This window comes from Primulina tabacum, chromosome 11, assembly GCF_025594145.1.
Source record: "Primulina tabacum isolate GXHZ01 chromosome 11, ASM2559414v2, whole genome shotgun sequence".
Lineage (NCBI taxonomy): Eukaryota > Viridiplantae > Streptophyta > Magnoliopsida > Lamiales > Gesneriaceae > Primulina > Primulina tabacum.
The window spans coordinates 16,475,819-16,619,997 of record NC_134560.1 but is presented as its reverse complement, the minus strand read 5'-3'; the positions used below and the strand labels follow the sequence as shown (position 1 = coordinate 16,619,997).

The following is a 144,179-nucleotide window of genomic DNA, read 5'->3' as shown; positions in this document are numbered from 1 at the left end:
GTACTGCTACACTCGATCCACTCAATCGTCATCTCCTCCCATAAATCATCATATCATGTATCATACAGACCTAGTGAGTCTAAATACTCAGCACGTTCTAAAACTAGATTGCAAATAATGCATATACAATCACATGCGTTGAAAATCATATTTTTATTTAAAATAATCTTTTGAACATAATTAAACCATTTAAAATCATTTAAGCATAATTAAATCATACATCATAAAATCATTTAAAAATAACTTTAAGCATAAATAAATCATTTAAAAACTTTTGAGCATAAATCATATCTCATAAAATCATTTTAATCATAAAGCTTTCAATCATATATCATTTTGGGTGAAGTTTGATCCTCGAAAGTGACTAATTTTTATCCTCCGGTCGACTGATCAGTCTTCAGCTCCACATGGCCCCATGGGGGTGGGCACTAGGCTCCACCATGGAAATACAATCGTTGGGGCTCCCTCAGGGGCCTTCTCCCGTAGACGGACTCCCTATGGGGCCTTGTCCCATAAATGGGCTTCCTCTGGGCCTTCTTCCGTAAATGGGTTCCCTCTGGGGCCTTTTCCCCTCATGACATCCACACAAAATCGTATATACATGCAATCCATATAAACAGATATAAAAGCATGAAACAAATATCAATAACATGTATCAAATCTGAAAGACATGAATTGATATAAAACCGCAAATCGAACTCTGACTCATAATCTCTGACTCGACTCTTTCCTAGTCTAGGGATACCGATCTGAATAAGAACGTAACAATCTCCCACCTACTCTCCCGATCATGGTGGCGGTACGTTCTTATTTACGGACTTTGGTTCTGTCCATATCGAATCTCGGCGATAGAAGTCGCTCTACTCCTAGGCAACATCGATATGACCAAAAGCCCGGTGTCTTGGCACCTCTGCCCAAGACTTGGCATCTCCTGCCAAATTGGCATCTCCGCCAAATATCAGGCACATCAACCCAAGGACTAGGCACATTCGCCCATGACTCGTCACATAACATATGCTTAACTATAAATCAATAGAATAAGCATATCAATCTCAAACATTGCAACATATCGAGGCAATGACAATTAAGTATGTGATTTTGGCAAACTCAAGTTAAATCAAACTCGACTTGTGCAATCTCGGATCAACATTGATTTATACCTTTCTTTCGTCGGTTTCTGGTTCTGTCGAAATCTTGAATTCGAATCTGTCAATTACTCAATCTAGCAATGACAATATCGAGGGTATCGTATCAATTCACCATTCAAATCAATACTGAATATAATCAGAACTCAATCAAATTCTGTTTCAACGGCATAACGGTACAATCTGAATGTACCAAGCAATACAATATCAATCAGATATCATTTCCAACATCTCATAATCGATAATAACACAAATCTGATATCAAATCTCAATCAAATCACTTCTGAAAATCATAACAATTCTGTACGGTATCTGTTCTTCGATTCAGTTTTGATTATACGATGTCTAATATCGCAAGAACACCATATATGAATCATATCTGATTCCTTCAATACCATGTTTTCAAATCATAACAAAACGTAGTAAAACTTACGTCAGTGTGAAGCCTTTGTCAAGAGGATCACAGTACAAAACTCGGATTTAAATTCTACCGGTCGGATTTTGCGTAAATCAATTTCTAAACTCAAGGACTTGAAGTTTTCTCCAGGAGCTTCTCGTTCTTTTCTGAGGATTCACAAGAAGAATTGAAGGAATTCATATATATATTTGCATGGCTAGGACCAAGTGGCTCATCTCTTGTGCAGCACGTCTCGCGCATATGCGCGACCTCCTTCGGCGCATATGCGCGAGACACTATGTCTCGACGCGTAACCTCACGGCAGCTCACGCGTATGCGATCCCTCGCTTGGCGCATATTCGCGAGGTTCTTTGCAATTCTCTGCCATACTCGCGCATATGCGCCGGTCCTTGTCGCGCATATGCGCGAGGGGCTCAGTCCTCGCACATAATTCGTGTCTTCGCTCGTCTTTCCCGGTCTGATCCGTTCCGTCTATAATCACATCAATTTATCAACAAATCATTTCAGATTACAATTGTAGGGACCCGGACGCTAATCAATTCTTAATCTCATCAGGATCAATTTACTAATTAAGTAATTAGGGTCATAAAATTTTTTCTTTTTAATGCGGAATGTAGTGAAATCAAACTAATATACAACTTAGTATAAAATAAAGTACAAGTCCTGTACCATCTACAAAGCAGTAAAAACTAAGGTTCAACATCTAAATATCAAGTGTCACAACCTTATATACATCAAAGTCCGAAGTCTCCACTCTATCACGATCTCTCCTCATCTTCTGGACCCTGATCCTGTCCCACCTGTTGTCATGTACACATACAAACAAGATAACAGCTGGATAACTCCGGTGAGAATAAAATCCCAGTATAACTCAACGAACATGCAATCATATAAACAGTATAAAAACATGTAACAAATATCAGTAATATGTATCAAAATCCGAAACATAATCAATATCAAACTGTCGACAATGCTCGTGACTCCACGACTCAGACTAGACTCAATCCTAGTCTAGGAACAATGTATCGAAGTCAGATTCAAAATCTAACGGACGGATCGAAATATAAAGGCGTAAGGATTTCTGTAGCTTTCTCTCGTCCCTTTTCTTAATTCTCAAATGCTGAAGCTTGTATATATATATATATATATATATATATACACGTTGCATGATAGAGAAACGTGTCTCGTTTTCAAGCATTTCAATCGGCGCTCGGGCGGTTGCAAGTTACCGCTCGGGCGCGGCATGTTCTGCCCGAAACATTTTCTTGTTATACACTGGCGCTCGGGCGGTCAAAAACTACCGCTCGGGCGCCATAATTTCTGTCCGAATTCTCTTCTTATGGTGCATTGGCGCTCGGGCGGTTATTTCCTACCGCTCGGGCGCCAGATGTTCTGTCCAACATCTTGGCTTGAATGCACTTACGCCCGGCTTCATCACTCGAGCTCCTAAAACCTTCATTGATTGCAGTTCTGTCAATTAATCAATTTCAGATTACAGTAATCACATCTCGGGCATTACATATCTCCCCACATAAGATACGATTTCGTCCTCGAAATCACAGATTGTCAAATCATATCATTAAGAAGGAATGTAATTAAAGTCGAATAAAAATTTACATCAGTGAAACAATGCTGGGAATTCTTGTCTCATATCTGATTCAGTCTCCCAAGTGGCTTATTCAATGCCATGACGAGTCCATTGAACTTTCACAAGAGGAATCGTCTTTGTTCTGAGCTGTTTTTCTTTACGATCGATAATCCGAATTGGTTTTTCGAGATAACTCGATGTCTCATCCAGCTCGGTCTCGTCTGGCTGCATAATATGAGAATCATCGGGGAGATACTTCCGCAGCATAGATACATGAAAAACATCATGTATTCCTGACAATGAAGGCGGCAATGCGAGTCGATAGGCATGATCTCCTACCTTCTCGAGAATCTCATATGGACCAACGTATCGTGGAGAAAATTTTCCTTTCTTGCCAAATCTGACAACTCCCCTGAAAGGAGAAATCTTCAAAAATACTCTGTCTCCTGTCTCAAATACTAACGGTCGTCGTCTAATGTTGGACTTTCCTGGATAGTATTTAATCTCACAATCAAAGTCCTTCAATAAATCCAGCCATCTTCGCTGTCTCATATTCAACTCTGATTGTGAAAACAAATACTTCAAGCTCTTGTGATCAGAATATATCTCAAATTTCTCACCGTACAGATAATGACACCATATCTTTAATGCAAAGACAATGGCTGCCAATTCAAGATCATGAATTGGATAACGAGATTCATGGGGTTTCAGCTGTCTCGAGGCATAAGCAATCACATGCCCCCGCTGCATCAAAACACAACCCCATCCACGGTGAGATGCATCACAATAAACAACAAAATCACCAGTACCTGACGGGATAGTCAACATCGGAGCATTGGTCAACCTCTTCTTCAGCTCTACAAAGCTGGACTCACACTCCTCAGACCAAACAAATGGAGCATTCTTCTGAGTCAACTGTGTAATCGGTTTGGCAATACTGGAAAAATCTTTAATGAATCGACGATAATATCCTGCCAAACCCATAAAACTACGAATCTCGGGCACTGATGTTGGTCTCGGCCAAGAAATCACGGCTTCCAGATATAATATGTCCCAGAAATACTACCTGTCTCAACCAAAACTCGCATTTCGACAGTTTAGCATATAACTTTTCAGCCCTCAGAATTCGTAACACAGTTCTTAAGTGCTCTGCATGCTCAATCATATTCTTTGAATAAATCAATATATCGTCAATGAATATGATTACAAAATCATCCAGATATCTTTGGAAAACACGGTTCATCAATCCCATGAATACAGCTGGTGCATTCGTCCAACCAAACGGCATGACAATAAACTCATAGTGTCCATACCTGGTTCTGAATGCAGTCTTTGAGATATCAGAATCCCTGACTCTCAGTTGATGGTATCCAGATCTCATATAGATCTTAGAATTCACCGAAGAACCCTGCAACTGATCAAACAGATCATCAATGCGAGGCAATGGGTATTTATTCTTTATCGTTGCCTTGTTCAATTGCCGGTAGTCGATACAGAGCCTCATTGAACCGTCTTTCTTTCTCACGAACAATACTGGAGCGCCCCAAGGAGAAACACTTGGTCTGATATATCCCTTGGTGAGTAAATCCTCCAGCTGTTCTTTCAATTCTCTCAATTCGATCGGTGCCATCCTGTACGGAGCCCTCGAAATCGGAACTGTTCCTGGCATCAACTCAATGCTGAAGTCTATCTCTCGAATCGGAGGCAATCCAGGAATCTCATCTGGAAAGACATCAGCAAACTCACACACCACTGGCAAGTCCGCCAATGATGGGCTCGACTTCAGTAAATCAACTGAATATACCAGGAATCCATCCGCTCCTTTCTGCAATAATCGAGTCATATTTATCGCAGATATCAAAGGAATTCTAGCTCGAGAACCCTTACCGTAAAATTTCCACTCCTCAGCCATCTCAGGTCTGAATCTCACTATCTTGTGGAAACAATCAACTGTAGCTCGGTACTTGGTCAACATATCGATACCGATAATACAATAAAAATCAGATAAACCAAGCATAATACAGTCTAACTCAATCGTATGCCCATCGTAATGCAGTATACAAGATTTCACAGTCTTCACCGATATCAAACCTGTCCCTAACGGGGAAGAGACAGACACTACCGCAGACAATGACTCAATAGGTAATGCATGACTCAATGCAAACATCTCAGATATAAATGTATGTGATGCACCAGTATCTATCAATACATATGCAGAATAACAAGAAATAAAACAGTTACCTGCAACTACATCGTCAGGTGCATCCTGTGCCTGCTCCTCAGTCAATGCAAACACTCGGGCCTACTGTCTCGGAGGCTGGCTCACTATCTGGCTTCCTCCCGGCCTCTGCTATGACTGAGTAGGCGGTGCTGGTTGAAAAGAATGAACAGCAGATGGTCGTCTCCCTGTCTGAGCCACTAATACAGATGACTTTGCTGCCCGGGATCCTTGGGCACTTCTCTGTGGACACACTCGAGCAAAGTGTCCCTGTTGTTTGCAGATACGGCAGCTGCCAAACACTCCTCGGCACTGCTCAGTGGGATGCTTCCCTCCACAAGTATTGCAAATAGGTCCAGTATAGCTCTGGCTCTGTCGAGGACTCCCAGAGCTAGAAGAACTGCTTCCGGATTTCTTGAACTGCTTCCCTCTAGCCTTCAAGAAATCCTTCTTCTTGCTACTGCTGCTGCCACCTTCAAATCGAGGAGGTGGTTGTTGTGATCCCGGTGCTGGAAGCACAAACGAAGCTCCTCTCTGTCTCATCAAACCGGCTTCGGCTCCTTTGGCTCTGTTCAAGGCGTCGGTAAAATTGTTCGGTCTCCCAGTGTTTACCAACGTAAATATTTCCGGATTCAGGCCGTTAATAAATTGGTCAGCAACGGCCTCATCATGTTCAGCCACGTGTGGAGCAAACCGCAACAGTGAAGAGAACTTGGCAACATATTCCTCAATGTTTAGCTGGCCCTGTCTCAAGTTTACGAACTCGGCTCCCTTGTCCTTCCTATAAGACACTGGAAAGAACCTCTGATAAAATTCAGTTCTAAACACATTCCAGGTAATGGTCGTACCTCGGTGTTCCAATGCCCTCTTCGTTGTGATCCACCAGTTCTTAGCAACGTCGTGTAACTGGTGTCCTATCAATTTCACTCTCCTCTCATCCGTATATTCCAAGGATTCGAACATCATCTCAATATCATCCAGCCAACTCTCACACTCCACGGAATTCTCCGTACCCTTCAAAGTCGGTGGATGAAATGATTGAAACCTTTTCAGCAACGTCTCCATTGGAGTGGATGTCACATCCATTGGAGGATTTGAAGTACTACCCTGTTCAGGTACTCTTCTCGGAGGCATATCTGATAATTAAATGGATTAGTAACCCAAGTACAACAGATCAGTTTCAATCCTCTTCGGATCATCTTACAGCTGATCCATTCCAGATAATACACAATACCATATCAAAATAAGATATTTCAGGTAAACATGTATTATAAAGCAGTAAATCATGCTAGCAATCAAAAACAAGAAAGAAAACTCAATCTACCCCGCTCACTAGCTTCTATCTCATTCTAAAGGATTTATCGCTCTGATACCACCTGTTGTGGGGACCCGGACGCTAATCAATTCTTAATCGTCATCAGGATCAATTTACTAATTAAGTAATTAGGGTCATAAAATTTTTTCTTTTTAATGCGGAATGTAGTGAAATCAAACTAATATACAACTTAGTATAAAATAAAGTACAAGTCATGTACAATCTACAAAGCAGTAAAAACTAAGGTTCAACATCTAAATATCAAGTGTCACAACCCTATATACATCAAAGTCCGAAGTCTCCACTCTATCACGATCTCTCCTCATCTTCTAGACCCTGATCCTGTCCCACCTGTTGTCATGTACACATACAAACAAGACAACATCCGGATAACTCCGGTGAGAATAAAATCCCAGTATAACTCAACGAACATGCAATCATATAAACAGTATAAAAACATGTAACAAATATCAGTAATTTGTATCAAAATCCGAAACATAATCAATATCAAACTGTCGACAATGCTCGTGACTCCACGACTCAGACTAGACTCAATCCTAGTCTAGGGATCCCGGTTTCCAGATGTGGTATTCCTATATCGACCAACAGTAATAGAGAAGACTCCAGTTCTATCCACGTCGATATAACCAAACATCTAGTGTCCTGACCTAACCGTCATGGACTGTGGCCCTATCGCCAATATCTTATCTTGTGACATCGTGCAATGTGCCCGTGGCGATCCCGCCACTATCAGGCACATCTGTCCCAAGATTCCTATACTATCTTGTGACATCGTGCAATGTGCCCGTGGCGATCCCACCACTATCAGGCACTTCTGTCACAAGATTACTCGTCTAATATCTGCTATCTATAATTCAAGAGAACAAGTACATCAATCAAATCAATGCAAATGTCAATGCAATAAAGTAAAGTATGTGATTTAGGGAAACTCAAGTACACCCTACTTGAGTCGATGTCTCAATACCACATTGACTTATACCTTTCGTTTGTGGTCTTGGTCTGAATCAATATCAGTTCTGAACTCAAGACGGTCTCTGTAAATCTGAAACGACATATCGAGAATCATAATATCAATGTTCCATTCTCAATTCAATACTGGATCTAATTAATCTGAATTTAATTCAAATCATCGGCATAACAGTACAATCCTGATATCCCGGTTAATACAACATCACCAGATAATAATTCCCTCAATTCATAATCAATACCAATACAATCTGATATCATATCTCAGTCCATTAACTTCAGAAAATCACAACAATTCCATAATCAGTCTGTTTCTTAATCTGACTTCGATTCTATGATGTCAAACATGTCAAGAACATCATATATGAATTCCATTCAATTCTGACAATATCATAATTTCAAGACATGTCAAAACGTAGTATAACTTACGTCCAGTTGTAGCCTGCGTTGATAGGAACAATGTATCGAAGTCAGATTCAAAATCTAACGGACGGATCGAAATACAATGTATCGAAGTCAGATTCAAAATCTAACGGACATATCGAAATATAAAGGCGTAAGGATTTCTGTAGCTTTCTCTCGTCCCTTTTCTTAATTCTCAAATGCTGAAGCTTGTATATATATATATATATATATATATATATATATATATATACACGTTGCATGATAGAGAAACGTGTCTCGTTTTCAAGCATTTCAATCGGCGCTCGGGCGGTTACAAGTTACCGCTCGGGCGCGGCATGTTCTGCCCGAAACATTTTCTTGTTATACACTGGCGCTCGGGCGGTCAAAAACTACCGCTCGGGCGCCATACTTTCTGTCCGAATTCTCTTCTTATGGTGCATTGGCACTCGGGCGGTTATTTCCTACCGCTCGGGCGCCAGATGTTCTGTCCAACATCTTGGCTTGAATGCACTTACGCCCGGCTTCATCACTCGAGCTCCTAAAACCTTCATTGATTGCAGTTCTGTCAATTAATCAATTTCATATTACAGTAATCACATCTCGGGCATTACAACAATAATCAAAATCTCGGGCATTAAATTTCTCCCCCCCCCAATATACCATTTCGTCCCCGAAATCACAGGCAATTAAATCATATCAGAAAGAAATGTATAACTGAAGTTAAACAGAAAACTCACATCAGTGAAACAACTCGGGAAATCTCTGTCTCATGTCTGATTCAGTTTCCCATGTAGCTCTTTCGCTGCCATGACGACTCCACTGAACTTCCACAAGCGGAATAGTCTTCGTTCTGAGCTGCTTTTCTTTACGGTCAAGAATCTGAATCGGTTTCTCAAAATAACTCAGAGTCGCATCAAGTTCTGCCTCGTCTGGCTGAGCTATCTTCATTCTTTTCTGAATTAGTTTCACTTTCTCAGTCATATCTCTAATCATGTCAGGTCCAATCTCACGTACCTCAGAGATATCATCTCCATACAGAAGGGATCTGCACTTCTTGTCGTACAACGCTTCAAACAGTGCCATCTCTATACTCGTATGATTGCTGCTGTTGTACGAAAACTCAAAAAGTGGCAAAGATTCTTGTCAACTAGTGCTAAAATCAAGCACTAGAGCTCTAAGCATATCCTCCAATGTCTGGATAGTCCGGTCTGACTGTCCATCGGTGTGTGGATGATATGTGGTACTCAGATTTAACTTCGTACCTAGAGCCTGCTGTAAACTCTGCCAAAAGTGCGAAGTAAACCGAGGATCACGGTCTGAAACAATCGACTTCGGCACTCCATGCAATCTGACCACCTCTCTGACATAGATCTCTGCCATCTGGTCATGTCTGTACGTCATCTTGTACGGAATAAAACATGCGGATTTGGTCAATCTATCAATCACAACCCAAATCGCATCACAACCTCGGGAGGAACGTGGTAGCTTCGTCACGAAGTCCATGGAAATGTAATCCCATTTCCATTCAGGAATGGACAAACTCTGTAACATACCTCCTGGTTTCTTTCTTTCGGCTTTCACTTGTTGGCAATTCAGACATTTGGATACAAATTCAACAATATCAGCTTTCTTCTGTTTCTACCCAAACTGTCTTTTCAAATCATTATATATTTTTCTGCCATCAGGACGAATACTAAATCGACTGCTATGCGCTTCTGACAATATCTGTCGTTTCAAATCTGAAATATCTGGCACAACAAAACGATTATTCACATAAAATACACTGTGACAAACCTAATACTTGGATCAATGCCCTACTCTGACTATCGATATCGAGTTCTGAACGTTCTGATCAACTTTCTGAGCCGCTTTAATTCTCAAAATCAGCTCTGGTTCGGCCTTCCCATTATAAATTCTCCACGGTCTACTATCTGTTTCAAATACGGATTCAGAACAACATCATTATTCAATCAGATTCGAAACATCAATCATCGATACTGCTAAACTCATAAAACTGCGACTTTTTGACACTAATATCGGTCTTGGCTAACTGATCACTTCTTCAACGTTGTTCAGATCAACCGCTATACCATCTTCGAAAATACTGTGCCCCAAACATACAATCTGTCTCAGACAAAACTCACATCTTGACAGTTTTTCATGCAATTTCACTGTTCTCGAAGTAATCAACATAATTCTCAAATGTTCGGTATAATCTGTCATATTATTCGAATATATCAGAATGTCATCGATATAATAATCATAAAATCATTAAAGTACTTCTAAAATACACGATTCATTAACCTCTAAACATAACTGAAATACCCCATGGAACAACACTTGGTTTAATGTAACCCTTGGCCGGTAAATATTCAGACTGCTCTTTCAACTCTTTCAATTAAATCAGTACCATCCTGTCCAGTATTTTAAAGATAGGAACTGTACCTGGCACGCATTCAATGCTGAAATCTATTTCTCTGACTAGAGGCAATTCTAAAATCTCATCTGAGAAAACATCAGCAATTCACATACCACTGGCAAATCAGTCAATGATAGGCTCGATTTCAGTACGTCAACTGATTACACAAGGAATCCCTCTGCTCCTTTCTGTAATAATCGAGTCATAAATATCGCAGATATCAAAGGAATTCTAGATCTAGAATTCTTATTGTAAAATTTCCACTCTTCAGCCATCTCAGATCTGAATCTCACAATCTTATGAAGACAATTCAACGGTAGCTCTGTACTTGGTCAGTATATCAATACCAATAGTGCAGTCAAAATCAGACAACCCAAGTACAATACAATCTAACTCAATCTCATGCCGTCATACTGTAGCATACAATGTCTAACAGACGTCACTGATTCAAAACCTCTCCTCAAAGGTGAAGAGATAAATACTACACCAGATAATGACTCAATAGACAAAGCATATATCAACACAATTCGTTCAAAGATAATCATATGGAATGCATTAGTATCTATCAATACATATGCAGAATAACCACATCAGAAACAATTACCTGCAATTACATCGTCAGGTGCGTCCTGGGCCTGTTCCTCGGTCAAGGCAACACTGTGGCCTACTGTCTAGGAGGTTGGATAACTGTCTGGTTTCCTCCTGGCCTTGGCTGTGACTGAGGAGTCGTCAGTGGTGGTTGGAAAGAGTAAACAACAGATGATCGTCTATCAGGCTGTGCCACTTATCCAGATGATTCTGCTCCCTGGGATCCCTGGGAACCTCGCTGTGGACAAACTCTTGCAAAGTGTCCTGACTGTTTGCAGATGCGGCAACTACCAAACACACCTCGGCATTGCTCGGTGGGATGTATTCCTCCACAAGTTCTGCAATAAACCCCTGTATAACTCTGGCTAGAACCACTGGAGCTAGATGAACTACTCCCTAACTTCTTAAACTGTTTCCTTCGAGCTTTCAGAAAATCTTTCTTTCCCCCACTACTACTGCCGCTATCAAATCTAGACGGTGATTGCAAGAATTGAGCTGGAGGTTGTTGTTGTTTCTGTGGTTGAGCAACATACGACATTCCTCGCTGTTGGATCAAACTTGCCTCAGCTCCTTTTGCTCTATTCAAGGCGTCAGCAAAATTATGGGGTCGCTCCACATTTACCAATGCAAATATCTCAGGATTCAATCCCTTGATGAACTGATCAGCTACAGCTTCATCATTCCCAGCCATGTGAGGAGCAAAACGTAGTAAGGTAGAGAATTTTGCTACATATCCTTCAATATTCAGCTGACCCTGTTTCAAGTTGGCAAAAATCCTTTGATAGAATTCATCTTTGAAGATTTTCCACGTAATCACCATACCACGCTGTTCTAAGGCTTCCTTGGTAGCGATCCACCAACTCTTCGCGACCTCGTGTAACTGGTGCCCAATCAGTTTAACTCTACGTTCATCTGGGTAATCAAGTGAATCAAACAGCATATCTATATCATCTAGCCAACTCTCACAGTCAACAGACGTTTCGATACCCTTATGAATCGGCGGTTGAAATGACCGAAACTTCTCCAACATTGTTTCCGTCAGAGTTGCTGACACATCCATCAGATTAGTCGAGGTACTACCTTGTTCTGGAATTCTTCGAGGAGGTAAATCTGATTATCAAAAGGATAAGTAACCAAATACAACAAACCTGTTTCAGTCCTCCTCTGATCATCTTACTGCTGATCAAGAATCGGTTCTGATTCATTCTAAAATAATACATATTTCCAATCAAATCAGATAATCAGGTAAACATGTATTAAAGCAGTAAATCATGCTAGAAATCAAAAGCAATAAAGAAAACTCATTCTACCCCGCTCACTATCTTCTATCTCAGTCTAAGCAACCTACTGCTCTGATACCACCTGCTGTCGGGACCCGGACGCTAATTCATTTCTTAATCATTTTTGGGAATAATTAAATCAATTAAGATAAACAGGGTCTAAATTTTTTTTTTAAATACATGTGCGGAAACGTAATGTAATCAATCTGATATACATATCAAAATTAAAGTACATGTCTTGTACTCAATACATTAAAATCAAACTAGGGTTCAACTACTAAATATCAAGTGCTGAAACCTACTCTATTTCTAGGTCCGAATCTCCACGCTAAAGTATAATCTCTCATCATCGTCTTGACCCTGATCCTGTCTCACCTTTTGTCATGCACATATATAAACACAACAACAGCCGGATAACTCCGGTGAGAAATACATTCCTACTATAAATTATGTATACATGCAATCATATAAACAGATATAAAAGCATGAAACAAATATCAATAACATTTATCAAATCTGAAAGACATGAATTGATATAAAACCGCAAATCGAACTCTAACTCATAATCTCTGACTCGACTCTTTCCTAGTCTAGGGATCCCGATCTGAATAAGAACGTAACAATCTCCCACCTACTCTCCCGATCATGGTGGCGGTACGTTCTTATTTACGGACTTTGATTCTGTCCATATCGAATCTCGGCGATAGAAGTCGCTCTATTCCTAGGCAACATTGATATGACCAAACGCCCGGTGTCTTGGCACCTCTGCCCAAGACTTGGCATCTCCTCCCAAATTGGCATCTCCGCTAAATATAAGGCACATCAGCCCAAGGACTAGGCACATCCGCCAATGAATCCTCACATAACATATGCTTAACTATAAATCAATATAATAAGCATATCAATCTCAAACATTGCAACATATCGAGGCAATGACAATTAAGTATGTGATTTTGGGAAACTCAAGTTAAATCAAACTCGACTTGTGCAATTTAGGATCAACATTGATTTATACCTTTCTTTCGTCAGTTTCTAGCTCTATCAAAATTTTGAATTCGAATCTGTCAATTACTCAATCTGGCAATGACAATATCGAGGGTATCGTATCAATACTGAATATAATCAGAACACAATCAAATTCTGTTTCAACGGCATAACGTTACAATCTCAATATACCCACCAATACAGTATCAATCAGATATCAATTCCAACATCTCATAATCGATAATAACACAAATCTGATATCAAATCTCAATCAAATCACTTCTGAAAATAATAACAATTCTATACGGTATCCGTTTTCGATTCAGTTTCGGTTATACGATGTCTAATATCGAAAGAACACCATATATGAATCATATCTGATTCCTTCAATACCATGTTTTCAAACCTTAACAAAACGTAGTAAAACTTACATCAGTGTGAAGCCTTTCTCAAGAGGATCATAGTACTAAACTCGGATTTAAATTTTGCCGGTCGGATTTTGCATAAATCAATTTCTAAACTCAAGGACTTGAAGTTTTCTCCAGGAGCTTCTCGTTCTTTTCTGAGGATTCTCAAGAAGAATTGAAGGAATTCATATATATATTTGCATGGCTAGGACCAAATGGCTCATCTCTTGTGCAGCAAGTCTCGCGCATATGCGCGACCTCCTTTGGCGCATATGCGCGAGGCACTATGTCTCGGCGCGTAACCTCACGGCAGCTCGCTCTTATGCGCGCCCTCGCTTGGCGCATATGCGCGAGGTTTTTTGCAATTCTCTGCCATGCTCGCGCATATGCGCCGGTCCTTGTTGCGCACGCATATGCACGAGGTTCTCTGCCTACCTCGCACATATGCGCCCGGCTGGGTCGCGCATATGCGCGAGGGGCTTAGTCCTCGTACATAATTCGTGTCTTCGCTCGTCTTTCCCGGTCTGATCCGTTCCGTCTATAATCACATCAATTTATCAACAAATCATTTCAGATTATAATAATCAAAATCTCGGGCATTACAGCCAAGCTTTTACGTATTTTCCTAAGTGTAAAATTATCGTTTTGCCGCTAGACGTTAAAATTCTCGATTTTATCTTTTTCTCACTTATAATGACATGGGCTTATGCCAAATAATTATTTAAACTTAAATATAATTTTCCATAATTTTATCCCGCTTAAATCTAGGCATTTCAATTAAATCTTTAATTAACCTTACTTTAGGTGATTAAATCCCGAATAATTTCAAAACTCATTATTTTGTTCCCAAATTTAAAACATAACATTTTTATTACTTACTCTACCCTTGTGAGCCATGAACCATGCCAGTGGAACCATGGTTCCAATTTTCCTCTTTATATTTTTGTTTTTTGACCCTTAATGTAACATACCGAGCCATCTCACAATTTACTCGAGCCACGCCCGAGCCACCTCGAGCCAAACCCGAGCCAACACCAAGGAACCCTACTGACCAAGCCCAGCCCATAGAACCTAGCCCTAGCTCGCTCAAACTCTGCTAGACAGAATCCCAAAGCTGCGCCCCTTGACCCTATCCACACTCAAACACTCCTAGTCAACTAGGACTCCTCTAGCCCCTTAACCAGTGACCACCTTGGACCCTCACCAATCCTGGACCACGTCGAGACCTAGCCTAAGCCCTCGGACCAGCCCCTCAATACACGCACAAGCCCAACAACCAAGAACCAGATCTGCACAAGCTGCTAACCCACGCTAATGGACTCCTAGCCAACCTAGAACACTTCCAGTCGAGCCACCACCGAGCCCACCTGTAATAGCCAAGTTTGGTGAACGGTACGGTTTAAGATTTTGTATGTTTATGGACTACCTTGTTAAGTTAAGTATAGTTTTGATGTTAAGAGTTGTGATTTATGTTATGGTGTTGTGACTATAGACGATATTTTTGACCAACTGCAAGGGGCTACAGTGTTTTCAAAGATTGATCTACGATCTAGCTATTACCAGTTGAAAGTTAGGGAGTCTGATATCCCTAAGACGGTGTTTCGGACCAGGTATGTCATTACGAATTTCTTGTTATGTCGTTCGGTCTGACTAATGCTCCTTCAGTCTTCATGGATCTTATGATCCGGGTGTTCAAGCCGTATTTGGATAGCTTTGTCATTGTTTTCATCGATGATATATTGATTTATTCCAAGACCTGAGAGCTTCACGAAGAGCACCTTAGATTCGTTCTTAAGTTGTTGAGAGAGAAGAGGTTGTATGCTAAGTTGAAGAAATGTGAGTTCTGGTTGGAGCAGATTTCTTTCTTAAGCCATGTTGTTTCGAAGGATGGTATAGCTGTTGATCCAGTAAAAATCGAGGCGATACATAAGTGGCCTATCTCTACCACTGTATCAGAGGTACGCAGTTTTCTTGGTTTGGCGGGTTATTATCGTCGTTTTATTTCAGATTTTTCCAAGATTGCCCTGCCGTTAACCAATTTGACGAGGAAGACTGTGAAGTTTGAGTGGTCCAATGAATGCCAAAATGGATTTCAAGAGTTGAAAGATAGGTTGACGACAGCTCCGGTACTTGCACTGCCTAGTGGTTCAGAGGACTTTTTTGTTTTTACCGATGCGTCGAAGAAGAGCCTCGGTGCAGTGCTGATGCAACGTGGAAAGGTTATAGCTTATGCTTCTCGTCAGTTGAAAGACTACGAGAAAAATTATCCTACGCATGATCTGGAACTGGCAGCTGTGGTATTCGCCCTGAAAATCTGGAGACACTATTTATATGGCGAAAAGTGTGAAATTTTCACGGACCACAAGAGTTTAAAGTATTTGTTTTCCCAGAAAGAACTCAATATGCGACAGAGACGGTGGTTAGAGCTTGTCAAAGAATATGATGTGACGATTAGTTATCACCCAGGGAAGGCGAATGTTGTAGCGGATGCATTGAGCCGTAAGTCAAGTTCTTCTTTGAGTTCTATGATCCAGAAACCGTTGTTGTTAGACTTGCAACGAGAGGAGGTAGCTTTGGTGGTTCCGGGAACCATTGCTCGCTTTTCAGCGTTGGTCATTCGGGCTACATTGACGGACAAAATCCGTAGAGAGCATGCCAATGATGCACAGTTGACAGAGATGAGAGCCAGAGCAGAAGAGAGAGGTAATTCAAAGTTTGGGATGAATAAAGATGGTTTGATGACATTCAGAGGCCGTATTTTTATTCCTACTGGTGATGATATTCGGCGAGACGTCTTGAAAGAGGAACATACCGTGCCATACTCGATACATCCAGGTAGTACCAAGATGTATCAGGATCTTCGTAGACTCTATTGGTGGCTAGGTATGAAGAAGGATATTGCCATATTTATGTCTCAGTGTTTAACTTGTTAGCAGGTGAAAATCGAGCATCACAAACCTGCTGGGACATTGCATTCATTGTCGATTCCTCAATGGAAATGGGAGTACATTACAATGGATTTCGTGATTGGTCTTCCCAGAACGCAGAAAGGCTATAACTCTATTTGGGTTATTGTTGATCGGTTGACCAAGTCAGCGCATTTTCTCCCAATCAAGACAACGTATTCCATGAACCAGTATGCCGAAGAGTACATAGCAGAGATTGTTAGACTTCATGGTGTTCCTGTGTCGATCGTGTCTGGTCGTGACCCTAGATTTACTTCAGAGTTTTGTAAGATTTTACATAGAGCCTTGGGTACACGGTTAGCATTTAGTACAGCATATCATCCCCAGAGCGATGGTCAATCAGAGAGAGTTATTCAGATTTTAGAGGATATGCTCAGAGCTTGTACTATCAACTACCCTGGTGGTTGGGATTCCAAATTGCCTCTGGTTGAGTTCACGTACAATAATAGCTACCAAGCGACGATTGACATGGCACCATATGAAGCACTTTATGGCAGAAAGTGTAGATCCCCCTTATATTGGGACGAGATTGGTGAGATAAATATGTTGGGTCCAGAGTTGGTCCAACAGACAGCTGATGTTGTTGTTATCCAAGAAAGGATGAAGACAGCGCAGTCAAGACAGAATAGTTATGCTGATGTGAGACGAAGGCCATTGCAGTTTGAGGTTGGCGATCACGTGTTCTTGAAGATTGCACCTCTTAAAGGTGTGATGCTGTTTGGCAAAAAGGGAAAGTTGAGTCCAAGGTTTATTGGCCCATTTGAGATTTTGGATAGAGTTGGTGATCGAGCTTACAGGTTAGCCTTACCGCCAGATCTTGATAGAGTTCATAATGTTTTCATGTCTCCATGCTCAGGAAGTATACCGCGAATCCTTCCCACGTTCTTCGTCACAAGCCATTGGATTTGACGCCGAATTTAACGTACCAAGAGATTCCAGTTCAAATTCTGGATTACAAAGTTAAAGTATTGAGAAACAAAGAGATTGGCATTGTTAAAGTCCTTTGGAGGAATCAATTGGTTGAAGAAGCCACGTGGGAACCAGAGGATGAGATGAAAGAAAAGTATCCCGAGCTTTTTGCACAGTGACATCAATTTCGGGAACGAAATTCCTTTAAGGATGGGAGATTGTAATAGCCAAGTTTGGTGAACGGTACGGTTTAAAATTTCGTATGTTTATGGACTACTTGGTTAAGTTAAGTATAGTTTTGATGTTAAGAGTTGTGATCTATGATTTATGGTGTTGTGACTATAGATGATGTGTGGTGATATTGTAGCGTCGTTGCGATTAAATTCATGATAATTCGTATGTTGAGCCAATTGGTATGAGGCCAATTGTATTAGTTAGATAAGACATAGAGGTGCAACTTTCATGTTGAGAGTGTTGCCGAATTATGAGGAGAAGCGACGTTGCGATTCGATTTTAGTTGCAAAGTTTATTGTGGGCTACAGAGGAGAGTGCACCCGCACTCCTTTATGCAGTGCACCCGCGGTGATGGGACAGTATGGTTAGTGCACCCGCGGTATAAAAGTTAGTGCACCCGCGGTCGACTATTTCGGATTTTTGGATGAGGTGCAGTAGGCGTAGCGCACCCGCGGTGCGTGAAGAGTAAAGTCGTGTTTTGGAGTTTTTAGTGATTAAATAGAAGGGTTAGCTCACTTTTCTCTCATTCTCTCCACTCTTATCGATTTTTCAGCACAAGGAGACCTAGGGTTCTCAATTCCTTTCTTTTATTTCTTTGGTTCAAGCATCTTGTTGGGTATTTGAAGTGAGAACAAGATCATTGTGGGTTCAAGGAGCTAAGGTAAGCTTGTGGTTTAGTTATTCTTGGATTATGGTGTTGGAGAAATTATGGAATTCATTATTGTGTTGGTTTTATGGGTTTTATGGTATGGTTGTTTCATTATTGGGTTGTTGATGGTGCAATACATGGTTTATTGTTGTAGGAATTGTACAAAGAGATTAGAATCAAGGTTTCCATTGGTTGTAAGTGGAATTCATTCCTTGTGCTCACATGAATTATATGTATTGTATTTCAATGGTTTTAACATGCTATTCCCTTCCATTTGATTCATGTTATGCATTGATACACTTTGTTGTGTATTAGAGGCATTTTTATGTCTCAATTATGTAAAAGGGAATACAAAAGAATAGAGTATTCAAAGTGTTTGATTTAATGCCAAAGAGAGAGTTCAAATTGATTTATTGGATTGATAAAGAGATAGTCAGAGATTGCATGCAATTAGTTGATCAACGACCATAGGCTTATATCCCAAAAGAGTAATCGATTTATATCGATGGGATATAGGTACAGAAACAAAGATACTATTGAAATATCAATCCACCAGAGAAAAGAGAAATACCATTGTTATTTTCATGTTATACTATGTTATTCATGTTCTAAGAGTTAGATGATATTTAATGATTTTAAAGCCATGTTTTACATAGTATGATATGTACAGATTGTTATGTAAGAGTTCCACTTGCTGAGTTTTATACTCATTTCAGTTATTTCATGTGATGCAGATAAGAGTGACGGGCCAGGACGTTGATTGGAGCCGAGGTCATATGCATAGAAGATGGAAGGAAGAAGGCTATTTTGTTAGCATTGTTGGACATGATCAAAATGATATTTTGTATTTTGATGCAACACTTATTTGATCATGTATATACTTTTGATTGTATATATTGAAAATGTGTTTATGTCAAGAAAATTTTAAATCCTTCCTCCCTTCAAATAAATTTTAGAAAAATTCCGCTGTTATTTTATGAAAATCGGTCAGAGAGGTTACACCACCTGACCCAAACCAATCCTATACCACGCCCAGACCCGACCAAGCCCAGCCCAGACACTTGAATCCAAGCAGCGAACCCCTTGAAGCTAGAACAACAGCCTACGCACCATGGTGCTGACCTCACGTTTTTCCACTACAAGTTGAGCCAGCAGCAAACCCAACTGCACCAACTCATGGCCCGACCTCTGCCCATCACCCTTGGACCCTGATGGACCAGCCTAGCTCGCACCCAGGCCAGCCTCAAGCCCCTAGCCCGTGATTACTCTTGAGCGTGCGTGAGGAAGAGTCCTTGTTCAAGAGAACTCTTCCTTGGCTGCTAAACTCAAGTCCTAGCCATGCTAGGAATCCTCCCAGTCCTGAAACACATCCCTAGCCAAGCCCCAACCAGCCCTGGCCGTGCCCCAAGTTACCATGCACCCTAGCCAGCCCCATGACTCAAGTGCAACCCCAAGCAAACCTTCGGTTCTTCCCCTTTGCAATACCTACGGTTCCAGCTTGTTTTCCCTATTATTTTATCATGTTTAGTCCATAATTCATTCATATTTTATCATGTATTGGTAGTTTGTCTGTTGGGTTCATAATGTTTTTCGTATAAACGTAAAATCATCCCGTTATTTTTTTTAAAATATATTATCTAACGTAAAAACAATCCAACAATCATATTTTTCATGCATAAACAATAAAATCATGCATATTATGATTTGTATGATGTTTAAAAGGGTATAGAAAACGTGCCTTTGCGTTTATAACGCTCGAATATATGATCGTTGGCGAGGGTGCGATGTTGGACGACCGAACGACGAAGAACACAAGCTTTTTCTCCTCCCAAATTCTCGAAAATATTAGGTGTGTGTAAGGTGTATTTTGGCTGGTACAAGAATGAATTGTGGTGTTTTGAAACCCTAGGTAACTTATTTATAGATTTAATTATATGATAATGGGCTTTGATTTTAGACTTGTAAGTTTAAGGGTGATTGGGCCTACTTAAATTAATTAAATTGGGCCCAATAACACTTATTTAATTAAACATAAAATTTTATAAAATTAGTTTCCCAAAATTAATATTTTTGATCTTTTAAAACTCCTTGTTTGCCAAAAACCGGCTTCCCGGGAAAAATCGAGCTCGACTCGTAAAAAAATTCGAACTCTAACGTTTTTAGGAAACTTAAATCATTTTTAAATCATATTAGGAAGCCTTTACATTATTTAATGAAAAAAACATATTCTTGTGTTGGTCGTCCCTAGTCTCCTTTCCCTTTCTATTATCGTATATTCGGGTAAAATCCTTAATTTCGTGTAATCATGTCATATATTAAATGCAAGTAAAGAATCGAAAAAATGTTAAACAGCTAGGTTACCTAGAAATCAGTGTAGTGTCGGCTCTGCCTCTGCCTCCTCAGCTTGCATCAATAGACTCTTCCAGTCGTGGGTTGCCTAGGCTTTGTGCAATCCCCTGCCTTGTGTCCCAATTCTCCGCACTTGAATCACTTGTAGGTGCCCCACAGGAACTTTCCAGAATGTTGATGATTGCACTCCTTGCACAGTGGTTTTTTATCAGCCTTCGGAACATTCCCTCTTGGTGGTTGTCCTTGTGGTTTTGGTGGTTCTGGTTGTTTAAGTGGTCCCACATAAGGCTTCTTATTACTCTGACTAGCTTGCTGAGCACAGTTCTTCTTTCGCTGTAGCTCCCAATCGATATCTTTCAATGACTGCTCGGGTCTAAAAGCTTTGGCAACGATAGTAGTATAATCAGTAGGATCGCCAAGCATCACATCATGACGGATAGTCGACCTCAATCCATCTAGAAACTGTCGTAATTTCTCAGCAGCATCATTGGCAATCAAGGGCAGTAAAGTGACAACCCCTATCAAATTTTTGCATAAAGTCGGTGTGAGGCCCGGGGCCGATGAGGGCGGGGGTGATCGCCGGTGCCATCAGTTGCACGGATAATGAGCGGCTCCTGGCAGGCTTCTAGGTGGAGGGAACATGAATGAACCGACCCACACGGGAATGAGAGGGATTCCGCTACTGTTCAATGTAATGGACTGTACAGTTGAAGAAGGCTTAAAAGATTTGATTTGTACTACTCATATCACGAAGGTGCATCTTCTTTTCGGTAGCTCATCACATAAGAACTTCAAAGTTAAGCGTGCTTGACTTGGGGCAATTTTGGGATGGGTGACCTTCTGGGAAGTTTCCTAGGGTGCGTGTGAGTGAGGACATAAGCACGCTGGAAAGACTCGTCTTGGTACAGTGAGGACAGTCGTCAAATCTGGGGCTTTACAGTCGGCAACAAACCAACCATTCCTCCTGACGGAGACTCATGAACTCCCTCTTGAGCCTAGAACGAACATCAACAGTAAATTATTTATCGTAGAACACCCTCTTGAATTCTTCCCAAGTCAAAGTCGCCATATTCACTCCTCGCTCTGCTCCCTCCCACCATAAGGAAGCGTCGCCCACGCTCATAAGCAGCCTCTGGTCTAACACTTGCTCCATTCCCTACGTGTTGCTCTAGTAGACGTGCCATACCGGCTAGTATACGGGCACTAGCATCCTGAACAGGTGGAGGCCGTGGAATCTCCTCCTCCTGTCTAATCTCATCAGTCCTACGCAATATCCTTCTAGGAGGTATCTCTGTACACGTCGTTCAACCACGTAACCAACATGCATTTAAAATTTTTCATGCAGCATGCAACTAACATGTATATCATGCATCATATAAGCATTTAAAGAATTTTAATCATATAAAATGTAAAGTAGTAAAAACGCACATATTTTGAGGCGTGACTTCTTGAGCTTCTCGAAGTGACAGTACACAACCCTTTGGGGAAAACCTTGGCTCTGATACAAACTGAAACGACCTCGAGTTTTTTTTTTTAATCGTAAATTATAAACTCGAAAATACTAACTAAATAAAATAACTTAACAATTCTAACAATCTTAATAAATTAACATATGAAATCTCAAGTGCATAAAATAAATCATAAATCACCAACTAACCAAAATACCTATCTCGACCTTTAAAGTATAAAAATATCTCTAATAAAATCATTAACATAAATCTTTAAATCATTAATCTAACAAGCTAGCGCGAAAACATAAAGGCCCTCGGGTGTGTACTGCTGCACTCGATCCACTCAATCATCAGCTCCTCCCATAAATCATCATATCCTGCATCATACAGACCTAGTGAGTCTAAAGACTCGTCACGCTCTAAACATAGATAGCAAATAATGCATATACAATCACATGTATTAAAAATCATATTTTTATTTAAAATAATCTTTTGAACATAATTAAACCATTTAAAATCATTTTAGCACAATTAAATCATAAATCGTAAAATCATTTAAAAATAATTTTAAGCATAAATAAATCAATTAAAAACTTTTTAGCATAAATCATATATCATAAAATCATTTTAATCATAAAGCTTCCAATCATATATCATTTTGGGTGAAATTTAATCCTTGAAAGTGACTAGCTTTTATCCTCCGGTCGACTGATCAGTCCTCAGCTCCACATGGCCCCATGGGGGTGGCACTAGTCTCCACCACGGAAATACAATCGTCGAGGCTCCCTCGGGGGCCTTCTCCCATAGACAGACTCCCTCTGGAGCCTTGTCCCATAAATGGGCTTCCTCTGGGCCTTCTCCCGTAAATGGGTTCCCTCTGGGCCTTTTTCCCTCACGACATCCCCACAAAATCGTAAGTACTACCGTTCCCTCAAAAAAATGATCCCCCACAAATCATATATCATATGTCACAGTCAATTCACATCCCTCAAAATATTTTTCCTTTTCTTTAAAAATCATAAAATAACATAGCTTTCCGAAAATAGTATTTTAAACAGTACAATTTGCACATCATTATCATAAATAATTAAAATATCATATTATCATCAAAATCATCATTTTAAATCATAAAATATCATTAAACAAGCATTATGATCCTTCGGGACGCTGCCAAGTTTTTACGTATTTTCCTAAGTGTAAAATTACTTGTTTTTTCCCTAGACGTAAAAATTCTCGATTTTATCTTTTTCCCACTTTTAATTACATGGGCTTATCCCAAATAATTATTTAAGCTTAAATATAATTTTCCATAATTTTATCCCGCAAAAATCTAGGTGTTTCAATTAATTCTTTAATTAACGTTTCGTGAGGCGATTAAATCCCGAATAATTTCAAAACTCATTATTTTGATCCCGAATTTTACACATAACATTTATTGTTACCTACTCTATCCTTGTTAGCCATGAAACACACCCGTGGACCCATGGTTCCAATTTTCCTCTTTATATTTTCGTTTTTTTACCCTTAATGGAACATACCGAGCCATCTCACGATTTACTCAAGCCATGCCCGAGCCATCTCGAGTCAAACCCAAGCCAACACCCTAGGCACCCTACTGACCAAGCCCAGCCCATAGAACCTAGCCCTAGCTCGCTCAAACTCTCCTGGACATAAGCCCAAAGCTGCGCCCTTTGACCCTATCCACGCTCAAACACTCCTAGTCAACTAGGACTCCTCTAGCCCCTTAACCAGCGGCCACCTTGGACCCTCACCAAACCTGGACAACACCCAGAACCAGCCAAGTCCCCGGACCAGCCCCTTAATCCACGCACAATCCCAGCAACCAAGCACCAGATCTGCACAAGCTGCTAACCCACGCTAATGGACTCCTAGCCAACCTAGGACACTTCCAGTCGAGCCACCACCAAGCACACCTGACCCTAACCAACCGTGGACCACGCCCAGAACCCAACCAAGCCCAGACCAGACCTTTGAACCCAAGCAGCGAACCCCTTGAAGCCAGAAACAGCCTGCACGCACCACGGAGCTTCCCTCACGTTTTTCCACTACCAGCCGAGCCAGAAGCGAACCCATCTGCACCAACCAATGGCCCAACCTCCTGCCCATCACCCTTGGACCCTGATGGAACAGCCTGGCTCGCACCCAGGCCAACCGCAAGCCCCTAGCCCGTGATTACTCTTGAGCGTGCGTGAGGAAGAGTCCTTGTTCAAGAGGACTCTTCCTTGGCTACTAAACACGAGTCCTTACCATGCTAGGACTCCTCACAGCCCTGAAACACGTCCCTAGCCAAGCCTCAACCAGCCCTGGCCGAGCCCTTAAGTGACCATGCACCCTAGCAAACCCCATGACTCAAGTGCAACCCCAAGCAAACCTTCGGTTCTTTCCCTTGTCAATACCTACGGTTCCAGTTTGTTTTCTCTATTATTTCATCATGTTTTGTCCATAATTCAATCATATTTTATCATGTATTGGCCGCGTGTCCATTGGGTTCATAACGTTTATCGTATAAACGAAAAAAATCGCCGCGTTTTTTTTTTAAATATACTATCTACCGTAAAAATAATCCAAAAATCATATTTTTCATGTCTAAAATATTAAATCATGCATATTATGATTTTTATGATATTTAAAAGGTTTTAGCCGCAAGCCCCTAGCCCGTGATTACTCTTGAGCGTGCGTGAGGAAGAGTCCTGGTTCAAGAGGACTCTTCCTTGGCTGCTAAACTCGAGTCCTAGCCATGCTATGAATCTTCCTAGTCCTGAAACACGTCCCTAGCCAAGCCCCAACCAGCCCTGGCCGAGCCCCAAGTGACCATGCACCCTAGCCAACCCCATGACTCAAGTGCAACCCCAAGAAAACCTTCGGTTCTTCCCCTTTGCAATACCTACGGTTTGAGCTTGTTTTCTCTATTATTTTATCATTTTTTTTGCATAATTCAATCATATTTTATCATATATTGGCAGCGTGTCCGTTGGGTTCATAACAGTTTTTCGTATAAACGTAAAAATCGTCGCGTGTTTTTTTGAAAATATACTATCTACCGTAAAAATAATCCAACAATATATTTTTCATGCATAAACAATGAAATCATGCATATTTCGATTTGTATGATGTCTAAAAGGGTTTAAAAAACATGCCTTTGCGTTTATAACTCTCGAATATATGATCGTTGGCGAGGGTGCGACGTTGGACGACCGGACGACGAAGAACACAAGCTTTTTCTCCTCCCAAATTCTTGAAAATATTAGGTGTGTGTAAAGTGTATTTCGACTATTACAAGATTGAATTATCGTGTTTTAAAAGCCTATGTAACTTATTTATAGATTTAATTGTATGATAATGAGCTTTGATTTTGGGCTTGCAAGCTTAAGGGTAATTGGGTCTTCTTAAATTAATTAAATTGGGCCCAATAATACTTATTTAATTAAAACATAAAATTTCATAAAATTAGTTTTCAAAAAATAATATTTTTGATCTTTTAAAACTTCTTGTTTGCCCAAAACCGGCTTTCCGGGAAAAATCGAGCTCGAGTCGTAAAAAAATTCGGACTCAAAAGTTTTTAGGAAAATTAAATCATTTTTAAATCATATTAGGAAGCCTTGCCATTATTTAATGAAAAATACATATTCTTGTCTTGGTCGTCCCTGGTCTCCTTTCCCCTGCCTATTATCGAATATTCGGGTAAAATCCTTAATTTCATGTAATCATGTCATATTATCATTTAATCATGCAATCATATATTTAATCATATATTAAACATCGTGCTAGCATTTAAAATCAATTAAATAAAACAATTAAGCAAATAAAATAATTTGCATGCATGTGGTTTACGTCGGTTGGTTTTTCAGACGTTACAGCTATCATCTTCTGTATCCTCGAGAACATGTTTCAATCCTCCAAACAGTCCAAGGGATTTGTTGTGCCACTCAGCTACTTGTTGAAGCACAACGGTTTGGTGGGTGACTCTTCTGAGAAGTCATAAAAATTCAAAATCTTCAATGCTAAGAGTGTTCAGCTACCAAAGATAAAGTTGGACATGTCACCTGAGCAGTTCATCAAAGTGAAGAAGGAGATTGGGATGCGGGAAGCTCCCAAATCAGTCAAGAAAGTCAAGAAGTTAGCTCAGAAAAAGACAATCAAAAGAAAACTGATTGTCAGTGAGACTGATTCAGAGAGAACTCCATCTCCAAAAATCACGAAGAAGCCAAGAACTCTCAAAACCAAACCAGAAGCTGTTCTGGAAACCATCCCAGCTGAAAGATTGAAACTGACTGGAGCTGAACAACCTATAAGCACCATACCTTTGAGGGCAGTTCCAGTTGATTCTTCAACTGAAGGTCAGTTACGACTTCCAACTGCTCAATCTAAGAATACTATCACAGAATCTGGTGATAAGCAAAAACCAGCAGGAGTCAAAGCTCCATTGATCTCCGTCATTGCTCCAACTACTCTACCGTTTGCCAGACCAAAAGGAGTAGTGAGAAGGGAGAAAGTGGATGCAACTGAATCAGGACTGAGTATCTCTCATGTCCTAACTGACCCAAAAGGAAAGGGCAAGATGATTGAAGAGCCCCGACCGACAAACTCAATTCAGACTCATATCGACCTAATATGGAAAGAGTTCAATGATTTTTCTGAATCAAAGCTCAATACTTACAATGAATGGGTTAGATTTAGGAACGGAGTTTTTTCCAGGCAACTGCAAAATAAAGCAGTTTTGAATAAATTCATTGCTTTGGAAGCTGTAGTCTTAAAGGTAGTCAAAGCTGCCTCGATTGTTCAAGCATTGGAAAGGAGGACATACTTCTTTGATCTCGTGCGTGTCAAGAAACTGGCACAACTGTTCGCTCAGCTACGCGAAAACTATGATCCAACCAGTCCAACTGCTCTCAATTACAGAGCAGTTCATGACCAGCTGGACACGGATCTACGATCACTGCAAATGAAGATCAAAAGTTGGAAAATGTATCAAGAGTTGATTATTCCAACAAATACCCAAAGTCCTTCATCTAAAGAGCAAGCTGAACAATCATTTCAACACCAAGAGCCATCTCAGGAACCAATTACTGAATCAACTAAGCCAGCAATTGCTCCTTCTTCAAAGGATGCTCAACCATCACCTTCAGTTCCTCAATTTTCTACTGCAGATCTTCAACTCTACACTGATGCTGAGTTATTACTGGCAAATATCGACGAAGTCATACAATCAGTTGCCACTGATATCCAGCTGAATATTCTAATTACAGAAGCAATTGAAGAACATAGCGTAACTCAACAACCAGCCTCAAAGGATAATTTGCAAGAAACTGAAGAACCAGTTCAGTCGGCTGCCACGACTGAAAAAGCAGTTCTAGCTGAAATTGAAGTGGCTTAGTTGCACAAGGAACCAACTGAAGAAGTGCAAAATGAAGAGCCGACTACAGTATCAGTTGATCAACCAACTGAAGAACCGATTACAGTATATGTTGATCTACCAACTGACGAGCCTTCCAGCTCAACTGCTATAGTGAATGCCTTATCAAATGTCACTTCGGAAGTTCGTGCATTATCCAGCAGGGTTGATAAGTTTAACAAAAAGGGGGTAGAGGAAGAAGGAAAGGAAGATCAGCAGAAGCAATTCAAGAAGAGACCTAGTCAAATGACTGATCTAGAACCAGCTGATAAAAGAGCAAAGAAATAGAAGATCAAAATCAGTTAGAAGACAGCCTCAATATTCTTATTCAGTTGAAGAGTTTGGCAGATTTTTTGAAGAATTTTTAGTCAGTTAGAAGATTCTTTTATTCTTTCAGTCTTTGTATGAATTTGTACGTTGAAAGAGTTGTCAATAAAAGATTATTTTATCTACACAGAGTTCAGTTTGATCAATTTATATTTTCTAAGTTTTTTCAAATACCAAAAATGGGGAAATTGTTGGAAACTTAATTTCGTAGTTTGACAAATTGAGCGTAAAACTTCGAGCAACTGATCAAGAAGACTAAAAAAACTGATCTAAAAATACGCAAACTATTGGTTGCCTAACTGAATATTAGTGCGCTGACAAGGCAATTGAACTAAGATAACTGAATGCATGCAATCTAGGATTTATTTAAATGACGTGTTTATTTATTTTTATGCATTTAATGCATAATTATTGCATGATAGAATTCATTTCACGATTATTTTAAAAGTTCATGCATTTGGGTTTCTAGATGCATTTCACGCTCGATCGAGGTACGGAGACCAGGGATTTATCATTTTTATTACATGTTTATTTTTTATTTATTAATATAAGGTCTTTTAAGTTTATTTTTCAAGAATTTGGCCTTGTTGGGTATTTTTACCCGCCAGAGCATATTTTTAATCGGTACGCAAATTTTATCGAAACAGATGACTTTTTGAGGGTTCGGGCAATATTTTCAAAAACTTATCTTAACGAAATATTTTTCGAGAGTGTGTTTAGGCTTGATGGACCTATTTTTAAGTTTTGTGGGCTCAAGACCCATTTTAAACTTTTTAAAATATAATTAAGGGCCCATTAGTGAGTGATATTCTATTTAATTAAGCCCTAACCAACCCTAAACCTAAATATACTGTAGTGGCCGCCCCCTCCCCTCTTCACCAGCAGCTTTCCTCGGGATTTAGCAGCAGCCGCCAGCCCCATTGGGTTTTCCTCCATTTTCATTCAAACAAGCTACCTCCCCGCTCTTCCGGTGCCTCCCCAACGCGCAATTCTTCAAGGTTTTCGAGCTTAAAACATCAAGGCACGCTTGTAACCTCATTTTCTCTTCATACACGACATAATTATGTTGTAATTTATGTATTTGTATGAAAACCTTATGATATACATCATGCTTACGTTTTTGAAGGTGTTTGACATGAAAACCTTGCATAGTTTTTGTTCTGTCTCACGTTTTCTAGTATGGCTGCAAGGGTCTTGATGCGACTTTGATTGTTGCACTCTCAAGAGCAGGTTGTCCACAAGTAGTATAATTCGGTGATTCCGATATCGTATCCACAGGGAAGCTAAGGTAATTACATTTCCACTACAATGTATTTTTGTTTTGTTTTTTTTTCTTTTAATTGTTTGAATATTTAATTGGTAATTTTTAATTGTTCAAATTTTAATTTAAGTAGTTGAGATTAAAGGATCCACTCTTGGTATTTTAATAAAGTTAACATTAATGAATATTATTGAAATACACTTAATAAAATGGTTCATATATTTAAAATAATCATATTTATATTATGTTATATATTATTATCTATTTAAAGGTGGAATGGGTTAAATTCAAAATTTTTGGGGAAAAAAATGCAATTTTTGAAAATTGTAGGACCGAATTGTACATAAATCGAAACTTTAAGGACCGATTTGCAATTTTTGAAATTGTTGGAGATAAAATTTGAGATTTCCTTCTTGGGTGCTAGGATTAAATCTGTAATTTTTGAGGAACTTGGGATAATTACTTGTAAGGCTCGAGATTTATTAGTCTTCATTGATGTGATATTCGGAAGATATGAGTATGCATGACATGTAATGAGAGGCACTGAATGAGATTATGAAGGGTTGCATAAAGTCTAGACCGCACCCGCGCTACGAACAAGATGAAGTGTTTGTAGAAGCAGCGAATAATCTTGGAAAGATATTGGCTGAGAGAAAAATTCACTTGGTATATGGGGGAGGTAATATTAGGTTAATGAGATCTGTTTCAACATCTGCTCATCCTGGAGGTAGTCAGGTTTTGGGTATTATTCCTATAGCCTTAACTGAAGAAAATATTACAGGTGTTACGATTGAGGAGGAATTAAAAGTTTCTTCTATGTATGAAAAAATCACTAAAATGATTGAAAATTCTGATGCTTTTATCGCACTACCAGGTGGTTTTGGTACATTAGAAGAAATTCTTCACACTGTTTCTTGGGAACAACATAATATCCATAATAAACCTGTAGTCTTGTTGAATATCAATAATTATTATGACAGTTTATTGACATTTTTTGAAAAAGCTGTGGAACAGAATTTCATTTCAGAAAATTCACGACGGATGCTCATCTCTGCTTCGACTGCCGACCAATTAATTGATAATTTGAAAGCTTTTGTTTATAAGCCTGATCCAATGATAACAAAGATCAATTGGTCACAATCAAGCAGTAAGAAAATAAAGTTGGATCATTGATTCAAAAGTCGTGGATTGATTTGCGTTTGTTTCAGTTTGTTGTCTTCAATAAAATTCCAGGTGATATCTCTTTCATTATGTACTCTTTATTAATAGTTATTTTGACATTAGGGACAATGTCATATTCTGATTGGGGGAGATAACAAATTTATAAAAAAAACTTTAAAAAAATATATTTAAAAATAATATTATTTTAAATTAAAACCATGTTTATTGTTTGTATCTTAGTAATTTTTGCAAAAATATTATACATTACATGTTTGAAAGGTTTAAATTAGAAAATGTATTAATCTATCTAAGGATGTTTAAATTTTTATTCGAAAAATAAGTCAATTTTAATAATCTGATCACCGTAAAAATATGATTTATGAAATCTTTTTGAGTGATTAACCATTATGATAAAATCAATTATTAAAGTATATGGCCCAAGATATACCTGATAAGAGCGTCTAAAATTTTTTAACTCACACATATTTTGTGAGTGAGTGGAGAGGATTGAGAAAACTGCTTGCGAGCCTTTACTGATCACGAGAAGGGTTATCTATTGTTTAGATCTTGAGTTCTTATTTTGAAAAAAAGTGATATTTCTTGAAGAAAAAAAAAGAAAGATGTTGAAGATCTATGTAATTTTAAAGTTATATGCTACGACCCATTTATCTCTTATAAAAAAAGAAAAAAAAGAAAGAAAGAAATATATTGTACAAATTAAATAAACATGTGGTCAAGAAGCATAAACTTAGTCTGATTCCGTGATGTTATGAAAAAAAGATCAGGAAAAAATATATATATATAATAAGAATAACTAGATTTTAAATCAATGGATTTCCTATCTTTTGATTAATTTGGCTTGTTTGTCCGTCTGCATTTTGTAAACCATTTTCCTGATCATTTATCTGTATTCCAACTCCATGAGAGAAATCGTTCCCATGAATTGAAACATTTATTAATCTGTGAGTATATGGAGTTGAGACTCTTACTAGGAATTTCTGAAGGTCATGTACATTTAATTACCTGAAAATAAACTTTGAATTGATCAGCTATAATTATGATGATCTTGATATAACTTTGACAGTTTTCAAATTTAATTTAAGCACTTGGATAGTTCCGAATACATTTCTATTTAAATTAATCAATATGTTTTGTATTGCTATTAACGCTTAAATTGCTAGGGATTAGCAATAAGCTGGTTTGGGGGTGTGATAAACATAAAAATTGTACATTAATTAAATGTTTTATAATACAAATTTATAGTTTTTGTTTTATTAAATGTTTAAATATTATATGTTTTATAATAAATTGTATAAAAAATAAGTTGTTGTGTAATTATAAATTTTTACTATTTTTACAGATTCGATAAAACAAGAATAACATTGGCGTTGCAAATGAGATTAAGATGATTCTTGGTCCTGTAGAAAGTTGATGATAATATCTACAATATTGGTGACAAGCATGAGATAAAAATTTTCTCACAATTGAGATTAAATTAAGCAACAAATAAAGTTACCAAAGCAGTGGCAATTTTACCATGCTCTAGCATTTTGACCATATCTCTCAAATTACTTGGTCAAAAGGTAAAAAAAAAAAATATAACAATTCAAACAACTCAATTTTCTACATGTTTTGTTTTATGTGGAAAAGAAAATTCGGATGAGAAGATTTTCAAAAGTGATGTGTATGATAACATAATTTCTTGGAACACCAATGAAGACTAATGTGTAAAAAAATAATATTTTATTTGTGGTTGTCTCCCCAAAGTTCATTCTATGATCAAATCTTTGAGTTTATAATATTTCTCTCTTTATTTTTCCTTTATTTCTTCATTTAAATATAATTAACATGTTAATTTCATATTCAAAGTTTCACACTTTGAATAATGAGTAGCTAACTTCCAAAAGTTGAGATGAAACGGTGAAACTCTTGTCATGATAATAAGGTTATTAAAAAGTAAGAATCTATGTTTTATATTATTTAATCATTATTTATTGTTTATGTTATATTTATTTCTTTAAGCATTAGTACACCCTACTTATAAGTGGGAGTTTTGATTTATTGTTGCTATATGTTACACTAAATTCTTGAACCGATTTAAATGTTAGTTTGGTGTTACCAACCATTTAAAGTGGATGCCTTGATTTATTATATATGAATATATCAAAATATTAATTTCTTGGTATCATTTAAATGTTTGTTTGGTTTACCAGCCATTTAAAGTGGATGCCTTGATTTATTATATATCAATATATCATAATATTAATTTTTTGGTACCATTTAAATGTTAGTTTGGTTTTACCAACAATTTAAAGTGGGAACCTTGATTTAGTGTTTACAAATATATATATAGCACAATAAATACTTGACAACATTTATAAGTTTTGGTATATATTATATACTTATTTTTTATCTTCTCAGTTATTGGAAACACATCCCAAAAATCTGCATCGTTTGTCACAAGTTCATATTGAACACTTATGCCAAACTCTTAACCTTTTGGCCCTTCGTTTTTTCGCATAAGTACTTTTTCTTAATCCAGGCAAATAGCGAATGAGCAATGATTGTGGAACTTCTCCTCATAATTGGACCTTAGCTTCTATTACAAGACGAATATCTTCTGGAATTCATTTTTGCATTAGCAATCTCAATCTTTCACACCTACCTGCATAAATATTTCTTAGAACATTTTCAAAAACAGAGGGAAAATATTTACAAATTTTTGAGAGAATTTCATCAATTTTAAAAAGAAAAGAAATGATTTTTTTTATTTTTGTATCAGCAATTGTGGGAAACTGATTTAACCGACTATGAGAGTCACGGAGAACCGTTATCCGTAATTTAACCGAAAAAATAAAAAAGAATAAAGAAACCTCAAATAAAAATAAACAAAGTTAAATACAACACAAAAAAAATCAAGGATCGGAAAGGGAAATAAACTTTTCTTGAAAGATTTCATTTTCTAATAATGGTTTAAACCTTTGTCCATTTACTTTAAAAACATCACCATATTAGGATTTTCAATGTCCACAGCTCCATAAGGATACACATGCTTTACAACATATGTGCATGTCCATCTTGATCTTAATTTTCTTGGGAATATGTGAAGTCGAGAATTATAAAGCAAAACTTTTTTACCAATCTCAAAAGATTTTCTAAGAATTATTTTATCATGAAATGATTTGATTTTTGCTTTATAAATCCGTGAATTCTCATACGCGTCATTTCTGAGTTCATCAAGTTCATTAAGTTAAAATTTGCACAATTTGTTGACATCATCCATGCTTGAATTAAAAGTTTTGATCATTCAATAAGCTTTATGTTCCAATTTCACAGGAAAATTAGAATATTTTCCGTAAACCAACCTATAGGGAGACATATTCAATGATGTTTTAAAAGTTGTTCGATATGCCCAAAGTGCATCATTAAGTCGCAGAGACCAATCTTTTCTATTTGGGTTAACATTTTTTTCCAAAATTTGTTTTATCTCCCAATTAGCTAATTCAACTTGTCTATTTATTTGAGGATGATAATGAGTAGTTACTTTGTGAGTAATACCAAATTTTTTCAATAATGAAGCAAATGGTTTATTAACAAAATGAGTTCCCCCATCACTTATCATGGCTCTAGGAATTCCAAATGTACTAAAAATATTTTCTTTCAAAAATTTGATGACGATTTTATGATAATTTGTTCGACATGGAATTGTCTCTATCCATACTAATGTTTACAATGCGAAGATCAGTTGCTGATCATGCGTTATCTCTCAGTTATTCAGTGTTAAGTGATAATAAACATACATGTGACCATCTTCTGGATGAATCGATCAATACCATAAAATATCTAAATGGTCCACATGGTGGATGAATTGGCCCACAAATATCACCCTGAATACGTTCAAGAAACATAAGTGATTCAGTTTGGATTTTAGCTGGTGAAGGTCTTATAATAAGTTTTCAAAGAGAACATGCTTTGTATTGAAACTTATTATTTTGAAAAATCTTCTGGACTTTCAGCGGATGACCATGAGTATTTTCTATAATTCTTCGCATCATTGTTGAACCAAGATGTTCCTAATCGATCATGCCAATTGATTAATATTGAAGAATTATCAACTACCATGTTTAATTCAATTGGACTTATATATATATAATGCAATTCAGTAGGAAGCATTGGTAGTTTTTCAACTACATATTTCTTTCCTGATTTATATGTGGTAATAAGTATATATTTCTCATTTTCTTCATTTATTGTCTGAGTATCATACCCATGGGAATATATGTCATTAAAACTCAACAAATTTCCTTTCGATTGTGATGAATACAAAGCATAATTTATCAGAAATTTTGTATCATTAGGTAACAAAAATGTACTTTATCACAACCTTTAATTAAGTCTACATAACCTGATATTGTATTCACAATTGTTTTTGTTGGCTTTAGTTCCAAGAAAAATCTTTTATCTCGAAGAATAGTGTGTGTTGTATCACTATCAGGTATGCAAATTTCCATGAGATTAGTTCCTTGTTTTGCTTTGTTCATAATAGTTTCCATATTTGAACTTCAAAAAAATATGCAATGAAAAAAATTACTGACAATACATATGTAATTTATTGAAAAATATAAGGCATATCATAATTATACAATAAAATATTAGCATATGAGCACATGAAAACTAAAATATTTTACATTTCAGTTCCACCAATGTATTGATCATTTTCAGAGAAATCATTCCGAAAATCTTCAGCATCAAAATTAGTTGAATCATTCAAACGGCCACTGTGTTAAGTGAATTTGGTCTCTTTTTCTTTTCCCTTTATTGATTCTTTATAGAGCTTACAAAGGTGCTCGGGGACTCGACAAATACGAGACCAATGTCCTGGAGTGCCACATCTAAAACAAGAACTTTCAAATCGTTTTGAGTGATTTTCATTAACACTCATGTTCTCATGATGCCTTTTCAGGGGGTGGTTCGTGACGTCCTTTTGAGATGAGTTTATAGAAGTAACTATCTCGATTATTTTCAAAACCACGGCCGCGACTACTACCACGACCACTTCCACATCCACATCAATGACCACAACCTCGATTTCAACCTCGACCAAAACATTTTCTTTGACTTTGATTTTGATTTCCGGGTTTAAATTCATTTTTACTTGCAACATTTACTTCTGAAAATGTTGTTGATCCAGTGGGTCGGGACTGATGATTTCTCATTAGTAGCTCGTTATTCTTTTCCGCCACAAGAAGACATACGATAAGTTCAGAATATCTCACAAATCCATGCAATCTATATTGTTATTGTAGAGTTATATTTGATGCGTGAAAAGTGGAAAATGTTTTCAAGCATTTCCGATTCTGTAATCTCATGTTCACAATATTTTAATTACGAGATTATTCGATACATCGTCGAGTTGTAATAATTGACTTTCTTAAAATCTTGAAATCTTAACGTATTTCATTCATCCCAGGCGGTCGGAAGTGTGAGAACCGGATCTTTTAAGCAATCTAAATCATTGTTTCAAGGAAATTATTAGGATTGGATTCTTGGGATAAATGAGAATTATATTGTTAATCTTGTTATTGGAATTGTCTGAATGGAAAGTCCTCAATGTCAAGATACTGTACAAGCAAATTTCGAAATTTGGGAAGGATTTTTTTTCAAGAATTGAATATCACACAATTAAAAGAGTTAAGGCATGAATAAAGCTAGATATTTTCGAAATTCCCTTAGGTTAAATGTCAATATTTGTAAGGATTAATTGCCTGGTTATTTGGAAGGAAATCATCAAACTCTTCACTAAAACCGTTGGATCTAGCAATACTAAATTCTGAATTAATCAAGAGCATTGGATTAGAGAATGAATCTCCCAACTTTAGTAGCAATATTTTCGAAAATCAGCAAGAGAATTGGAGCCAATTTTGATAGATTTGGCATGATTTTGATAGGATTCTTGTACCAAATTTAGATCCATCTCCTCCACCTATAAATACCACACTATCCCTACTCATTCTCCACCCCTAAAATTCGAAATCCTAGTGCTGAAAGTCACGAAATTCAGCAGCATTCCCTAGCCGAAACTCTGCCCAAAAATCGTCCCAAGTATAAGCTAGAAATCGAGCCGGAGCGCTACCCGGACGAGGAAAGCGAAGTGATCCAAACCAAGCCGTACACTCCACGTTTTTTTTGTACATCCAAACACTGTAAAAGTGGCCTGTTTTAATTGCTTATAAATTCGGTTCTATGCATATGTGATTTTCGTTTTTTTTTTGGTTTAAAAATACGGTCGAGTACCGTCGTTTTTGTCTGTACGTTTTTACGAAATTTTGGTACGTTTATGTTTGACACTGTGAGGATTCCCTGAAAATGGGTGGAATTCCAACATATGGCCCTTAACGATAGGATAGAACCGTTTTATGGCCTCGCCCCCTTAGAGGATCAAAACTTAGGGACTGACGTCAGTAAACCGTTAAAGGTGAAAAATCGCAGTGTTATTACGTTATGGTATTTACGTTACGATTATGAAAATCATGCTGTACGTTTATGATATGTTTCGGAAATGTTATAAAATTGTTATGTTGTGTTCAAAGTGCCCCCATTTACTGTGTATTCCCAAAATACTCATCCCCCTTACTCTCCCCTCCCAGATAAGTCCGAAGAGCAGGTTGAGGATGAAGAGTCCGCACAGTTTTGGGGCTGGTGATTCATGAGACCAGTAGTAGTTATGTTCGAATTTATGATTTAATAATTGTAAGACGTTTCCACATTTATTTACGTTGGTTAGTGAGTTTTGAGTTGTAAAGACAATGTCTATTTCGTTGAATTATGAATTAAAACTGTTTTCGGTTTAGACTATACTATAAGGGCTTGTTGTTTTCGATTGTGTGATTGTTAAACAACGCCGGTGTCAATCCCGAGTTTCGGCGCGTGTCATTTAAGTGGTATCAGAGCCGCCAGGTTCATAATCCGAGTGGAAAAAAATCGATTTTCGAAGAAAAAAAAACGAAAAATTTTCGGACGAATTTCTACTCGAGGCCGACTGCTATCCCCTTCGAAATGGCCCAACGATCGAGACTCACCAACATAAAGTTGTGAGGTAGGGGCTGAAATCACGAAATTCCTCCGTTTAGGCCTCCGTAACGTCGTTTTTGCCGTTTTAGGAAATATTCGTATACCCTATAACTTCTCGTAGGAAATTCCGAATTCGATTCCGTCAATTGTTCCGGAATCCTCTCGACATATGCTTCGAACCCATATGTCAAATTCCAAACTTTCCATTTTTGGAAAAAAATATATTTCGGATATATATTTATTTAAATTTTGAGAAGTTTCATATATATTGCATATTCTCACTTGTTATATACTGTCTATTTCGGATTCTGAGCATTTCCATTTTTTTGATTTCAGGAAATGGCTCCATCTACCCCTATGCGACCCCACACCCGTGCCGAAGCTGCCATTCGTCTGAAGGAGCTTGCCCTTCCTTCACTATCAGTCCCGTCAAATTCGGCGACTTAGAGCCAGATTGAGTGAGAGGAGGAGTGAGGTCGAAAACTTAGCCGCTGAGAAAGAGGAGATTCAGGTCCGCCTTAACCAATCGATCTATCAGGGTGAGTTAGTGAGAGGCGATAACATGGATTTGAGGGATGGCATAGAGCATGGCTTGTATCGAGAGAAAAAGCTGCAAGAAGATATCGACCGGTACCGAAAAGAATTGGAGGAAGAAAAACAGCTGAATGACAGGAGCAAAAAGAGACTGGAAAATTTGAGTGAGGCTATAAGCTGCATCGCCAAGGTGAATCATCAACTGACTCAACAGGGTGAAGCACTGAAGAACAAGATCAAGGAAAATAAAAGGGGGTACGAACTGCGCCACCAGTGTACCATAGATCTGTTGGACGAGACAGAGGCAGATGTTCAGGGGTGGAAGACGCAGGTGGCCCAGCTTAATGCAGAGAATGCCCAGCTCACCCACATGGTGGAGCTACTGCAAGAGGAAGAGCCGGAGGAGGAGCCGGAAGAAGAGGAACCGATAGAGATCGACGAGCCTATAGTTGCCATAGGAGATGGAGAGATAGATGATTAGAGTTTCTTAGTGACCTTTCCTTATTACTAAGAGTTTATCTTTCCAGTGTTGCTATTTTATTTCAGTCAGTATGATTTATTTTCATTCAGTACGCTTTGTTCATTCAGTCGTTCTTTTACATTCGAAAATTAATAAAATAATGATTATTTATTAATCTCAGTCGTTCATCTGTATTCAAGTTATGTTTTACTTATTAACTTCCGTTGTGCTAGCATAACTCATTTATCCAATCTGGTAATTATGCACATCAAATTCTTAGAAGCGTTTAACTTGTAGGAAATGGCCGGTAGACCACCAAGACAAAACCGCAACCCCCGTTATGCTAACAACAACAACAATGCCAACGAAGAAGGCAACGTATCTCCACCTCAGTTCAGTCTTAATCAAGCAGACTTGATGGTCATAGCCACGATCGTGGCGACCATACTGCAAGGGTTAGTGAACCCGAATGCCAATCAACCACCACCACCTCCACCGCAGCATGGAGTCAAGTTCCATTATGAATCACTGCGCAAGAACCGGTGCCCGACGTTCCAAGGGGACGCAGATCCTGAGTTAGGCCAAAACTGGTTGAAAAGCGTGGAAACTCAAATGCGACTGCTAGAAATACCCGATGCTCTTAAAGTGGATGTGATAGTACCCTTCCTTGAAGGCAAAGCAAGTAAGTGGTGGGAAGCAGTCTCCCCAGCCATGTTAACCGCCGGGCCAATCACATGGCAGCGCTTTCGAGATGCAATCCTCAAGCAGTACTTTCCAGCCGAGGTCAGGTTGCAAAAGTTGAGTGAGTTTGAAAATCTGACTCAGACTTCGGATATGTCGGTGGTAGAATACACATCCCAGTTCAATTCTCTTGGATCTTATGCACCGACAATCATGGCAGATGTAGCTCTGAAATTGCACCGTTTCAAAAAGGGTTTGAACAGCAGAATACAGTCGGCTTTGGCAGTCTACCAACCTGCGAACTTTTCAGACTTGATGGGCGCAGCTATCCAAGCTGAAACTGATATTCAGCGCAAAGAGAAAGAGATTAGGAACAAAAGGCCTATGAATAGTCAGTCCTCGCATAGCAGTCAGACTTTCAAGAGGCCTAACTAGTCTGGTGGACCATCTAAAGGGCCTTCGCCTGCCTCAGGCTACCAGGCCATTAAGCCTTGCCCAACTTGCCACTTACGACACCTGGGAGAATGTCGTAGAGCCAGCGACGTCTGTTTTGGATACGGGAAACCAGGACACCGTATGGCAGATTGTCCAGGCGCCACCAACAAAACAACTGGACCAGGTAAAGGAGACGGGTCAAGCTCAGGGGCGAATGCCAATAAACCGCGGGAGAACAAACCGAATGCCAGGGTGTTCGCCATGACGCAGAAGGAGGCAGATGATGCAAGCGATGTTGTGTCAGGTACCATATTTATTCAGAAAGTGCCTTCTTATGTGTTATTTGACTGTGGTGCCACACATTCTTTTATATCTAAGAGATTTGCTAAGAAGTTAGGACGTAAGCCCGATAAGTTAGCCGAACCTTTCCGAATAGCCACACCAACAAGTAGGGCCGTTGAAACTCACGAAATCTATCGAGATTGTAGAATCAGTATCAGTAATCAGCCTTTTAGCGCCGACTTGATACAGTTGATCATGGTCGACTTCGACATCATCTTAGGGATGGATTGGTTAGCCAAGAACAATGCCATAGTGGATTGTAAGGGGAAGAAAGTTAAACTCCTAACCGCAGAGCAGAAGGAAGTCGTGTTTCATGGTAAATCCAAGGAACGGAAGTTGCTACTTTCCGCAGCTCAAGCCTGGAAAGCCATGAAATCAGGAGAGGACATCTACCTGGCTATGGTCAGTGAAATAAAAGAAGAAGTCGAACTGAATCTGGAAGACATCCCTGATAGCGAGAGAGTTCCCAGATGTTTTTCCAGAAGAACTCTCAGGGACGGTCCCGAACCGCGAAGTGGAGTTCGAGATCAATCTGGTTCCCAGTGCTGCACCAATCTCTAAGGCACCTTACAGAATGGCACCAACCAAACTCAAGGAGCTGAAGGAACAACTCCAAGAATTGCTAGATAAAAGGCAAATTCGACCGAGTGTGTCCCCCTGGGGAGCTCCAGTGCTCTTCGTCAAGAAGAAAGACAGGAGTATGAGATTGTGCATCGACTACAGAGAATTGAACAAGATCACAATCAAGAACAGGTACCCTCTACCTCGGATAGACGATCTGTTTGATCAGCTTAAAGGAGCCGCCGTCTTTTCTAAACTGGATCTGAGGACAGGGTACCATCAGTTGAAGGTCAGGGCTGAAGATATCCCCAAGACAGCCTTTCGAACCAGGTATGGGCATTATGAATTCACCGTGATGCCTTTTGGTCTGACCAACGCACCGGCAGCGTTCATGGATCTGATGAACAGAGTATTCCAGTTCATAGTGGTATTCATCGACGATATCCTCGTCTATTCTCCTGACGAGACGAGCCATGAAGAACACCTTCACCTTGCTTGCAAACTTTGAGAGAGAATAAGCTTTATGCTAAGTTCAGCAAGTGTGAATTCTGGCTAAAGAGTGTGTCCTTCATGGGACATGTAATTTCAAAAGCAGGAGTGTTAGTGGATCCAAAGAAAGTACAAGCAATCACAGAATGGCCGAGACCGAAGAACGCCACCGATATCAGAAGCTTTCTTGGATTGGCAGGCTACTATCGGAAGTTTGTCGAAGGGTTCTCCTCCATAGCCGTACCACTGACGAAGCTCACTCAGAAGAATTCTAAGTTCATCTGGGATGAAAATTGTGAGAAAAGTTTTCAGACATTGAAAGGGAAACTCGCATCCACACCAGTGTTAATATTGCATGCAGAGAATAAGGATTTTACCATCTACAGTGACGCATCTAAGGAAGGTTTAGGATGCGTGCTCATGCAGGAAGGAAGAGTGGTCGCCTACGCATCAAGACAGTTGAAACCGCACGAGCAGAACTATCCTACTCATGATCTGGAACTAGCAACGGTTGTCTTCGCCTTAAAGATTTGGAGGCACTACCTCTATGGTGCTAAATGTGAAATCTTCACAGACCATCAGAGCCTCAAGTACTTGTTCACCCAAAGGGAACTTAATATGAGGCAAAGGCGATGGAATCGAACTTCTGAAAGATTATGACTTGACCATAAGCTACCATGCGGGTAAAGCAAACAGGGTGGCAGATGCGCTAAGTAGGAAGGGCCCAGGCAAGGTGACTCTAGCCTCCCTCTTGGCCCAACCATCCCTACGGGAGACCGTCAAGTTAAACCAAGATCAAGACCCGGTACTGATCAAACTTAAGGATAAAGTCAGAGAAGGAAAATCTCAAGACCACCAGATCGATGACAAGGGAATATTGTGGATGAAAGGAAGACTGTGTGTACCCGACAGTAATAACCTTCGCCGAGAGATAATGGCAGAGGCGCACAAGTCAAAATTCTCAGTCCATCCAGGCAGTACAAAAATTTACAGAGATCTCAAGAATAGTTTCTGGTGGAATGGCATGAAAAGAGATGTAGCTGAATTCGTCTCCAGATGTTAGGTATGCCAGCAGGTCAAAGAAAAACACCAAGCGACCTGGAGGATTACTGCAACCTTTGGAAATTCCCGAATGGAAGTGGGAGCATATTTCCATGGACTTTGTGGTAGGATTGCCAAAGTCTAGGGAAAGCCACGACAGTATATGGGTGATAGTAGACAGACTCACGAAGACTGCACACTTCCTACCCGTCCGCATGAACTACAATCTCGACAAGTTGGCTTCACTGTACATGGACAACATCGTGAAACTGTATGGAGTACCAGTTAGCATCTTATATTATAGGGATCCAAGGTTCGTCTCGTGCTTTTGGAAGAGCTTTCAAGAAGCCATGGGAACGAAAGTGACCCTAAGTACAGCCTATCATCCGCAAAGCGATGGGCAAACTGAGAGAACCATACAGACCTTAGAAGATATGCTGAGAGAATGCGCCCTAGAATTCAGTAGCAACTGGAGCACTCATCTACCCTTAATTGAGTTTGCTTACAACAACAGCTATCACAGCAGTATTAGCATGGCTCCATACGAAGCTCTTGATGGAAGGAAATGTCGATCACCACTTTATTGGGACGTAGTGGGAGAGAAAGCCCTAGTGGGACCTGAGCTAGTACAAATGACTGTGGACAAAGTTAAAATTGTCCGAGAAAAGCTCAAGGCCGACAGAAGAGTTGGGCAGATCTTAAGAGAAGGCCTGTAGAGTTCAACGTGGGCGAGAAGGCTAACGTGAAAGTCTCGCCTATGAGAGGAGTTTTCTGATTCAATAAGGCCGGGAAATTGAACCCTCGATACGTTGGACCATTTGAAATCTTAGAAAAAATGGGCACGCTAGCATGCAGACTGGCACTGCCACCGAACATGTCAAGGATCCACAACGTGTTCCATGTATCTCAACTGAGGAGATACATTCCAGACCCAAGTCACGTTTTAGAAATAGAACCACTCTTGACCGAAGGAAACTTGGGAGAAGGATTGAAATACGAAGAAGTTCCTATCAGACTCGTGGATACCAAGGAACAAGTCCTCAGGCGACGCATCATTCCCTACGTCAAAGTGCAGTGGTCTAACCATACTGAGCGAGAAGCAACTTGGGAAGTGGAAGAGAATATGCGAAAGAAATATCCCTACCTGTTTGCAGACCAAGCCAACTCAAGTTTCGAGGACGAAACTTCTCATAAGGAGGGAGGGATGTGAGAACCGGATCTTTTAAGCAATCTAAATCATTGTTTCAAGGGAATTATTAGGATTGGATTCTTGGGATAAATGAGAATTATATTGTTAATCATGTTATTGGAATTGTCTGAATGGAAAGTCCTCAATGTCAAGATACTGTACAAGCAAATTTCGAAATTTGGGAAGGATTTTTTTTAAGAATTGAATATCACACAATTAAAAGAGTTAAGGCATGAATAAAGCTAGATATTTTCGAAATTCCCTTAGCTTAAATGCCAATATTTTGTAAGGATTAATTGCTTGGTTATTTGGAAGGAAATCATCAAACTCTTCACCAAAACCGTTGGATCTAGCAATACTAAATTCTGAATTAATCAAGAGCATTGGATTAGAGAATGAATCTCCCAACTTTAGTAGCAATATTTTCGAAAATCAGCAAGAGAATTGGAGCCAATTTTGATATATTTGGCATGATTTTGATAGGATTCTTGTACCAAATTTAGATCCATCTCCTCCACCTATAAATACCACACTATCCCTACTCATTCTCCACCCCTAAAATTCGAAATCCTAGTGTTGAAAGTCACGAAATTCAGCAGCATTCCCTAGCCGAAACTCTGCCCAAAAATCGTCCCAAGTATAAGCTAGAAATCGAGCCGGAGCGCTACCCGGACGAGGAATGCGAAGTGATCCAAACCAAGCCGTACACTCCACGTTTTTTTTGTACATCCAAACACTGTAAAAGTGGCCTGTTTTAATTGCTTATAAATTCGGTTCTATGCATATGTGATTTTCGTTTTTTTTGGTTTAAAAATACGGTCGAGTACCGTCGTTTTGTCTGTACGTTTTTACGAAATTTTGGTACGTTTATGTTTGACACTGTGAGGATTCCCTGAAAATGGGTGGAATTCCAACATATGGCCCTTAACGGTGGGATAGAACCTGTTTTATGGCCTCGCCCCCTTAGAGGATCAAAACTTAGAGACTGACGTCAGTAAACCGTTAAAGGTGAAAAATCGCAGTGTTATTACGTTATGGTATTTACGTTATGATTATGAAAAGCATGCTGTACGTTTATGATATGTTTCTAAAATGTTATAAAATTGTTATGTTGTGTTCAAAGTGCCCCCATTTACTGAGTATTCCCAAAATACTCATCCCCCTAACTCTCCCCTCCCAGATAAGTCCGAAGAGCAGGTTGAGGATGAAGAGTCCGCACAGTTCTGGGGCTTGTGATTCACGAGACCAGTAGTAGTTATGTTCGAATTTATGATTTAATAACTGTAAGACGTTTCCGCATTTATTTACGTTTGTTAGTGAGTTTTGAGTTGTAAAGAGAATGCCTATTTCGTTGAATTATGAATTATAAACTGGTTCGGTTTAAACTGTACTACAAGGGCTTGTTGTTTTCGATTGTGAGATTGTTAAACAACACCGGTGTCAATCCCGAGTTTCGGCGCGTGACAGGAAGTATAACTTCCCTTATATGTTGAAATAGTTCTTTTGATCCTTTCCGTAAAGTCATGGAATCTTTTTCAATGAGATATTCAAATTTTAATCCTTCATCAAGATGTCGACGCAAAAATATGATAGCTTTTGCTTTTTCTTGTAATGATGAGATACCATTTTCTTAAATGGTCTCACTTATACCTAATGACTCAAGATGTATTTCTACATCGAGAGTCCATGGCATATAATTTTTTTCGGTAATGTCGAGCGCAACAAATTCGAGCTTTGCCAAATTTTACATGGTGGTACTAGAAAAATAACAATGCATTTTATTAGTTAAGTTCTAAATATATTAATACGACAATAAAAAGTAACGGATAAATTATAAGTACAAGAATTCTTAAAAATAAAGAAAAAATGCGAGGCGAATATTCTCTGATAAATACAAGACTAGTGAGTATAATAACCTAAAAAAATATACAAAATAACCTTGAAAAAAATCATCTTCTTCTTCTTCGAAAATTTTGATGAAGAAAATTTTTAGGGAATAATAGTAAGTTTGGAGTGATTGAATGTGTTTGTAAAATCATATTTATAGGGTAAAAACTTGTCATTTATGACCGTTACAAAATCTTAAAAAAATAAATGTATGTATATGTAAATTTTATGGTAATAATATGATATATATAATGTTAATCATGTTTAAATAATTATGTATATCACATCACAATATTATAATAAGGTGTCAGAGACTCCTTTTATATAATACTGTGACATTATACAACTATATATATATAATTAGTATATAACACAATAAAAATATATGAACAGTGAAATAATCATATCAGTTATTATAATGAGGTGTCATAGACTTCTTTTATATAATAACATTGTATTATTCAATTATATATACAATAAATAAACAGTAACACAATAAAATTATATAAGCGGTGTAATAATATAATCACATCACGTTATTACAATGAGGTGTCATAGACTCCTTTTATATAATAACATGATATTATATATTAAATATATACATGATAAAAATAAATTAACAGTGAAATAAATATTCTTACTTTTGAATATCGTTACCTTTTTCTTGTGTTTTGGAGCTTGGAAAAATATGGAGAACCGAACATTCGAGTATCGTGCTGATAACGTGTTAAAAGCAAAAATTTACGGAGAAAGTAAAAATCTCAAGCTCACAAGATATATTAAACTATACGCTTTATAAATTTTTGTCTACTCAATTGTGTTTTTCTTCACAAATTCAGAGGTATATTTATAGAATTTATTTAGAAATAATCCAAAAATAAATACATCATTACATACATCATCACACACTAATTTTCAATATTTAGAACTCTTATTTTCAATAAATTTTTATTTTTAGTTAAGAAATATATATTTTAAATATTTTAAAAATATTGCATTTTTACAATTCCTTACTCCTGCTTCAGAGGAGCATCTTTGCATGAATCAATACCCATAACTCTTATTTGTATTTTACTTCTTATTGGTGCTGTTGGGAAATCTGCACCGATAGGCAGCTAGGGGACTTGAAGTACTAATGCTCTCTCCAAAACTAGAAATCGAAAGAGGGGAATGAAATGATAATAGTCAAAGGTGGACTAGGAGCTCTGGAAGTCATTATTCCTGCTACCTTGATATTAATTTCAGCGAACATAGGCTTGGCCCGCCCCTGACCTGCTGGGTTGGGTGGTAATGAGCCTAATTTATTAATTAAAAAATAAGATTAATAAAGTCCATTAATTAAGTGTTTAAGAAACTTTTTAAAATTATTTTTAAAAGATTCCTACACACACACACCCCCGAAACACACACCTACACTTCACGTAAATTGGAAGGAAAAGGAGCCGAACCATCATTGCTTGCAAAAGGAAGTTTTCGATTTTTTTTCTCCTTCGTTCTTCGATTTTCTTTCTCGTTCTTCCTTCAAACAATGATCACCCGACTCCTTGCATTCCAAGGTGGGTTTTCGGTGGGGTTTTGATAAGAAAAAAGGGTAGAAAAAGAGTAGAAATCGTATCCCGATGGACTTCTATTTTCCGAATTAGCTTAATCTAATGTTTTGAAGCAAAGATTTTGAGGATTATTTTATAAAGATTTTATGCTTTATTTTGAAGTTTAATCGTTGGATTATTTTAAAAATTGACGTACGATTTTGTGGGTGCCGATTTATGGATTTTTATGCGTTTAAGATTTTTAAATATTAGTTTTTATGTTGGATGGTTTTTGAAGTTAGAAGGAAATGTTTATAAATAAATAAAAAATTTCCTAGTATCTATTTAAATTTAAAGTTAAAAGTAAGTAATGTTTTAGTTGGTATAAAAGCCAATGATCTCGTAAGGGTTGTGTACTACCACTCCGAGAAACTCAAAAACTCAAACCCCAAGTTTGTGAGTTTTACTGCTTTAAATTTTTGTATGCAGATATTTTTTTTTTAAATACTTTTATGATATAAAAATTTGAAGTTAGATGTTTTTTTAAAAAAAATTAAATGCATGTTGGTTACGTGGTTTGGACGGTGTATACAGTTATGCTTTCGAGACGTTAGGAGAATTTCGTTTTTGCATATCTCGAATTATGCACTTCTATGGATTAAGTTGAAGCGAATTGAACTAGATGATTTAGGACTGCATGTTTCTTATTTTATACTGTGTAGGAAAAGAATTTCGAACTTGATAGTTGTGGGGACCCGGACGCTAATCATGTTCTTAATCATCATTGGGACTAATTAATCAATTATAAAAACAGGGTCTAAGTTTTTTTTTTAAAATGCGGAACGTAGTGAAATAAAACGTATATACATCTCAGTATAAAAGTACAAGTCCTGTACCACATACATTTATTCAACTAAGGTTTAACAGCTAATATCACGTGTCTAACCCTATCTCTAATCCAAGTCCGGAGCCTCCACTCTAATCACGATCTCTCTTCATCTTCTCAACCCTGAACCTGTCCCACCTGTTGTCATGCACACATACAAAACAAGACAACAGCCGGATAACTCCGGTGAGAATAAATCCCAGTATAAACAATATAAACATGCAATCATATAAAAACATATACAAAAGTATATAACAAATATCATTCACATGCAGCCAATCAACAAACATGAATGATATAAAACTGTAAATCAACTAGTCATCACAGACTCGACTCAAACAACGCGTCGTCTCAAACTCGACTCAACTCTAACCTAGGGATCCCAATGTATGGATATTGATAATTATATCGAATCTCAGTCGATAGGAATGAATCAACCCTAAACGGCATCGATATAATTCATATATCCAGTGTCTAGGCGAAACAGCCGCAGAATTGACGAATCAGTCAAGAATTAAGCGAATCAGCCAATAACTAGACGCATCAGCCAGTAATTAAGCGAATCAGCCAAAGTTTAGACGAATCAGTCGATAACTAGACGAATCAGCCAATAACCTAGACGAATCAGCCGGTGACTAGGCGAATCAGCCAATGACTAAACGAATCAGTAGTCAATACATGCAGTGGCTATAAATCAATAGACTATAAACATCAATCTCATCAATTACAAATATCAATGTAATAAACTAAGTATGTGATTTAGGGAGACTCGAGTCAAACCTCACTCGAGTTATGCAATCCCAACTCAACATTAATTTATACCTTTCTTTCTGATACTCTGACTCTGTCGAAGTCTCGAACTCAAAGCCTGACAATACTCAATCTAACAATAACAATATTGAGGGTACGACATCAATACACCACTCAATCAATACTGAATCTAATCAGAATTAAATCAAATTCTGTTTCAACAATATTGTCATAATTTCAATATATCCAGCACTACCATATCAGTCATATATCAATTCCAACACCTCATAATCGATAACAGTTCAATTCTGATATCAAATCGACTCCAAAACTACTCCGAAAATCATAACAATTTCATATGATATCTGTTCTCCAGTCCGGTTTCGATTATACGATGTCTAACATGTCAAGAACATCATATATGAATCCTATCAGATTCTAACAATACCATAATTTCAGAACATATCAAAACGTAGCAAAACATACGTCCAGTTGTAGCCTGCGTCGATAGGAACCCAGTACTGAAGTCGGATTCAAAATCAGATAGACGGATTTCTCACAAAAGGCGTAAGGATTTTCAACCCTTTTTCAGAAACCTTTTTCTCGATTCTTCTCTTCTGAAGGGGGAAGGATTCGTGTATATATATATATATATACATCCACGTACATGCAAGAGGACGAGTGGCTCATTCCACCTATTACACGTCTCGCGCATATGCGCGACATCAACCGGTGCATATGCGCGAGACCTAAGTCTCGGCGCGTGTCTTCCCAACTGTTGGCGCATATGCGCGACACATTTCCGCGCATATGCGCCCAACTCTCTGGACTCGGCATTCCTGAATACACCTGCTCGCGCATATGCGCGTCATGTCTCGCTCATATGCGCGAGACTTACTGTCTCGGCAATCACCCCAAATACTTGCCTCGCGCATATGCGCGCACCTTCTCGCGCATATGCGGGAGGTGTTCTGTCCTCGCGAAGGATCTTTCGCGCATATGCGCGCCTTTCTCCGCGCATGTGCGTGATGCCTATTGGTTTTCAACCTTTGTTCATGCTATCCCATGTCCTCTTCCATGTCATATCATTTTCAATTCATAATTCAATCTCCTTTTCGGATATCCTAATCTGATCCGTTTCGTCTATAATCATATCAATTATCCCCAAATCATTTCAGATTAATAGGATAAAATTCTCGGGCCTTACAATAGTTATGGGTTGAATTTCAAGAATCATGAACTTAGGAACTGAATTATAATAATTTAAAAATTTAAGGGACTTAATGGGTAGTTTTCGAAAATATTGGAGGTGATTTTGTTATAATTTGAATATATAGGGGCTTAGCTATATGAATCTGAAAACTTGGAGGGCTAAAATGGAAAATTTTGGGTGCTAAATTTGAGAATTCGAGAATTTTGGGTCTTGATTGCAAGTTTTATGAAAATTATGGGGTCATTTTAGCGATTTTCGAAAGCTATGAGAGCCGTTTTGTATTAAATTTGATAGTTTGAGGGGCTAGGAATGTGATAATTTAGGTTTAATCGAATAATCCGAGAACTTTGGAATTTAGATTGCAATTTTCAGAAAAATAAAAGGGTCTAATTGAATGTAGTCGACAAGTAAATTACTAATTAAGGGTTACAAAAAGAATTGTGATTGAGGAAGTTAGACATATATATAAGTATGGGTATGTCTTAGGAAGAACGAAAAAAATTGGTATTAACGATTTTGATGAGAAAGGAAGATTTGTCAAATTGATAATTTTTGGGTATTATATTGGATTATAGAAAATCCAATTGTATTTAAGGTGTTATAAGTGTATGTCGTGAACACAAAGAACATAAATATTAAAAATAAGATTTAATCAACAATATTTTTATTTTTTGTTTTATCGTAAGACATAAATATTTTTTGGTTCAACAATTGCTATTATATCGGAAAGTTTGGAGAGTTTGTATTTTAGATTTCAGATTTTAGTAAAATATTTGAGAGGACAAATGACTGAAGGAGAAAATCGGTAAATAAAATTCGTTTTATTAGCATATTAGGCATAAAACTGTTCAAGTAATGTTATGAAGGAGTCGGGGAATACAAACTAAGAATATCGGAGTTCGTATATTTTTACTAAGCTTCAATTTATAGGATTTGAGAAAAATATTATTTGGGGACTATACGAGGTAATTGCGAAATTTGAGGAAGTAAGTTAAAAGAAAGAATTTCATTTTGGGTTGACACTGCGACTGCTATGATTTCTAAAGTCCAGAAACCTCTATTTTTGAATTCGTTAAACCTTGTAAGGATGAAGATATTTGGGTAATTGTTTAAAGTTATTAAGAAATAACTTATAGGATCATAAAATATTTATTTTTGGAGATTATGAAGTTTAGAATCCAGGTTCTAATTGATGATTAAGATTATAGTTTTTGTCAGGAGACATTTATTGCATGTGTTGGGATTTTAAGAATGCTAAACACTTAAATTGGATAAGTAGGACCTTGAATTATCTTGACTACAATAAATTAAGGAATGACATTTCTAGGTTAAAGAAATTACTCTAATTTTTGGTATAACAAATAGATAACTACCTTAGGTAAAATAAGTCACAGAACATAGATAAGCATCGAGGAAAGAGTAACATAATAATTTTTGCATTTATACGATACTAAAGTAAATTATATTGGAAAGTGGATAAAAGTTTTCTTCCCTAGGGTGTTCAGATTTTTGTGAGTGTTAGGTCATTTGACATAATCTTGAGTTCCGATGTTACATATAAGTGTTTGATTTTATAGCGGGATTTAGAATGAAATCATAATGTGAAATGATGAATCGATAAACTTGAATCATTTAAGTACTTTGAATGCTTGGGATTTAAGAAAACAAAAAAAAAATGATGATAGTGTTAACGACAATATGTTTGGCATATACAAGAATGAGGTTTTAGTAAGTACCAGTCATTAAGATGTTTTATAATCATGGATACTATATGATGACTATGGATCGAAACTGAGTTTGGCAATAAGAATATATTTTCGAGAAATTAAATTATACGATCAGGACGACTTAAAGTAAAGTCAACCAATTAATTAATCTTTGGGAAGATAAAATAACTTAAGGTAGTTTAGGATTTATAATTGATAAAGGATGTAGAGTTAGTTAAATCTTTGATTTCCTTGAGATCAAGAAATTTGGTATAAATATATTTAAAAAAATGGAAGATGTCATATCAGAGTACGCAGCGAAAACGTGATAAAATGCAAAATTTAAGCCAATCAGATTAAGTATGAAGTGAATGAGAGAGCCTAAGCTTTTCAATAATTAAGACTAGACAAATTTTGAAGACGAAATTTTATTTAAGGGAGGATGATTTGTAACGCTCGAAAATCAACCCACGTAGACCGCATGCATGAAAATTATTAAATTGCTAAAATATTTTAATTAAATATTTTTTTATGCATGAATGATATATTTTGATTGAATAAATGATTAATTGTGTAATTTTGCTCGATTGCATAATTTAAAGATTTTCAGACAAATATCGGTGGTTGGCCGGGGATGGAGAACCGGAGACGATTAAGGTGTTAAAGATCTAAAAGCTAAATTTTTATTTTTAGTTAAGAAAATATTTATTTAAATATTTTAAGAATTATTGTATTTTTAAGGTCAAACTTAAATTAATTAGAGGGAGCAAGAAATTTTATGTAATTTATAAAAGATTTTGGGAAATAGATATTTTTAAACCTTTTTAATTTAAGGCCTAATGATTTTATTAATCTTAATGAGCCTAATTTATTAACTAAAAACTAAGGTTAATTAAGCCCATTAATTAAGTGTTTTGGAAAATTTTTTAAATTATTTTTAAAAGAGTCCTACACACACACCTAAACACGTAAACACCCCCCCACTCACCCCCCACGAAACACACACCTACACTTCACGTAAATTGGAAGGAAAAGAGGCTGAGCCTTCATTGCTTGCAAAGGGAAGTTTTCGATTTTTTTCCTCCTTCGTTCTTCGATTTTCTTCCTCGTTCTTCCTTCCAACAACGATCACCCCACTCCCTTGCATCCCAAGGTGGGTTTTCGGTGGGGTTTTGACAAGAAAAATTGGTAGAAAAAGGGTAGAGATCGTATTCCGTTCGTCACCGACGTTCCACTGCTTCGGTATTCGTATTTCAAGGGTTTTAAACGCAAAGACATGTTTCTAAACTTTATTTTTTGCACCATTCAAATCATAATATGTGTGTTTTATGTTTCGAAGCATGAAAATTATATTGATCAAATTATTTAAAGTTTTGGCGATTATTTTCAACGTTTTGATGTTTATACGGATATATGAGACGTGTTATGAATTCTAAGGGGATCGCTGCCAATGATAGTAAAAAGTGTCGTTTAAATGGTAAACCAAGGCTGGACCATAGCGAAGGACGTGTATGGTGGAGGCTTGAAAGTTAGGATTTTCCTTGCATGTTTTGGGATGTTTCCATCGGCTAGGTTGTAGGGTGCGAAGGGGCTGGTGCGGCTAGTCAGGGTCTAGTCTAGTAGGGTAGGTAGGGTCCAGGAGGGTGGCTAGTGTTCTGGAAGTGGTCTGGTCCAAGGTGGCTCGAGGGCGGCTCGAGAGTTTTAGGTGCGCTGTTTGGTTTGTGAGAAATAGGTTCGAAAATGGTTAAGGAAAGAGATGGGGCTCGAACCGTGGTTCACAGGGGATGATCATGACTCACGAGGGTAGTTTAGGGATGAAAAGTGTAAGTTTAAAATTTGGGAAGAAAATATGAATTTTTGAAATTAATCGGGTTTTAAAACGCTTCACGGTTTAGCTATTAAGTTATTAAATCGAAAGGCTCGGGTTTACGTCTAAGAAAAATATTAGAAGTAAAATTTAAGCTTATATGATGGATCGGGATAGGTTCAAGTCAATAAAAGTAAGAAAAAGTCAAAATTGGAAAGTTCGAGGTCCAGGGGTAAAATGGTCATTTTAAGTCCCGGGTAGTCTGAAAGGTCCGGCAGTGTCCTGAAGAATCATAATACATGCTAAATGATATTTTAAAAAGTTATGATGAAAATATGATATTTTATGATATATGCAAAGGTTGTACGATTTTTCTCGAAAATGCTATTTTTAAAAGACACAATATTTTATAATAAAATGAAAGAAAAAATATTTTGAGTGATGTCAATTGACTCTAACACCAAAGATATGATAGGGGATATCATGAGGGAAAAAGCCCTATAGGGAGCCCGTTTACGGGAAAAAGCCTGAGAGGGAGCCCGATGATCGTATTTCTATATTTGACGAGAGTTGCTGACGCCCCGGCCCCAGGTACTTGGTATAGCTAGACTGATCAGTCAACCATGATGATATGATATATGATAGTTACTTTCAAATATCAATCTTCACTCAAAATAATATACAAGATTAAAAGCTTTATGATTTAATGATTTATTATTTACCTATGATCGAGTTCTTACGCCAACTTATTTTATAAAATATTTATTGTAAAGCTTTATAAGCTTGTATATGTATTATTTGTTACGTATGGTTAGAACGTGCTGAGTCATTAGACTCACTAAGTGTTGATGGTCGCAGGCGATGATGACTTTGAGAAAGGCGCTGACGCTTGAGTGGATCGGGTCTGACAGTACACTCTCGAGGGATGACGTACAATTTTGTAGGTGACTGATTTATAGATTTTCATGCATTTAATATTTTTAAATATTAGTTTTTATGTTAGATGGTTTTTGAAGTTAGAAGGAAATGTTCATAAAAATTTTTTTCCTAGTATTTATTTAGATTTTAAAGTTAAAAGTAAGGGACGTTTCACTTGTGCTAACACTTAGAGAGTCGCATACATCTGTATGGATCAAATCCAATATATTATGCGTACGTTCCACTTTCCCTAGCAAATGGACTTCGGTCATCTTTCATTTTAGACCAGATTCACATATATTAAGATATTTATTTCTGTTAAGTCAAGCATTTCCTCTACCACTAGCATGTGCATCATTCTTTGGAAATATTTTCTAGCTTAGCATCCCATAAGTGTACTTGATTTAGATTGTCTTATTTTTATTTTTGTTGTTGAAAATGTTTGAACGTTTACTTATTATTCCCAAAACACTTCTGACCTAGATATTTTCTTATATCTAGATTTCTTGTAGTGAAACAAACATGTTCTGACTTATTGGGCTTTGTGGCCTTTAAAGTAGTCTTCGGATCACGTTTCTTATTATTCTTGTTTTTCTTTAAAGGTGTAGAACGATTATTTCCCTTATTTTGAAGCTCATTTTTCATTCCAAACAAAGAGAGCTTCAAATGAGGAATGATTGATAACAAGACGATGTCATCATGGAACTCATTGAGAATCATCGATTTTGGACCAACTACCTTCTTGATAAGCTCAATCATATGTACATCCACGCTCATGGGCTGATGCTTTATCTTGCTTGCGTGTAGTCATGAGCTCCTTCAAAGTATTGTGCATCATTGTACGAGTTTCAGCATCATACAACTCTTGTATGTGCATTCAAACGTCAATAGTATTCATTATTTCTCAAACTGTCTTCACAGTTCATTTGACATAGAAGTGAGCATATTACACTTTAGCTTATATACTATGGTCCTACCATCTCGCATACTTCGTTAGTTCAGCAAGGCTGACATTAATATGTGTGTCATTTTCTCCGACCTCAGAACAATTTTTTTTAGTCAATTTTAAAAATTAGAGTTCGGTTAACTTGTTTAAATATAGAATAACATAAATGGATTACGTGGAGAAATTATAAATATATTGAATATGAAATAGATAATCATTGCCGAATATTTTAAATATTTTATAAGATATAAATTATGGACTTTATCATTCTTTGATGAAAACAGGAAATCAAATTTCCTTAGTGAGTACGCAAGGCCCAATCGTTAAATTATGATCCTGAATATTATCAGTGAATCATAATTTCGAAAAGGTATAATCCAAGAAACTCTTCGTAACCCTCACGTATTTTTCATCATTTTTTATGAAGCCCAATAATATGATATCATTTCTCTTGATGTGTCGAGTCTGACCCATCAATGTTAAACCTTAGCGGATGGTCGTAATGAGATCTTTCAATAATATGAGTTGAAGTCATGGGAGTTCCACGTAGTTCACATCAAGTGTGTCAGTGGAAGTCATATCTTTTTTACTATCGGGCCTCCCCAATAATATGGGCTAGACAATGATCGAATGTAGCATTCATCATGCAACCACCGTTCTCGGAAGGCAAGGAAAATTTAAGCTCTCTTTAATTTTTATTTTATGGGTTTAATATAAATTTTGAATTTATCTAAAATGATGGATTTTAATTTTTGAAAATTTGTCTCATCATTAAAATCACGTGTCATGTTTGTTGTATATTTGTCGGATCCATGCAAATCTTTTTATTATATTAATAATAACACACATACTGATTAATTTATATATCACACCCATTATAAAAAATAAAATATAATCGATAACCGATAGTTATTTTATCTGTGAGAGCCATACACGGACCCAAGTCCAAAACCGAGATGAATGCGGGGATGAAAATGCAATATTACATTAGCTTCCAGTATTTTACATGTCTTCGATATTTAAAACTCTTGAGGATTTGAGCCCACTATCTTCAAATCTCGATCTCCCACTAAATCTAATATTTACGTACTTTAAATTTTCGTTACACGTTGGTATACAAATTTAAGAGGTGGTTACGAGCCACAAACCAAGTCCACTTTAAATAATTATCAAATAATTAAAACACAATAATGTAAAATATCATAACATATATCTAACAAGTTGGTCATGGATTTCAATCATTAATCTTTTACCATATAATATCATATATTATATAAAAATATAATATCAAATAGTATCGAAAATTTGTGACTAACCACTATAATTAAAAATTAAATAAACATATTAATTTAGTTATCCAAATTATTAGTAATTAAATTTCTTGTAAAATATCTTTTAACATAAATAATATAAAAATCATATTTTCGATTATTTATTTTATAATAAATCCATGATTTTATCCAAAATATTTTCAAGGAAAAATTTATTAAATTTTCATAAAATCAATTTTGACTCATAATTTTGAAAAAATCATAAAATCGCACCACATCTCAAACTTTTCAAGCTCAAGGCCAAGGACTGTCCATGACCATGTCGGCCAGCCATAAAACACCTACTCTAACAATATGTTATAACTATAATTAGTAAATACTTATTTAAACAAGATGTACACATTGTTTGACTACTGGGCGTAACAAATCTATTTTCTAAATTATGATTCAAATCCAATGATATCACGCCCTATTAATAAATCCGATTAAATTTGAGAATTCATGCATTTATTATATTTTGAACAAATAGAGGATTGTGGAAATTATTCAAAAAAAAAAAATAGAAATGTAAATATAGAATAGTAAAATGAGAAGAGTCAAAACGACGTGTATACTGTTCACGGGCTGTTCTGTTATTGAGCTATTCTATTTTTTCAAGTGTTCTTAAGCTTTTGGCTATTCTATTTTTTTAATTCATAAGTTTGCTATTTGAATTTTTGCGACCAAAATTCAAAGGTTAATTGGGATGGTAATATAAATAATTTTTAATTCATATGTTTCCTATATATATAATTCTCCCCTCGATTGTTTTGATTTTTTGTTGCGAAAAGTTTGTACAATTACTGCCAAACTTATTCATTCTTTCCAACTGTTTCAAATAAAAATCTAAACGAGGTCATACCATCACAATAAATAGCTATAATATGTATGCATATATATAATTGTACTAGAAGAAACATCATTTACTCAAATATTTATTTATCCCTTTTCCTTTAATTCCCACACGCATGATATTAAATATAAGGTGATAAATGAATAAATGACAAATATTTAATATTAATACACTTATGATCTTTCTTCTGCCTTAAATATGTGGCAAACCTGAATTAATATAATTAATTCAGCTTTATTTGAGAGCTCATTCATTACAAAACTTTGGTGCCAAAATTATTGTTGTTTCCATGGGGTGTAACGTTTGTGGCACATTTTTAAATAGCGCCGTATGATGGATACGTTTGTATAAAGTGTTTGAGCTTAAATAGTACAATAAATTGAATGAATGAATATATATATAAATTTAATAGATTAAGTAGATTAATAGATTCGATAACAAATAAATTTACAAAATGTTAAGAATTTATTGAATAAAATTTCAAGTTATAAAAAACAGAAGTCTCAAAATCACAGTTTATCTAGAGTAAAACTTTTGTGTTCGGTCAAGTGTCATCGTTTTATTCACAAAGAAATGAAGGATACATATTTCGGTGCATTTAAGGTTTTTTTATTTAAAACATTTATATTACTAATTTTTTTTTATTTAAAATAAATTTAAAAGTTCAAACTCATTAAAAAAAATTAAAAATGTAAAATTTATTTGAACAAATATTGGATTTTTTCTCGCTTTCGGTGCATGTTTTCACGCTTTTTCCACACTTATTATGGTCAACTAAATATTGACTTTTTTCACACTTTGCCCGAAGTGAAGGTCATGTATAATGGTTTAGTGGTTTAAAGGGTCTGAATTAAGTGGTTTAGAGGCTGTCATGTAGATTTAACTCACGGTTTAAGTTGGGAAAAATTTGGTTAAGTTTCGGGTTGATTCGAGTTAAAATCGGGACCCCGGTCCAAGTTTTAAAACAAATCGATTAAATTCTAATACGGGCTCGAGTTTACGTCTAAGAAATACTTTTAAATATGTTTGGAGGTGTTTTTAGGAGTTTGGTAAGCTTCGGGTCGAATTTTCGAGGTCTAAGGGTAAAATGATCATTTTGGGTTTCCAGGGGCAAAATGCTCATTTTGTACCCGGGTCTAGTTTTTAGTCCTGGTAGCGCCCTGAGCACAATTTTTCATGTTATATTTAATTGTTTATGTATCACGAACATGATTTTTATGAAATTAAAATACGTTGCATGCTTGATTTTAAGGAAAATTTACGTATATGCATGATTTTATCAAGTGATCAATATGATGACACGTTTTGAAGGATGGAAGTTGGTTGTGACTAATACGCTTATATGAGATATTATGAGCTGAGGCCAAGGCTCAGTGGACGAGTAATGCTGTCGCTGATGTCCCCGCCGTCAGGTTACCGCGGTTATTTTAGATGAATCTATCAAATAGAGCTGATACAATAGAGCAGATACGAAAGTCACAACTAATGAACTGAATTCAATTAAAAGAAAAGATATACGTAAATGATGTTATGATGAGACATGTTTGACATGTTATGATTTTATATGACATGTTTACGTTATACTTTTAAGTTCATGAAATATATGTTTCTTACAATATTTTTCACTATTGCATGTTATGTATATATATTCGATAGAACGTTACAAGTGTGTTGAGTTTTTAGACTCACTTGGTGTGAATGATGCATGCGATATTGTTGATGAGGAGGCTGGAGGTGCCGAAGTCTGAGTCAGCAGGGCTGGATGTGCACACATGAACCCGAGGTCCATATTTTCCGCACATCACGTTTTATAAGTTTAGAGTGGACATGAACATTTTATTACGCTTGGTTTTGACATGTTGGTAGTTATCAGGATTTTTACTTGATTTATTGCTTTGTACCTTTATGATGGCCGAGTTGGCAAATTTTAAACTGCAGTATTTTATTTGTTATTTGATTACGATTATTTTTAAAAAAGCGTATTTTTGAGCAGTATTGCATGTATGCATAATTTTCAGAATTTCGAAAAAAAAATTGAGCTTGTCAAAAAAAAATTGTAGCATTTTTAAGTAGTAGATGTTTCGGTTGGTATCAGAGCAAGGGTCTTGTATAGGGTTATGCCACCGCCAGCATCTACAGCTCAGTCTTCAAGCCTCAAGTCTGTAAGTTTAAATGTTTTAAAACTATCACATGTATGATTGCATGATTTATGATTTACAGCGATTTACAGGACATGTTTAGCTGCTTTCAAGATTAAATGTTTTTTAAAAAAACTAGATTAAATTGCATGATGGGTTACGTGTAGAATTTGGACTGTATTTAGATATCATGCCTCCCAGACGCGATGGTACTCCAGGAAGAGATATAGGCCCTCCACCACCACCACCACCGCCATTGGATGCAGCTACTCGAGTTCTCGAGGCATGGCTAGACTTCTGGAGCAGGCGTAGTAGGCTCCCGACCTCAGACAGACGTATACGAGCAGTTTAGGAAGCTCAACCCGAAGGAATTTGGGGGCACCACTGATCCATTTTTGGCAGAGGGTTGGATTCGATCCTTGGAGTTTCATTTTCAGTACCTGGATGTTGGGAATGGCGACTGGGTCAGGTGCGCCACGTATATGTTGAGAGATGATGCATCCCTTTGTTGGAAGGAAGCAGCGCACGGGCTGAACTTGGCTACCCTCACGTGGCATCAGTTCAAGGAGGTGTTCTGTAATGCCCTAGATTGTATGTGGATAAAATGAAAAGATGAAGTGGTGCTTGAAGAAAGGGACCGCACCCGCGCCTAGAGAAGCACCGCACCCGCGGTGCATGGACAGAAAGTTAGCCATTTTTACAGTAGGGTCACCGCACCCGCGGTGCAGAACTAACCGCACCCGCGGTCGATGTTTATGCAAATGTGGATGGACCGCCGAAGCTTGAGCGCACCCGCGGTTCATGAACTACCGCACCCGCGGTCATGCGTGTTACTTGAAAAATATGACACTTGCCCCTCAACATGCAAGATATATATATGACTTGTACGTCCTTTGTTCATTCTCCAGCTGCAAGGAACGAGAGCAAGGTTCAGAATTCCTCAACTCTCATTATAACTTAGATTGTGAATTGCGAAAGATCGAGCCACCCGAATTTCGATCCGACTTCAGTTCCGTACTCCTCTTGTTACCATCTACAAAAGGATGTAAGTATTTCTATATTTCAACATGTTTTGAAGTTGAGATATTGGAAGAAATCAGATATGATTATTATTAGATGTTCTTGAGATTATAAGCAACGTATATTCGCAACCGGATTGAAGAACGGACATCTTATGATATTGTTATTATTTTTCAGCACATATATGAATGAGATTTTACAGATTTTGAGGTTAAGGAACATATTAGTGATGATTATGAGTTATTGTTATGATTATTGATGTTTGAGATGACCGGTATCGCAAGATTACGCTGTTATGCCGTTGAAATGTACCGAGATTGAATATTGATCCGTATGTGTATTGAATTGAGTTAGAGATTGATAGAATGCTTCTTGAATATGTCGTTTCAGATTGATATTGACAGATTCGACAACGAAACTTCGACTGCTACGAACGACAAGAAGGTATAATTCATGTTTTGTTTGGGGAAGACACAACTCAAATGAGATTCAATTTGAGTTTCTCAACCAAATCACATACTAGAATTGTTGTTTATCTTGTGATATGAATTTGATTTGTTTATAGATTTATATTCAAATCTCTTGATATGATGATGTCTTGTTTAGAGATTTATATTCAAGCCTTTGAGATAGGAGAGTCATTGGCAGACTTGCCAAACTAGATGTTCTGTGGTATCGACGCTTCGGACCAGATTAATCCGATTGTAGACATTCGATACAGATATGACCGGAGTTTTCGGCTGTTTTTATGTCTGTATGTGTGCATAACAACAGGTGGGGCAGGATCTGGGTCACGGCAGAGATGAGATCAAGATAGCGTGGTGACTACGGGCGCAGAAGATCACTAGTGATATTGTACTAGATTTGTACTACTCGTAGTTTATGGTTTGTATTAAACATTAGTGATGTGTTTGTAGTAAAACATGACATGTATATTATATGTGTTGTAATTAAATAAAAAAAGATATTATGCGTAGTATTTACATTTGAATTAATGTTAAAAAGCAAAAATTTGACCCACATTTTGAATAAAGATCCAATTAATCCCGAAAAGAATTGAGTTAGAGCCCGGGTCCCCACAACAGGTGGTATCAGAGCCGTAGGTTCTGTAGACTGAGATAGAATAGAATGAGCGGGGTAGATCGAGTCTTCTTCCTTGCTTTTGATGTGCTAGCATGATTTAATGCTTTCCCTATTATATGTTGTATTGTATCTGAGTTGATTTACAGCATATACTTGTAAAGACTGAATCAAAACCGATTCTGGATCAGAGGTATATGATCAGAGGAGGGCTGAGACAGATTGTATAGATTATATCCTAATCTGTTTGATAATCAGATTATGCCGCCTAGAAGAATACCACAACCAGCTACAGGTCAAGTGCCAGAACAGGGGAGTACGTCAGGTACTCAGATGGACGTAACCGCTACCCCGATGGAGACTCTGTTGAAGCGGTTTCAGTCATTCTGACCCCCGACTTTGAAAGTCACGGAGAATGCAGCGGATTGTGAAAGCTGGTTGGATGATATAGAGATGTTATTTGAATCACTTGGCTATACAGATGAACGTAGAGTGAAGCTGGTTGGGCATCAATTGCAAGAAGTGGCCAAGAGTTGGTGGCTAACGGCGAAACGAGCCTTAGAACATCGAGGTATTGATATTACTTGGAAAGTCTTTAAAGATGAATTTTATCAACGTTTCTTTCCAGTGTCGTATCGAAAAGACAAAGGGGCCGAATTTGCAAACTTGAGACATGGGCAATGGAACATAGAGGAGTATGTTGCCGAATTCTCGTCCTTACTTCGATTTGCACCTCACGTAGCAGGGAATGATGAGGCAGTTTCCGATCAATTCATAAATGGTTTGAATCCGGATATCTTCACTTTAGTGAACACGGGACGACCCAACACTTTTTTTGAGGCGCTGAATCGAGCGAAGGGAGCAGAGGCTGGCTTGATTAGGCAGCGAGGAGCTTCCTATAGTGTTCAGGGTCAGAGACCGCCACCATTCGCCACACAGTTTCCACCACCTCCTCCTCGATTTGATAGTGGAATCAGTAGTAGTGGAAAGAAAGATTCTTTGAAAGCTAAGGGTAAGCAGTTCAAGAGAGCAGGGAGCAGTTCATCGAGCTCCAGTGAGTCAAGACAGAGAGGTCCTGGCCAGAGTACAGATGTGACAGGTGTATATTGTACTACTTGTGGAGGCCGACATGCCACAGAGCAGTGTCAGGGAGTGATGGACAGATGTAACATATGTAAGCAACAGGGACATTTTGCCAGAGTCTGTCCCCAGAGAGGTGCACAGAGATTTCAGAGTGCAGGGTCATCAGTATCAGTGACTCAGCCTGAGAGGCAAGCTTCGTCTGTCCACTCCTTCCAGCCCACGCCTACACCGTCCCAGCCTAGAGCCAGAGGTGGCCAGACAGTGAGCCAACCTCCCAGACAACAAGCTCAGGTGTTTGCATTGACGGAAGAGCAAGCCCAAGATGCACCAGACGATGTGATTGCAGGTAACTGTTTTCTTTGCGGTTATCCTGCATATGTATTGATAGATACAGGATGCATCACATACATTCATATCAGAACGTTTTGCATTGACACATGTATTGCCTGTCGAGTCATTGTCCACTGTAGTGTCTATTTCTTCTCCGTTGGGGATTGGTCTGATATCTGTTACTTCAGTTAGACATTGCATACTACAGTTTGAAGGGCATAAGATTGATTTAGACTGTATTGTACTTGGCTTATCTGATTTCGATTGTATTGTCGGGATTGACATGTTAACTAAGTACAGAGCCACCGTAGACTGTTTTCACAAGATTGTCAGATTCAGACCTGAAATGACAGAGGAGTGGAAATTCTATGGTAAGGGTTCCAGATCTCGGATTCCCTTAGTGTCTGCTTTGACTATGAGTAGACTGTTGCAACAAGGAGCAGAAGGGTTCCTTATTTATTCAGTAGATTTACTGAAATCGAGCCCGGCATTGGCAGATTTGCCAGTAGTACGAGAGTTTGCAGATGTATTTCCTGACGAGATTCCAGGGTTAACTCCAGCCCGAGAGGTAGATTTTAGCATTGATCTTATTCCAGGTACCGTTCCTATTTCGAGAGCTCCATATAGGATGGCGCCAATAGAATTGAAAGAATTGAAAGCACAATTAGAAGATCTTCTAGCCAAGGGATATATCAGACCTAGTGTATCTCCTTGGGGCACTCCAGTGCTATTCGTGCGCAAGAAAGACGGTTCTATGAGATTGTGTATAGATTACAGGCAACTGAACAAGGCAACGATAAAGAACAAATATCCTTTGCCTCGTATCGACGAATTATTTGATCAGTTGCAGGGATCTTCTATCTATTCCAAGATCGATCTGAGATCTGGATATCACCAGCTGCGAGTACGAGATATTGATATACCAAAGACAGCATTCTGAACCAGGTATGGACATTACGAATTTATTGTCATGCCTTTCGGTTTAACGAATGCTCCAGCGGTGTTTATGGGACTGATGAACCGTGTCTTTCAGAGGTATTTAGATGAGTTTGTGATTGTTTTTATTGATGATATTTTGGTGTATTCAAAGAATCTGAATAAGCATGCCAATCATTTAAGAATTGTGTTGCAAACATTGAGAAATGAAAGATTATTTGCTAAACTGTCAAAGTGTGAGTTTTGGCTGAGACAGGTTGTCTTCTTGGGTCATATAATATCTGGAGATGGTATTTCCGTGGATCCGAGTAAAGTTGAAGCTGTGATCGGTTGGCCAAGACCGACTTCTGTGCCAGAGATACGCAGTTTCATGGGTCTGGCAGGGTACTATAGACGATTCATTAAAGATTTCTCTAGTATTGCGAAGCCGATTACCCAGTTGACACAGAAAAATGCGCCATTTGTGTGGTCTACAGACTGTGAGTCTAGCTTTCTAGAGTTGAAGAAGAGGCCGACCAATGCACCTGTCTTGATGATTCCCTCAGGTACTGGTGATTTTGTTGTATATTGTGATGCATCCCACAGAGGGCTAGGATGTGTTCTTATGCAGCGAGGTCATGTGATTGCTTATGCCTCTAGACAGCTGAAGCCACACGAGATTCGATACCCAATTCATGATCTTGAATTAGCGGCTATTGTTTTTGCCTTAAAGATCTGGCGTCATTATCTTTATGTTAGAAATTTGAGATTTACTCTGACCATAAAAGCCTGAAGTATCTGTTTTCTCAGTCAGAGTTGAACATGAGGCAGCGTAGATGGCTTGATCTACTGAAAGATTTTGATTGCGCGATCAAGTACTATCCAGGGAAGTCAAATGCAGCAGCAGATGCCTTGAGTCGAAAGGTTTGTGCCTTATTCTTATCGACGATAGGTGTTTCGAATTTAGTTGAAGATTGTTGTTTGTCTGGTTTAGCATTTGACACAGATAGTAGACCATTGAGACTTGCCACGATTCAAGTTGAGCCAGATTTGATCATGAAAATCAAAGAAGCTCAAAGAACAGATCAGAATATATAGAAGTCAATTCAGATGGTCAGATCAGGACATCAGTCTGAATATCAGGTACGTGATTTTGTCCTGTATGTGAATAACCGTATTGTAGTGCCAGATGTTTCAGAGTTGAAACAACAGATATTGTCAGCAGCACACTGTAGTCGGTTCAGTATTCACCCTGGTGGCAGAAAGATGTACAACGACTTGAAGACACAGTTATGGTGGAAACAGATGAAATCAGATGTTGCCGAATATGTGTCTAAGTGTTTAAATTGCCAACAGGTGAAGGCCGAAAGAAAGAAGCCCGGAGGTTTACTTCAGAGTTTGTCTATTCCTGAATGGAAATGGGATCACATTTCCATGGATTTCGTGACAAAGTTACCTCGATCATCCCGGGGTTGTGATAGGAAGATTAACCAAATCGGCGTGTTTTATTCCATACAGAATGACGTACAGACATGATCAGATGGCTGAGATATATGTCCGAGAGGTAGTCAGATTACATGGTGTGCCGAAGTCTATCGTATCAGATCGTGATCCACGATTCACTTCTCACTTTTGGCACAGTCTGCAGCAGACTTTAGGTACGACATTGCACCTGAGCACTGGTTATCATCCCCAGACAGACGGACAGTCAGAGCGGACTATCTAGACTTTAGAGGACATGTTGAGAGCTGTAGTGCTAGACTTTGGCACTAGTTGGCAAGATTCACTACCATTGTGTGAATTCTCGTACAACAACAGCTATCAAACGAGCATAGAGATGGCACCGTTTGAAGCATTGTATGGCAAGAAGTGCAGATCTCCGTTGTACTGGGATGATATATCTGAGGTACCCGAACTTGGGCCTGATATGATTCATGAGATGACCGAGAAAGTAAAGATAATTCAGAAGAGGATGAAGACGGCACAGGATAGGTCGGCCTGAGGCCATCCATGAAATATCTCAACTTCTGGGCGGCATCTCAAGTAATAAGGGGCACTAAGTGGCAGCCCATGTCAAACTTCTGTATAAACTCTGCTACCATCGAGTCCCCCTAGTGGAGACTCATGTACTCCCTTGTCAGAAATGACAGATAGGGTCAGAAGCGCACAGAAATGGATTCAGTAGTCGTTCAGGTAACAGAAAGTATATGATAATTCGAACAGATAGTTTTGATATAGACATATTAAATCAGTTATGGCAGAATTTATGATGAAATATTGGCAGAATTGTACTGAAATGTCTGAACCGCCAATAAATGAAGATAGAAAGATAGAGATCAGAAGATTTATTACAGAATTTGCATATTCTTGACTAGGCATGGGGAGTATATTTCGATGAATTTCGTAATGAGATCACTATAATACCTTCCAGATTGTGATATGATATGATTGTGATTGACAGATTGTTCAATCTATATCTATTAGTTTGTACAAGATGACGTACAAACATGACCAGATGACAAAGATCGATGTCAAAGAAATGGTCAGATTGACCAGAATGTAGAACTAGACTATATCAGATTGTGATTTTGCTTGATTTTGTGCTTGTGGCAGAATATACCACGAACTCTTTTCTATATTATCCAGATATTAGAAGATAACTATGGAATTGTAGTGCTGGATGCTAGCACTAGTCAATATGACATATTGTCATCCTATGAATTATAGTATGATAATAGCCATCAGAAGAGTAATGAGATAGTTGCAGATAAGATATTGTACAGTGAGTACTACAGATTTTTTTTTTCATATGGAGATGATATCTTTGAGGTATATGAAATTTAATCTAAATTGATCAGAGATATGACAAAGGAAATGTAGCTAATTCAGAAGAGAATGAAGATAGATCAGAATAGACAGACTCAATATGCCAACGTCGAGTGATGACGATTGGTATATGAGACCGAAGATTGAATATATCCTTGACCGGGATAAACAGATTCGATAACCGCTGATGAGATTGATTTGTTATGAGCTGTTGATTGGTATACAGGGATGTTGTATAGCCAGTATTGTGAGATTGATTCTGTCAGAGTTATTTCGAATGGTATTATGATTTTATGCTTCTTGAATGACTACTCCGGTCTGGAATCAGAGATCCGTGAAAGGAAGAAAATTTAGAACGAAGAATATTTTACTGTTGCATATACAGTAAAGTCGACAGAGCATTAGAAATATTCCTTGAAAGACAGAATCTGATATGAGATTTGGTTTCATTAAGAATGGGCTCAGTAAGAAGTCTTTAGATAACATCTTATTGACTCTTGAGACGCATTTTAGTGGAAACATGCATATTGAAGTTCTTCGTTTATGTAAATAATTCCATGATGAGCGTTATCTTAATAGTCTTGGGAATCCGACTAAAAAAGACCATGTTTGTCAATTTATAAAAAAAATTGGATGGGAAGCATATCCTCGACTCATAGAAGGCGTTGAAGCCGTTTCTGGACGTAAAACCAGAGAAAAATTGTGAGCCACAATCACACTACTGTTTATATGCATGTGTGTCATTATTTTTTTTTACTGTTTATTCTACTTACAACTATGACCCATAGTTTTCTCATGATAACATATTACCCCTATAAAATCTCTCATCTTTCTCTCTATTTTCGCAGACCAAAAAAAAGTAAAAACATGGGTGGATCCTCTGCACAAATATTGAAAAATATTTGTGTATTTTTTTGGTCGAGTCTTGGAAAAAGTCATCTCAAACATCAATAATCATAACAATAACTCATAATCATCACTAATATGTTCCTTAACCTCAAAATCTGTAAAATCTCATTCATATATGTGCTGAAAATTAATAACAATATCATAAGATGTCCGTTCTTCAATCCGGTTGCGAATATACGTTGCTTATAATCTCAAGAACATCTAATAATAATCATATCTGATTTCTTCCAATATCTCAACTTCAAAACATGTTGAAATGTAGAAATACTTACATCCTTTTGTAGATGGTAACAAGAGGAGTACGGAACCGAAGTCGGATCGAAATTCGGGTGGCTCGATCTTTCGCAATTCACAATCTAAGTTATAATGAGAGTTGAGGAATTCTGAACCTTGCTCTTGTTCCTTGCAGCTGGAGAATGAAGAAAGGACGTACAAGTCATATATATATCTTGCATGTTGAGGGGCAAGTGTCATATTTTTCAAGTAACACGCATGACCGCGGGTGCGGTAGTTCATGAACCGCGGGTGCGCTCAAGCTTCGGCGGTCCATCCACATTTGCATAAACATCGACCGCGGGTGCGGTGTCATTTCTGTAAATAATCTCCAACTCTCTGTCCAACAACCGCGGGTGCACTCTTTCTTGGACCGCGGGTGCGGTGACCCTACTGTAATAATGGCTAACTTTCTGTCCATGCACCGCGGGTGCGGTGCTTCTCTAGGCGCGGGTGCGGTCCCTTTCTTCAAGCACCACATCATCTTTTCATTTTATCCACATACAATCTAGGGCATTACATTTCTCCCCCTCTTAAATATTAGTTCGTCCTCGAACGTGAAATCAATTAATCAAAGTATGTACAAACAGCAGTAAAATCAAAAGCTGAATAAATACTCACATAATGAGAATAACTCGGGATATCTCTGTCTCATATCTGCTTCTGTCTCCCAAGTCGCTTCCTCGGTGCCATGACGACTCCACTGGACTTTCACTAGTGGAATAGTCTTCGTTCTGAGCTGTTTCTCTTTCAGATCAAGAATTTGTATTGGATTTCAGAATGGATTCATTGTGATGAGTTTTGATTTAAACTCTGTATACATTCCTTCTGATATGCCTGAATTGATTACTTGCGATTTCGAGGACGAAATCATTTCTTAGAGGGGGAGAAATGTAAGGCTAGAGATTTATTAGTCTTCATTGATGTGATATTCGGAAGATATGAGTATGCATGACATGTAATGAGAGCCACTGTTCTTGCATCAAATCCATTCTCTTTGTGACTACTTTCTGCAAGAAATCCATGCGTTTTGTGAACATTTCTTGAGCGTGGAAATGAGCTTGAATCGTCACTCGGTCCTTCTTTAACTGATCTATTTGGAGAAACAGTGAAGTAACATTCTTTGTGACCTGTTGTAAATTCTTCATAGTATTCTCCTTAATAGAATCAATCTTCAAGGTGTGCAACAGTTGGGTTGATTTGATGTCAGAAATGGATGAAAGCAGATTGAGAATGTTGGACTGAATGTCTTCGATCATAGATTCAGTAGCTGTTGGCATTTCAATTCTATTGACTGTGAGAGTTGGCTTGATGACATTGAGATGTTGTTTGACTCCCTTGATTATACACATGAAAGAAGAGTTAGATTGATTGGGCATCAATTGCATGATGTTGCGAAGAATTGGTGGCTCACGACTAAGAGAGCATTGGAGCATTGAGGTACAGTTATTACTTGGAAAATCTTTAAGACTGAATTTTATAAAAGATTTTTCCCAGAATCGTACAGGAAAGACAAGGGTGCAGAGTTTGTCAATCTGAGACAGGGTCAGTTGAATATAGAAGAATATGTGGCCAAGTTCTCTACCTTGTTACGTTTTGCTCCACATGTTGCTGAGAATGATGAAGCAGTGGCTAATCAGTTCATCAATGGATTGAATCCCGAGATCTTTACACTGGTAAATTCTGGGAGACCGAATAATTTTGCCGATGCCCTGAACAGAGCCAAAGGAGCAGAAGCAGATTTGATTAGACAGAAAGGAGCTTCGTATGTTGCCCCAGCACCGAAACAGCAACAACCCTCAGTTCCATTCCACCAACCCCTTCCCAGATTTGACAGTGGTGGTAGAAGCAGTGGGAAGAAAGACCATTTGAAGGCCAGAGGGAAACAGTTTAAGAAGTCTGGTAAGCTTCGGACCAGATTCAATCCGATTGTAGACATTCGATACAGATATGACCGAAGTCTAGGAATAAGACGTACAATCACCTCGATTGGGAGGGTAGGTGACAGCCATTGACGTCTTATTCACACCGGGATCCTTAGAGTAGAGTCGATTCGAGTCAAGACATGATTTGATTTGAATTGCATGTTTAGATAGATCGGTTTCATAGACTATGGAGCCATTATTATTGCTTTCATGCATGATTTATGATTTCGTATCAGCATGTATACATGTTTTATACTGGGATTTGTTCTCACCGGAGTTTCCGGGTGTTGTTATGTCTGTATGTGTGCATAACAACAGGTGGGGCAGGATCTGGGTCACGGCAGAGATGAGATCAAGATAGCGTGGTGACTACGGGCGCAGAAGATCACTAGTGATATTGTACTAGATTTGTACTATTCGTAGTTTATGGTTTGTATTAAACATTAGTGATGTGTTTGTAGTAAAACATGACATGTATATTATATGTGTTGTAATTAAATAAAGAAAGATATTATGCGTAGTATTTACATTTGAATTAATGTTAAAAAGCGAAAATTTGACCCACATTTTGAATAAAGATCCAATTAATCCCGAAAAGAATTGAGTTAGAGCCCGGGTCCCCACATGTTCTATGGTAAGTATTTCTCAGCTGATGTCAGGGGTCGCTCCTCCTCCAGAATTTCAACAGGAAGCAATACCAGAGGATGTTTCATAAATGGTTACTGTTGTGACTGAATCAACTAATAGAGCCTTGGTAATCTTTAATCAAGAAGACAAAGAGTAGGAACCAGAATCCTTTGGAGCTATGTCTCCGTCGATACCACCGAACATCTAGTTTGGCAAGTCTGCCAATGACTCTCCTATCTCAAAGGCTTGAATATAAATCTCTAAACAAGACATCATCATATCAAGAGATTTGAATATAAATCTATAAACAAATCAAATTCATATCACAAGATAAACAACAATTCTAGTATGTGATTTGGTTGGGAAACTCAAATTGAATCTCATTTGAGTTGTGTCTTCCCCAAACAAAACATGAATTATACCTTCTTGTCGTTTGTAGCAGTCGAAGTTTCGTTGTCGAATCTGTCAATATCAATCTGAAACAACATATTCAAGAAGCATTCTATCAATCTCTAACTCAATTCAATACACATACGGATCAATATTCAATCTCGGTACATTTCAACGGCATAACAGCGTAATCTTGCGATACCGGTTGTTCAACGTAACTCAACGTCTGATCCAGCTCAGCTTCGTCAGGCCGAATGACATGAGAATAATCTGGCATGTATCTACGTAGCATCGATACATGCTCTGTGCCCTTCAATGTCGGCGGTTTGAATGACTGAAATCTCTTCAGCAGTGTCTCCATGGGTGTCGCTGTAACATCCATTGGATTAGTGGAGGTACTACCCTGTTATGAGATTTTGATCATCTTACTGCTGATCAAGAATCAAATCAGATTCATACGCAATAATACATATTGCCAATTCAAATCAGATAATTAGATAACATGCATTTTAAAGCAGTAAATCATAATGTCATGCTAGCACACACAATGTATGTCAACATTAAAATAAATCTCATGCTAGCAATCACATGCAAGGAAAGAAAACTCACTCTACCCCGCTCATTCTCTTCTATCTCAGTCTAAAGGATCTATCGCTCTGATACCACCTGTTGTGGGGACCCGGACGCTAATCATCATCTTAATCATCTGTGGGATTTAATTATCAATTAAGATAAACAGGGTCTAAATTTTTTTTTTAAAATGCGGAAGGTAATGGAGTCAATCTATTATACAAACCAGTATAATAATACAAATCTTGTACAACATACCTCTAGTTCAAACTAATCTAAGGTTTAACTACTAAATTTCAAGTATTAAACCAAGTCTACATCCAAGTCCGGAATCACCACTCTAATCTCGATCTCTCATCATCTTCTTGACCCCGATCTTGTCCCACCTGTTGTCATGCACACATACAAACAAGACAACAGCCGGATACTCCGGTGAGAATAAATCCCAGTATAAATAATGTATACATGCAGTTAACTGAATTAACATAAAGCATGAATTATATCTTATCACATGTAGCATAATCAAACAACATGTATCAATACCAGTCTGTAAATGAAACATGAATCATAATCTACGAAACATAAATCAATACAAATCTGTAAATCAGGTTCTAGTCTCGATATCTAAGACTCGACTCATCTCTCATTCTAATCTAGTCTAGGGATCCCGGTGAATTAGAACGTAACAAGTCTCCCACCTACTACCACCAGTCGCAGTGGCGGTACGTTCTTATTTCTGGACTTTGGTCTAGCTGTATCGAATAATATACAATAAGAACAATATATGTTTCTTACGCACATCGATACACCAAACGTCCAGTGCCCTTGCGCATCTACCAAGACTAAGCTTATTCTGACAATGTGCAATGGGTCAGTGACAAGTCTGTTAAAATCTAACCCCTCTGTCAGTGACTCTTACTTAATAGCTCTCTACTTTTTACTTCTAATTTAATAGAATAAACATACTCATTAAAACACAAATGTATAAAAACAATACCATACAAGTATGTGGTTTAGGGAAACTCGAGTTAAATCTAACTCAAGTCGATCTCCCAATTGACATCCATTTATACCTTTCTCTTCTCGGTCTGATGAAGACGAAGTCTTGTATTCCAATCTGTCCATATCCAAATCTGATAATGACAATCATATAAATACCATATCAATATATAACTCAATTCAAGACATGTTCTGATCAATACTCAAATCGGTATATAATCTGATCCATATCTGAACAAGGTACAATCTAATTCATATCAATGTTCACCGCACCCACGGTGAAGAAGTACCGCACCCGCGGTGCATGGCGAGTAGGGTATGAAAGTTGCTACTGGATATTGAGCGCACCCACGGTGCTAGACAGACCGCACCCGCGGTGTTGTACCAGTAGGGTCAGCACACCCGCGGTCGCTGTTTCTGAAATTTTGGATGATGATCAGTACGCCTAGCGCACCCGCGGTGTGAGAAGTACCGCACCCGCGGTGAAACGTGCAGTAAGCACATTCAGCCATGTGCCTTACATGCAATGTGATCTATATATATATATACCAAATCCTCATTTTTCCTTAAGCAAGAAACGAGAATTCCCTCAGAAATCTTTCAAGTTTGATGTGGTGCTAGAATTGGGATTTTATACCAACCAGTTATCAGAATTTGAATCCGAACGCAGTATCGTACTCCTCTCGCTACGAGCTATACAAGGACGTAAGTTTTATTAAGTTTTGAGATGATTTGGAAACATGATATTGTTCGATTTGAATATGAACCAGATGTGGTGTTTCTGATATAGTAGGCATCGCATAATTGAAGTCAGATCGCAGAACAGACTGTGCATGCAATTGTTATGATTTTCGAAAGATATTGATTGAGATTTGATATCAGAGTAGGGTTGTTACTGATTTTAAGTGTACCGATATTGAGATTATGAATTGTATTGATACTGATTATGAATTCTGGTATTATATCTGTGATGTTGAGATAGACGGGGTTATCGTGACTGTATTGTTATGCCGTCGAAACATCAGTAGATTGATATTGATCAGATTCAGTAATGAATTCGATTGTATCGTGATATCATTGATATGAATTAGATTGTACCTTGTTCAGATATGGATCAGATTATATACCGATTTGAGTATTGATCAGAACATGTCTTGAATTGAGTTATATATTGATATGGTATTTATATGATTGTCATTATCAGAAGAGCCATATCTGATTATCAAAAGGATTAGTAACCAAATATAACAAATGTGTTTCAGTCCTCCTCCAATCATCTTACTGCTGATCAAGAATCTGTTTTGATTCATTCTCAAGTCATACATGTTTCCAATCAAAACAATTATTCTAAGTAAACATGTATTAAAGCAGTAAAACATGATGTCATCACAAAAGCAAGGAAAGAAAATTCAATCTTACCCCGCTCACTCTCTTCTATTCCAGTCTAAGAAACCTACTGCTCTGATACCACCTGTTGTGGGGACCCTGACGCTAATTCATCTTCTTAATCATCATTAGGATCAAATGTAACAATTAAGTAAGATGCGTCATCAATTTTTTTTTTTTAAATGTTGAACACTTTATAAAAAAGTGTACAATTTCTATAACAAAATAGGTCTCATCTCATTCACATCACAAGATCAAGTTAAATATCTACAACATGATCCAAAAGTATAAGTCTTGTACAAAAGTAAATCAAAACAAACTATTGTTCATTCACTATATATCAAGTGATGAAAACAACTCTACTTCTGGGTCTGAATCTCCACTCTAAACTCAATCTCTCATCCTCTTCTCGACCCTGATCCTGTCCCACCTGTTGTCATGCACACATACAAACACAACAACAGTCGGATAACTCCGGTGAGAAATATATTCCATGTATATACAATGTATAAATGCAATCATATAAACATATATAGAAGCTTAGAACAATTATCAATAGCATGTATCATAATCTGAAAAACATGAATCGATATAAACTGTAAATCAAACTCTTTGACTCTTAATCTCAGACTCGACTCTTATCTAGGGATCACGATTCCCGGAAGCTGCTATATTATTTCGAATCTCTACAATAGGAGTCGATCTACTCCTAAGCACATCGATATAAACCAAACATTTAGTGCCTTGGCACCTCTACCAAAGACTTGGCACCTCTGCCACAAACTATTTCTCGATATCTATCTTCTATTCTCTGCTTTTCTATAAATCAATAGAATAAGCATATTTATTCAAAGAATACAAAGGTATTAAATCAATAACAAATAAGTATGTGGTTTAGGGAAACTCGAGTCGAATCTAACTCGAGTCGTATCCTCCCGGTTTAACATTGATTTATACCTTTCTTTTGTCGATCTGACGAAGTCGGATTCTTGAATTCGAAGTCTGTCAATACTCAATCTGCCAATTACATTCGAAATATACAATATCACTATACAACTCAAATCTTTTCTGATTCATTCTCAATGTCATACATGTATCCAATCAAATCAGATATTCAAGTAAACATGTATTAAAGCAGTAAAACATGATGTCATCACAAAAGCAAGGAAAGAAAATTCAATCTACCCCGCTCACTCTCTTCTATTCCAGTCTAAGAAACATACTGCTCTGATACCACCTGTTGTGGGGACCCTGACGCTAATTCATCTTCTTAATCATCATTAGGATCAAATGTAACAATTAAGTAAGCTGGGTCATCAAATTTTTTTTTTAAAATGTTGAACACTTTATAAAAAAGTGTACAATTTCTATAACAAAATAGATCTCATCACATTCACATCACAAGATCAAGTTAAATATCTACAACATGATCCAAAAGTACAAGTCTTGTACAAAAGTAAATCAAAACAAACTACTGTTCCTTCACAACATATCAAGTGACTGAAAACAACTCTACTTCTGGGTCCGAATCTCCACTCTAAACTCAATCTCTCATCCTCTTCTCGACCCTGATCCTGTCTCACCTGTTGTCATGCACACATACAAACACAACAACAGTCGGATAACTCCGGTGAGAAATATATTCCAAGTATAAACAATGTATACATGCAATCATATAAACTTATATAAAAGCATAGAACAGTTATCAATAGAATGTATCTTAATCTGAAAAACATGAATCGATATAAAACTGTAAATCAAACTCTTTGACTCTTAATCTCAGACTCGACTCTTATCTAGGGATCCCGGTTCTCGGACGCTGGTATATTATATCGAATTCTCTAGAATAGGAGTCGATCTACTCCTAAGCACATCGATATAAACCAAACATCCAGTGCCTTGGCACTTCTGCCAAAGACTTGGCATCCTCTGCCACAGACTATTTCTCGATATCTTTCTTTTATTCTCTGTTTTTCTATAAATCAATAGAATAAGCATATTTATTCAAAGAATACAAAGGTATTAAAGCAATAACAAATAAGTATGTGGTTTTGGGAAACTAAAATCGAATCTAACTCGAGTCGTATCTTCCCGGTTTAACATTGATTTATACATTTCTTTTGTCGATCTGATGAAGTCGGAGTCTTGAATTCGAACTCTTTCAATACTCAATCTGGCAATGACATTCGAAGTATACAATATCATTATACAACTCAAATCAATACTGGATATGATCAGAACTCAATATATTTCTGTTTCGACGGCATAACAGCACAATCTCGATATATCCAGCAAAACAATATCAACAGATATCAATCTCAATAACTCATAATCGATAGCAAACAAAATCTGATACCAAATCTGTATGATCTCAATCAAATATAATCTGAAAAATCATAACAATTTCATACGGTGTCTGTTCTTCAATTTGATTTCGATTATACAATTACAACAATCTCATGAACATATAATATCAATCGTATCATGATTGCCTTCAATATCATATTTTCAAACCATACAGGAAAGTAATAGAACTTACGTCCCGTTGAAGCTATTGTCGATAGAAACACAGTACTGAACTCGGATTAAAAATCAGACGGCTGCATCTTGTATAATCAAATTCTAGGACTATGAAAACTTTGAAGCTTTCTCTGAAGCGTTCCTCAGTTTTTTCTGCTGAATCTCAAGGGGAAATGAATAACTTTACCTATAAGTTGCATGGGAAAGAAAGTGGCATAATCTATGTACTGCACGTCTCGCGCATATGTGCAACCCTCAATGGCGCATATGCGCGAGACCTACTGGTCTCGGCATTCATGAGTTCTTCTGCTTGAGCATATGTGCGCCCCATCTACGCGCATATGCGCGAGACCTACTGTCTCGGCACTTCTTCTCTTCACATGCTCGCGCATATGCGCGCCTCTTCTCAGCGCATATGCGTAAGGTCTTCTGCCATGCTCGCGCATATGCACGGTTCGTGTCGCGCATATGCGCGAGATCTTCTGTCCTCGCACATTACAATCTAACATGCTTTACCAAATCTGGTCTCGGAGTGGTCCTTCTATAATCACATCACTACATGATCAATAATCTCAGATTAACAGAATTAAATCTCGGGCATTACAATAATTGAATTAGCCTTACAGGTCTACTTGTGTGTATCAAAAAGAGTACGAGTCTGTTCATAACATGGTAAATTTGTGTGATGTGTTCCCTCTCTCACAAAATTTTGTTTAGGTTGTTCATTTTTCCCATTTCGTCTCTTTATGTTTTGAACAGGTCTATAATTGTGGTGACGACTTGATTTCCCATCCTCAAAGTAATTTCTAGTTGGACTTTGTTTTCTGCGAGACCAAGTCGAGTCAGTGGAACCAGCTTGATTTTTTCTGGATTTAAGCCATGTCCGTTTAGACTTTGTTAGAAACTGAATTTTGAAAGTTTGACAAACTGAACATTTAATAGATTGTACTAACTAATCAAAAAGACTGATAGTAACTGATCTAAAATATGCAAACTATTGGTTGCCCATAACTGAATATGAATGCGAAGGCAACTGATCCAGCTGATTGAACTACGCAGACAACTGACTGATCAGTTGCTACAAACAGTTGTGAGCTTATTAGCTATAGCCTATCACCTGATCTTTCAGCTGTACACATTATCAGTTAAGGAAAAGGACGTTCAACCTACAACTGTACTAAAGCATACTGCAACTAGTAGTGGGATCACCGCATTTCAGAAAAGCTGCAGTGTACGCTTGTCAGAAGAATGTTGACGTGACAAACAACGGATATAAAGATTCAAATCGCATTCAATATTCCAGTTGGAGGCAAAACCTATAAATAGCAGAGAAGAGCAACTGAGAAAAACTCTCGAACAACTTTTGAATCATCCCGATCGATAAATTATCAACTGAGCTGTTACTCAGCTGAAATCTTTATAAACTTCAAAGCTCATGCTTATTGTATAAATTTATAGCATTCAAGGCTATACTTCGAACTTACAAGAACAAACTAATATTGTTGTTATACTTGATCTTGAAAAGATCAGTTGTGCTAAGTTATTTCAGTCCAGTTGAGTACGGTACATCGTTTTGTAACTAAGAGTTTCAGTTTGGTATTGTTAAGTCCAAAACTGAAGTGGGTCTGTACAACTCTTTGTATCGATCAAAGTCTTTTAGTGAATATCATATCTTTGTGATAGAAGGAGTGACGTAGGAGTGATTGAAATATCTGAACATCCATAAAATCTTGTGTGTTCTTATTTCAGTTTTATTCTATCTATCAGTCAGTTTGTTTCCGCACTTTTATAGTTAACTGATTGATATCGACTGACAAGATTCCCGAGTTTCAGTTTATCACTAAACTGACTGATAGATAGAATAAAACTGAAATAAGAACACACAAGATTTTATGGATGTTCAGATATTTCAATCACTCCTACGTCACTCCTTCTATCACAAAGATATGATATTCACTAAAAGACTTTGATCGATACAAAGAGTTGTACAGACCCACTTCAGTTTTGGACTTAACAATACCAAACTAAAACTCTTAGTTACAAAACGATGTACCGTACTCAACTGGACTGAAATAACTTAGCACAACTGATCTTTTCAAGATCAAGTATTACAACAATATTAGTTTGTTCTTGTAAGTTCGAAGTATAGCCTTGAATGCTATAAATTTATACAATAAGCATGAGCTTTGAAGTTTATAAAGATTTCAGCTGAGTAACAGCTCAGTTGATAATTTATCGATCGGGATGATTCAAAAGTTGTTCGAGAGTTTTTCTCAGTTGCTCTTCTCTGCTATTTATAGGTTTTGCCTCCAACTGGAATATTGAATGCGATTTGAATCTTTATATCCGTTGTTTGTCACGTCAACATTCTTCTGACAAGCGTACACTGCAGCTTTTCTGAAATGCGGCGATCCCACTACCATGTCTTCATTCAACAAAATTCCAATGTTCTCCAAAGAGGATTTCGATGATTGAAAAATCAGAATGCAGGCTCATCTAGCTGCACAAGACGATGACATGTGGTACGTTATTACAGACAGACCCACGAAAATATTGAAGGCAAACACTGCTGTTGCCATAACTGACGGGGCACCACACCGCATTGAAAAACTGATGGGGCACCACACCGCATTGAAAAAATGATGGGGCACCACACCGCATTGAAAAACCCGGAGATGAATGGACATCAGAAGACCAGAGAAAAGCCAACTTGGACAACGTGGCTCAAGACATTTTGTACAAAACGCTGGATAAAGTCACTTTCAGCAAAATAAAAATATGCAAAACTGCTAAGGAAATATGGGAGAAACTGATTCAGCTATGCGAAGGCAATGAGCAAACCAAGGAGAATAAGCTATCAGTTGCTGTCCAGAGGTTCGATAATATCAAGATGAAAGTTGGAGAATCAATGCATTATTATGATGAAAGAATCAGCAGCATAAACGAATTGAATGCACTTGGAAAGGTGTATTCAAATAAAGAGATAGCACTGAAAGTAGTCAGAGGTCTTCCCAAGAAATATGATGTTAAGACCATGGCAATGCGAGAATCAAAGGACTTGAACAAGGTCGAACTTCATGATTTATTTGCTGATTTAAAAGCCTACGAGTTTGAGTTGCAAACTAGAGAAGGGGAACCTTCTACACCACCTGCTACAACTGGTCTAACTGCTGTCAGACTGGAATCAACTAGGTTCAGTTGACAAATCTGCTTATCAATTAATTATTGACGCTATGTAATTATTTTTCAAAAAGTTTAGAATATTTATGAGATGAAGTCAAGGAAACTTTCAAAGACAATATCAGAAAAATCACTGCAAAGAACAACCTAATGCTTGCCAAGCCAAAGAAGGACAGTCGAGGCTCAACAGAAAAGGGAAAGAAAACTTATGAGCACAAGAGAAGATCTAAGGATGACAAGAAATCTTTCAGAAAGAAACATGGGGTGCTTTTAGCTGAGGAAAGCAAGTCCAAATCGGCAGAATCTGACAGTGATGATTCAGAACTTGAGAGCTTGAGCTGCTCCAGTGATGATGATAAGGAGGTCAAGTGTCTGATAGCTGATGACACAGAACTGGAGTCAACCAATTAAAAGGTATTCGACTTTAGTTCAACTGATTTTACACGAGTTGAACTTATTTCTACACTTCATGATATGGTTAATGAGTATCACAAGCTTTCCCTATCTTTTGAGAAGGCCAGAGCAAAGCAAACTGATCCCAAAGACGATAAAATTGGAACTGAGGAATCAGTTGATTTGGTGAGTCTTAAATGGGAGATTGCTGAGCTCAATGCTAAAAGAAGCAAGAATCAATCAATGATTCATCAGTTGATGCTTGAAAATTCAAAGCAAACTGAGATTAATAATGCATGGAATATATCATCTGTTGCATTAGCTGAAATACAAGATAAGCAAAAATCAGTTACTGATAAAACTGGTTTAGGGTTCAGCCACCAAGATGAAACTTCCACCAGTGATACTCAACCAAAACTGAACATGGGCAAAGGGAAATATATTCACTTTGTAAAATCAATTGCGGAACATGAACAATCTGACCCAAGTAAACCAGTTACAGCCTATTGAAAATAAGAACAAGGCTAGAAGGTATGGTATTGGTTATAGCCCAAAAATTTTAGCTGACCCACATAGTCAGTCACCAAAAAGGTTCAGCAATAAATACATGAACTATTCTAATGGCTACTCCAATTACTATAACAGTAAGCATGTTCAGAAAAGATATCAGATGAACAACAAGTTGAACAAAGATAAAGCTCATATTGCTTCATCTGCACACTACACATCAAGACACACAAGCCGAGAAAAACTATTTGGAACACAGCAACTGGAATGTCAGTTAGACTGGTCTAAGTCTGGGTTCCTAAAGGACTAATCAGTTTTGGACTCAAATAGATGTGGTACTAAGATTATATATTATGTATGATTGCATGGTGACAGGTACAAACAAAGAATCAATCTGGTATCTGGACAGTGGATGCTCGCGTCATATGACAGGGGATGCAAATTTGATATCCCAACTGATCAAAAACATTGGTCCAAACATCAGTTTTGGAGACAACTCTAAAGGTAAAACTGTGGATAAGATAAGCTTATCCATGGTAACTTTACAGTCAATGATGTGTTACTAGTTGAGAATTTGAAGTATAACTTGATTAGCATCAGTCAGTTATGCGACAATAAATTCTCAGTTCAGTTCGACAGACACACTTGTTCAGTTAGAGACTCAACTGATGAGGTCATCCTAACTGGCAATCGATGTGGGAACACTTACAAAGTCAGTTGGACGGATCAACTTTATGCACCAGTTTGTTTTATAGCTTCTAAATCTTCTAAAAACTGGTTGGGGCATAAGATGTTGAACCACCAAAACTTTAAATCTATTGCCTATCTGAGTAACCATGATTTTGTAACTGGTTTGCCCAAAATAGATTTTTCAAAAGATAAAATTTGTTCAGCATGTCAGTTTGGTAAGCAAGTAAGATCTTCATTTAAAAACAAGGGTTGTAAATCATTTTCTCGATGCTTAGAACTGCTACATATGGATCTTTTTGGTCCTATACTAGTCATGAGCTTAGGGGAATGAAATATACCTTGGGAGTTGTGGATTATTTTTCAAGATTTACTTGGCTTGTCTTTCTTAAATTCAAAGACCAAACTGCTGCACAACTGATCAAGCTTTTCAAAAGACTATTAAATGAAAAATCAATTGGGATTGATCGAATAAGGTCTGATCGAGGAACTGAATTCATCAATCAAAATCTTTCACTATTTTTAGAAAATACTGAGATCAAGCATGTGCTCTCAGGAGCAAGAACTCCTCAGCAAAATTGTGTAGCTGAGAGAAGAAATCGGACCCTTAAAGAAGCTGCTAGAACAATGCTTGCTGATTCTGATATTTCTCAGAGGTTTTTGGCATAAGCAGTAAACACTGCATGCTACACTTAGAACAAATCAATGATTAATAAGAATAATTTGAAAACACCGTATGAGATCTGGCATGGACGTAAAAGTGTGGTTTCTTATTTCAAAACATTCGGCTGCTGATGTTTTATTCTTGATAATGGCATCATTTAAAATCTTTTGATGCTAAAGCTGCAGATGGAATATTTCTTGGGTATTCATCAGTTAGTAAAGCTTAGAGAGTTTTTAACAAATGCACTTTGAATGTAAAAGAGTCTATTCATGTTGTATTTGATGAATCTGTGCTAACAGATCAAGTTCAGCTAGTTGATCGCTTTACAAATATTAGTTTGGAGGATGATAATGAAGAAGAGAATCACATTAATCGAAATATCTTTCAAACACCAGAACCAGAAGTGCTGGATCAATCAGTTGAACAAGAAATTGTTACTGATAATCAGTTGGTGTAGAAAAATGATAATACTCAGTTAACAACTGATACAACACCAACTGAAACTGAAGGAAATATTCAGTTGCCAACTGAAGTAGATACTGAGATAGATGCAACAAATGCTGAATACAGATGGAAGAAATCACATCCACCAGAATTTTGAATAGGTAATCAATTTGATTCGGTAAGAACTCGGAATCACATGTTTAATTTATTTATTCATTCAACTTTCATTTCCCCACTAGAACCGAAGAAAACTGATAAAGCTCTTGCTGATCCTAACTGGATAAATGCCATGCAAGAAGAGCTAAATCAATTTACCCATAACAATGTCTGGAACTTAGTTCCCAGACCAGTTTCTAAAATCATTATAGGTACAAAGTGGATGTACATAAACAAAATGAACGAAAATGGTTCAGTTGTGCGCAACAAAGCGAGGCTTGTAGCACAAGGATACATGCAAGAATAAAGAATAGATTACGATGAAACTTATGCACTAGTTGCAAGACTGGAAGGAATCAGAATGTGATAGGATCGATTAACGTATCAAGAGTGTTTAGAAGGGGGTTGAGTGGTGTCCACTTGTTCCCTCAATATAACGCCTTTAGATCTTGCCGGAGGCAAAATGGTAGGGAGATTTACATGAGTCAAGGGAGCTCTTACTTTAGCTGGTGCCTTTTCTTCAGTAACTGAATCATCATGTGGAACAACCTGCAAAGGGATAGCCTGAATAGGTTGTTGGGCAGGTGATTGAGTCAGTCTCTCAGTTGGAATGAATTCCACCGCTGTTATTGGTTTAGTTCTTTGAGTCCTCGGTCTCTTGACAAGCTTAGGAGAAGGAGTTTTCTCCGAATCTGATTCACTGATAATCAGTTTTCGTTTTGCAGTCTTCAATTGGGCCAAAGTTTTGGCCTTCTTGACTGGTGTTGGAGCAGGTGGTTGCGTCCCAACCTCCTGTTTGGTTTTCAAAAACTGTTTCGGAGAAATGTACAGTTTGGTCTTTGGCGGCAAGATGTTTTTGGCAGTGAATACCTTGAACTTTGATGATTTTTCAGCATTGTCAGCTACCAATCCTTTTAGTTTCAGAAGATAACTGATTGGAATAGCAAAGCCTCTTCATTGTTTGGTAGATTGAAGCATATTCCTCAGAATATTGAAAATAATATGCCTCCAGTTAGCTTTCTTCTCTCCCATTATGATGGTCATCACTTGGAATTTTTCAAGAGTAAGGGCAGCATAAGAGCCTGCCTTAGCCAATATGCCCTTCGCCACAATGTCGGCTAATAACTGAATTTCTGATTTCAGCTCTTTCTTTGGATCGGAAACTTTGATTTTGCGCCTATCAGCAGACAGCAAAGATTGCATTTCCTGAATGTCAGATGTTTTGACTTCAGAGAAGCTGACGTACCCATCAGTTGGCAAAGAGAAAATTTCTCCGAATGCCTCTTCAGATAGGATCAACAACTGATCATTGACAGTTACAGAGATACTTCCACCAGTAGTGACAAACCCCTTCAGATAGAATTCATTTACTTCTTTTGGGTATATCTCCTGCGAAGATTGTCCCAAAAACATCCTGAGACCAGCAGATTCAATCTTCAAAAAGACGTTCTTAACTTCAGCTTCTTGAAGTGATAAAACTGAGTCAAAATCAATGGCCATAGCTTTCAACACGTGAGCTGGGATTTGATTCGCCATTTCGAAAGATAAAACGATCTGAAATTCGTAAAAGATAAGCTCTGGAATTAGTATGCTTTTAGGAACTGATTGTATTCGTAAGAAGGAAAATTGAATTGAAGCGGGCATAATACATTTGTACGTGACTGTTCAAATTCGGGACACGTGTCAGTCCATGAAAAAATTTGAATAAAAATGTTTGTAGGTGTGCTGTAAGCGTGTGTGCAAAAAAAAAATGAGCGGTTTAAAATAGGCCACGTTATGAAACTGCAGTCACGTCAGTTGATTTGGAATATAATAAGTTTTTTAATTTGTTAACTTTTGTGAGAAGATTTGTAAAATATCCAGCTGAACAATCAGTTGGGAAACTAATTCATTTCAGTTGAGAATTCACAAACAGTTGTCCTCTCAGTTAACCTCTTCAAAACTGATATTCCCCCTTAATCGGTGCATAGAATAATTAAAGTGACGATATAAAAATAAATTTAAAGGTCGGAAAGATTATCGTTTGCTGAAACGTTGACGGCCCTTCAGCTTCCATGATTTTCGGCTATAAATAGAAGTAACACGATTAGTTTCAGTCATATTGGTGAAAATATTCAAGACAAAAAGTATCATTTCCAATTTGTTGTTGTGTTCTTATTTTCTGCAAAGAATTTTATTAGTAAAACAACATCAATAATAATTTTGAGACAAGTCAATTAAATCAAGAATATTGCAAAAGTTAGAAAACTTAGTCTCGGGTAATGTTTTGGTGAAGATGTCAGCTGCTTGTTGCTCAGTTGAAATATACTCCAGTCTAATGTTCTTCTTCAAAGCATGATCTCTAATGAAGTGGTGCCTGACTTCTATATGCTTGGTCCTTGAGTGAAGAACTGGATTATAGGTGATGACACTTGTGTTCGTATTGTCACAAAATATGGGCGATTCATTTGTAATTACTCCATAATCTCTTAGTTGTTGCTGGATCCAGATCAGTTGTGCACAACAACTACCAGCAGCAAGGTATTCTGCTTCAGTTGTTGAGGTAGCTATGGATGTCTGCTTTTTGCTGAACTAGGAGATCAGTCTGTCTCCTAGAAACTGACAAGATGCACTTGTACTTTTACGATCAAGCTTACATCCTGCATAAGCTGCATCTGAATATCCAACTAAATTGAAAGTAGAGTCTTTAGAATACCATAACCCAACATTTTTTGTACCCTTAAGATATTTCAAAATTCTTTTAGCAGCTGAGAAATGTGATTGCTTAGGATTTGTTTGAAATCTAGCACACAGACAGACAGCAAATACAATATCAGGACGACTGGCAGTTAAGAACAACAATGAACCAATTAAACCTCGATATAATGTCGCCTCAACTGATAGTCCCCCTTGATCAGTGTCCAATTTTACTGATGAGTTCATGGGAGTATTTGCAGCTGAACATGATTCCATGCCAAATTTCTTCAGCAGCTCCTTTGTATATTTAGTTTGACTGATGAATATACCAGTCTCCAGTTGCTTCACTTGCAGTCCAAGAAAGAATGTCAGTTCACCCATCATGCTCATTTCAAACTTATCCTGCATTAGCTTAGCAAACTTTTCGCATAATTTGGGATTAGTTGACCCAAATATGATATCATCAACATAAATTTGAACTAATAAAATGTGATCATTCTTAGCAAATTTGAACAAGGTCTTATCAACTGATCCAACAGAAAAATCATGATCAGTTAGAAATTTTGAAAGAGTTTTGTACCAAGCTCTGGGAGCTTGTTTAAGACCATATAAGGCTTTGTTCAAATGATATACATGATCAGGAAAGCTTGTGATTTACAAAACCTGGGGGTTGTTCAACATATACTTCCTCTTGTAGTTGACCGTTTAGGAATGTACTCTTTACATCCATCTGATAGACCTTGAAGTTCTTGTGTGATGCATAAGCAAGAAAAATTCTGATTGCTTCCAGTCTTGCAACTGGAGCATACATCTCATCATAGTCAATTCCTTCTTCTTGCCTATATCCTTGTGCCACTAATCTTGCTTTGTTGCGTCCAACTGAACCATCCTCGTTCAGTTTATTTCTGTATACTTATTTTGTACCTATAATAGTTTTTGAAATTGGTCTTGGAACTAAGTTCCAGACATTGTTATAAGAGAACTGATTTAGCTCTTCTTGCATTGCATTTACCCAGTTAGGATCAGCTAGAGCTTCATCAGTTTTCTTCGGTTCTAGTTGTGAAACAAAAGCTGAATAGATAAATAAATTTAGCATTTGATTGCGAGTTCTTACTGGATCAGATGGATTTCCTATTACCAGTTCCGGTGGATGTGATTTTCTCCATCTGTACTCAGTATTTGTTGTATAAGCAATTTCTTCAGTTGGTAACTGAACACAGTTTTCAAGTCTCAAATGGTGATTCGTCAACTGGTGTTTGAATGTTATCATTATGCTCTATCAACTGATCATCAGCAACGACTTCTTGCACATCTGATTGATCCAGTACTTCTGGTTCAGGTGTTTGAAGTATGTTTTGATTGCCATGACTTTCATTTTTGTCATCATCTTCCAAACTGATATCTGTAAATCGATCAACTAGCTCAACTTGATAAGTTGGCTTATCAGTTAGTTCAGTTTCATCGAAATCAACATGAGCAAATTCTTCAACATTAGGGTTTTCTTGTTGAAGATTCTATAAAGTATACTAACTGATGAGTATCCAAGAAATATTCCTCCTGCAGATTTAGCATCAAACGCTTTTAAATAATTTTTACCATTATCAAGAATAAAACATCTACAGCTGAATATTTTGAAATAAGTAATTATACTTTTTCTTCCATGCCAGATCTCATATGGTGTTTTCATATGATTCTTATTAATCATTGATCTGTTCTGAGTGTAACATGCAGTGTTTACTGCCTCTGCCCAAAATCTTTGAGAAATACCAGAATCAGCAAGTATCGTTCTAACAGCTTCTTTAAGGGTCCGATTTATCCTCTCAGCTACACCATTTTGCTGAGGAGTTCTGGCTGCTGAGAGCTCATGCTTAATTCCAGCATTTTCTAGGAAATTTGAAAGAGTTTGATTGATGAATTCAGTTCACGATCAGATCTGATTCGATCAATTCCAACTGATTTTTCATTTAAAAGTCTTTTGAAGAGCTTTATTAGTTGCGAAGCAGTATGGTCTTTAGATTTGAGAAAAATAACCCAAGTAAATCTTGAAAAATCATCTACGACTACCAAAGTGTATTTCATTCCTCCTAAGCTCATGACTGGTATAGGACCAAAGAGATCCATGTGCAACAGTTCTAAGCATCGGGATGAAGATTTACAGCCCTTGTTTTTAAAAGAGGATTGTACTTGTTTACCATACTGACATGCTGAGCAAAGTTTTTCTTTTGAAAAGTCTATTTTGGGCAAACTAGTTACGAGTTCATGTTTACTCAGATAGGCAATGGTTTTAAAGTTTAAATGATTTAGTCTCTTATGCCACAACCAGTTTTTAGACTGATTTGGAAGCAATAAAACAAACATGGTGCATAAGTTTGATCATTCCACTGACTTTATATGTGTTTCCACAACGTTTGCCAATTAGTACGATTTCATTAGTTGAAATTTTGACTGAACATGAGTTTTTGTCAAATTGTACTGAGAATCCACTGTCGCATAACTGACTGATGCTAATCAAGTTATACTTCAGGTTTTCTACTAATAGAATATCTTTAAAAGTAAAGTTACCATGGATAAGCTTACCCTTACCCACAGTTCTACCTTTGGAATTGTCCCCGAAGCTGATGTTTGGACCACTGTATTTGATCAGTTGAGATAACGCACTTGCATCTCCTGTCATATGTCGCGAACATCCACTGTCCAAATACCATATTGAGTTCTTGTTTGTACCTGTTACCTGCAATCACACACATAATATAACTTGGTACCCATATCTATTTGGGTCCTGAACTGATTAGTCCCTTAGGAACCCACACTTGGATTAGTCTAACAGACTTTCCAGTAGCTGTATTCCAAATGATTTTTCTCGGCTTTTGTGTGCTTGGTGTGTAGCGTACAGATGATACAATATGTGTTTTAACTTTATTCAACTGATTGTTCAGTCTATATCTCTATTGATTTGGCTTGCAGTTATAGTAATTGAAATATCTATTCGAATAGTTCTTGTGAAACCTCTTTGATGACTGATTTTGTGAATCAGTTGAGAATTTTTGATTATAACCAATCCCATATCTTCTAGCCTTGTTCATATTCTCAGTAGATTGCTCAATCAGTTTACTGGACTCAATTTGTTTTTGTACCACTGTTGTTTTGAAAAAGTGAATGTATTTCCCTTTGTCTATTTTTAGCTTTGGTTGAGTATCATTTGGATACATTTATCCTTGAGTGTTGAACCCTAAACCAGTTTTATCAGAAACTGATTTTTGTGAATTCTGCATCTCATTCAGTGCAGTAGATGACTTGTTCCAAAACTGAATGAGCTCAGTCTGTTTTGAGTTTTCAACAATCAACTTCTGGATTAATGACTGATTTTTGTTTCTCTCTGCTTTTAACTCAGCAATTTCCCTTTTTAGACTCAACCTATCAACTGATTCATCAGTTTTGGTTTTATTGTCTGCGGGATCAGTTTGCTTTGCTTTGATTTTTTCAAATGATGATGCAAGCTTTTGATACTCATTTACCATGTCATGTAGTGTTAGAATGAGTTCTTCTCGTGTGAAATCAGTTGAGCTGAAATCAAATACCTGTTGGCTAGATGATTCTTCTTCTGCATCATTAGCCATCAAGCACTTGACTTCCTCATCATCACTAGAGCTGCATGAGCTTTCTGGTTCTGACTCCTCACTGTCAGTTTCTGCCCATTTAGATTTGTTTTCTTCAGCTAAGAGTACCTCATGTTTCTTTCTAAAGGACTTCTTATCTTCCTTGGGTCCTCTTTTGTGCTCATATGATTTCTTTCTTCTATCAGTTGAGCCTTGACTGTCCTTCTTGGGTTTAGGACAATCAGGAATAAAGTGATCTGATTTGCCACAGTTGTAGCAGGCATTTGATTCATCTTTGGAGCTGTTCCTTTGGTATGGCTTCTGGAAGTTTCCTTGGTTCTTTCTCATGAACCTTTCAAATTTTTTGATGAACAATGACATAGCATCACTGCTCAACTGATTAGCAGATTTCTCGACTGAATTGATTGATTCTGTTCTGATAGCAGCTAGAGCAGTTGTGGCTGCAGGGGTAGATGGTTCTCCTTCTCTGGTCTGCAGCTCAAATTCATAAGCCTTTAAATCAGCAAATAGATCATGAAGTTCTATCTGGTTCAGATCTTTGGACTCCCTCATTGCCATGGTCTTGACATCCCATTCCTTGGGAAGACCTCTCATTATCTTCAGTGCAATCTCTTTGTTGGTTTACACTTTTCCAAGTGCATTTAACTCATTGATGATGCTGCTTACTCTTTCATCATACTCGTACATTGATTCTCCTGCTTTCATTTTGATGTTATCAAACTTTTGAACAGCAACAGAAAGTTTATTTTCTTTGGTTTGATCATTTCCTTCACACAGCTGGATCAGCTTTTCCCAAATTTCTTTGGCTGTCTTACACATCTTTATTTTGCTGAAGTTTACTTTGTCCAGCGTTTTGTACAGAATGTCTTTAGCCACATTATCAAGATTTGCTTTTCTTTTATCTTCAGTTGTCCATTCATCTCTGAGCTTTTCTATTCTTTGTGGTGCCCCTTCTGTTATGGCAACTGCTGTATTTGTTTTTAGAATCTTCATGGGTCCATCAGTTATGACATACCATATGTCATCATCTTGTGCAGCTAAATGAGTCTGAATTCTGATTTTCCAATCATCAAATTCTTCTCTGGAGAACATAGAAATTTTGTTGAATGAAGTCATGCTAGCAAGTTTATAGATCAAAATTATTCAAGAACAAGATTCAACCGCTCTAATACTACTTGATAGGATCGATTAACATATCAAGAGTGTTTAGAAGGGGGGTTGAATAAACACTCAGTTCAGTTTGGTGACAAACTGATTCTCGGAATCTTGCTGGTCAATGACAATCAGTTAAACTAAAGTAGTTGCGGAAAGTAACTGACTGAAAGATAGAATACAAAACTGAAATAAAATGCACAAGGATTGTTTCTGGATGTTCGGAGATTTCAATTACTCCTACGTTACCCCTTCTATCTCAAGGATAGGATTTCCACTAAAAGACTTTGATCGAATACAGGATTTGTACTGACCCACTTCAGTTTGGACTTATCACTGCCAAAAGCTGAAACTCTTAGTATTACAAAATGTTCTCAGTGCGTAACTGATCTTAGCACTATCGAATTTAACGATTATTACAAAGTGCTAGTGAGCTCAAATTGTAGCCTTGACTGCTACGAATAAACCAAGTAAGAGTGAGCTAAGATTTTGGCAGAATAACAGCAAGCTTTGAATAGAGTGATCTTCCTTTTTTCTTTAGCTGTTCTTCTGTCATATTTATAAGCTTCCCTTCCAACGGTAACTTGAGATATATTTGAATCTTTGTATCCGTTGATTGCCACTTCATTATTTCTTGGGCATTGTTTGCTTCATTTATGTAATGCGGCGTCTTAACTGATTTAGCCGAAATGCGTTGTTCTAAGCTGTATTGATTGAAGTGCGGCGTTTCATATTCAGTTGCAGTCTTCTATGTCTCTTTGTCGGTTGAATGTTCTTTCCCGAGACATGTTCAGTTGAAGGATGCTTAGCTTAAAAGCATACGGCTGAATGTATCAACTAATCGGTTTCAAACTGATCAGTTTTCTTTATTAGATCTGCTGATTTCAGTTGTTAAGTCAAGTTGCTGAATATAATTGCGCGTATCAGTTGGTTGATCAGTTTGTCAAACTCCAGAATTTAGATTCCAACAGAATGTTTCTTGCTTATGCCTCATTCAAGAACTTTAAATTCTACCAGATGGACGTGAAGAGTGCATTTCTGAACGGTCAGTTTCAGGAAGAAGTATATGTTGAACAACCATCAGGTTTTGTTAATTACTCTCTTCCTGATCATGTTCATCATTTGAACAAAGCCTTATATGGTTTTAAACAAGCTCCAAGAGCTTGGTATGAAACTATTTCAAAATTCCTAACTGATCATGATTTTACTGTTAGATCAGTTGATAAGACTCTGTTCAAATTTTCAAAAAATGATCACATTTTACTTGTGCAAATATATGTTGATGATATTATTTTTGGGTCAACTAACCCCAAATTATATGAGAAATTTGCGAAGTTAATGCAGGAAAAATTCGAGATGAGTATGATGGGTGAACTGACATTTTTCCTTGGTCTGCAAGTGAAGCAACTGGAAACTGGTACTTTTATCAGTCAGACCAAATATACGAAGGAATTGCTTAAGAAATTTGGCATGGAAACATGTTCAGCTGCAAGTACTCCCATTAGTTCATCAATCAAACTAGACAATGATCAAGGGGGAATATCAGTTGAGACGACACTTTATAGAGGTTTAATAGGTTCATTATTGTACCTAACTGCTAGTCGTCCTGATATTGTATTTGCTGTCTGTATGTGTGATAGATTTAGGCAAATCCTAAGCAATCACATTTTTCAGCTGCCAAACGTATATTGAAATATCTTAAAGGCACACAAAATGTGGGCTTAAGGTATGCTAAGGACTCTTCTTTCAATTTAGTTGGATATTCAGATGCAGATTATGCAGGATGTAATCTAGATCGTAAAAGCACCAGTGGATCATGTCAGTTTCTAGGAGACAGACTGATTTCATGGTTTAGCAAGAAGCAAACATCCATAGCAACTTCCACAACTGAAACAGAATATCTTGCTTCTGGCAAGCTGCTATGCCCAACTGCTCTGGATTCAGCAACAACTGAAAGACTATGGAGTCATTGCAAAAGAATCAACAATCTTTTGTGATAATACAAGCACGATTGCAATTACATACAATCCAGTTCTTCACTCTAGGACAAAGCATATCGATGTCAGGCATCACTTCATCAGAGATCATGCTCTGATGAAAGCAATCAGACTGGAATATATACCAACTGAACAACAAGAAGTTGACATTTTCACCAAACCTCTACCAGAGACTAAGTTTTCTTATTTTCGCAATATTCTTGGTTTAATTGATTTGTCTTAATTATATCAATTTTTATGTTGACTTATGTCAGTTATTGTTTATTCAGTTAGTTAACATCAGTTAATAACTATTCAGTTATTCATTATCAGTTAGTTAACTATTTGTCAACTGATATCAGTTCATTCATGCAGAAAAGGAAAGAGCAATGAATCGAAACAACTATTTTATTGATAAAATCTCATCCAAGTTACACGATTCAGTTATCTTTCAGTGGCATCTTGCCAAAGGGACAACCAGTTAGAGAATTTATGATAGTTAACTCTTCTGAAGCTTTCTGAAGAAGAGATCTTTTCCAGCACATTCCACTCCTTCATAAGCATCAGATGAATAAGACATTCATCAGTGAAGATCGGAAGTATGGACGACTTCAATACGCCTCTTATACTTTCTAGCAGTTGCTCTCTGCTTGTCAGTAGAAACTAATCCATCACGGTGAATTGTCTGAAGCTCATGTACTTTGGTCCAAGTGGAAATGACCTTTAACCAGACGAGTTCCTCGATAGTTTTCTTCAAACTAACCTTTAACCAGACGAATTCCTCGATAGTTTTCTTCACACTCTCCAAACGGCGGAGTGTTGATGCAGAAAAAGGGACGTTGGAAACTGCTTGAACTATCCATCGATGTTTAAATGTTTTTATGTAATGAATTTGCTCTTATTTATAGACAGACTGTTATTGAAGAAATAGAAGAAGATGGAGAGACACTAGTCAACTGAAAGCATTTGACCTGTTCAGACTAAGCTTCTCTTACCCTTTCTTTTATTTATATGCATTTATTGAGGGGGAATATCGAATATAAATGGTTAACTGATAAGAAAATAGTCAGTTGGTCTTCAACTGAACAGACTCAGCTTTCAACTGATCACTCAGTTGCTGACCTAACTGATCTTCTCCAGTAAGTTAACTAATTAATCGATAAATATTCCATAAAAAGTGATGTGACTGATTAATACGCATTGATGTCTTTCAATGAATAATATTTTGAAACGTGGACCCACGTAGTCCTTATATATTCTGCACACGATTTCATCACACGTACACATGTTTTTCTTCAAATTACCTTGGACTGACACGTGTCCAAAATTTTAACAGTCACATACATATGTACTTGTCCCCGCTTCATTTCAGTTCTTCTTTATGAGCATTTCATTCTACAGAGCAAACCAATACACATAGCTTTCTTTCTCGCAGATAACCAAATCAGTCAAGAAAACAAAGAAGACAATCAAACACAAACTGATTGTCAGTGAAACTGATTCTGAGAAGACTTGTAATGACCCTAAAACTCCTTGCTTGAAAATTTGCGGAAAATTAAAAAGTTTTCTTTTATAATAAATGGAGTGCCTCAACCATAAAATCAACTGATGAATCAAGTTCAATGTTTTAAAAAAAATATAACAGCGGAAGAAAATAAAGTTTGCCAAAAATAACAATTCAAAGAATGTCAAATAACTGGTAAAAATGTTTGAGCATAAAATGACAGGTGCTGAAACTGAGGTCCTCGGGTGCCACTACTGCCGACCCAAGCTGGCTCACTGGTCCCCGCCCTCGGCCCTGGCCTCAACAGTACCTACAACAATCAAGTCTAGTGAGCCTAAAGACTCAGCATGCAAATATCGTAGGTAACGAGTAAATACTGAAGTAAAATGTGCATGGGATAAAATATCATGTCATGAGGCATACTGAAAATAACTTGTACTGAGCAATTATAATGTGTATAACTGAACTGAAATCATAGTAAAAATGTTTGCTCCTTGGAGCCCTGTACTGAAATAACTGGTAAAAATTTTCTGTTGAGATTATGGTCTACGCCTGTGGCCCCTGCACTGAACTGAACTGATCGGTAACTGGCTACCAGGGAGTAACAAACTGAACTGAGCTGACCGGTCACTGGCGACCGGGTGGTACCAAACTAAACTGATCGGTCACTGGCGACCGTATAAAATAATGCTCCCATAATTCTGAATTGACCACAAGCCATATCGCATAAATCTCAAAAATAAGTATTTTCTATTTTCATGCACGTAATATAACTAAATGACATAATGAAAATATCCTGTATATTTTACCAACTGGATTGGATCGTTCTCAGGCTCGCTGCAACCTAAATATACCAAGAAAAATATGCAATAACTTATACTTGACCAAACTATGCAATTAAGTTTGAAAATGCGACAATTACGTCTAACGACTTCGTATTTAATCATGACTCCGAACCAACCCGAACCGACACTGAACCGACGTATAGTCATGATTAAAATACGCTTAAAAGTATGAAATAATGCTCCTAAAATGATGAGGGTCGAAATCTAAGTGAAATGGAGGCCAAAACAAGAAACGCTCTTTCGAGAGTCAATTTGGCACATCGCACCGTAAATTCTCGTACGACCTAAAAAATGATCCGAATCACAAACGGTCAAAAACACGACCTTCCTAACTTGATGAGACACTGTCCAGTCCAACGCCACAGACTAAAAGCCAACCAAGAACTCAAACAAGCCTCCAAACCAACACAGCAACTTGCTGTAAATTTCCAGCAGCTATACCATCGCCTATCTTGTGTTGTTTTCGCGACTACCGGCCATTGGTGCGTGAACCACCTACCAGAGACTTTTACCAACATCCCAAGGAATGATTTGAACCATGGCTAAGGGCCCTAGGCCAGCCACAATCCTCACCATTCCAGCAACCAACCAAAAGCTCTTACCGAGGGCCCTCATGCGTGCGTGTGTGGTGTTGTGCTTCGCTTGCTGTCTCGACTCATTCCAGTGGCCATTGATTGACCATGGCACGATCTAGACATCTAGGGGCATGGTATGAATCGTGGCTAAGGGCCATAGGCCAACAAAGATCCACACCAAACCAACCAACTCGAAGTACATGTGCTGTCAAAACCGAAGGGGCCGAGAGGGGAGGGGGCTGTTCTTGATGTTTTATGTAAAAACCGATGAGCCATGGACCAAGCCACCAAAAGGGCGACTTAGTCACGTCTTATACATACTAGGGGAGTGATCTAACCATGGCTATAGACCATTGGGGTAGCCAAGATCATATTCAATCCCTTGACAGAAAAATCTGAAATTTCGAAGCACAAAATGGCAGTGGAGGAATGCTGCTGTCATTTTCGGTTCCATCATGCATGGGGCTGATTTGAACGGACCAACATGGTCCTAATGCACCCTATTACGTGTCTAGATGTTGCCTTGGGAGCCTGGAGTCGAACCATCCACCTGAAACCACTAAACAAGAGGAAACGTGAAACTTGCCAAGGAAAGTCAAAAAAATCTGCACCATGGTTTCGAAAATATTTGGACATGCATCTCGATTTTTTTTTTCTTGATTAAACATGATCACATACTGAAAAATAATTGCTAATATGACTTGATTAAGGTTTGAAAGAATCTAGACATGCCTTGGTTATCGTTTGAAATAAAAACGAAAAGAATACGACGACTCGGCGCGGAGGAGGTGGAGCGCTTCTTTCCTTTTCTTTCTTGCTCTCTACTTTTCTCTCTTATTCTAGGCTGTGAAGGTCACGATTTTTAATCTGAAATGGATGCTGATTTCGGTGATGGAGGAGGGGATTAAGTAGTTGGGGGAGTGAGGGGAGATCCCATAATAAAGGGATACAAAGGGTGACCAAGTCTACCATTCTTTTGAATTTTGAATTCTAGTTTGATATCAAATGATTTGTTGGTGCATGTTGGGGTGAGGTGGCCGATCCATTACCATCTAGACTAGGTGAGGATAAGGTTGATCATTAATTAAATGGTGCTCCCAAAAATAAAAGAATTATCCTCCTAATTAAATACAAAGAAAGGGTCAAATGTGTTGGGTTGGCAAGGGATAATCTAGCAACTAAGGGAGGCCAAAAATTCACTAATAAATGGAGGGGAAATGTTGATTATCTAGTAAATTAATAACCCTTAAAAGCCTCACTAATCCTTTAAATAATTTAGTGAATTAACCCTTAATTATTGGAACTTAAATGAACTTATTTCTTAATCACCTCAAGTAATTAAATTAAATCCTCAAAACATCCTTTTTAACTTAAATGAACTTACTTGCTAGCTAAATTAACTTCTGGAAATATTTCTCGAATCTTAAATTCTATCTCAAAACTCCAACTCCAGTCCGGCCTCACTGAAATAACTGAAAAATCAAACTACTGCAATGAAATAATAAAATAATTAACTTCAAAGAAATGCATTAAAATAATCATGCAATGAAGTCAATTTAATTTTAAAAATCTAGAATTATGCATGGCTTATACGTAGACTGATTTACGGGTTCTACAATCCTTCCCCCCTTAAAAGAAATTTCGTCCTCTAAATTAGAACTCACCGAATAACTCAGGGTATTGACTTCTCATCTCTGGCTCAGACTCCCACGTAGCTTCCTCCTCTGAATGGTTGAGCCATTTGACTTTGACACGCTTAACCAACTTGTTCCGAAGTTTCTTCTCCTGCCGGTCTAGGATCTGCACTGCTCTCTCCTCATAAGACAGGTTCGGAGTAAGTTGCAACGGCTCAAAGTTCAGCACATGCGAAGGGTTCGCCATGTCCTTTCTCAGCATGGAGACGTGAAAGACATTGTGTACTCCGGCCAGATTCGGCGGAAGAGCCACACGATAGGCAAGCGTCCCAACTCTGTCGAGGATCTCAAACGGTCCAATGAATCTCGGACTGAGCTTCCCTTTCTTCCCAAATCTCATGACACACTTCATAGGTGCCACTTTCACAAAAACATGATCGCCCAATGCAAACTCTAAGTCTATCCTCCGCTGATCGGCATAACTCTTCTGTCGGCTCTGAGCAGTCCTCATCATATCACGGATCCTGACTACTACATCTGCTGCCTGCTGAACAATCTCTGGACCCAACTCTGCTCTCTCTCCTACTTCATCCCAATGAACAGGAGATCTGCACTTGCGGCCATAAAGTGCTTCATACGGAGCCATACCTATAGACGACTGGAAGCTTTTGTTATAGGTGAACTCAACCAATGGTATGTTCGACTCCCAACTCCCTGAGAAATCAATGACGCAAGCGCGAAGAAGATCCTCAAAAATCTGAATAACTCGCTCCGACTGCCCATCTGTCTGCGGATGGAAATGTGCTAAACAGCAACTTCGTACCCAAAGTCGAATGCAAACTCTTCCAAAATGAGGAAGTAAATCTGGGATCTCTGTCAGATACGATCGAAACTTGAATACCATGGAGTCGGGCTATCTCTCGGATATACAGCTCTGCATACTGAACCATGGTGAAAGTCGTCTTAATAGGCAAGAAGTGCGCTGATTTGGTAAGACGATCTACAATCACCCAGATAGCATTCGATCCTATGGGTGACCTCGGCAATCCGGTCACAAAGTCCATGGTAACATTCTCCCACTTCCACTCGAGAATAGGGAGAGGCTTGAGCAAACCTGCTGGTATCTGATGCTCGGCCTTCACTAACTGGCAGGTCAGACACTCGGACACAAAACGTCTGATGTCCTTCTTCATACCAGGCCACCAATACAATAGCTGCAGATCCTTGTACATCTTCGTACTCCCTGGATGAATAGAGTATGGCGACATATGGGCTTCTGATAAGATATCTGCTCGGATAGAATCACTACTAGGAACCCATATCCTGTCTCGGTATCTCACAATACCATCACTGATTGAATACAAGACACTGCCCTTGGCTTCATCTCTCTTCTTCCACTGTGCCAATTGCTCATCTGCTGACTGACCACTGCGAATACGGTCCAAAAGGGAAGACTGAATGGTTAAGGTAGATAGACGAGGAACTCTACCTCGAGGATAAGTCTCGGGATCAAACCTTTGTATCTCAAACTGAAGAGGTTTTTGAATCGTCAAATGAGCCATCACTGCGACTTTTCTGCTCAATGCATCTGCAACTACATTACCTTTACCCGGGTGGTAGCTAATGTCACAATCGTAGTCTTTCACAAGCTCCAACCAACGCCTCTGACGCATGTTCAGCTCCTTCTGCGTAAAGAAATACTTGAGGCTCTTGTGGTCGGTAAAGATCTGGCATTTCTCTCCATACAGATAGTGCCTCCAAATCTTCAAGGCAAAAACTACGGCCGCCAATTCTAGATCCTGGGTAGGGTAGTTCTTCTCGTGGATTTTCAGCTGTCGAGAAGCATACGCTATCACTCTCCCATGCTGCATCAGAACTGCACCTAAACCAAGCTTTGAAGCATCTGTATAAAGGACAAACTCGCCGGGCCCTGATGGCATGGCCAAAACTGGTGCTGAGATAAGAGCTTGCTTCAAAGTATCGAAGCTCTTCTGACACTCCTCGCTCCAAACAAATTTCACATTTTTCTTGGTCAGTGCTGTGAGTGGAACTGCAATCGAAGAGAATCCCTTAATGAACTTCCGATAATATCCTGCTAAGCCAAGAAAACTGCGGATCTCTGATGCATTCTGAGGCACAACCCAATCTCTGACTGCTGCAACTTTTGCTGGGTCTACCTCAATACCACTGCTAGAAACGATGTGGCCTAAGAACGCCACCTTCTCTAACCAGAATTCGCATTTACTGAACTTTGCGAATAATTTGTGCTTCTGCAATGTCTGCAACACTGTGGTCAGATGTCTGCTGTGCTCCTCCCGACTCTTGGAGTAGACAAGAATGTCATCTATGAACACTATCACAAACTGGTCGAGGTATGGCTGAAATACGCGATTCATGAGATCCATGAAGATCGCTGGCGCATTCGTCAGTCCGAACGGCATCACAAGGAACTCGTAGTGGCCATAACGAGTCCTAAAAGCAGTCTTGGAAACATCAGCATCTCTCACTCTCAACTGGTGATAACCAGAGCGCAGATCAATCTTGGAGAAAATCGAAGCTCCCTGCAACTGGTCAAACAGATCCTCAATCCTCGGAAGTGGGTATTTATTCTTCACTGTAACCCTGTTCAACTCCCGATAGTCAATGCAAAGCCTCATCAAGCCATCCTTCTTTTTCACAAATAAGACCGGCGCGCCCCATGGTGAAAAGCTCGGGCGAATGAACTCCTTGTCGAGAAGTTCCTGAATCTGCTTCTTAAGCTCTGCCATCTCTGTCGGTGCTAGTCGGTACGGCGCTTTGGATATCGGAGCCGTACCTGGCATAAGCTCAATGGAAAACTCCACCTCTCTCTCGGGTGGCATACTAGAGACATCTTCGGGAAAAACGTCTAAGAAATCTCTGACAATCGGAACATCTGAGGCTGACTGGCTGGGTTCTTCGGGGACAGATAAAAAGGTCGCTAGAAATGCCCGACACCCTCTATGCATGAGCTTCCTGGCCTGAACATAAGGAATAATGCGCGGTAAAGGAAAGTACATGTCCGGCTCAAATAAGAACTGCTCCATTCCAGGCGGTCGGACAAGAACAGATCTCCGCTGGAAGTCTATCAACACTCTGTTCCTCAATAGCCAGTCCATCCTTAGGATAATGTCAAATTCCGGCATCGGTAGCACAATCAGATCCGCATAAACAAGATTACCGTGCAGCTCAAGGTCTATATCTCGGATAACATTGGTGGCTGCCATCTCCTCGCCTGATGGCAACACTACTGAAAAGGCTATGACTAGCTCAATGGTCTTGATCTTGAGAAAGTTTGCAAAGACCTCCGAAAGAAACGAGTGAGTGGCCCCTGAATCTATCAAGGCCTTGGTAGCGGAACCAGATATAAAAATTCTCCCTGAAAGAGCAGAGCTCTAAGTTGAATCCAGTAGCTACAAGAACTAAACTTATAGACATGCAATGGTCAAAGTTCTTCTAACTTAAATCTCCAAAATACTACTGAGTAGAGCATGCAATCCTATCACAGTTCTAAGTTCAATCTTAATCCTTATTCCCAAAACACGGAAATTCAAATAATAACTTAAAGTTTAAAGGTACCTGTCAACAACATAGTCTCCGGGTTGGTTTTCGCGGCATGGAGAGCAAAAACTCTGCCTTGGGTAGGCAGATTCCTCTGAGGGCACTGCAGCAACATGTGGTCTGGACTGCCACACTTAAAACACTTTCTTGAGCAAGACATACATGCTCCAGGATGGCGGCGTGAGCACTTGGGACAGACTGGGTGCTCATAAGTCCTCGGGGCTGGGCGTCCCCGCTGCTGCTGCGGCTGCTGTTGGCCTCTGTTTCTAGGCGGTCCATGAAAAGGCCTCTTGTTCTGCTGCTGATGTTGATGAGGAGGAGGGCGGTGTGGTACCTGGACTGGGCGCTTGCCCTGGCGATCCCTCTCGATATCCCGCAGATCCTGTTCTGCGGCTAGGGCTTTGGAGACAGCAATCTCATAAGTAGCAGGGTCAGACACCCTAACATCCCGGCGCAAGATCGGCCGTAGACCCACCAGGAAATGCATCAACTTGGCTTTGGTATCATTCGCGATCAAGGGCACAAAATGATAGCCCCCTCTCGAACTTACGGATGAACTCCGTAACCGTCATGTCTCCCTGTCTCAGGCTCATGAACTCAGTGGTCAACCTGGTGCGCACTTCCTCGGCAAAATATTTGGAGTAGAAAGCCTCCGTGAAGCGAGTCCATGACAGTGTAGCCAAGGTCAGGGCTACCGACGCTCCTTCCCACCATAAGCGGGCGTCTCTAGTGAACAGATAGGTGGCACATCGGATTCGGTCTGCATCTCCCAGCTCCATAAACTCGAAGATGACCTCGAGGGATTTGATCCATCCCTCGGCAATCATGGGGTCAGACGTCCCAGAGAACTCCTTCAGACGCATCTTCATGAATCGTTCGTAAACAGCCTCGGGCCCTGTCGGCCTAGTCACCATAGCATTGTTCCCCGCAAACTGTGCGAAGAACTGCGTCATCCCAGCTAGCATCTGGGCACTCATGTCAGGTGGGGGCGGTGGTGGAGGTGGAGGAGGAGGAGGTGTCTGTCTCTCTTGTCTCTGATCGTCATCGTCCTCGCGACGGTGCTCGCCACTACTTCTCGGGCGTCCTACTTGATGTCTAGGGGGCATACTGTTCCAACATAACCCATACGTAACTAACATACATAATTCCATAATTTATTTTTTTTATGAACACTGAAATACTGAAAATCTGGTCGAAATTATTTCATGGAAGCATGCTGACAAAATAATTTATGCTTTAAATAAAATGCTGAAATGTAAAACTTACAGACCGAAGGCATGGCTTCGTGAGCTTCTCGTGGTCAGTAGTAGTGTAACCCCATACAGAACCACCGCTCTGATACCAATTGTAATGACCCTAAAACTCCTTGCTTGAAAATTTGCGGAAAATTAAAAAGTTTTCTTTTATAATAAATGGAGTGCCTCAACCATAAAATCAACTGATGAATCAAGTTCAATGTTTTAAAAAAAATATAACAGCGGAAGAAAATAAAGTTTGCCAAAAATAACAATTCAAAGAATGTCAAATAACTGGTAAAAATGTTTGAGCATAAAATGGCAGGTGCTGAAACTGAGGTCCTCGAGTGCCACTACTGCCGACCCAAGCTGGCTCACAGGTCCCCGCCCTCGGCCCTGGCCTCAACAGTACCTACAACAATCAAGTCTAGTGAGCCTAAAGACTCAGCATGCAAATATCGTAGGTAACGAGTAAATACTGAAGTAAAATGTGCATGGGATAAAATATCATGTCATGAGGCATACTGAAAATAACTTGTACTGAGCAATTATAATATGTGTATAACTGAACTGAAATCATAGTAAAAATGTTTGCTCCTTGGAGCCCTGTACTGAAATAACTGGTAAAAATTTCTGTTGAGATTATGGTCTACCCCTGTGGCCCCTGCACTGAACTGAACTGATCGGTAACTGGCTACCGGGGAGTATCAAACTGAACTGAGCTGACCGGTCACTGGCGACCGGGTGGTACCAAACTGAACTGATCGATCACTGGCGACCGTATAAAATAATGCTCCCATAATAGTGAATTGACCACAAGCCATATCGCATAAATCTCAAAAATAAGTATTTTCTATTTTCATGCACGTAATATAATTAAATGACATAATTGAAAATATCCTGTATATTTTACCAACTGGATTGGATCGTTCCCAGGCTCGCTGCAACCTAAATATACCAAGAAAAATATGCAATAACTTATACTTGACCAAACTATGCAATTAAGTTTGAAAATGCGACAATTACGTCTAACGACTTCGTATTTAATCATGACTCCGAACCAACCCGAACCGACACTACACCGACGTATAGTCATGATTAAAATACGCTTAAAATTATGAACTAATGCTCCTAAAATGATGAGGGTCGAAATCTAGGTGAAATGGAGGCCAAAACAAGAAACGCTCTTTCGAGAGTCAATTTGATACATCGCACCGTAAATTCTCGTACGACCTCAAAAATGATCCGAATCACAAATGGTCAAAAAAAAAACCTTCCTAACTTGATGAGGCACTGTCCAGTCCAAGGCCACAGGCTAGAAGTCAACCAAGAACTCAAACGAGCCTCCGAACCAACACAGCAACTTGCTGTAAATTTCCAGCAGCTATACCATCACGTATCTTGTGTTGTTTTCGAGACTACCGGCCATTGGTGCGTGAACCACCTACCAGAGACTCTTACCAACATCCCAAGGAATGATTTGAACCATGGCTAAGGGCCCTAGGCCAGCCACAATCCTCACCATTCCAGCAACCAACCAAAAGCTCTTACCGAGGGCCCTCATGCGTGCGTGTGTGGTGTTGTGCTTCGCTTGCTGTCTCGACTCGTTCCAGTGGCCATTGATTGACCATAGCACGATCTAGACATCTAGGGTCATGATATGAATCGTGGCTAAGGGCCATAGGCCAACCAAGATCCACACCAAACCAACCAACTCGAAGTACATGTGCTGTCAAAACCGAAGGGGCCGAGTGGGGAGGGGGCTGTTCTTGATGTTTTATGTAAAAACCGATGAGCCATGGACCAAGCCACCAAAAGGGTGACTTAGTCACGTCTTAGACATTCTAGGGGAGTGATCTAACCATGGCTATAGACCCTTGGGGTAGCCAAGATCAGATTCAATCCCTTGACAGAAAAATCTGAAATTTCGAAGCACAAAATGGCAGTGGAGGAATGCTGCTGTCATTTTCGGTTCCATCATGCATGGGGCTGATTTGAATGGACCAACATGGTCCTAATGCACCCTATTACGTGTCTAGATGTCGCCTTGGGAGCCTGGAGTCGAGCCATCCACCTGAAACCACTAAACAAGAGGAAACGTGAAGCTTGCCAAGGAAAGTCAAAAAAATCTGCACCATGGTTTCGAAAATATTTGGACATGCATCTCGATTTTTTTTTTCTTGATAAAACATGATCACATACTGAAAAATAATTGCTAATATGACTTGATTGAGGTTTGAAAGAATCTAGACATGCCTTGGTTATCGTTTGAAATAAAAACGAAAAGAATACGACGACTCGGCGCGGAGGAGGTGGAGCGCTTCTTTCCTTTTCTTTCTTGCTCTCTACTTTTCTCTCTTATTCTAGGCTGTGAAGGTCACGATTTTTAATCTGAAATGGATGCTGATTTCGGTGATGGAGGAGGGGATTAAGTGGTTGGGGGAGTGAGGGAAGATCCCATAATAAAGGGATACAAAGGGTGACCAAGTCTACCATTCTTTTGAATTTTGAATTCTAGTTTGATATCAAATGATTTGTTGGTGCATGTTGGGGTGAGGTGGCCGATCCATTACCATCTAGACTAGGTGAGGATAAGGTTGATCATTAATTAAATGGTGCTCCCAAAAATAAAAGAATTATCCTACTAATTAAATACAAAGAAAGGGTCAAATGTGTTGGGTTGGCAAGGAATAATCTAGAAACTAAGGGGGGCCGAAAATTCACTAATAAATGGAGGGGAAATGTTGATTATCTAGTAAATTAATAACCCTTTAAAGCCTCACTAATCCTTTAAATAATTTAGTGAATTAACCCTTAATTATTGGAACTTAAATGAACTTATTTCTTAATCACCTCAAGTAATTAAATTAAATCCTCAAAACATCCTTTTTAACTTAAATGAACTTACTTGCTAGCTAAATTAACTTCTGGAAATATTTCTCGAATCTTAAATTCTATCTCAAAACTCCAACTCCAGTCCGGCCTCACTGAAATAACTGAAAAACCAAACTACTGCAATGAAATAATAAAATAATTAACTTCAAAGAAATGCATTAAAATAATCATGCAATGAAGTCAATTTAATTTTAAAAATCTAGAATTATGCATGGCTTATACGTAGACTGATTTACGGTTCTACAAGACTCCCAATCCAAAAGTCACCAAGAAGCCCAGGACGCTCAAGACCAAACCAGCAGCTATTCTGAGAACCATCCCAACTGAAAGGCTGATGAAATTTGGAGCTGAACAGCCAATCAAGGCTACTCCTTTGAGAGCTATACCAGTAGAATCTTCAACTGAAGTTCAGTTACTCTTCCTGCTACTCAACAAAAGAAGACTATCACCGAATCTGGTGATAAGAAGAAAATTGTTGGAGTTAAATCTCCAGTGATCACTATCTCTGGCCCAACTCCTTTACCATTTGCCAGACCGAAGGGGATAGTGATTAGAGAAATGATTGATGCAAGTGCATCAGGACTGAGTATTCCTCATTCTCTGACTGACCCAAAGGGAAAGGGCAAAATGACAGAAGAGCCCAGACCTACAAACACAATTCAAACTCACATTGACCTAATCTGGAAAGAGGTCAATGAGTTTTCTGAGACTAAGCTAAAGTCTTATGATGAATGGGTCAGGTTTAGGACTGAAGTGTTTGCCAGACAACTACAGAAGAAATCAGTTTTGAAGAAATTTATTGACCTGGAAACTATAGTCCTTAAATTGGTCAAAGCGGCCTCAGTTGTTCAAGCTTTACAGAGGAAGAAGTACTTCTTTGATCAAGTACATGCAAACAAGTTAAGACAAATGATTGTTCATCTACGCCAAAATTTTGATCCCACCAGTCCAATTGCCTTTAATGACAAAGTAGTTCATAATCAACTGGACTCGGATCTTATAACACTGCAGATGGAGATTAAACATTTGGAACTGGATCAAGAACTAACTATTCCAGCAGATTCCCAAAATCTTTCACCAGAAGAGCAAGCTGAACAATCAGTTCAACCGCAAGAGCCATCCCAGGAACCAGTTGCTGAATCTTCTGAGCAAGTAACTGCTTCTTCTTCAAAGGATGCGCAAGTGTCAACTTCTGCTCCTCAATCCTCAACTGTAGAACTTCAACTTTATACTGATGCTGAATTATCATTGGCAAACATCGACGAAGTTATTAAATCAATTGCCACTGATATTCAGCTGATTATTATAAAAGCAGTTGAAGAACAAATCGCAACTGAAAAACCATCCGAACAGACTATTTTGCAACCAGCTGAAGAGCCAGTTCAGTTGCCTGCCACGACTGAACATGCAGTTTTCACAGAAACTGAAGAGGCCCAGCTGCACTCGATACAAACTGAAGAGGTTCCAGCTGAAGAGCCAATCACAGTTTCAGTTGTTCAACCAACTGAAGAACCAGTCTTCGTATCAGCTGAGCAACCAACTGAAGAACAAACTACTGTCTCAGCTGATCAACAGACTGAAGAACCTTCAAGAACCACTGTTGTTCCGAATATCTCTTCTCCTCCACAGCTTCAACAGGAAGTCATTCCAGAAGATGTTCCAGAAATGGTTGGTGCTATGACTGAATCAACAGACAGGGCCATGGTGATCTTTAATAAAGAAAATGAGCAGAAACCAGAATCCTCTGGAGTTATGTCTCCTGACATATCAATGGCTACTGACACAACGATAGAAGATATTCAGCTCAACCTTATCCAAGTAAGTTCTTTTATTGTTGAAGTCAAGACAACCCAACTAGAGCATAATTTGAAGATTGACTCCATTAAGGAGAATACCTTCAAAAGTTTACAAAAGATCACAACGGATGTCACTAACCTGTTCTTCCAAATGGAACAAATACGGAAAGACAGGGCATCGACTGAAGCTCAAATCCATACTCAAGCAATGTTCAACAAACGTTTGATTATTTGGAAAATGTTGTCACTAAGATAATGGATCTGATACAAGAGCAGTTAATGAATGCATTGTCAAATGTCAACTCAGAAGTCTGTATTTTATCCAGAAAGGTTGATACATTTGACAAAAAAGGGGAAGAAGCAGAAGAAGATCAGCAGAAGCTATCTAAGAAGAGACCCAGTCAACCAACTGATCAAAAACCAACTGATAAAAGAGCTATGAAATAGAAGATCAGTTAGAGGTTGAAGTATTTTGGCAGATTCTGAAGATTATTTTAGTCAGTTAGAAAACTTTTTTATTCTTTCATTCTTTGTACGAATCTGTACAATGAAAGAGTTGTCAATAAAAGGTTATTTTATCTACAATAAGTTCAGTTGTTCAGTTCATATTTTATAAGTTTTGTCAAACACAAAAAATGAGAAAATTGTTGGAAACTGAATTTCGGAAGTTTTACAAACTGAGCATTTAAAAGATTGAACTAACTGATCAAAAAAACTGATAGTAACTAATCTAAAATATGCAAACTATCGGTTGCCCATAACTGAAGATTAATGCGAAGGCAACTGAACTAGCTGACTGAACTACGCAGACAACTGACTAATTAGTTGAAAACTGATCAGTTGATACAAACAGTTGTGAGCTTATCAGCTATAGCCTATCAGCTGATATTTAAGCTGTACACATCATCAGTTAAGGAAAAAGACGTTCAACCGACAACTGTAATAAAGCAGACTGCAACTAGTAGTGGGATCACCGCATTTCAGAAAAGCTGCAGTGTACGACTGTCAGAAGAATGTTGACGTGACAAACAACGGATATAAAGATTCAAATTGCATTCAATATTACTGTTGGAGGCAAAGCCTGTAAATAACAGAGAAGAGCAGCTGAGAAAAACTCTCGAACAAATTTTGAATCATCCCGATCGATAAATTATCAACCGAGCTGTTACTCTGTTGAAATCTTTGCAAACTTCAAAGCTCACGCTTATTATATACATTTATAGCATTCAAGGCTATACTTCGAACTTACAAGCACAAACTGATATTGTTGTAATACTTGATCTTGAAAAGATCAGTTGTGCTAAGTTATTTCAGTCCAGTTGAGTACTGTACACCGTTTTGTAACTTAGTCTCAGTTTGACATTGTTAAGTCCAAAACTGAAGTGGGTCTATACAACTCTTTGTATCGATCAAAGTCTTTAATGAATATCCTATCTTTGTGATAGAAGGGGTGACGTACGAGTGATTGAAATCTCCGAACATCCGTAAAATCTTGTGTGTTCTTATTTCAATTTTATTCTATCTATCAATCAGTTTATTTCCGCACTTTTATAGTTAACTGATTGATATCGACTAACAAGATTCCCGAGTTTCTGTTTATCACTAAACTTACTCAATATTCAAAAAGGTTGTGAAAATCATCAGTGTTTATTCAACCCCCTCTTCTAAACACTCTTTCACCTTCCAACCGATCCTATCAGACTTAATGCTCTCCCATTCAATATAGCCTAAACCCTTATGTTTGACATTATTCTTAAAATTTGCATTCTCTTCATGTTGGGCTTCTCGTTGATAATGTTCATATACCGTGCTATACCAGAAAAAGTTCATCATTTTAGATTTTTTTTTTGCCTAGACTATAAGGTCCAAAAATTAAGACGACGTTGTGAAGGGGCCTAAAACTCCTTTCTTGAAATTTGCGAAAAATTAAAAATTTTCTTTTTAAAAGAACTTAAATGGCCTCATTCATAAAATCACTGGTGAATCAAGTTCAATATTTCAAAATATTGCAGCGGAAGAAAATTAAAGTTTTGCCAACAACAACGATTTAAAAATATCCAACGACTGATAAAATTGTTTGCGGAAAAAAATAACAACTGCTGCTCTGAGATCCTCGGATGCCACTACTGCCGACCTAAGCTGGCTCACTGGTCCCCGCCCTCGGCCCTGGCCTCATCAGTACCTACAACAATCAAGTCTAGTGAGCCTAAAGACTCAGCATGCATATATCGCAGGTAACGAGTAAAAATCTGAATTAAAATATGCATGAGTTAACATTTCCTGTCCTGAGGCATACTGAAAATAATCTGTACTAAGCAATTATAATACGTGCATAACTGAACTGGAAATCACTGTAAAAATATTTGCTCCTTGGAGCCTGTACTGAAATATCTGGTAAAATTTTCTGTTGAGATTATGTTTTACGCCTGTGGCCACTGCACTAAGCTGAACTGATCGGTAACTGGCTACCGGGGAGGCTGAAACTGAACTGAGCTGGCCGGTCACTGGCGACCGGGTGGTACCATACTGAACTGATCGGTCACTGGCGACCGTATAAAATAACACTCCCACATAGTGAATGAACCACAAGCCATATCGCATAAATCTCAAAAATAATCATTTTCTATTTAATGCACGTAAAATAATTAACTGGCATAATGAAAATGTCCCGTAATTTTACCAACTGGATTGGATTGGATCATTCACAGGCTCGCTGCAACCTAACTGTGCCATAAAAAAATATGCAATAGCTTAAACTTGACCAACTACGCAATTTACGTTCAAAAGATGCGACTATGACGCCTAATGACTTCGCATTTAATCATGACTCCGAGCCAACTTGAACCGACACTGAACCGACGTATAGTCATGATTAAAATACACTGAAAAATCATAAAATAATGCTCCTAAAATGATAGGGTCGAAATCTAGGTGGAATGGAGGCCAAAACACGAAACACTCTTTCGAGAGTCAACTTGGCACATTGCACCGTAAATTCTCGTACGACCTCAAAAATGATCCAAATGACAAACGGTCAAAAACATGACCTTCCTAACTCAATGAGGCACTGTCCAGTCCAAGTCCATGGGCTAAAAGCCAACCAAGAACTCGAACGAGCCTCTGAACCAACACAGCAACTTGCTGTAATTTCCAGCAGCTGCGCAACTACAAGACTTGCGTTGGTTTCGAGACTATCGGCCATTAGGGGAGTGAACCACCAACCAAAGACTCTTACCAACATCCCAAGGAATGATTTGAACCATGGCTAAGGGCCCTAGGCCAGCCACAATCCGCATCACACCATAACTCAACCGAAGGGTCCAACCGAGAGCATCTTGAATGCGTGTGTAGTTTTTATGCTATGATCGATGTCTTGCGTCATTCCAGTGGCCATTTGATTGACCATGGCACGATCTAGACATCTAGGATCATGATATGAACCGTGGCTAAGGGCCATAGGCCAACCAAGATCCATACCAAGCAACCAAAAGAAACGAACCAAAAGCTGTCCAACCGAAGTAGCCGAAGGGGTATAGGGGCTGTTTTGACGTTTTTATTAAAAACCGATGAACCATGGACCAAGCCACCAAAAGGGCAACTTAGTCATTTCTTAGACATGCTAGGGAAGTGATCCAACCATGGCTATAGGCCCTTGGGGCAGCCAAGATCAGATCCTTCCTCCATGACAAGAAACTGAATTTTCGAACAACATTTTCTGCACCTATGGGGACTTGCTGTCATTCTGAATTTCCAGCAAGCATGGGGCTGGTTTGAATGGACCAACATGGTCCTAATGCATCCTACTACATGTATATAAGCCGCCTTGGGAGCCTGGAGTCGATCCAATACCTGAAACTCACAAAACAAAAGAAACCGTGAAGCTTGCCAAGGAAATCGAAAATTCTGCATGTGTGGTTTCAAAATGTTTTGACATGGATCTCGATTTTTACTTGAATAAACATGATCATGTACTGAAAAATAAATGATAATATGACTTGATTGAGGTTTGAAAGAAATCTAGACATGCCTGGTTTCGTTTCGAAAGAAAACGAACGAAACGACGACGACGCGGCACGGAGGAGGTGGAGCGCTTCTCTTTTCTACCTTACCTTGCTCTCGATTTTTCTCTCTTCTTTTTGGCTAGGTACCTCACGATTTTTCTACTGAAAATGAGTGTGAATTCACTCTGAATTTTCGAAAAGGAGAGGGGGGGAAAAATGGTTAGGAGGGTGAGGGAAGTGGGTGCAAGATTTAAGGAAGATCCAAGACCAAGTCTTCCCAAATTTGAATTTTGAATTATGGTTTGATATAAAATGAGTTGGTGGATGCTTCTAGGAGGTAGTGGCCGAATTCTCTCTTGATTCTAGACTAGGATATGTCCATTTATTAATTAAATTGTGCTCCCAAAAATCCTAGAATTATCCTACTAATTACATGCAAAGAATTGGTCAAAGTTGATGAGTTGGAAAATGAATCTTCTAGCAACTAAGGGTGGCCGAAAAATGCATGATAAAATAAAGGGAAATGTTGATTATCTAGTCAACTAATAATCCTTGAAAGCCTTACTAATCCTTTAAATAATTTAGTGAGCTAACCCCTTAATTAAATAACTTAAATGAGTTCATTTCTTAATCACCTCAAATAATTAAATTAAATCCTCAAACCTCCCTTTCTAACTTAAATGAACTTGGTTGCTAGCTAAATTAACTTCTGGAAATATTTCTCGAATCTTAAATTCTATGTCAAAACTCCAACTCCGGTCCGGCCTCACTGAAATAACTGAAATGCTAAAAATCAAACTACTGAACTGAAATAATAAAATAATTAACTTCAAACAAATGCATTTAAAATAATCATGCAATGAAGTCAATTAAATTTAAAAATCTAGAATTATGCACGGCTTATACGTCTACTGACTTACGGGTTCTACAATCCTTCCCCCCTTAAATAAATTTCGTCCTCGAAATTAGAACTCACCGAATAACTCAGGGTATCGACTTCTCATCTCCGGCTCAGACTCCCACGTAGCTTCCTCCTCTGAATGGTTGAGCCATTTGACTTTGACTCGCTTAACCAACTTGTTCCGAAGTTTCTTCCCCTGTCTGTCTAGGATCTGCACGGGTCTCTCCTCATAAGATAAGTTCGGAGTAAGCTGCAACGGCTCGAAACTCAGCACATGCGAAGGATTTGCCATATACTTCCTCAGCATGGAGACGTGAAAGACATTGTGTACTCCGGCCAGATTTGGCGGAAGAGCCACACGATAAGCAAGCGTCCCAACTCTGTCAAGGATCTCAAACGGTCCAATGAATCTCGGACTGAGCTTCCCTTTCTTGCCAAATCTCATGACACCCTTCATAGGTGCCACTTTCACGAAGACATGATCGCCCACTGCAAACTCTAACTCTCTCCTCCGCTGATCGGCATAACTCTTCTGTCGACTCTGAGCAGTCCTCATTCTATCACGGATCTTGACTACTACATCTGCTGCCTGCTGAACAATCTCTGGACCCAACTCCGCTCTCTCTCCTACTTCATCCCAATGAACAGGAGATCTAAACTTGCGGCCATACAGCGCCTCATACGGAGCCATACCTATAGACGACTGGAAACTGTTGTTATAGGTGAACTCTACCAATGGTAAGTTCGACTCCCAACTCCCAAAGAAATCAATGACGCAAGCACGGAGAAGATCCTCTAAGATCTGAATAACTCGCTCCGACTGTTCATCTGTCTGCGGATGGAAAGCTGTGCTAAACAGCAACTTCGTACCCAAAGTCGAATGCAAACTCTTCCAAAACGAGGAAGTGAATCTGGGATCTCTGTCGGATACGATAGAAACTGGAATACCGTGGAGTCGGACTATCTCTCGGATATACAGCTCTGCATACTGAACCATGGTGAAAGTCGTCTTAATAGGCAAGAAGTGCGCTGATTTGGTAAGACGATCTACAATCACCCAGATAGCATTCGATCCTCTGGCTGACCTCGGCAATCCGGTCACAAAGTCCATGGTAACATTCTCCCACTTCCACTCGGGAATAGGAAGAGGCTTGAGCAAACCTGCTGGTCTCTGATGCTCGGCCTTCACTAACTGGCAAGTCAGGCACTCGGATACAAAACGTCTGATGTCTTTCTTCATCCCTGGCCACCAATACAATAGCTGCAGATCTTTGTACATCTTCGTACTCCCAGGGTGAATGGAGTACGGGGACGTATGGGCCTCTGATAAGATGTCTGCTCGGATAGAATCACTGCTGGGAACCCATATCCTATCTCGGTATCTCACAATACCGTCGCTGACTGTATACAAAACACTGCCCTTGGCTTCATCTCTCTTCTTCCACTGTGCCAACTGCTCATCTGCTGCCTGACCGCTGCGAATACGGTCAATAAGAGAGGACTGGATAGTCAAGGTAGATAAACGAGGAACTCTACCTCGAGGATAAGTCTCAAGATCAAACCTCTGCATCTCAATCTGAAGAGGTTTCTGCATCGTCAAATGAGCCATCACTGCGACTTTCCTGCTCAAAGCATCCGCAACTACATTAGCTTTACCCGGGTGGTAGCTAATGTCACAATCGTAGTCTTTCACAAGCTCCAACCAACGCCTCTGACGCATGTTCAGCTCCTTCTGCGTAAAGAAATACTTGAGGCTCTTGTGGTCGGTAAAGATCTGACACTTCTCTCCATACAGATAGTGCCTCCAAATCTTCAAAGCAAAAACTACGGCCGCTAACTCCAGATCATGGGTAGGGTAATTCTTCTCGTGGATTTTCAGCTGTCGAGAAGCATACGCTATCACTCTCCCATGCTGCATCAAAACTGCACCTAAACCAAGCTTCGAAGCATCGGTATAAAGGACAAACTCGCCGGGCCCTGATGGCATGGCCAAAACTGGTGCTGAAATAAGAGCTTGCTTCAAAGTATCGAAGCTCTTCTGACACTCCTCGCTCCACACAAACTTCACATTTTTCTTTGTCAGTGCTGTGAGTGGAACGACGATAGAGGAAAATCCTTGGATGAATTTTCTGTAATATCCTGCTAGCCCAAGGAAACTGCGGATCTCGGATGCATTCTGAGGCACAACCCAATCTCTGACTGCTACAACTTTTGCGGGGTCTACCTCAATACCACTGCTAGAAACAATGTGGCCCAAGAACGCCACCTTCTCTAACAAGAATTCGCACTTACTGAACTTTGCGAATAGTTTGTGTTTCTGCAATGTCTGCAACACTGTGGTCAGATGCCTGCTGTGCTCCTCCCGATTCTTGGAGTAGACGAGAATGTCATCTATGAACACTATCACAAACTGGTCGAGGTACGGCTGAAATACGCGATTCATGAGATCCATGAAGATCGATGGCGCATTCGTCAGACCGAACGGCATCACAAGGAACTCGTAGTGACCATAACGAGTCCTGAAAGCTGTCTTCGAAACATCAGCACCTCTCACCCTCAACTGGTGATAACTAGAACGCAAATCTATCTTGGAGAAAATCGAAGCTCCCTGCAACTGGTCAAACAGATCCTCAATCCTCGGCAGTGGGTATTTATTCTTCACTGTAACCCTGTTCAACTCCCTGTAGTCAATGCAAAGCCTCATCGTGCCATCCTTCTTTTTCACGAATAAGACTGGCGCGCCCCATGGAGAAAAGCTCGGGCGAATGAACTCCTTGTCGAGAAGTTCCTGGATCTGCTTCTTAAGCTCTGCCATCTCTGTCGGTGCTAGTCGGTACGGTGCTTTGGATATCGGAGCCGTACCTGGCATAAGCTCAATAGAAAACTCCACCTCTCTCTCTGGTGGCATACCAGAGACGTCTTCGGGAAAAACGTCTAAGAAATCTCTGACAACCGGAACATCTGAGGCTGACTGGCTGGGTTCCTCGGGGACAGATAAAAAGGTTGCTAGAAATGCCCGACACCCTCTATGCATGAGCTTCCTAGCCTGAACATAAGGAATAATGCGCGGTAAAGGAAAGTACATGTCCGGCTCAAATAAGAACTGCTCCATTCCAGGCGGTCGGACAAGAACAGATCTCCGCTGGAAGTCTATCAACACTCTGTTCCTCAATAGCCAGTCCATCCCTAGGATGATGTCAAATTCCGGCATCGGTAGCACAATCAGATCCGCATAAACAAGATTACCGTGCAACTCAAGGTCTATATCTCGGATAACATTGGTGGCTGCCATCTCCTCGCCTGACGGCAACACTACTGAAAAGGCTGTATCTAGCCCAATGGTCTGGATCTTGAGGAAGTTAGCAAAGACCTCCGAAATAAACGAGTGAGTGGCCCCTGAACCTATCAAGGCCTTGGTAGCGGAACCAGATATAAAAATTCTCCCTGAAAGATCGGAACTCTAAGTTGAATCCCACTACAAGATCTAAACTTATAGACATGCAAAGGTCAAGGTTCCTCTAGCTTAATTTCCCCGAAATAAATCTGAGTAGAGCATGCAATCCTATAACAGTTCTAAGTTCAAAATCTAAATCCCGATTCCCAAAACACGGAAATTCAAATAATAGCTTAAAGTTTAAAGGTACCTGTCAACAACATAGTCTCCGGGTTGGTTTCCGCGGCATGGAGAGCAAAAACTCTGCCTTGGGTAGGCAGATTCCTCTGAGGACACTGCAGCAACATGTGGTCTGGCATCATTCGCTATCAGGGGCACAAAGTGACAGCCCCTCTCGAACTTACGGATAAACTCCGTAACCGACATATCCCCCTGTCTCAGACTCATGAACTCGGTGGTCAGCCTGGTGCGAACCTCCTCGGCAAAATACTTGGAGTAGAAAACCTCCGTAAAGCGGGTCCAAGAAAGTGTAGCCAATGTCAGGGCTACCGAAGCTCCTTCCCACCATAAGCGGGCGTCTCCAGTGAAAAGGTAGGTGGCACATCGGACTCGGTCTGCGTCCCCCAGCTCCATAAAATCGAAGATAACCTCGAGGGATTTGATCCATCCCTCGGCAACCATGGGGTCAGATGCCCCAGAGAATTCCTTCGGGCGCATCTTCATGAATCGCTCATACACAGCTTCGGGCCCTGTCGGCCTGGCTGCGGTTGCGGCTACGGCTGCGGCATTGCCCCCGCAAACTGTGCGAAGAACTGTGCCATCCCAGCTAACATCTGGGCACTCATGTCCGGTGGGGGCGGTGGAGGAGGTGGTAGGTCTCCCTCTGGTCTACGCTCCTCCATGTCCTCTCGGCGAGGCTCCTCCTCTCTGTTGCGCTCTAAAATGCGTCTAGGGGGAATACTGGTCCAACATAACCCATACGTAACTAACATGCATAATTCCATAATTTATTTTAAATGAACTCTGAAATACTGAAAATCTGGAAGCATGCTGACAAACTAATTCATGCTTTAACTAAAATGCTGAACAAAATGCTGAACTGAAAAACTTACAGACCAAAGGCGTGGCTTCGTGAGCTTCTCGCGGTCAGTAGTAGTGAAACCCTATACAGAACCTCCGCTCTGATACCAACTGTGAAGGGGCCTAAAACTCCTTTCTTGAAATTTGCGGAAAATTAAAAATTTTCTTTTTAAAAGAACTTAAATGGCCTCATTCATAAAATCACTGGTGAATCAAGTTCAATATTTCAAAATATTGCAGCGGAAGAAAATTAAAGTTTTGCCAACACCAACGATTTAAAAATATCCAACGACTCATAAAATTGTTTGCGGAAAAAAATAACAACTGCTGCTCTGAGGTCCTCGGGTGCCACTACTGCCGACCTAAGCTGGCTCACTGGTCCCCGCCCTCGGCCCTGGCCTCATCAGTACCTACAACAATCAAGTCTAGTGAGCCTAAAGACTCAGCATGCATATATCGCAGGTAACGAGTAAAAATCTGAATTAAAATATGCATGAGTTAACATTTCCTGTCCTGAGGCATACTGAAAATAATCTGTACTAAGCAATTATAATACGTGCATAACTGAACTGGAAATCACTGTAAAAATATTTGCTCCTTGGAGCCTGTACTGAAATATCTGGTAAAATTTTCTGTTGAGATTATGTTTTACGCCTGTGGCCACTGCACTAAGCTGAACTGATCGGTAACTGGCTACCAGGGAGGCTGAAACTGAACTGAGCTGGCCGATCACTAGCGACCGGGTGGTACCATACTGAACTGATCGGTCACTGGCGACCGTATAAAATAGCACTCCCACATAGTGAATGAACCACAAGCCATATCGCATAAATCTCAAAAATAATCATTTTCTATTTAATGCACGTAAAATAATTAACTGGCATAATGAAAATGTCCCGTAATTTTACCAACTGGATTGGATTGGATCGTTCCCAGGCTCGCTGCAACCTAACTGTGCCATAAAAAAATATGCAATAGCTTAAACTTGACCAACTACGCAATTTACGTTCAAAAGATGCGACTATGACGCCTAATGACTTCGCATTTAATCATGACTCCGAGCCAACTTGAACCGACACTGAACCGACGTATAGTCATGATTAAAATACGCTGAAAAATCATAAAATAATGCTCCTAAAATGATAGGGTCGAAATCTAGGTGGAATGGAGGCCAAAACACGAAACGCTCTTTCGAGAGTCAACTTGGCACATTGCACCGTAAATTCTCGTACGACCTCAAAAATGATCCAAATGACGAACGGTCAAAAACATGACCTTCCTAACTCAATGAGACACTGTCCAGTCCAAGGCCATGGGCTAAAAGCCAACCAAGAACTCCAACGAGCCTCTGAACCAACACAGCAACTTGCTGTAATTTCCAGCAGCTGCGCAACTACAAGACTTGCGTTGGTTTCGAGACTATCGGCCATTAGGGGAGTGAACCACCGACCAAAGACTCTTACCAACATCCCAAGGAATGATTTGAACCATGGCTAAGGGCCCTAGGCCAGCCACAATCTGCATCACACCATAACTCAACCGAAGGGTCCAACCGAGAGCATCTTGAATGCGTGTGTAGTGTTTATGCTATGATCGATGTCTTGCGTCATTCCAGTGGCCATTTGATTGACCATGGCATGATCTAGACATCTAGGAGCATGATATGAACCCTCGCTAAGGGCCATAGGCCAACCAAGATCCATACCAAGCAACCAAAAGAAACGAACCAAAAGCTGTCCAACCGAAGTAGCCGAAGGGGTATAGGGGCTGTTTTGACGTTTTTATTAAAAACCGATGAACCATGGATCAAGCCACCAAAAGGGCAACTTAGTCACATCTTAGACATGCTAGGGAAGTGATCCAACCATGGCTATAGGCCCTTGGGGCAGCCAAGATCAGATCCTTCCTCCATGACAAGAAACTGAATTTTCGAACAACATTTTCTGCACCTATGGGGACTTGCTGTCATTCTGAACTTCCAGCAAGCATGGGGCTGGTTTGAATGGACCAACATGGTCCTAATACATCCTAATACATGTATATAAGACGCCTTGGGAGCCTGGAGTCGATCCAATACCTGAAACTCACAAAACAAAAGAAACCGTGAAGCTTGCCAAGGAAATCGAAAATTCTGCATGTGTGGTTTCAAAATGTTTTGACATGGATCTAGATTTTTACTTGAATAAACATGATCATGTACTGAAAAATAAATGATAATATGACTTGATTGAGGTTTGAAAGAAATCTAGACATGCCTGGTTTCGTTGCGAAAGAAAACGAACGAAACGACGACGACGCGGCACGGAGGAGGTGGAGCGCTTCTCTTTTCTACCTTACCTTGCTCTCGATTTTTCTCTCTTCTTTTTGGCTAGGTACCTCACGATTTTTCTACTGAAAATGAGTGTGAATTCACTCTGAATTTTCGAAAAGGAGAGGGGGGGGGGGGGGAAAAATGGTTAGGAGGGTGAGGGAAGTGGGTGCAAGATTTAAGGAAGATCCAAGACCAAGTCTTCCCAAATTTGAATTTTGAATTATGGTTTGATATAAAATGAGTTGGTGGATGCTTCTAGGAGGTAGTGGCCGAATTCTCTCTTGATTCTAGACTAGGATATGTCCATTTATTAATTAAATTGTGCTCCCAAAAATCCTAGAATTATCCTACTAATTACATGCAAAGAATTGGTCAAAGTTGATGAGTTGGAAAATGAATCTTCTAGCAACTAAGGGTGGCCGAAAAATGCATGATAAAATAAAGGGAAATGTTGATTATCTAGTCAACTAATAATCCTTGAAAGCCTTACTAATCCTTTAAATAATTTAGTGAGCTAACCCCTTAATTAAATAACTTAAATGAGTTCATTTCTTAATCACCTCAAATAATTAAATTAAATCCTCAAACCTCCCTTTCTAACTTAAATGAACTTGGTTGCTAGCTAAATTAACTTCTGGAAATATTTCTCGAATCTTAAATTCTATGTCAAAACTCCAACTCCGGTCCGGCCTCACTGAAATAACTGAAATGCTAAAAATCAAACTACTGAACTGAAATAATAAAATAATTAACTTCAAACAAATGCATTTAAAATAATCATGCAATGAAGTCAATTAAATTTAAAAATCTAGAATTATGCACGGCTTATACGTCTACTGACTTACGGGTTCTACAGACGTAATCCAACTGCATGCAAATATAGGAACTATGAAAATAAGTAATTAATTGATTTAATTGCTAAATTTATTTGTGTGACATGCATGATTTTATGATAAATGTGATTTAATTTTCATCCTGCATAAAATTGTATTTTTAAGCATTAATCAAGTTGCGATCGAAGAACGGAGACCGGTGGCTGAATAACGAAAAATGTTTTTAGTAAATAATTATTTTTAATTATTTAAAATATGGATTTATGGTTTTTCTTATTTTTGAAATTGATGGGTTTTGAGGTGATTTAATACGCCGGGATGTATATTTTATCGGGGTTGGTTTTTCAACAAAAATATGTACATTTTAGCAACCCGGCTATTTAATCTTCAAACTATTTTACCAAAAACTATTTTAATATTGCATTTAAATCCTAATTAGACTAATGGGCTTAATTTAAGGTCTTAACAGGCCTAAAGCCTTATTAGTATTTAATTAAGCTATATAATATATGTTTAATCAACCAAAAACCCTAAAATTCTACACAAGACACACGGCCACCCTCTTTTAAAATTCTGAAATTTCTCTCCTCCCAAAATACCCCTCACACGACACACACCATCTACAATATTTAGAGGAAAAATCGTGAGAAGCCAAGGAAGGTTCAAGCCAAAGGTTCTCGTCCGTTCTCCATGATTGTCAACAAGTTTTTCGTGCGTTAATTACGCAAAGGCACGCCTATTCTTCCTTTTAAAACCATCATCACATCATATTAAATTTTTATGCAAGAAAAGTTTGTGAAATAAGTGACATCTTGAAAAAATTTCGTTTTTATGCAATCCATGAGTTTTCAAGCATGATTTTGATTCCAACTTTCGTTGTTTACATGTATATAAGGGCTGCCATGATATAGGATGTGTTTAGGCATAATCTTTCACGGTATTTAGAGTCCTAGATAACCAACAAAGCACCACACGATCATAAAACGCATGCTGGCAGCAAGTTGCTGTCATGGGGTGTATAGGTCTCGGTTGTGGTGAGTTGTTGGCTAGGCTTGGGTTGGCTTGGTTCCACGGCTAGCCAGGGCCGTCGCGGAGTCAAGGGTAGGGTCTTAATCATGATAGGGTTTGAGCTAAGTGGGCTGGGAGGAGTCCTTGTTGGGAAGGACTCCACCCGAGAGCCAAGGGAAACATGCGCAGGTTCAGAAGTTTTGGCAGGGAGGAGGGGCTCGGCCAGGGGGCTGGGCTTGGTTGAACTAGGTCTTTTAGGGTCTAGAGAAGGTGGTCTAAGGTTGGGACAGGGGTTGCTAGGGGTTGGTTCAAGCAGGACATGAGAATGAACCCAGAAACGTGGGGACTGCCATAGCGTGCATGCTGCTGTGTGTTTGCAGTGTTTCGTGCGTGGGGTGCAATGGCTTGGGTTGGTCTGGGCTTGGTCTGGGCGTGGTACAGGGAGGGTTAGGCTCATGATGGGTCGGTGGTTAGGTGGCTAGAAGAGTCCTAGGCAACTAGGAAACCCACTTCAACTAGAACACCTCACACACACATGTACAGATTTTTGGGTCAAGTTTCAAGAAGGTTTTGAGCAGGCTAGGGCTTGTCTTACGGGCTGGGCTTGCACAGTAGGGTCCCTAGATAGGTTGGCTAGGTTTTGGTTCAAGGTGGCTTGGGCGTGGCTCTAGTAAATTAGGAGATGGCTCGGTGTGTTCGTCGAAGGGTAAACAACGAGATTAATTAAGCCAAAATTGATTCCATGGGTCCACGGGGGTGGCTCATGACATGGAAGGGTAGAATAAACAATAAAAAGGCTATGTTAAAAATTTGGGGTCAAGATAATGAGTTTTGGATTTAATCGGGATTTAATCGCCGCACGAAACGCTAATTAAAGAGTTAATTGAAACACCTAGTTTTAAGCTTTATAAAATTATGAAAAATTAGGTTTAAGCTTAAATAATTATAAGAAGTCTAAGTTTTACGTCCAGGGGTAAAACAATCTTTTTACACCTAAAAATTAGTAAACGTCATGGCAGTGTCCTGAATGTTGTTTTATGTGTTAATATGATTAATATAAATGTTTATGAATTTTTATGATGTTGATTTTAAAACTTTTATGGCTTTTTATGATTTTTACTTGTTAAAACGTTTATTTTAAATGTTTACGGATTTTTTATGTGAAAATGTTTATTCTAAAATGTTTATGGATGTTTATGATTTTAAAATGTTAAATAATGATTTTTAAATGTCTATGGAATTTTTATGATTTAATATTTGACATTTAAAAGATATGTTGCATGCTTGGTTTCAAAAATAAAACGATATGCATATACATGATTTTTATTAAGTGATGATAACATGTTGAAGGACGTGAAGGGATTGTGACTACTACATGTTGGAAATATCGTGAGGGTTATGGTCCCAGTGGGAGCCCGACGATCGTGTTTCCTTGGATACGGATACGAATACGAATACGAATACGTGATACGAATACGAATATGTTAATACGTAGGCCAGGGCCCAGTTGACCGGTGAGAGTGTTGCTGGTGTCCCACGCCGCCCAGTACTGTGGTTTTCTTTAGATGGATCCATCGCCCAATACGTTTAAGAATACGAGTCACAATTACGATCTGAATTCAACAAAACACGAACATGGATATGAATATGAATACGAATATGGATAGGAATATGAATATGTTTATGTGTAGGAAATGTTTATGTTTTGAAAAAGTTTAAGTTTAAAGTTTATGCATTATTAAGAAAATGATATTTTAAGTACAAGTATTTTTCACTGTTATATGTTAACTGTATTACGTTTTACTTTTTATCAAAGATAGGACGTGTTGAGTCTTTAGACTCACTAGGTGTGTTGATACAGGTGATATTAATAATTATGAGGTTGGAGGTCTTGACTGGTGACTTTGCTGGACTGTCGGTGCACATAACCCGAGGACCAGCGCTTCTATTTCCGCATTTAAGTTTACGATTCTAAGTTAAAGATTTTTTTTACGACATTTTATTTATGCTTTTGAGGGATTTTTGAGAGGATTAGTATGGGCTATTCTTTTCAAATTATTGTTTTTTAGGTTTGGTAAAACAGTAGACGATTTTACGTTTTGAACTATTTCTTTTGATTTTCAAATATTAGTTGGTTGGTTTTATTATTAAAAATGATGGCAAAAATACTTTAATTATTTTATATGGTGCGGCCGAAATATAGAATTGATTGGTAAGGTTTAAAAAAAAAATTTCTAAGTACTTTTAAAAGAAATAAAAAAGGCAGACGTTTCATAGACACAATTGAGTATCCACCTAAGAAGCATTACACTCAGTGTTGTTAAACCCTAGCCCATTTACGTCACCAGCTAGTTTCGCAGCTTGTGCATCTTCTCAGTTGAGGTAAAATTCTTGTTCCAAGACTTTACTAGAATCGTCAATCATTTATTTTCATTAATCTTGACTTTGAACACTCTTAGCATATCATTATTTTCAGCCGCTAACAGATTGAGTTTCACCCTTAGACTATCAAGTTCCTTTCATTACGAGCAGCTAGAGTTTCTTGATTTATCTATTATATTTTATTTTCTCTTTTGCATTCGTAGAATAATTGTTAAAGTCTTTTATACTCATATACAATATTATTTAGTGCCATGACGAGATCTGCTCGTGTATATTCATCATAATCGAAATCAAATACAAGATCATCATCGAAATTCTTAAGCTTAATATTCATGGTCTCTGTCTTAACATCTGCCATGAGACACTAAATCTTCTCATCATAACTATCGCTTTGTGAGTTCTCTGAATGTCAGTTAGCCCATTTGGTTTTTCTCTCATCGCGAAAAAGAACTTTTTTATCACTCTTCTTCTTGAAAGATTTTTCTCATCTTTGGACCATCTCTTCTCAAATGGCTTCTTATTATTTTTCTTTGACATGTTGCAGTCCACAATAACATGGTCTCTTTTTCCATAGTTGAAACAAGATTGATTATCATTAGCTTGATTCTTTTTACAATTTGAATTGAATTTAGACTAATTTTTCTTAATTTTCAAATTTTTTTAAAAAATAAAAGCATAGCTTCATTGTTTATCCGGTCAACAAATATTCTGTTTGAATCTTGAAGTTGGATCTCTGGTGGATTGTGGAGTGGATGGTTCCTCTTCCATCCTGATCCCCAACTCGAACTCATGGGCTTTCAAATCCGCAAATAGGTCATGTAGTTTGAGTTTGTTGAGATCTTTGGACTCTCGCATTACCACCATCTTTACATCACATTACCTGACAGAGCTCTCATAACCTTCAAAGAAAATTAACGATTAGAGTAATCCTTAACAAGTTGTGCTATTTCATAGACAACACTGCTAAACCATTCATTAAACTCATTGAGAGTCTCTGCGGACTTCATCTTGGAATAATAGAATTTCTGGACAGCCATAGTCAGCTTGTTCTCTTTGATTTGATCATTGCCCTCACAGAGTTGGGTTAGCTTCTACCGGATCTATTTGGAAGTTGAATATATCTTGATTTTGCTAAACATGTTTTTGTCAAGATTTTATATAGGATGTTCTTAGCCACATATTCAAGGTTGGCTTTCTCCTTGTCCTCTGAAGTCCATTCTAACTGATGCTTCTCAATCATCTGCAGTGTACATCAGATATTGCTATTGTTGTTTGGGCTTTTATAATCATCATTGGACCATCGATGACGACATACCATATGTCATCATCCAATGGAGCCAGGTATGCCTTTATTCGAATCTTTCAATCATCACAGTCTTATTTTTAAAACTCAGGAATATTGTTAAATAATGTCATTTTACATATATAGTTATTATATTTCAAGAAAAACCCGCTCCGATACAAATTTTGGAGATCGAATTCGAGTTTAGAGGGGGTGAATAAACTTTTTAAAATTTTTGTCATAAAAACGAGTTGTTCTAGTAGTTTTTATGTTGTTAGGACAAATATTCTTGAATGACTATCTTTAGTGGGCAACTAAAAATAATTGTGCTGAAACATTCCGATTTTACTGGTGATAAGTTATATTATATATTCAAATCAAATGATAGTTAATAAGTAAAGACTAAATAAAATATATACAAAAATGTAAAGTTCGTAAAATAAGTTAAACACATATTTATGTATGCTCGGAGATAAACATTCCAATGTGACCTTTTTTTACACTTCGGAAGGAATCTACTGAAATACTATGGTTTTACAACTTCGTGTAAAAACTCACTTCAACTATGACTTATCACTTCCTATGTTGAAATTCTTGGTAATCACTTTAAAAGTTCTGGTATTTAAGAACCTTTGGTTCACGAGACAACAACAAAAAACCAACAGTTATCTTGAACGACATGAGTTGGTAGAAAAGCACAAAGTCATCTTGAAATATATGATATGTTCTGATATGAGTGTGCTAAGTGAGCAGCTGAAAGTATGATCTTTTAAGAGTGCTCAGAAATCTTGAATGAATATAGACTTGAAAGATATAAGATTGTAGTTTATTTAACTGAACTTGTTCTTCAATCTAAATCTGCATATTTATAGTTTAAAAATCCAATGTTGGGAAATTCTTTTCAACGATCATCAATTCTTGTTACACGACAGAATGGCACGTCGTTTTAAGCCACCATACATAACATTAAAGGCTCAATTTATAATTATTTGTTTTTGCGACTTTTAACTCCAAGCTTCAGAAAAAGCTGATAGACCATAGACGATTTAGGAAATCTTCTGTCATTCGGAAGTTGATAGAATACTATCTAATCATTCTTGAACTGGTAGTCATGAACAGCTTGAGTTGCATTTTCCATTTTGATTTTCTCATATCTGATCAGTGCGGTTGGATCATAGCGGTTTATCCTTGTGCACGGTCAGAAGGCAAATGATCTGCAACTTGCGTTCTCTTGAGCGGATTGAACACAGCTAGACTTGATCCAACGGTTGGAAATCCTGAATTACAAATAAAAAGCGTCTAGATCCTGAAACATGTCGATGTTGATATTTTGTAAATCACCAAAAGTTAGGGTATAAGAAATATTCTAACAATGTTCATACTTTTATGAGAATTATATCATTCGATTGGTAACTCGAAAAAATAATCGATCATGAATTGGTTAAACTATAAATCGAATTGCGTACCATACAACTTAAATCTGAAATTCAATTAATTTAGGATATTATTTGACACATCAACTAATCCCTCCTATCGATCTAACTTTATTGAAAAATGTAGTATTATTTATGATGTATCTCAAAATTTTCAAACCAAAGTATGTGGACATGATTACCTATATATATGAAACCCTTTTAAAAGTCAATAAATCCCATCTTCTCTATATATATAGAGGATACCAATTTCATCACTTTCGTACAAAGTTTTCATGAATATAATCCGTGCTTCTCTATTCTTAATTATTTTGTGAAATTTACTTATTCATGAAAAGTACATGGTTTCGATAAGACGTGTTGCACATGGGCTAGTACTTGAGCTATACGCATAGATCAAGATTTATAATATGCCAACTTTTCTACGTCAACGCCTTTGGTTGATTCATTTCTTGATTTATGTTTTGGTGGAATGGTAAAAAAATAAAATTAATTTTAAAAAAATTTGAGTTACACTGTTATTATTGACATCTTAAAATTGATGTTATAACCAAATTGACGTATTCGATTTTTATAAGTTGCTAACTGACGTCGTCCAATATGTTTCTTAGGCTAATATTTGCACAAATTTAAATATATAAGTTGCACGATTAACATAAATTATAATTTTTATAAAATAGAAATTTCTCTAACGTTATTATCTTTAAAATTTTTAAAATAGAAATTTAAAACTAAATTGTATTAAAGAAACATTTTTTTATTGACTAATCACAAGTGGGTAACATAATTTTACCATTTTTTCATATATATTACTTGCTATATTAATTAAAATGTTCACATATTTTAGAATAAATTGCAAATTTTGTCACATGTATTTGTCTCTTTCTACTTTTTAAGCTTTACACTATCGAAATTGGGTCTTAGTCTCACGTCTTTTAATTTTTGACCATTTTAATAATTTTTAAACAGAGATACTGATATAAGCACTACATAAAAATGCCTATTAAACACAGAAGGTATTTGCACAATATGTATCGCACTCTAGTTTTATCACTTCAAATCTTGGGTGCGCTTGTGTCAAATTTATATTGTTAATTGTACCACATATTTAAATTATTTATTTAGCAATCATAAAATTAAATTTAGGTGAATATCATTTCAAATTTGTGTTCCATGCATAATTAATGGAGAAAATTATATTTTTTTTGTTTTGTAACTTTTAAGTTTTTCATTTTTTTCTTGTCTTGTCAATTCACAGTATTAATCTACTAATTTGCACCTTTTTCAATTTTGGTTTATTTTCTCAAGTGTGATAATGTGATGTCGGAAAATGATGACGTGACACCGAAATTGTTGGCATGGTGCATACATATATTACTGATATATTCGATATCATGCCAATACTATGATGATAAATGACTAAAATTGAAAAACAAAATGTGAAAATTAGTGGGTTAGGACCATGAATTAACCAAGAAGATTAAAAATGAAAACATGGAAATTACATGACAAAAAATATAATTTACTCTATAATTGATATATGAAAACAAATGATAAATATTTAGTATCATACTTTCATATAACCATATTATATTATTAGGATAAACAAGATTATTGCTATATTGGTAATGATGGTTCCTAGAATGGCCAATCTTCATCAACTTTTCACGTTGTTCTAAAATAGGGTGCAGAAATAAATTATCTTACTTGCCATTCTTTTTTTAATTTATTATTTTAATGAGATTACATTAATTCAAAACATATTTATTTGAAGCATCATTTTCTCGCACTCATGACATAAAGAAAGTTTAAATATGTTAGCTTTGACATTCAAAATGTGATTTGGACGTATGATTCAAATCAGTACATATGATATTTCAAGTTATTTATCTTTGCGTTCTAAACGTTGGAAACCACACTATTCCGGATTTTAAGTGGAGATAACTTTTTTTGTAAATCCCTATGAACGATTTACTAAATCAATCTATTTTGTTAAATTTTCTAAATTAGTTCCGACGATCGAAGACTGGATTCAGTGTCTAATTAGCACTAGAAAATTTGACGAAGTTTTGCGTCGAGATTAAACTAGCCAGAAGCTAGTGGAACCTCGACGGTACAACAGTGGTAGATGGTGGCATGGTGGTGGAAGGTGGTGGTGCTCAGTCATGAGTTGTCCAACCAGTAGGGTTGGTCGAAATTTGAAAGTTGTGAGAAGAGATAAAAATCTAACATTTGAATTTGACATATATTTTCATATTTATAATTTTCATGGATTAAGTTAGAATCTTCTCCACTAGATTTTATTGTCTGAATGATTGGTGGGATGACTGGCTTGGTCTATAACCACCGCTTGAATCTGTGCCCACCAATGCTAAGTGGTTTCTTATGCTGAGAGAAGAGTGTGACGGAGTAGATGGTTTAGACTTTCTGAGTCCTTAGGCTTTTTCTTAGGTTTCTCTGACTCATTTGGCTTCCTTTTTTTGGCATCATCTTGATTTTGTTGAAGGAATACGACGACCTCTGATAGATGTATCCCATGAGTTGCGATATGATTGGCGAGAACATTCTCTGCTTTATCTATGCGGCAAAAAAGATCAGCAACTAAAGTATCCCAAATTGAAAGGACGTCAATTTGAACTGAAAATGTCCAGTTGAACTGATCTTTCGATCAGTTGACTTCTGATCAGTTAGTCACAACATCAATTGTAGTATTAGCCGACAGACTGACAGTTCGTACACAAGAAGAACAGATGTAATAGAGCAGAACAGTCTGATATTTCGTACCACTGTCAGATAAAGTCAACAACTTCAACTAAATGACGATTCAACGGATAATTGTCAGTAAATGCATTCAATGTAACCATTGAGATCGAAGACTATTTATAGCTGATTGACTCAGTGGAAGAAGGTTGGTGAACATACTGAACACCCTATCGTCGATCATTATTCAGTTGCAATACTTTCTTCGAGCACTTTCTCAATCTACAAATCGCACATTCACGCTCTTATTTTTATTGTATTAATTTGTAGCATTCAGGATACTTGTTAAGAACTAATCAGTTATTCATCATAAAGAATTTGAAAAACTAAGAGTTTTAATTTGACAGTGTATAAGTCCAACTGGAGTAGATTATTACATTATGTTTAATAAATCAAATTCTTTTAGTGAAAAACATACCCTGAGACAGAAGGGATGACGTACGAGCATCTGAAGACTCCGAACATCCATAAAATTCTTGTGTTCTAGTTCATTATCTATTTAGTTTTTGCATTATCATACACTCAGTATTTAATCTATATTTCAGTCTATTTTCGCACTATTATTAGTTGACTGATTTATATCGAAAAACAAGATTTCAAGATCATTCGAATAAAATACTGATTCATACTTAAAAAGAATACAAAAATCTTGAGTATTTATGTAACGTCCGAAAAACCAACCTACGTAAACCACATGCATGCAAATTATTTTAAATTGCTTAATTGTTTTATTTAATTACTTTTAAATGCTTGCATGATATTTATTATATGATTAAATGTATGATTACATGAAATTAAGGATTTTACCCGAATATTCGATAATAGGTAGGGAAAAGAAGACCGGGGACGACCAAAACAAGAATATGTATTTTTCATTAAATAATGGCAAGACTTCATAGTATGATTTAAAAATGATTTAATTTTCCTAAAAGCGTTGGAATTCGAATTATTTTACGAGTCGAGCTCGATTTTTCCTAGAAAGCCGGTTTTGGGCAAACAAAGAGTTTTAAAATATCAAAAATATTATTTTATGGAAACCTGTTTTATAAACTTTTATGTTTTCATTAATTAAGTGTTAGTGGGCCCAATTTAATGATTTAAAGAAGGCCCAATTACCCTTAAACTTGCAAGCCCAAAACCAAAGCCCATTAGCATATTAATTATTTTATAAATAAGGACTCCTAGGTCTTTTGAGCACCATATTTCACACCACCAAACAGCCGAAACACACCACACACACAATTCATAATTTCGAAAAAATAAGGAGAAGGAAAGCTTGTGTTATTTGTCGTCCGTTCGTCCTTCCTCGCCGACGATTGAATATTCGAGCGTTATAAACGCAAATGCATGTTTCTAAACCCTTTAAAACATCATACAAATCATAATATGTGTGTTTTATTTGTTTATGCTTGAATAAAATAGGTATTCGATAATTTTTACGGTAAAACGTTTATTTTCAAAAATTCGTCGATTTTACGCTTGTTTTGAAAACGTTTTTGTATCAAACGATTGCGCTGCCAATACATGATAAATTATGATTGAATTAAGTCAAAACATGGAAAATTTAAAGGTTATAAGGCTGGGCAACCGAAGGAACAAGAGAGGGAAAAAAAAGAACAGCAAGGTAGGGCCGAGAGTTTTTGAAAGTGTGTGTGTGCTTGTTGCGGTTCAAGGAACTCGGTTGCTTTGCATGGGGCTTGGTCATGGCTGGCTGGGGCTCGAGTAGGGTCAGGTGTGAGGGTATGGTAGAGTCCTAGGGGGCTAGGGCTCACGCTAAGGGGGTGGGAAAGAGTCCTTGCGTGAAGGAATTCTTCACGCGCAGGTTCTGGTGTGGCCGAGAATTCCAGGGGCTGCGGCTCGATGTGGGGTGGGTTGGGCTAGGTGGTCCATTAGGGTCCAAGGATGATGGGCAGGGGTCGGGCCAGGGGCTGGAGCGGAAGGCTCGCTTCTGGCTTGAGGGAAAAGATGGAACCGTGAGAGAACACGTGACATTGGGCTGCTATCTTGTTCAGATAGGTTGCTGCCCGTGTCCAGGGGCTTGGGCTGGTCTGGGACGAGGCTGGGCGTGGTTTAGGGTCAGTAAGGGTCGGGAGGGGTCGATGCTTAAACAACTGGAAGTGTCCTAGTTTGGTTAGGAGTTCTAGAAGTGCTAGGAGACTCACGCACAACACATGCAGGTTTGTGGTCAAATTTCAGGTGAGTTTTAGCGGCTTAGGGGCTGGTTCTTTGGGCTGGGATGGGCTGGGCTTGGTCAGTATGGTCCCTTAGTGGGTTGGCTAGGGTTATGCTCGAGGTGGCTCGGGCGTGGCTCGAGTAAATTGGAAGAGGGCTCGGGTGGTTCGATAATGTGTCAATTTCGAGATTTTAAGAAGAAAAATTGGAACCATGGGTCCACGGGTGTGGTTCATGGACTCACAATGGTAGAATAAATAATAAAAATGTTATGTTTAAAATTTGGTATCAAAATAATGAGTTTTGGATTTATCCAAGATTTAATCGCCTCACGAAACGTTAATTAAAGAATTAATTGAAAAGCCTAGTTTTATGCTTTATAACATTATGAAAAATTATTTTAAGCTTAAATAATTATTTAAGGATAAGCTCATGTCATTAAATGTGAGAAAAAGATAAATTCGAGAATTTTTACGTTCAGGGGCAAATCGGTAATTTTACACTTAGTAAAATACGTAAACGCTTGGCAGCGTCCTGAAGGATTATATTGCATGTTAAATGATATTATATGATTTAAAATGATGATTTTAACGATAATATGTTATTTTATGATTTTTGAAAAAGCTGTGCAATTTCTACTGTTTAAAATGCTATTTTTGGAAAGTTATGCTATTTTTGGAGAGTTAAAGAAAAAGAAAAATATTTTGAGGGATGTGAATTGACTGTGACAAATGATATATGATTTGTGGGGGATCCTCTTATGTGAGGATGGTGAACTTACAATTTTATGGGGATGTCGTGAGGGGAAAAGGCCCCAGAGGGAACCCATTTACGGGAAAAAACCCAGAGAGAACTCATTTATGGGAAAAGGCCCTAGAGGAAACACGTCTATGGGAAAAGGCCCCCGAGGGAACCCCGACGATCGTATTTCCATGGTGGAGCCTAGTGTACACCCCCATGGGCCATTTGGAGCTGAAGACTGATCAGTCGACCGGAGGATAAAAGCTAGTCACTTTCAAAGATCAAACTTCACCCAAAATGATATATGATTAAAAACTTTACGATTTTAATGCTATGATATATGATTTATGATGATGATTAAAGCTATTTTTAAATGATTTATTTATGCTTAAAGTTATTTTTAAATGGTTTATTTATGTCCAAAAGCTATTTTAAGTAAAAATATGATTTTAATGCATGTGATTGTATATATATTATTTGCTATTCATGTTTAGAATGTTCTGAGTCTTTAGACTCACTAGGTTTGTATGACAGGATTCTATGATTTATGGGAGGCGGTGACGATTGAGCGGATCGAATGCAGCAGATACACCCGAGGGCCTTTATGTTTCCGCACTATCTTGTTAGATTAATGATTTAAAGATCATGTTAATGATTTTTATTAGAGATATTTTTATTTTTATTTATTTAATGTTAGTTTAATGTTAGTTGATCTTTTTAAATGACGATTTAGGAAGTTTTGGTTAGTCGCTGATTTAGGATTTATTTTATGCACTTGAGATTTAAATTGTTAATTTATTATGATTGTTAGAATTGGTAAGTTATTTTATTTAGTATTTTCGAGTTTATGATTAGAAAAAAAAGTAGAGGTCGTTTCAGTTTATTCAACCTCCCTTCTAAACATTCTAACTGTTATAACCGATCCTATCAATTGGTATCAGAGTGGTTAATCTTGTCCTGAATACTCTCACACTATCAAACTGATAATCATGTCGCCATTCAACAAAATTCATATGTTCTCCGGAGAAGAGTTTAACGATTAAAAGATCAGAATGCAAGCTCATTTAGCTGCTCAAGACCATGACATGTGGTGTGTCATAACTGCTGGACCCATGAAGATTATGAAAACCAACATAGCTGTTGCTCTTACTGATGGAGCACCACATCATATAGAAAAGCCAAGAGATGAATGGACTTCAGAAGATAAAAGAAAGGCTAACTTGGACAATGTTATCAAGGGTATCTTGTATAAGACACTGAATAAAACACATTCAGCAAAATCAAAATGTGTACATCAACTAAGGAAATTTGGGAAAATCTGATTCAGTTATGTGAAGGAAATGAGCAGGTCAAGGAAAATAAACTTTCAGTTGCTGTTCAGAAGTTCGACAACATCAAGATGAAAGTCGTATAATCAATTAATGAATTTGATGAAAGAGTAAATAGCATCGTGAACGAATTGAATGCACTAGGAAGAGTGCATTCAAACAAAGATATTGCATTAAAGTAATGTGTGGCCTTCCCAAGGAATGTGATGTAAAAACTGTGGCCATGAGAGAATCGAAAGATCTGAATAAGGAGGAGCTATATGATTTATTTGTAGATTTAAAATCCTACGAGTTTGAAATGCAAACCAGAGAAGGAGAGCCAGTAGTTCTATAAGCTACAACTGTTTTAAATGCAGTGAAACTGGATCCAATAGTTTCAATTGAGAAGTCAGCAAAACAACTGAGCAATGAAACAATGTCATTGTTTGTAAAGAAATTTGGGAAGTTTATGAGAAGAATCAAGGTGCTTTCCAAAGAAACTATCATAGAAATGAGCCAAAGGATAAACCAAATGCGTGCTTCAAGTATGGAAAGACAGATCACTTCATTGCTGATTGTCCAAAGCCGAAAAAAGATAGCAAAAAATCAGTTGAAAAAAGGTAAAAAGACCTTCGAGCACAGAAAATGATTTAAGGGTGAGAAGAAGTCATCCAGAAGAAAGCATGAAGCATTGGTAGCTGAAGAAAGTAAGTCAAAATGGGCTGAAACTGATAGCGAAGCATCTGAAACCGAGAGCTCAAATAGCTAAAGTGACGAAAAGGAGGTGAAATGCCTAATGGCTGATGATGCAGAGCTGGAGTACTACAGTTATCAAGTATTTGATTTCAGTTCTACTGATTTTATAAGAGAAGAATTTATTTCTACACTGCACGATATGGTTAATGAGTACCACAAGCTAGTTATCTCCTTTGAAGAAGTTAAAACTAAGCAAAATAATCCCTCAGATGACACAGCTAATAGTTTTAAATCAGTTAAGAACCTAAATGTCAAAGAGGAGATTGCTAAGCTGATAGCTGAAAAGAGTGCAAGCAATTCTTTGATTCAGCAGCTAAGATTAGAAAACTCTAGACCGAGTGAAGTAATTCAAGTTTGGAATGTCGTCAGTCACACTGACTGAAATGCAAAGGTCACAGAAAACCAGTTGGAGATAAGACTGGTCTGGGATTCAGTAGCCAAAATGAACTTTCATCTAGTGTACTATGCCAAAACTGAATACGGGCAAAGGGAAATATATTCACTTTGTTAAATCAGTAATGGTACATGAAAATCCTGAGTTCAATAAGCCGGTTGAGAAACCAACTAAAAATATGAACAAGGAAAGATGGCACGGAATTGGGTACAGTCCCAAGACCTTAGCTGAATGGAACAACTGGTCACCCAAGAGGTCTAGTTATAGTAAAGAAACTCAGCAAGAGGCTATTGTAATAATAATTATAATAGAAAGCATGTTCAAAAAAGCTACCAGATAAAAATAAGGATAAAAGAGCACAAACACATGTTGTATCATCCTCACTGCACTCACCTGTCACACACAAGTTAGGAAAGATTATCTGGAACACAGAAACTAGTAGATCAGTTCGACTGATCTAAATCTGGGTTCCCAAATGACTAATCAGTTCTGGACCCAAATAGATTTGGGTAACAAATTTATTCATTATTTGTTATTGCGTGTTACAGGTAATTTGATCAAAGATTCAGTTTGGTACTTGGACAATGGATGCTCAAGACATATAACTGGAAACACTGAACTGATATCTCAACTGATCAAATATTCTAGTCTCAAGATAAGTTTTGGCTACGTCTCATAAGGTAAAACTGTGGGTAAGGTTAAGTTTATCCATGGTAATATTATTATTATTGACGATGTATTACTTGTTGATAATTTGAAATATAATTTAATCAGCATTAGTCAATTATGCGATCATGATCATTTAGTTTAATTTAGTAAACATGCATGTACTGTCAAAAATGCAACTGGGATATCATTATAACAGGAAATAGATGTGGAAACACATACAAAGTAAGTTGGAGCAAACAACCCGATGAGCCAGTTTGTTTTGTAGCTTCAAATCAATCTCAGAACTGGCTATGACATAAAAGATTAAACAATTTAAATTTCAAAGCCATTGCACAACTGAACATACTCGAACTGATAACTGGTCTGCCAAAATATGAGTTTTCAAAAGACAAAATTTCTTTTGCTTGTCAGTTCGGGAAGCAAGTGAGATCATCTTTTAAAAATAAATGAAGTAAATCTTCTACTCGATGCTTAGAACTTATGCATATGGATCTATTTGATCCAATATCAGTTATGAACTTAGGGAGAATGAAATACACACTTGTGATTATTGATGATTTCTCAAGATTTACTTGGGTAATTTTTCTCAAATCAAAGGATCAAACTGCTTCGCAACTGATAAAACTTTTCAAAAGACTTAAATGAGAAATCAGTTGAGATTGACAGATTAATATCCAATCGTGGAACCAAATTTGTCAATCAGACTCTACCTCAATTTCTTGGAAATTTAAGAATCATACATGAGTTCTCAGCTACAAGAACACCATAACAGAATGGTGAAGTTGAACGAAAAAATTGAACTCTTAAGGAGATAGCAAAAACCATGCTAGCTGATTCTGGTATTTCTCAAAGGTTTTAGGCTAAAGCAGTTAATAGAGAACAAATCAATGATTAATAAGAATCATTCTAAGACACCTTATGAGATTTGACATGATTAGAAAAGTGTGGTTTCATACGTTAGGATATTCGGGTGCAAATGCTTCTGAAACGTCCACTACTTTTAAACTTTAAAATCCTACAAAAAAATTTTCTTATTTAAACTCGAAACTTGCAATTCAAAATAATCAAAAATTCCAAAATCCAAAATTTAATTTAACATTTAAAATCTCAAGTGCATAAAAATCCTAAATCGTCAATTAACAAAAACCCTACGTCAACCATTAACGCGACCAAACTAACTTCCAAAATCAAGCATAAAAATCTCTAAATACTTTTAACAAAATCTTTACTTCAAAACTTTTCTATCAAGCTAATGCGGAAAATAAATGTCCCTCGGGAGTGTACTGCCGGCATCAATCCACTCAAGCGTCAGCGCCTCCCTCAACCTCATCCTCACCTGAAACATTCAAACTTAGTGACTCTAACGACTCACTGCATCCTAAACATGAGTAACATTTAACACATATACAAGCACATGCATTAAAAATTATAATTTTATTTAAAATAGCTAGCGTAAGTATGTAAGCATAAATGAATCATAAATCTTCAAATCATAAAGCTTTCCATCGTTTATCATTTTGGGTGAATTTTGATCCTTGAAAGTGACTAGCTTTATCATGTGGTCGACTGATCAGTCTTAGCTCACCATTGCGCATGAGGACGGGCACTAGGCACCGACATAAAATGGAAATACGATCGTTGGGCTCTCTCTGGACCTTCTCCCGTAAACGGGCTCCCTCTGAGGCCTTCTCCCTAACGATATTCCCAATAATCATATATCATATCATTTTTTGTCATATGCAATTCAAATCCTTCAAAATATCTTTCTTTTCTTTTAATCATAAAATATCATATCCTTTCCACATATGTAAAATAGCATTTTTAATAGTGAAAATTACACAGCCTTATCATAAATCATGAGATCCCATAATTTCATCATAAATGTTTTAAAATATCATTTAGCATGCGTTATGATTTTTCGGGACACTGCCAACCCCTTTTTGTGCTACCCATGTGTAAAATGACCGTTTTGTCCCTGGACCCAAAAATCCTAGATTTTGAATTTTTCTGACTTTTATTGATTCAAGCCTATCCCCAATAACTATATAAGCTTAAATTTGGCTTCTAATATTTTTATTTGACGTAAAATTGAACTTTTTGATTTAATTCCTTAATTATTAAACTGTGACGCGTTTAAATCTCGAATTAATTCAAAACTTAATATTTTCTTTTCAAACTTTAAACATAAAATTTTCATACCTAAACTACCCTCGTGAACTATGAATCGACCCCCGTGGACCATGGTTCAAACCAATTCTTTCCCCCTAGCCATGTTCGAACCCTAGCCTATTTTTATGAAGCCACTCACCAATTCCATCGAGCCATGGCCGAGCCACCTTGGCCCAGACCAAACCCTGACCCTCCTGGACCCTTGTTTAACCCTCCTGTACCAGCACACCAGCTCCAGCCCACGCATGAATCCCATGCGCATGACTCGAGCCGCGGCACCTCCTCCTTACTTCGCTAGGATCCTAATCGCACTAGGACTCTCCTATTTATCTAACCAACGACTCCACCACGCCCTCATCATCCCTAGACCACTCCACCACGCCCTCATCATCCCTAGACCACTCTACGACCTAGCCTAGATCAGCCCCAACCAAGCCGCGAGCCGCCTTAGTAGAAACCGTCCATATGCGCCTGTAAGGTCCAAAATTAAGACGACGTAATACAACTGCATTCAAATCTAGGGATTACGAAAAAAGACTATATAAATGATTTAATTGCTTAATTTATTATGTGACATGCATGATATTATATTAAATAGGATTTTATTATCATTATGTATTAAACTGTATTTTGAAGGATTATTCAAGTTGCGATCGAGGAACGGAGACCGAGGGCTGAAAAACGTAAAATGTTTTTATTAAATAGTTGATTTTTATTATTTAAAATATGAGTGATGCTTTTTCATATTTTTGAAAATAAGAGGATTTTATGTGATTTTATGCGTCGGGACGTAAATTTTATAGGTGTTGGTTTTTCAACAAAAATACGAACTTTTTAGCAACCCGGCAATTGAATTCACAAACTTATGTAACCAAAACTATTTTAAGATTTTAATTAAACTCTAATTAAGTGCTAATGGGCCTAAATTGTGTGCTTAATAGGCCTAAGCTTTGGTGAGTGATTTTTATCATATTTAAAGTGTTAAACCTACCTTAAACCATCACATAACTCATGCCACACACCACCATCAGATTTCAGAATTTCTCCCTAGCATCACACGACACACACACACATCTTTTTGAGGAGAAAAATCGAAAAGCTTCAAGAGGTTGTCAAACCGAGGCCCTCCGCGTCATCGTTCTTCGTCGTCAACATATATCTGTACGTTTAAAACGCAAAGGCACGTCTTACATCTCATTTTCTCGTCTATCACATCGTATTATCGCTTTAATAATCGTTTGTATGAAAATATGTTATTATTCTTATTATTTTTGTAATATTGATCACTCATATGTTAATCTCATGTTTTCATGTCCAAACTCATGTTTTCATGTTATTCTAGAGGCTGCAATGACTAGGAAAAGGTTAAAGGGGATTCTTACGTGTTTTAGAGTCCCACACACACACCCTAAACGCCACAAATTCGAAGGAGACAAGCAACAAAAGCTGGAACCGAGTGGTACTGTCATGGGGTTTTGGTGATCAGGTTTCCTTTGGCTTGGTCTTGGCTTGGGTCAGGGCTCGGCCAGTGTCTGTCTTGGGTCAGGGGGAGAGTCCTAGCCATGCTAGGACTTGAGTTAAGGGCTGGGAAGGAGTCCTATTCATGCTAGGACTCCTACCCGAAATCGCGCAAGGAGCTGCGTATGTGTTCAGCAGCACGCAGGGCAAGGGGCTAGGCCTAGGGGGCTTCGGGCTAGGCTAGGGCAACTCACTAGGGTCCTAGGTGGGTGCATGACATGCTGGTTCATGGGTTGAGTCGATGGCTAGAGTCCTAAGCACCAAAAAGAAGAGTCCATGCACTAATGGGGTTTTCGTCCAGCACTTAGTGGGGGTTGGGGGCTTCGGTTTCTTGGTTTAAGTTGGTTCCTAAGGGATCCAAGGGTCCAGTAGGGTGCACTAATGGGTTGGTTAGGGTCTGGACCAACATGGTTCGAGCGTAGCTCGAGAAAATCAAAAGATGGCTCGGGGTCGAAGTTAGTAGGTCATGTTAGGGTTTTGAAAGCTAAAATAATTGAAATATAGCTTACGTGGGTTGATTCATGGTTCACGAGGGCCAAATAATTATTAAAAGTCTAAGTTTTAAATTTAGGAATTTTATTCTAAAGTTTGGGATTTTTCGAGATTAAAACGCCTTCAAAACGATTAATTAAAAAGTCTAGTTTTAAGCTAAATAAATTCAGTGGGAAAATTCATGTAATCATAAATAATTATTTGGGACTATGTTAGAGTCAATGATATCATGGTAAAGTCAAATTCGTGGGATTGTACGTCTAGGGGTAAAACGGTCTCTTTGCACCTGGGAATTAGTAAAGGTCATGACAGTGCTCTGAATGCTGTTTTATGCTATTATGATGAATTCAAATGTTTATGAATTTTGCATGATTAAAGTGTGAATTTTTAAATGTCCATGGATTTTTATGATTTAAGGTTGACATTTAAAATATATGTTGCATGTTTTGTTTCAAAAGAAAAGTGATATTTAAGCATGATTTTATAAAGTGATGAAAATATGAAACGTTGAAGGAAGTGAAGTAATTGTGACTAATGAGGACCTGAGGATATGATTGAGGATAAGCCAAGGCTCAGTTGACGATCTTATGTCGCTGATGTCCCCGCCGCCCAGTATTGTGGTTACATGTAGATGGATCCATCGATTTTTGAGGATGAGAAAAGTCACAATTAACGATCTGAATTCAATAAAGGAAAAATTTTTATGATCATGATAAAAGGATACATGTTATGATTGAGGCAAAGGAACAAGTGAGGTTTATGTTATGCATATCATGAAAATGCTATTTTTACGTATAAGTATCTTTCACTGTTGCATGTGATTTTATACATATACTTGCTATCAAGATTATGGTGTGTTGAGTCTTTAGACTCATTAGATGTGATGGATGCAGGTGAGTTTGAGGAAGGTCTTGATGGTTGACCTGACTGGACTGAAGGTGCAAATGACCCGAGGACCAGCGCTTCTACTTTTCCGCACTTATGATTTATGATTAAGATTTACGTTAAAATATTTTTAAGACTATTTATTTATGCTTTTGAGTGGTTTTTGAGAGGATGATACATTTCACGTTTATTGCTTTTTATGTTTGGTAAAACAGTTGACGATTTCATGTTTTGACTATTTCCTTTGGATTTTCAAATAATAGTTGGTTGACGTTTTATTTTAAAATGGTGCAAAATATTTTATAAAAATATTTTTATGAGTTATGGTGATTGGCCGAAATAAGGAGTTTAAAAAAAATTTAGTACTTTTTAAACATTAAGAAAGGCAGATGTTTCAATTGGTATCAGAGCAAAGGTCCTGTAAAAGGTTGTGCCACCATCAGCGCCAGGAAGATCAGTCGTCAAGCCTCAATTTGTAAGTTTTACATGCTTATTATGATTTATTATTATATTACCTGCATAATGACATGAATAATATGTTTACGTTACATGTTTACTAGCATTTTGAGTATATATGCTTTGCATGCTTAAATTGCTAAATGAATAAGGATATGTCACATGATTAGAAAACGTAGATTTAAATGCATGTTGGTTACGTTAGAATTTGGAAAACGTTCAGATAAAATGCCTCCTAGGCGTGCCCCTGTTAATGGAAACCAAGCCGAGAACAGTGTGAACCATCAAGGGAATGCTCCACAACCACCACCTCGAGGAGATGCTGTCACTCGTGCGTTAGAAGGTATGACTCGTTTCTTCAAGCAATAGTTACAGCAGCAGCAGTTAAAACAGCAGTTACAGCAGTTACAACAGATGCAGCAGGCCCCTAGGCCACAACATGACATATATGATTAGTTCCGGAGGCTAGGGCCGAAGGAATTTTCTGGCACCACCGATCCCTTTGCTGTTGAGAGCTGGATTCGTTCACTCGAGGTACACTTTCGTTATCTGAATATGGAGGATGCTGACCATGTGAGTTGTGCTACTTACCTGTTTAGGGATGATGCTTCTTTATGGTGGAAAGGAGCCGAGCATGGTGTTAACCTTGCTACTATTACTTGGCCACGTTTCAAGGAGATATTCTATGAGAAATATTTTACTGCTGATGTGAGAGGGCGACTGAAGAGGGAGTTTATGAGCCTCCGTCAGGGAGACTTGACTGTTGTTGATTATGTGAAGAAATTTGATAGGGGTTGTCACTTTGTACCCTTTATTGCTAGGGATCCTGCAGAAAAGCTTAGAAACTTCATGGATGGTCTATGACCTACCTTACGAAATAATGTTATGATGATGCATCCTTTGGATTATGCTACTGCTACTACTTGTGCTTTCGAGTCTGAGCAATCTTGGAGGGACATTTAGATTGAATTACAACGCAAGAGGCAACAGCACCATAATAACAATCAGCCCGAACAAGAAACAATACACAGGTCCTCCTAGACCTCAAGGGCCTCAAAAGCCCAAGGTCAAAACAAGAAGCAAGGACAGCAAAAAGCCACAAAATCCGGGAGCACCAAAGCCTGCTGATAGGCAACCATGCAAGGAGTGCAATCGCTTACATCTTGGCAAATGTGAATGGGGGACATTCAAGTGTTTCTACTGCAAGTAAAATGGGCACAAAGCTGCTGATTGCCCAAAGAGAAAAGTGCCTATTGTGGGACGAGCTTATGTTATGAATGCTGAAGAAGCGGAGGAGGAGGTAGACACTACGCTTATCACGAGTAACCTAGTCATTTAACATTTTTATATTGCCTATTATTGCATGAAATGTTAAATTGATTATTAGAATTGAATTGGGAACATGATTTAACCTAGTAGAAATTAGCTTGTATGTTCTACTTAGTTGGACAAGATATGATTTTAGAAACCATAGAAATTGGTATTGAATTTTGTGCCTTAATTTATGTGAAGGATGTAATATTTCCAATAAAAAGTTTTAGAGCCAAAATTAATTGAAAATCATAATTAAGAGATTTTTTTATAGGGTCGAATTTTAAAGGGGTCAATTGTGCAATTTCGAAATTATAAGTGTTTAAATGTAATTTTCGAAAGTTAAAGGACCAATTTGCAATTAACCAAAAGATAAGGGGCTTTAATGCAATTACCGAATTCTTAAGGACAATAATGTAAGTATCAAAATTTTAAGGGATTAAAATAAAAATTTTCGAAAATATAAGGGCCGAAATCCAAAAATTTGGGGAATTAGAATGAAAAATTCGAAAAATTAAAGGGCTAACATACAATTTTTCATGAAATGCTTAAGTTCAACCCACAATCTTCACCTAAATTTGGGAAAAATAATGATAGTAAATCCTTAAGTTCAAGACGAAGAGATTTAATAGACATTTTCGCCGCAGAGAAGATCATCATTCTAGGTGTAGCTACATATGCATTGCTAGATTTAGGAGCTACACATTCGTTCATATCTGAAACCTTCATCAAAAGACTGAATATTACTCCTCAAGATATGGGTTTGGGTTTCAAAGTATATATTCCTTCCGGTGATCAAATGCTCATGTATAAAATTTTCAAGAATCTGGAGCTTTGTTTATTCAAAGATGTGGTTCGGGCAGATCTAATTGTGCTTCCTATGCCCGAATTTGATATTATACTTGGTATGGATTGGTTATCAGCAAATGAAGCTTCAATTGATTTCTGTCATCGATCAGTATCTATTAGACCACCCAGTGGTAAACCTTTTGTCTTTGAGGCGGTGAGAAACAAACAAATGCCGCACATCATCTCTTGTCTTTGTGCGAGAAAGCTTATTAAACTTGGATGCCAAGCTTTTCTAGCATGTGTTACTACCACACCTGCTTCTATCAGTCAGAAATTTGAAGATGTTGATATTGTCAGAGATTTTTCCAACGTCTTTCCCGATGACGTTCTTGGCATTCCGCCCGATCGTGAAGTGGAATTCTCTATTGATCTAATGCCGGGCACAGTTCCTATATCTAAAGCACCTTATCGTCTAGCGCCTGCTGAAATGAAAGAATTAGAAGACCAAATCCAAGACCTGCTAGATAAGGGTTTCATTCGCCCTAGTTGTACTCCATGGGGCGCGCCGGTTGTAATGCCCAAGAATTTTGTTATTATAAGCTGAAATGATTTATTGATAATTGATGTGATTATAGACGGAACGGATCGGAACAGAGAAGCCGGAAAGAAGATTGAAAATATGTGCGAGGATGAGCCCTCGCGCATATGCACGACCCAGCCGAGCGCATATGCGCGAGGTAGGCAGAGAAACTCGCGCATATGCGCGACAGGACCCGCGCATATGCTCGAGTATGGAATAGAACCTCGTGCATATGCGCCGGGTGAGGGCACGCATATGCGCGAGCTGCCGTGAGGTTACGCGCCGAGGCAGGAGGTCTCGCGCATATGCGTCGAGGAGTGTCACGCATATGCGCGAGACGTGCAGTGCATAGAGTTAGCCACTTGCCCCTTACCATGCGAATATATATACAAATGCATCCTTACTCCTTCAGAATTTCAGAGAGAAAGTCGAAGAAAGTTTCAGAAAATCCTTACGCCTTTTCATATGTTAGATTTGGGATTGTGCAAGATCCGCCCATCAGAATTTTGATCCGAGTTCAGTATCGTAATCCTCTCATTACAGGCTTCGACAAGACGTAAGTTTTATTGATTTCTTTTATGATTTGAAAATATGATATTGAAGGAATCAGAGATGATTGATATATGGTGTTCCCGATATGTTAAACATCGTATAGTCGAAACCGGATCGAAGAACGGATACCGTATGAAATTGTTATAATTTTTCAGAGTTGATTTGATTGAGATTGATATCAGATTTGTGTAGTTATTGATTTTGAGTTGTGGGGATTGATATTTTATTGATATTGTATTGCTGGGTATATTGAGAGTGTACTGTTATGCCGTCAGAATTTGGTAAGACTGATATGCTTTGATTTGAGTTGTATATTGATATGATACTTCTCGATATTGTCATTGCCAGATTGAGTATTGACAGGCTTCGAATTCGAGATATCGACTTCGTTAGATCAACAGAAAGAAAGGTATAAATCAATGTTGAACCGGGAGGATACGACTCGAGTTTGAATTGACTTAATTTCCCAAAATCAGATACTTTATATTTATTGTGTTGATATTTGCAATTTATGAGATTGATATGCTTAGTCTATTGAGTTATAGCAAAGCGTGTATTGAGTCATGGGCGGAGATGCCTAGTTATTGGCGGATATGTCAAGTCTTTGGCGGATATGCCAAGACACTGGATGTTTGATTTATATCGATGTTGCAAAGGAGCGGATCGGCTTCTATTGCGGAGCTTCGGTATATGGTAATATCCAGGAACCGGGATCCCTAGATTAGAGATGAGTCGAGTCTGAGATGACGAGTCAAGAGTTTATTTACAGCCTTATATCGAATCATGTCTTTCAGATTTGATACATGTTATTGATATATGTTTCATGCTTTTATATTGTTATATGATTGCATGTATACATTATTTATACTGAGATTATATTCTCACCGGAGTTATCCGGCTGTTGTTGTGTTTGTATGTGTGCATGGCAACAGGTGGGAAATGATCAGGGTCACGAAGAGGATTAGAGATTCAAGATTAGCGTGGAGATCCGGACTTAGAGTAGATTGATTTTCAGTACTTGATATAGTGGCTGAAATTTAGTTTGAGATAAATCTATGTTGTACATGACTTGTACTTTATTGTCGATATGTATATCAGATGGATTTCATTATGTTCCGCACTTAAGTATTTTAAAAAAAAATATTAGACCCAGATTAATTAAATGATCCTAATGATGATAAAGAAGACGAATTAGGTTCGGGTCCCCACACCGGTGTTCTTTGTGAAGAAGAAAGATGGTAGTATGCGTCTATGCATTGATTATCGAGAGCTTAATAGAGTTACTATAAAAAAATAAGTATCCACTGCCAAGAATTGAAGATTTATTTGATCAGTTACAACGAGCAACGATATGTTCTAAAATTGATCTTCGTTCTGGATACCATCAGTTGAAAGTGAAAGAGTCTGACGTCCACAAGACAGCGTTTTGTACTAGATATGAGCACTACGAGTTTATGGTCATGCCATTCGGGTTTACCAATGCGCCATCGATCTTCATGGATCTCATGAATCGCGTATTTCAGCCGTATATGGATCAGTTTATTATAGTATTCATCGACGATATCTTAATCTATTCCAAGAGCAGAGAGGAACATAGTCGTCATTTGAGGACAGCACTGCAAGTTCTACAAGATAGAAAGTTATATGCAAAATTCAGCAAGTGTGAGTTTTGGCTTGATCGAGTGGCTTTCTTAGGCCACATCATTTCTAGTAGTGGGGTTGAAGTAGATCCAAGTAAATTTGAGGCAGTAAAAGAGTGGCCAGTACCGAAGAGTGTTACCGAGATTCAGTACCATAGAGTGTTACCGAGATTCCCAGTTTCTTGGGACTAGCTGGCTATTATCGCAAATTTATCCAGGGATTCTCATCTATTGCAGTACCTTTGAGATCTTTGACTAGGAAGGACGCAAATTTTATTTGGAGATCCGAGTGTCAAGACAGTTTTGACAAGTTGAAACAAGTCTTGATATCAGCACCAGTGTTATCTATGCCATCGGGGCAAGGAGAATATGTTCTTTATACCGACGCTTCTAAACTTGGGTTGGGTGCAGTTCTGATGCAAAATGACCGAGTTATTGCCTATGCTTCGAGACAGTTGAAAATTCACGAGAAAAACTACCCTACTCATGATCTTGAGCTTGCAGCAGTAGTTTTTGCACTGAAGATTTGGAGACACTACTTATATGGGGAGAAGTGCAAAATATTTACCGATCATAAAAGTTTGAAATATTCTTCACCCTAAAAGAACTGAACATGAGACAGCGTAGATAGCTTGAATTAGTAAAAGACTATGATTGTGATATTAGCTACCATCCGGGAAAAGCTAATGTAGTTGCAGACGCATTGAGTAGAAAAGCAGCAATTATCACTCATCTATCACTTCAAAGACTGTTGCACTCCGAGATACAGCGGTTT

At 38.1% G+C, this 144,179-nt stretch overlaps 1 protein-coding gene across 1 annotated transcript; it reads left to right on the top strand.

Annotated features, from left to right (window-relative positions):
• Positions 1-38,839: 38,839 nt before the first annotated feature.
• Positions 38,840-40,558, top strand: LOC142519670 (uncharacterized). Its single transcript, XM_075622701.1, has 2 exons — positions 38,840-39,611; positions 39,693-40,558. The coding sequence occupies exons 1-2, from the start codon at positions 38,840-38,842 to the stop codon at positions 40,556-40,558; spliced, it is 1,638 nt and encodes a 545-aa protein (XP_075478816.1).
• Positions 40,559-144,179: the final 103,621 nt, after the last annotated feature.

Coding starts and splice junctions, on each gene's coding strand:
- LOC142519670 (XM_075622701.1), top strand. CDS start 38,840: ATGGCCGGTAGACCACCAAGACAAAACCGCAACCCCCGTTATGCTAAC. Junction 39,612..39,692: donor GAACAAAAGGCCTATGAATA/GTCAGTCCTCGC, acceptor CGCCTGCCTCAG/GCTACCAGGCCATTAAGCCT.